This window comes from Aquarana catesbeiana, linkage group LG01, assembly GCF_042186555.1.
Source record: "Aquarana catesbeiana isolate 2022-GZ linkage group LG01, ASM4218655v1, whole genome shotgun sequence".
NCBI classification, from domain to species: Eukaryota; Metazoa; Chordata; class Amphibia; order Anura; family Ranidae; genus Aquarana; species Aquarana catesbeiana.
The window spans coordinates 513,658,033-513,800,836 of NC_133324.1; the positions used below are offsets into that span (position 1 = coordinate 513,658,033).

Consider the following 142,804-nt stretch of genomic DNA (forward strand, 5'->3'; position numbering starts at 1 on the left):
CCCAGAAGGCATTGCAAACAGGAAATGATGCGATGGGCCACGGCCAGGGAGGAGGAAGTGAAAAATGAATACAGCAGATATACAGTAGGTGCTGAGAAAATTTTTTTTAAAAATATCCAATTCGTTTACAGTGCACAGTTTAGTGAGGGATGCTGAAGAGTTGAAAAAGTGGGTGGAACTCCACTTTAACATTTCTAGGGGTGGTTTTGTTATTTTTATAATAAGGGATGCTCTTTAACTTTCACAGGACAATCAAAAAGTAACCAGCATTTTTTTCTAAATAAAGACATACATTTTAATCAGTTTGGAAAGGTGAACAGGTCTTTTAGTTTTGCACACTGCATTATGTTGTGAAACGGGGCTATATGAGTTACTGAATAATATAAAAACTTTAAAGTGGTATTAAACCCAAAAGCAAACATTTATTATATTGCAGCTTACCAATTTTTAGATGTGATGGCTGCATTTATTTTCTTTTTTAGGCTTTCTTTCCTTTAGTTTCACTTGGTGTGGCTGGAAGCCAGTAAGTCTGTTGTTTTTCAACAGAACAAGCTCTCCTCCAAATGTATCAAAGTGTTGAAAACCATTTATCCCTGACAGGGCCACTTACAATGATCAGCTTTTATTTTTTATGTAAAACCTTTATCCAGAAAAAGGTTACTGTAACAGCTTGTGTAAAAGCAGTGTGAGAGGAAGTTCAGCTTTTATTTGTTCGTTTATCTAAATCTGCTAGTCCATCTAACACTTCCCTCTCCCCAGACTGACGATGCTGCTGTCCAGAGTAGAGGCATTCTAATCAGGAGGTGTGCTACTGACCAAATAACCAGGTGAAAACCAGAGGAAAAAAAAACTAAAAAAAGAAAACAAATACAGCCACCAAATCTAATGATTGGTAAGCTGCAATGTATTACATTTTTGGTCTGGGGTTATAACCACAATAAATACATTTAAAAATGTACATTCTATTTTCTACATGCCATAACACATAACAACTAACCAGATTGTGTTTACTATATTCTTCATCTTTTTTATTGTGCAGTTAGCTTGGACAAATTGAATAAATTCTCTGTTTTCAAAGTAGTTATAGAATGGGGAAGGATCAGTTAGATACTTCTATGATGAGAGGTGTGGTATACTCAGAGTGCCTAACACCCATTGAGAACACAGGTGCTCGTTTTTTGTTGTTTGTTGCCCTTTCAGGACTATAAGCTCCAGGACCTGGGGTAGTAAACCGTGTCTTTGGAACTTGATGACGTCCAAGCATGGAATAAGCTGGACCTTTCTTCATGAAGGTATTGTTATCTATTTGATGATAGTGAGCTGGACCTGGTGTAAATGCCAAATCTTCAGAATGCCCTCCGTGACGTGTCCGGCCAGACACAGTAAAAGCTGGGGCAGAAGCTTTCCCTGAAACTCTTGGACCCAGAACTGGAGGCAGAGAGTATGTGTTAGGTGCTGGAACCTGATCAACTGTTCTGTAACGGGTTCTGGAGCCCATGGAGTATGAGGGGGGTTTGCGATGGGTTGGAATGATACATTTCTCAGGTCTGTAAACTCCAGGACCAGGTACAGCTTCCTTATTATCTGTGAAAAATAAAGCAGTGATTAGAGTGAATGAGTCATACAGACATGTCATAGTCATATTTCTTAGCAGTGTAATGTATTATATTTCAGGCATTTAAAACAGTAACATTCCAATCTATCCATTTGCATAGTTGCCAACAGTCCCGATTTTCCTGGGACAATCCCAATTTTGGGACCCTTGTCCCGATCGGAGGCTGTCCCGAAACGGGATTTTGCCCAGGGAAATGTTTGCATTTTAATTTTTTGGGCAGCTGGCTTCAGCAAAATGGCCGCCGGCGCCGTCACTACATCATTCCCCCTTGTGTTCAGTGGCGGGAGGAAGGGGGCACGATCTGTGCAGCCAATGAATCGGCTTCTCTCTTCACACTGAAAGCAGGGTTTGCTGCACGGATCGGCCCCTCCCCTCTCCACTGAACACACGGCACCAGCGTCCGCTCATGCCATCTTACTTCTAATGGGGGACGTTATGGGAGGGGAGGGTCTGCACTGATGGAGGGGGGGTCTGCACTGATGGAGGGGGGTCTACACTGATGGAGGGGGGTCTACACTGATGGAGGGGGGTCTGCACTGATGGAGGGGGGTCTACACTGATAGATGGGGGGACCGCACTGAGGGGGGTCTATACTGAGGGAGAGGGGTCTGTACTGAGGGGGTCTATACTGATGAGGGGGGTCTACACTGAGGGGGTCTAAACTGATGGAGGAGGTCTGTACTTAGTGGGGGGTCTGTACTGAGGGAGGAGGATCTATACTGCTGGAGGGGCGGTCTGTACTTAGTGGGGGGGTCTTTACTGAGGGAGGGGGGTCTGTACTGAAGGGGGACCATAGTTGGTGGAGGGGGGGTGACACCAATTTTTTTCCGCACCGGGTGATACCAGCTGTAGTGACACCACTGGCTCTTGTCTCTGCAGCAATTTAACTTTAATGTACAGGAGGGGGGGTAACTATATACAGGAGAATGGGGGGTTACGTATATACAGGAGGGGGGGTTACGTATATACAGGAGGAGGGGGGTTAACTATATACAGGAGGGGGAGAGTTAACTATATATAAGAGGGGGGTTAACTATATACAGAAGGGGGGAGTGTTAACTATGTACAGGAGAGGGGGGTTAACTATATACAGGAGGGGGGGTTAACTATATACAGGAGGGGGTTAACTATTTAAAGGAGGGGGGGTTAACTATGTACAGGAGGGGTAACTATGCACAGGGGGGTAACTATGTACAGGGGTGTAACTAGGGGGAGAGGGGAAACTATGTACAGGGGGAGGGGGTAACTATGTACAGGGGGGTAACTATGGCTCTGCCTGGGACACTGATTTAAGGACTGAGGCTGGGAACACTGGTGTAAAGGCTGACTGTGCTGGGGGCACCTGATGCAAGGAGGGACTCTGCTGGGGGCACCTGATGCAAGGAGGGACTCTGCCGGGGGCACCTGATACGAGGACAGACTCTGCTGAGGACACCTGATACAAGGACAGACTCTGCTGGGGACACCTGATGCAAGGACGGACTCTGCTGGGGACACCTGATGCAAGGACGGACTCTGCTGGGGGCACCTGATGCAAGGACAGACTCTGCTGGGGACACCTGATGCAAGGAAGGACTCTGCTGGTGGCAAGCGACGTGGCTAGTGACACGCTCAGGGATCCCACTGATTCGGCATTATGGTGAGTTGAATGATTTAATTTTATATTACAATGTAATAATAGAAATAATGCGCTTCAATCATCCTGACATCGTAACAATCATGGTGACGGGATGATTGAAGCGCTAACACCAGGTGTTTGGAGTATCTTTATCTTGCTGATTGTTAAACTTTCTAAAATACACATATTTCTATTGTTGTGCAGGATCTGGGGCTGCTGTCCCTTCATTCTTCCCTCCCCCTTTCCCTCTCCATCCCTCATTCATCTCAGACTCTAACCACACACCCTTTGAGCCACGCCCATTTAAGCCACGCCCACTATTTCACGCTCTGCAGTATTTTTTCATTGATATGCCATGCCTACAAATGCATGCCCCCCCCCTAATTATTATATGGCTCCTCCTACAGCCAAAAAAAGTGTCCCACACATTTTTTTTGCAATGTTGGCAACTATGCATTTGTAAAGTATTGACTGACTGCAACATGTCCAAAACCATACATAGAATAGATACTAGTGCTATCTAAAGGACAACCCAGCCGGAGGGCTGTTTATTGTTAACAAAATAGGTAACCCTGCACCAAGTGAAATATGTGGGCTGCTTTTATGTCTCCTGAAAATGCCAGTGGCCTGGCTGTCTCCTACCTTGGTGCTTTCTAAAGCAGCCTGTACAGTTCAGTTGTTTTGATTCTATCAGCAGGTTAAATGAAAGAAAATTGGCCCGATTCCCCTATTCACACATTCTTGGTGGATGGAGGAATCCTCCACACTGACCTATTGTATTCTGACAGCAGGGAAGCTTCCCTCCATCAAAATCCACTGATCAGCATTGCAGGCTTTAGCCCGAGGTGTTGATTGAGCAGGGAAAACCTGACAGGGTTATTGTAAGGATTTCAGTCGGTAGATCAACTTCTGTACAACCACACATATATGGATCAAAGTTCAGTCCATTTATGGCCAGCTATAATCACTGACCTGAAACAAGCATGCAGCCAGAAAATTTAGAGTAAACCCAAAACTTCTGATTTGCCTATTAGTTTCTGAAAGCTGTAACAGTAATGCCCTGTACACACGGTCGGACATTGATTGGACATTCCGACAACAAAATCCATGGATTTTTTCCGACGGATTTTGGGCCAAACTTGTCTTGCATACACACAGTCACACAAAGTTGTCGGAAAATCCGATCGTTCTGATCGCGGTGACGTACAACACGTACGTCAGGGCTATAAACGGGGCAGTAGCCAATAGCTTTCATCTCTTAATTTATTCTGAGCATGCGTGGCACTTTGTGCGTCAGATTTGTGTACACACGATCAGAATTTAAACGATCGGATTTTGTTGTCGGAAAATTTTATATCCTGCTATCAAACTTTGTGTGTCGGAAAATCCAACCGTGTGTACAGGGCATAAAGCTTAGCTCCCAACTATCCCTGATTTCGAGTGACTGTCCCTGATTTGGAACAAAGTCCCTCTGTCCCTCTTTCCTCCTCATTTGTTCCTCATTTTGGTTTGATCTATATAGTTGTATATAAAATATACTCATTGCCATCCAAAAAGTGTTTCCCAGTGCTAAACCTTTCATATAATTTCTAAATTGCTGTATTTGCAAATTCCAAAAGCCAGTATAAAAAAGTGATAGTGGTAAAAAAAAAAAGCACTTGTGGGTTTAACTAATCATTTTTTTTTTTTTTTGTATAATTCTTAAAGAGGCGTAGTAGGGGTCCTATGCCTACATACTTTTGCTACTAGGTGTTCCTCGTTCCTATCTCAAAAAGTTTGGAGGTATGCTAAAGTGACTCTAAAAGTGTTAGAACCTTTGGATTAGTATAACAGCCTGGCAGCTGACATATTTTCACTTTTACTTTAAATGAAAAAAGATGCACCTAGGCTGTAACCAGCCTGAGCTTTAATCTGTGTACCTATTCTGGGTATTTTGGGTTTCCCCTTAACTCAGAATATTGTTTGTCTCCACCTGTTGCTGGGAAGTGTTCTCCAGCAGATAGAGCAAGAAGAAACAGAATAATGAGTTATGAATATTTATTTTACCCTGGCCAATTGCTACAAGGTTCATTGCCATTTATGTAGGCCAAGAAAGGTGATAAATATTTGGGGAACCCTTCTAGAAGAGTCCTCTAGTCTCCCGGGCATGCCCTGCGGAGGGTATGCTGTTAGATGGGTCCTGGTCCTTGCCTACTGTTTCCTGCACCTTAGTCCTTAAGAATGGGAATAAGCATATGCTAGGGCTTGAGAGACAAGAAGGTGGCTCAAGTCCATCGCTGGTCCCAGCTTAAAGAAGAACTCTCACATTTTTTTTTCTGTTGCACAGGGGACATGCTTTCGTACATGCTTTGTATGCTTAGCTATGAGGTCGGAAAGGCTGAAGGATAGAACACTGAAAAAATATGACTTGTGTGAGGGATTTATGGTAAATATTTTTGAGCCGAGAGAACAGTATTTTGCTATTTTTGGGGAATCCTGTAGTCTACAACCCTCTTTCCCTTCAACCCTAAAGTGGAACTTTAGGCTATCTAATGAAAATTGGTGGGCAGTCAGAATATTTAATGCAGAAGAGACATGCTTTGTTACCTGCTTTAGTGCACGCGCAGCTCACTGTATAAATTGCCGAATCCAACTGAACTCCCACGCATGCGCAGGAGTGACATCATTCCTGCCCGGCCAATGACAGCGGCTGGTGATCGAGGCCCAGATGCTGGTCACCCAAAGATGTCAGCTGCCGGGCAGGGAGATCGGGGACGTTGCATCGCTGGAGCTGAGGTGAGTTTAGTTCCGATTTAAACAGATAAAATCTTCAAGCGAGAATTGGCAGAGTGATGTTACTCAATTGATTGCTGCTAGGTTGGGGGGTTCTTTGGGTCAAGAGTAAGTTGGCTGCGGGGTCCAACAATCCAGCAACTCCCTGACCTCACAAATGCGCTTCTGGAAGAATGGTTAAACATTCCCATAGACACACTCCTAAACCTCGTGGACAGCCTTCCCAGAAGAGTTGAAGCTATTATAGCGTCAAAGGGTGGGACAACTCAATATTGAAACCTGCAGGCTAAGACTGGGATGCCATTAAAGTTCATGTGTGTGTAAAGGCAGGTGTCACAATACTTTTGGTAATATAGTGTAAATAATCATATAATGTTTTTAAATTAATGCTTCTGTTTAAAATTTTTAGCTATATATGCATAGTTGCAAACAGTCCAGATATGCTCAGGAAATTAGGCTATGTCTCTGGCAGGGGCAGACTGGGCCAGGGGGTCCGATCCCCCTTAAAAAGTCCGGTGTGGCGTGAGCATGGTCGGGTGGTTGGAAAAAAGGTGTCTTCCCATGCCGTCCACATAGTTGGCTGGGTGGGCTGAGAGTTGGGACTGGGTGATGGAGGGAGGGATGTAAGAAAAAATTTCAGCCTGCTACTGGCTGAGGAGGTAGCAGGAGGCAGGCTGCACCGCGTCCCAGCCAATGGGTGCACTGTCTATTAGTGCCCGTGTTGTGGCATGGAACTGCTGGGAGAAGAAGCTGCAAGAGATTGAGGTGAGGAGGAACACAATGTGTTATGGCCAAACAGTTCTAGAATCTCACTCTCTCTGAAAAAAACAGTGTTATGGCTGAACCTGTATTTAGTAGGCCAGTGCTGTGTTTTGGCCTAGGCCAACAAGGCCCAGGCCTAGGGCGGCACTTTGTGGGGGGCGGCAAAAAGCCGCCCCCCCCCCCAAAACGGCACCCGCTCTCCTCCCGCACAGCAGGGCACATCAAGAGAGTACAGCTTGGGAGTGCAGCGGCTGCAGATGGGGCCAGGAAGCAGTTAAATCAGGAGCTGTCAAGCCGCCCCTGTAAAGCTGTGATTCTCTCTCTCTGATGTGGCCAATCATGGGGAGGGAAACAGCGGGGAGGAAGCTGGGCGGCGGCACGGCAAAATCAATTAGAGCCGCTCTCTCTCTTTCTTCTCTCTTCTCCGTTCAGCTGACAGAAAGGGGAGGGGGGGCGAGCGGGGGAGTTCTCTGGTAAATTGAGCAGCGCTGTGACAGGGAGAGGAGAGACGCGGGTTGTCTGTGTATCTCCCCCGCTCGCCCCCCTCCTCTTTCTGTCAGCCGAAGAGAGAAGAGAGAGAGAGCGGCTCTAATTGGTTTCCCTGTGCCACTGCCCAGCTTCCTGACTGCTGTTTCTCACCCCATAATTGGCCACAGCAGAGGGCCAATCAGAAGACTCTGGGGGGCATCATGGGAAGAGTAATCCCTGAAGAATGGCAGCCCTGTGTGTCCACAGACATCGTTCTACAGCCCCCAGCATGAATGCACTCTGCTGGGGGGGGGGTTACAGGAGGAGAAAAAGAGAGTACTGTGCTGGGGGAAGCCAGATAGGGAGCCACGCTGTACCCGCACCACCAGAGCCACGCTGTACCCGCACCACCAGAGCCACGCTGTACCCGCACCACCAGAAAGCCACGCTGTACCTGCACCACCAGAGACACACTGTACCTGCACCACCAGAAAGCCACGCTGTACCCGCACCACCAGAGCCACGCTGTACCTGCACCACCAGAGCCACGCTGTACCCGTACCACCAGAGCCACGCTGTACCCGCACCACCAGAGCCACGCTGTACCCGCACCACCAGAGCCACGCTGTACCCGCACCACCAGAGCCACGCTGTACCCGCACCACCAGAAAGCCACGCTGTACCTGCACCACCAGAGACACGCTGTACCTGCACCACCAGAGACACGCTGTACCTGCACCACCAGAAAGCCACGCTGTACCCGCACCACCAGAGCCACGCTGTACCTGCACCACCAGAGCCACGCTGTACCCGCACCACCAGAGCCACGCTGTACCCGCACCACCAGAGCCACGCTGTACCCGCACCACCAGAGCCACGCTGTACCCGCACCACCAGAGCCACGCTGTACCCGCACCACCAGAAAGCCACGCTGTACCTGCACCACCAGAGACACGCTGTACCTGCACCACCAGAAAGCCACGCTGTACCCGCACCACCAGAGCCACGCTGTACCTGCACCACCAGAAAGCCACGCTGTACCTGCACCACCAGAAAGCCACGCTGTACCCGCACCACCAGAGCCACGCTGTACCCGCACCACCAGAAAGCCACGCTGTACCCGCACCACCAGAGAGCCACGCTGTACCCGCACCACCAGAGAGGGAGCCACGCACCACCAGAGAGAGAGCCACGTTGTTCCCGCACCACCAGAGAGACGTTGTTCCTACGACCCCAGAGCCATGCTGTACCCGCACCACCAGAGAGCCATGCTGTACCCGCACCACCAGAGAGCCACACTGTACCCGCACCACCAGAGAGCCACGCTGTACCCGCACCAACAGAGGGGGAGAAAGATGAAGCCACTGCCAGGGTAGAGATGCTACACTACTGACTAGAGTTGGCCTGGGCAACCCAGAGTGAGTGAACGTCCAGCCGGAGGAATCACTGTTGCAGTTTCACCGGATCTGGTAAGAGAGCCTGTTGGCCATTATACATTACTGTTCCCAGGAACTGAGCCATTAGGAAGTACCTAATCTGATATCCTCTAGGCCAACCCTAGTGACACCACTGTCCCAGAGCCCAAAACAAGTTACGGCACTGAGTTTCGGTAACTGGCCAGACAGGGATGCGCCAGCGTGGACACCCAGGACATCTGCCGCCCGGAGTCCCACAAGCGTCGATGGGCTTTCAGTAGCAGCCCACACCTCTCTCCCCACTGTCAGCCACACACACTCAGTACACAGCCAGGAGGAGGAGGAGCCACAGAGGAGGGACACGACTTCAGTGCAAGAACCTCCCAAAGCACCCAGCACATATCCCCTTACCCCCAAATGAAAAGATGCTGTATCGCTCACTGTCCTCCTCCCGCGGCGTCCCTTTGTCCTCTTCCCGTGGCGTCCCTCTGTCCTCCCATGAAGATGACAGGGCGGATCTTAAAAAGGAAGGGGTGTGGCCTTGACAGGAAGGGGTGGGTCATAGTTAAATTAGGGGGGTGCGCAAGCTTAGTCAGGCCTAGGGCAGCACAAAACCTAAATACACCACTGTAGTAGGCACATGGGGGAGTTGCTTCGCATGAAACCCAGATCTTCCTCTCTCACTCTCTCTCCCTCTCTCTCCCTCCCTCTCTTTCTCTCTTTCTCCCTCTTTCTCTCTCCCTCCATCCCTCCTTCTCTCTCCTTCCAACCCTCTTTCTCTCTCCCTCCATCCCTCTTTCTCTTTCTTTCTTTTCCCTATATATTACCACATTCTCCACTATATATGTCATCTTAGACTCTTTTTAACCACACCCCCTTTAACCACCTACAGACCGGAAGATTTTACCCCTTAATGACCAGGCCATTTTTTGCGATACGGCACTACGTCGCTTTAACTGACAATTGCGCGGTCATGCCACGCTGTACCCAAAACAAAATTGACGTCCTTTTTTTTTTTTCCCCACAAATAGAGCTTTCTTTTGGTGGTATTTGATCACCTCTGTAGTTTTTACTTTTTGCGCTATAAACAAAAAAAGAGCAACAATTTTGAAAAAAAAAACAATATTTTTTACTTTTTGCTATAATAAATATCCCCCAAAAAATAAAAATAAAAAAAAAAAACATTTCTTCATCAGTTTAGGCCAATATGTATTTTTCGACATATTTTTGGTTCGCAATAAGCGTATATTGATTGGTTTGCGCAAAAGTTATAGCGTCTACAAAATAAGGGATAGATTTATGGCATTTTTATTATTTATTTATTTTTTACTAGTAATGGTGGTGATCTGTGATTTTTAGCAGGACTGCGACATTGCGGCGGACAGATCGGACACTTTTGACACTTTTTTGGGACCATAAAAATAGCCACTGATTACTGTATAAATGTCACTGGCAGGGAAGGGGTTAACACTAGGGGGAGATCAAGGGGTTAAGTGTGTTCCCTGGGAGTTTTTCTAACCGTAAGGGGGCTGGGCTGACTGGAGGAGGAGAGAGATCGCTGTTTCTAAGCACTAGAAACAGATCTCTCTCTAACTCCCCTGTCAGAACAGGGATCTGTCTGTTTACATTGACAGATCCCCGTTCTGACTTTCATTCCCGCGATCGGTTCCCCACCACACAGCGGGCGCGTGCGCGTATCTGCTATGGCTCCTTAAAGGACATGCACCTATGGCGATTTGCGGGAACGACCTGCCGCAGTATAACAACGACGACTGGTCGGCAAGTGGTTAAGCCCAATATTTAGCGTAATTGAAAGGGTGCGACTTTTTTTCACTCCTACTAGGCCACGACTACAAATAAATGCCCCACCCCTAATTAAAATAATACACCTCCTACAGAAAAAAAGCATCCCTAGGACGTTTTTGAGAATGTTGGAAACTATGCATATGTACATGGGACAGACACATTTACTCCTTATATATTCCAGCTCTACTTCTTGCTACGCAGTGCTATACAGTGGTTGTACTTTTCTCACACAGGTGTCTGTCAAAATACATGCATTCAGATGCATTTGGAGCTCATTTCTAAACACCATCCAAAAGTATGTAATTCTTTTCTGTGGGTGAATTCACACCTAGATGTGTGCCTCAAGCAAGTAATTTAGAATTATTTGTTGTTTTCCTACTAAATTTGGGCTCCACCTAGTGGGGAAAAAGTGTGCAACCCTATATTAATTAATGGACTTATTTATTAGTGTTTGAACCTGTAAAGTTTCCATCATCCCTCACTCTAACAAGAAGTAGTCACACACATCCTGGGAAGCTTGGGCACCTTTTCAGGAGTTCATGTGAAGAAGAAACCGCTGCAATGCCCATCCATCACCTTAGCACATGCCTACAGTTGGGAGCTACACCTGTGCCACGCTTAAGTGGCAACATCACTGGTATAAACTGGATCTACTTGTACCCAGTATCTGCTGCAAATTTCAGTAACAGAAGAAACTATTTTTTATAATTAATGTATTCTTACTGTTTTTTTTTTTTTTTTTTTTTTTTTTCTTTATTCCCACTTTTACCTCACCCTGTTCATTTCAATAATGCCAGCGATTGTTCACACGGTCTGGTTTATTGAAGGAAAGAATTTTGTGAGTCCTGGGAACTAATTTATCCTGGTTTTCTGCAGCTAAATGCATGTAAATGCAAGTACATCTACATACAGGAGAAATGGATTTGCAAAGTATATTTATACTTCCCATATCAATTTGTTTGTGTTATGAATCTGTGAATTGGTCAGCTCCTTCAAATGATACACTCCCTGTGTAACTATTATGCTGTTAAAGTGGTTGTAAAGCCAAAATGTTTTTTCCCTAAAACCTTTTACGTACAGCTAACCTATCACCTATCAACGCCCATCTGTGCTGCCTATAAGTGCCACATATCAATGCTTATCAATGCCCCCTATCAGTGCTTATCAATGCCCCCTATCAGTGCCCATGAGTGCCACTTATCAATGCCGTCCCATCGGCAGGACTCTGAGCTGAGAGCATTTCTCTCATACAGCTCAGAGCCTACACTGACAGTTCCCACTCCCTCCTCTCTCGCACGGACAGGACAGGAGAGAGACGATCTGCTCCTTCTCCTCCCGCCCCTCTCCACCTGTGTGCTCTGCAGAAAGTGTTAAGCTAAGCAGCTGAATGATCAGACTCAGCTGCTTAGATTCATGCCCTGTACACACGGTCCTCGGTTTTCTTCGGTAAACACGGTTTTCCGAAGAAAAAGTCTGATTGGAGCTTTTCATCGTATATTCCGACCGCGTGCATGCCCCATAGGACTTTTTTACGTCGAAAATTCAGACGGACTTAGATAGAGAACATGTTCTATATTTTTCCAATGGAACAAATACCTACGTGTTGTCCCGTCGTATGTGTTGTACGTCAGCGCGTTCTTGAGGGTTGGAATTTGGTGTGACCATGTGTATACAAGACAGCTTGAGCGGAATTCCGTCGGAAAAACCTTCAGAGTTTATTCCAACGGCAAAACCGGTCATGTGTACAGAGCATCAGAGTTCCCGTGGTGAACACAGGAGGAGAGGGGCAGGAGGAGAAGGAGCAGATTGTCTCTCTCCTCTACGGTCCATGCGAGCGAGGGGGGGGGGACTGTCAGTGCAGGCTCTGAGCCATATGAGAGATACGCTCTAAGCACTGCAGCAAGCAACCCCTCTGAGGCCCCTCTACAGTAGCGGAATGCTAGGGTGGCTCATCCCCCCCTTCATAGCTATCACCCGCTTGGTGACCCAGATCCGGGCAGCTCAGGGATGTCTCACTCTTGGGAGCAGCAGGCTGCTTGGCATGCCGTGATGTCAAGGTGTGCTCCTGAGCAGCTCAGTGTGTAGCTGGGAGAGAGGGGCCCGGGATCAGCAGAGGGAAGCTGGATAGGAGGGGTGACAGGGCAGTAACATATAGAGGAATTGATTCCTGCTTCCTGCAGCTGCTGAATGCCTGCGGGTGGGAAAGGAGGAGAAGTGGGCCTTCAGCGGCTGTAGGAGGCGGAGATCGATTCCGCTATATGCCGCCCCTCCTATTCAGCTGTACAGTGCGACCTTGTGACCCCTGTTGCTATGCCCCTGCTGTGGTTCAATGCACCAGCCCTTATGTCACTATGACACTGAAACCACAGTGAGGAAGACCAGGCACCTGACAGATCCAGAAATGTCAGATGTTGAAGGGATTACATAAATCTACATCAAAGGGTGATACAGGTCAGCACCTGCCAGACAGGTAAACGCTCTTCTTTTATATAACCCCTTTAATTTTTATTTTTTTTCAATGACATGGTCTCTTAACCTTCTCCTTAACACTGTATTGCAAAAAAAAACAAAATGGTGGAGGTGGATGGCTTTTTTTGGAGTGATGTTTAAAAATGACATTTCAGAAATAGCCCTCAAGTGGCCAGTGCAACCATTAATGGCTGTGAACCAAGCTGTCATTGGATGGCTTGTTTCACATACACAATGTACAGTGATGATCCAAGCGGCTCTGTAAGATGTGATTACTGCAATGACCAATCACAGCAATCATAAATGTACACAATGCACTATTTACATTCAAAGCCCACCCATTCACCTTAAACCAGAGCAATGGGAGTTAAGAGATGTACAGTGGAACCTTGGATTGCTAGTAATGCTGTTAAAGAGCATTTCGCAATACGAGCAATTATTTTTTTTTAATTCTGACTCGGTTTGCAAGTGTTGTCCAGCAAAACGGGCAGGATGCAAGCCTCTGCGGTGTGCAGTACCGCATTTGGCCAGAGGTGGCAGAGGGGCAGGTGACACTCGGAATGGTTCAGATCCGTTCACAAATACTCGGAAACACTCGGAAATACTCCATTCTCGAGTGTTTCTGAGCCTTTCCGAGGGTTTCCAAGTGCAGCCGAGAGGTCTCCGAGTATTTCCGAGTCTCTCCGACCCCCCCCCCCCCCCCGCACCTCTGGCCACATGCGGTATTGTATGCAATAGAAGTTAATGCGGAACAAATTATTGTCGTTTCCATTGACTTCTATGGGGAAACTCACTTTGATATGCGAGTGCTTTGGATTACAAGCATTCTCATGGTACGGATTATGCTCATAATTCAAGGTTCCACTGTACAGTGTATATTACCCCCTCACCTCCCTTATCCTGCACATCTGAGCATTAACTCCTCAATCCCTATCCTCCCACTGTATATAACCTGTACATTACCCTCTTGCCCCCCTTCTGCCTCTAAGTATACCTATGATCCTGCGTATCAAGTGCATCATTACAAAACTCAGTGTTTTACCCCCTCAACACCAGCATGTTTCTACATTTCCACAAAACTGGCAATAAATCCGATGACATTGGTTAAGTCTTTTTCTAAAAATGAGCCATTTTGAGGGTGCTTGTACTGTCATAGCATTTGTATTTGCTATGTTTTATAACAGAAAATAAGGAAAACATTGTTTCAATTTGTATATACACACACACACACACACACACACACACACACACACACACACACACACACACACACTGGTACTCAAGTGGTTAAGATAAACCAAGCAAAAAAATAACTGAAAACAAGTGTTCACTGCAGCTTGTTCTTTCTCTTTAAGATATTGTAGTTGCAGCAGTACTGCGGTATTGTGTCTCCATCTAGTGGACACAATACATAAAAGTCCACAAAGCTGTTTAACAGATTAGTAAAATATAGGCCTTATCTGCAGAATAAGAGCAGCAGTGTTTAAAATGTTTAGTTACATAGTAGGCGAGGTTGAAAAAAGACACACGTCCATCAAGTCCAACCTATGTGTGTGATTATATGTCAGTATTACATTGTATATCCCTGTATGTTGCGGTCGTTCAGGTGCTTATCTAATGCCGCGTACACACGGGCGGGCTTTTCAACGGACTAGGTCTGGCGGACTTTCCGACGGACTTTCCGACGGACTTTCCGACAGACTTTCCGAATGGACGGACTTTCCTACACACGATCAACCAAAGTCCGACGGAATTGTACGTGATGAGACATACGACCGGACTAAAACAAGGAAGTTCATAGCCAGTAGCCAATAGCTGCCCTAGCGTCGGTTTTTGCCCGTCGGACTAGCATACAGACGAGCGGACTTTTCGACCAGACTTGAGTCCGTCGGAAAGATTTTAAACATGTTTCATTTCTAGGTCCGTCGAACTTTTGGGGAAAAAAAGTCCGCTGGAGCCCACACACGATCGAATTGTCCGACGGACTCCGGTCCGCCGAACCAAGTATGCCGTAAAGCCTGGTGGTGTGTACGCGGCATAATAGTTTCTTGAAACTATCGATGCTCCCCGCTTAAACCACTGCCTGTGGAAGGGAATTCCACATCCTTGATGCTCTTACAGTAAAAAGGTTAAACCTTTTTTCTTCTAATTTTAATGAGTGGCCAACTCCCTTCCGCAAAAAAGTTTTATCCCTGTTGTGGGGTCACCAGTATGGTATTTGTAAATTGAAATCATATCTCCTCTCAAGCGTCTCTTCTCCAGAGAGAATAAGTTCAGTGCTCACAACCTTTCCTCATAACTAATATCCTCCAGACCCTTTATTAGCTTTGTTGTCCTTCTTTGTACTCTCTCCATTTCCAGTACATCTTTCCTTAGCAGCAGGTTAGCATTGCTTGTCCACTTATTAACTTAATTGTGTGTGATATAAAATAATCAGACTTTGTCCACAATAGTCTTTTGTTTGGATCAACTCTCCCATCATGAAAAAACATAAAAAAGCAAACAAAACCAAATACAAATTTGTGAGGTGGTTTAAAAAAAATTAGAAACATCTTCAAAACTTTGATTTTAGCATACCTCCCAACATTTTGAGATGGGAATGAAGGACACCTACTAGCAAACGTATGGAGGAATAGGACACGCCTCCTGCCACACCCCCTTAAAGGAGAATTAACCAAATAAAAAAGGTTAATTAAATCCACAAGGGCTTTTTTTTTTTACCACTACTATTCCTTTATATTGGCTTTAAAATTTACAAATGCAGCAATTTAATTTAAATTGGATGAAAGGTTTAGCACTGGGAAACACTTTTTGAAAGATAAAAAGTGGATTTTATATACAACTATATAGATCAGACCAAAATGAGGGACAAATGAGGGGGAAAGAGGGACAGAGGGACATTGCTCCAAATCAGGGACAGTCCCTTGAAATCAGGGACAGTTGGGAGCTATGCTATTAGGCTTAATTTATTTGGGCTGTAACAATCAAAAAGCGTCCAGTGATTCTCAGCGTTAACTACTATTTGACTAGCATTAATGGCGCTTCATTGCAACCTAGGGAGAATTGACAGACAGTACCAGACATGTAAGTGTTGCAATAAAAGAGGAATTGTTGATTTCTGTGCTGGACTGTCAATTTTAGGCTTCTGGTCTTAATTGTTTTGTTTAGTGTGTTGGTAGATTTTACTCTGCACCTTTTTCTGTAAGAATCCCTAAAGCTGGGAAGGGTACAATCATAACCTTGTGGGTGTAACTTATATGCATGTATGAGCTCATGTACATTGAATATATAGCTCTCCATTCTGGAAAATGGCAGCTCTTTTACCTCCATCTCCCGGCTTGGCCAGGAGAGGGAGCCTTTCACCGTTGGATGTAAAACAAACGACGGAGGCTGCAACCATCTTGAGAGGAAGAGGGTGGGATCGTTAAGATCAGGACAAAGAGACAAAAACAATAAGTGCAATTTGCCTGAAAGTGAATTTATTCAGTAAGTCCTTCCTAAGAAAGTACTTTGGTTTCAGATTTAAAGGTGCTGCTCTTCATTTGTGCCATGTTGCACTTCATAGAGTTAACAGCAAGAGTGACCAGGATAATGACATCTTCAGAGTTGTCATCCCCACCTTCTCTTTCTTAACACCATTTGTCAGTCTCTGCACCTTCATATCCTATCCATGAATATAAGGAAAAGTAGTAGAGACAAGATTCAGCTTCACATTAGGCAGGCCATACACGGGTTGCAGTAAAGAAATTTGCTCGATTCCCCCATCAACACAGACAGTGTGGATGTGGGAAACCCTCATGTCGGGCCATTGTCTTCTACCGACAGGGGAGTGGGGAAAACTGTCCCCGCCGGGAGAAGACAGTGATTATTGCTAGCGGCTATAGCAGTCGCTAGCGATAATCACAGGTGAAACCCAACATTTTGGTTGTACCTAAGTTGATAGATCGATCAACTTGGTACATTCAGCCTGCCTATACAAGGTTTGAATCTCGGTCGGTTCCTGATGAACTGGCTGAGATTCGAACCATGTATGGCCTGCCTTAGCCTAACCCTCTACAGGTTTGTCTTGATGTAAAGTATGTAAAGACAACACTGAATAAATACAGAGTCCAGAAAATGTGAAAAAAGTGGTCTTATTAATCCATACATATGCAGCACATCCTGGAAATATATCTTGGTATAAGGTTATGGTATATGTGTTTTGCAAGTCCACAAGGTACTTTTAGACTAGTTTACCAAATTTCCATGCCCTCTCACATAGCTGTAAATTGAAAAGAGCTGGTCCACCATTCCAAAGTCAGGATGAAATCCATATTGTTCCTCCTGTATAACAGGATTCAAAAAAGAGGGGCTCTCCTCTACAGTATTCTGGCAAATGTTTTTACCCGCAGGCTGTTAAGCTGGAATGCACCTTGTGTTTCCCTTTCTTCAAGAGTGGGATCACCAACCCAGGTTGACATTCTAGAGACACAAAAACAACATCCCACGTAATAACGATTAGCATTGTTAGCAAATGCTAACAAACTCTACCTGCATCGGAGGTACAAGGAGACAGTGTACTAAGAGATGTGTGGGATCCTGGCATTGCACCCATGATCTGATCGCGGGTGCAATGCCTTACAGGCCGCAGAGTAAAAAAAATAACAAATTCACATTTTTTACCTACAAAAGGATGTGCATTTATTATTTTTTGTAAAAGGTGAACTTATCCTTATGGGTTCACACTGGTACAACACAACAGTCGTATGACTGTGGTTCCGACTTTGCACTACGACTTGCAGTCTGACTTCCATCCAACTTCCATGAATGGGATCTGACTTTGATCCCGACAATACCAGGCCCTTTGTGTCTGGTATGAATCTTTAGGTGAAGCCCTCCTCCAGGGTTGAGGACAAGGTGCTTTGGGGTGGGGGGGGCGCAGGACCCCCCTGCCCCAAAGCACCCAACCCCCCATGTTGAGGGCATGTCGCCTGGTATGGTTAAGGGGGGGCACTAGCTCGTCCCCACCCCCTTTCCTGACCTTCCAGGCTGCGTGCTCGGATAAGGGTCTGGTATGGATTTTGGGGGGGACCCCACGCCATTTTTTTGGTGTGGGGATTCCCCTTCAATTCAATACCAGACTTAAGGGTCTGGAATGGTCTTGGAGGGGGACTCTATGCCTTTTTTTTGGCGTGGGGTTCCCCTTCAGGATCATCAGAGCACAAGTCGAATGCCTCTGATCAGTTAAGACGATGATCCGACTTTGATCCGACTTTAATGAGATTCAATAGGCTGATAGGCTGTAGGATCAAAGTCGGACCAAAGTAGTGCAGGAACCTTTTTCAAAGTAGTGCAGGAACCTTTTTCGATGTGTGTCGGACCAGTTAAGATGGCTCTCATAGGGAACCTATTATTTAGACACGTCTTGCGACTCGTGCTCCCAATGTCAAATCGTTTGTCGTACCTGTGTGAACCCAGTCTCAAAGAGAGAGTACGCTGGTTACTGCTTTTACTTTGGAGAGGAAATTGTTACTGCACAGTTATCCCGGGCCTCAAAGCAGACCAACATTAAGGCCCCTTTCACACTGGGGCGGGGACGGCCTTTATCGTCGTATTTGCGGAGGTATTCGCCCGCTAGCGGGGCACTTTTAAGCCCCGCTAGCAGCCGAAAAATGGTTAAAACCACTGACAAAACGCTTCGCCGGCGGTATAGCCGCGCTGCCTATTGATTTCAATGGGCAGGAGCAGTGGAGGAGCGGTATACACACCGCTCCTTCACCGCTCCAAAGATGCTACTAGCAGGACTTTTTTTACCGTCCTGTCAGTGCAGCCCTCTGGCTTTCACACTGAAGAGACAAGAGCAGCTCTTTCAGGGCGCTTTGCAGGCACTATTTTTAGCACTGTAGCGCCTGCAAAGCGCCCCAGTGTGAAGGGGGTCTAAAGTTTGATACTTATATTACAGTTAGCTTAGCTAGATAAGGGAGAATTAGCTGATATTTTATATGCAGATGCTCTATGCCAAAACATTGATTCCATCTATAAATATCGAACTTGTTGCTTTCTTTGCATTAACCATTTATCATATTTTCAGCAGGAAGCCATATTAATACAGTTCTATTTTATGTATAATCGTCTGCTTCAATGTATCACTGGATTTCAAGGGAGTTATAAGTTTCAAGTTGTACTCACATATTTTTCACAGCCAACACTTACAGTGACTGACAAACTGACTTTACGTATTCTGCCCACAGGTACAACTAGCCATGTAAAAGTGGCATACAGCATGAGCAAGTGGTAACCATAGACATAGTTCTCTGTTGTCACAGCAGGGGAAATAATAGGACCAACAGACTAAAATAGATAAATGATCTCACTCTCTTTTAGCTTATGACAAAAAAAAAAGTTTAATTCACAAACCGAAAGATCATTTAGATGTGGAGTTATCCCGTTCAACACAATGAGCATGTAATCACTACTTTATCCTGAGTCCTTACTTTTTTTCAGGTGTTATTTTATTACCACCTTAAATAGCTTCTCAGTAGGCAGCTCATCTACACTCACGGGTTTATTAAGGAGTGCCAAGCTGTGTGATTGAATGATAAATACAAATTTGAAAGCAAATCAAACCTACTTACAAAATATTAAACAAAAAAAAAATATTACAAGTGAATTGTATGCAATAGTGCAACCCAATGCATGCAGTAATAACTTTAGTGTAGTGAAAACATTTTTCCTTCCTAATGAAAAAGAACGCATGGTAACCAAATACTTTATACTTTTTTAAATTTAGCCACTGGTGGAACAAGTGCCATAGATGCTATGTAGCCTGGGGCAAGGAGAGTAGGTAGCAGATCCCTGCATAGCTCTCACCCGCCATCCTTTCCCTGGACTCAGCCAACATTTGTTGCTCACTAATAGTGTCTAACAATTTTGGACAGAGTAGCATATGTTATTGCTGAGTGTTCATTCCACTGACCAGCAATGTACGAGAAGGCATTCTTCCTCCCACTGACCACGAACATGAGACATACTCTTCCTTTTGCTGACCACTAGTAAGGATCATTCTCCCTCCAACTGATCACCACTGTAAGGAAGCGTTTTTTCACGCTTACCACCTTTGTAAGGGGACATTCTTCCCCCCAATGGTCACTAAAGTAGGGGGCCAAAAGCACATTTTGGCCCCCTACTTGGCTGTTTTTGTATTCCAAGAAAGAACCTTGAGTTTAGGGCAGAAATACAAAGAACATATGCCAGTTTGTATTTTATGTATTATCAATTTTTTTTGTTGTTGTTATGGTATATGATGATAAATAGTACTCACATTATGTAGGTAAGGACTGTGTTACATGTCTCTAATAATAAGGGTGTTTTAGCATTTTTTTCTGCTGGATGGAATTTTCTATGGGCTCTTTAAATTCTAGAACTCAGAATATTTTTTTATGTTTAAAAAAATCTTTTATGTTACAGACTGTGTGTTTAGTGTTGCTTGGACCTACCAGCTGATTTTCCTCGAGCCTGAATGGAGTAAGCAGGTCCAGCACTTCTGCCAAAGCGTGTCAGGCATGGCTCCACATAATAGCGAGGTCCCGGGCTGGAATCATTAACATGAGCTATTGGAAAGCAAGGAAGCAACATACAGAAATACATTGGAAACATATAAGTAAGAAATAAATAAAAAGGAGTACTAATTATAGATATTTTTACAGTGTCTCAACAGAGTAAGCGGAGCTTACAATCTAATGTTCCTAAGGTCAAACATTCGTGCATATTATTACCTGTTAAAAAAAACTACCCCAATATTATGTTAGAAGGGAAGCACTTTGTAAAAATCCATGCAAACACAGCAACATCTATAAACTCTATGTAAAGTAAAGCTATGGTTGACTCCAGGCCAAGAATGGAGAACTGCAAGTCAACAATTTTAACCACTACACCATTAAATTAATGTTGTAATCTTCAAGAACATACATGGAAAAATAAAGTAGTAACTACATGTAAACATTGATATGAATTAGTGACATGATATTTTTTTACCTACAATAGTTCAACAGAGATTTAATAAAGATCATACGCACCAGAATGGCTTGGCCGTCCATGGAAAGAATAAGCTGGGTTGGAATGTTTTGTATAATCATGACCTACAAACCCTACAGTTGGAGGCAGGTTGTAACGACCTGGACCAGGACCTGTTGTAGAAGATGTTGCAAGAGTTACATAATGAAGGAGGTACTTGGGAATATAGGATGGAGGAAACATAATATTTAATATGATTGGAAGGAGAAATTAGATACTTATATATTCCTGGTTCTTTCTGGCAACAAATCGGCGCAAAACATATTCACTACAGTAGTCAATCAGAAACCAAACTAAATCAGTCTACTTTAAACTTTGCTTTAAATGACTGGATAGGTTCCTAAAAATGTTTGAGCAGAGAAACAAAAAAGTTACATAGCACATAGTAGTATCAAGCAATACATGCTCACCTACCTGTTTCTTTAGCTGCAATCATTGGTGTTTTTCTTTCTGTGTGCTCTCCCATTTTTTCCAATGTCAGTTATTCGTCTATGTTATTTATCTTCGTTATTTCCTTTTAAAAGCTCTTGTAAAGAAATAAAATGTACACAGAAAACTTAAAAGACCATACAGAGGTAAAGTTTATGGGTTATAGAGAATGTATAAAAAATAGCAAATGTTTTTTGCTCATTAATCAGATGCAATTGTTGATAAACAGGGGTTTCTTGTCAAGGATGCTCTTCAGTTATCCTGTAGGTCACACCATGGTAATGTGACCTGAGGATGTTCCAATATGTGTAAGCTTATCCGTATGCTATCTCATCACCCCCCTCCCAAACACACCCATCAGCCCCTCTCCTGTGGGTTCCAAGCCACTGGAGCAAGAACACCTTCATTATGATAGTTCATGAATGTTACTTAACCATTTCTCTGCCCTGTACATCTAGATTTAGGAGCATTAGAATATAATGATGGATTAATGCCCCTAGTATAGGTAACCACTGTAAAAAAAGACTGAGCACCTTTACATAGATCCAATATAGATATTGGATATCCAATATTTGTAATGAGACAGTGTTTTGGCTAATAATGGAAACCGTTGACACCATTGCTAGACATATTCTTGGCACTGAACATATTTATAAATTTTCAATAGCATTAATTAAAAAGGCACTGTTGAATAATTTAAGATTTGAAGATTTCTCTGCATTCCCATGAGCACTCATTGGCGGTCCGCAAATATATTCTTAAGATTTGAAGATTTCTGAATAACGATATCCCACAGACACGCACATCAGTTTCTTTGTTTTTTTAATTTTTTAAAGTAAGCCTTCATATGTTCTAATTCTTTCATAATTGTCTCATAATTCATGCAGAACATTGTGAGACCTTTTTGAGAATAAGGAAACTACACTTTTGGATCATTATGCCTGAAATATAGTAAAGTAATTATCATTTCATGCATTCATATCTTGCATTCAGTGCATTAAGGTAAAGAACTTTCTGTATGCAGCATGCAGCTCCCCAGCAACCCCCCCCCCCCGTACTTACCTGAGCCCAACTCGATCCAGCAATGTGCACGAGATCAGAGGCTCTATCCCTCCTCATTGGCTCAGACACAGCAGTAGTCTTATGGACACACAGAGCAGGGCTTGGGAGCAAGCAAGCACGAGTGCCTCCATAGCAAGTGACTTGCTATGGGGGCACTCAGCGGGGAGGGGGGAGAAGCGCTGGCAGGGGACCCCATAAGGGGAGGATCAGGGCTGCTCTATGCAAAAACCATAGCACAGAGCAGGTAAGTATAACATGCTTGATTTTTTTTTTTTTTTTTTAACCACTTGCCTACCAGGCACGAACACCCCCTTTCTGCTCAGGCCATTTTTTAGCTTTCAGCCTGTCGCACTTTGAATGACAATTGCACGGTCATACTACAATGCACCCGAACAAGTTTTTTATCATTTTCTTCACACAAATAGAGCTTTCTTTTGCTGGTATGTAATCACTGCTGGGTTTTTTATTTTTTTACACAAAAAAAAAAGACCAAAAATTTTGAAAGAAAATAGTTTTTTTACTTTTTTTCTGTCAGTAAATTTTGTAACTAAGTAATTTTTCGCCTTCACTGATGTGCACTGATGAGGCGGCACTGATGGGCACTGATAGGCTGAACTGGTGGGCATTGAGGAGGTGGCACTTATGGGCACTGATGAGACGGCACTTATGGGCACTGATGAGGTGGCACTGATGTGGAGGCACTAATCTGCCTCACTTATGGGCACTGATATGTGGCATTGATGAGCACTGTTAGGTGGCACTGATGGGCACTGTTAGGTGGCACTGATGGGCACTGTTAGGTGGCACTGATGGGCACTAATAGGCGGCACTGGTGGGCACTGATAGGCGGCAGTAGCGGGCACTGAGAGGCGTCACTGGTGGGCACGGATAGGCGGCATGTATAGGCGGTACAGATGGGCACTGATGGACATTGATGGGTGGCACTGATGGGCGACAATGATGGGCATTGATGGACAGCAGTGATGGGCAATGATGGGCAGCACTGATAGGCGGCACTAATTGCCAGCACTGACTGGCATGGCTAATGGGCACTGATTTGTGGCACTTGTGGGCAGTGTGGGCACTAATCACTGGCATTGGTGGGCACTGTATGCTGGCATTGGTGGGCATGGTATTTTTACACTTTATTTATATATTGTAATCAGGGCACTGATGATCGGTGCCCTGATTACTTCCCTAGCTGTCCCCCTGTGAGGAGATGCCGCTGATCAGCTCTCCTCGCCTCACACTCTGTCAGTGTGAAGCGGAGAGCCGATTACCGGCATCTCTGTGTTTACATGTGACCGGCTGTGATTGGACACAACCGATCACATGGTTAAAGAGCCGCGTATGCGGATCGGTGTTGCACCGTGTCCTAGCAACACGTTGCGGCCACGATCGCCGCGCCCCCGCGGGTGCACGAGTGCGGCCATTCTGTGCCGCCGTCATATGACAGCGGCCCAGAACAAGAGCTGCACCGCCCCGCTGTCATTTGACAGTGGGCGGGCGGCAACTGGTTTAAAAAGGTTAAAGTGTTACTTAACCCAGTAGCCTGTGGTCACTCAATCTGGTCTCCCACAGAACATTGAATACTTGCAGTATTCAATTGCAATGCTTTTAGTAAATATAAACTGCTAAATACCTTTTCTCATGAGCAGTATATAGCCGTTTTGTGTCTTCTATCAGTGTCCAGCCGAGCACTGGTCAAAGCTTGTAGGAGTTTACATTCTCCTTTGCTTGTCATACGAGGCTGCTGGATCCCTGGTTCATCGGTTTAGGCCAAAATGTATTCTTCTACATATTTGGGGTAAAAAAAATTGCAATAAGCGTATATTGATGGGTTTGCGCAAAAGTTATAGCATCTACAAAATAGAGGATATATTTATGGCATTTTTATTATTAATTATTTTTTACTAGTAATGGCAGTGATCAGCAATTTTTAGCGGGAGTGCGGCAGACAGATTGGACGCTTTTCACGCTTTTTTGGGACCATTAACATTTATACAGCGACCAGTGCTATAAAAATGCACTGATTACTGTGTAATTGTCACTGGCAGGGAAGGGGTTAACACTAGGGGGCAATCAAGGGGTTAAATGTGTTCCCTGGGAGGTGTTTATAACTGTGGGGGGATGGAACTAACTGGAGGAGGAGAGAGAGATCGCTGTTCCTGATCACTCCCCTATCAGAACGGGGATCTGTCTGTTTGCATTAACAGATCCCTGTTCTGACTGTCTGTGGAGCAATCGCGGGTGGCCGGCAGACATTGTGGGCACCGGCCACACGCATCGGGTCCGGCTTCACGCATACACACGGTCACACAAAGTTGTCGGAAAATCCGATCGTTCTAAACGCGGTGACGTAAAACACATACGTCGGGACTATAAACGGGGCAGTGGCCAATAGCTTTCATCTTTTTATTTATTCTGAGCATGCGTGGCACTTTGTCCGTCGGATTTGTGTACACACGATCGGAATTTCCGACAACGAATTTTGTTGTCGGAAAATTTTATATCCTGCTCTCAAACTTTGTGTGTCGGAAAATCCGATGGAAAATGTGTGATGGAGCCTACACACGGTCGGAATTTCCGACAACAAGGTCCTATCACACATTTTCCGTCGGAAAATCCGACCGTGTGTACGGGGCATTAGTGTGACCATTTCTTAAACTTCTGTCAACCATTATGATCCGATATTATACTTTATTGTTAATAAAATATTATATCTAATCTCACTGTATACTTCTATATCATTCTATTACATTCTGTATATTTGAAACTTCAATAAATATAGAACTAAAAATTACTGTAACTGTTCTATCACTTCGGTTTCCAGTGCACTGTGTTAAATGTCTAATTTTATATCTCAGTACCCATTCACACCATAGAGCCCCAAATCCGCATGACAAAGTTTCAATTATATTCTATGAAAATCTGTACATTAGTGCTTTGTATTACATTACAGTGTGTTGTTTTAAAAAAAATTGTGCTTTCTGTGTCTTTTGTGTGGTTCTTGGGAAAACACCTTCTATTAAAGTCAATAGTAAAGCACTAAAATAGCAAAACATTTTTAACTTTGTGCACTTTCATTTAGACATACATGGTTTCACATGTTTTCAGAAGAAATTTTAAAGGAAAAAAAAAAGGAAAAGCACATTTAATATGCATGTGAAATGTGCCTTGTGTTGTGTTCAATTTTAAAGGTTAAAAAAGCTTTATAAAAAAAAATGAGTGAATAAAAAGCAGGTGTTTTCCAATGTGATGGTGTGAAAGGCCCTTAGCGATTTCTGGGAAGTTAGAACAACACACCATGCCAATGCCATACAAGGCATATTTCCAGAAGCATGAAACATAAAACTGAGTAAATGTTACGCTCACCTTTCAGAGCGTAGTATATCTTTCTCGTAAAACTAACTAGTACAGCTCATGCAGAACTTCTACTATGACTCTATATTCATAGTACTTAGCAATACAAAAAGTATAAGTATGCAGCTATTAATAGGATACTAAGCATTTTTTCTAGAAGTGGAATAACTATATCAAATCTACTCAGATTTTTTTTTTTTTTTTATGGGCTCTGACAATGCATATCACATAAACACACGCACCGCAGTTGTGCTTTTTTGATGCAGCCATGCTGTATAACTTACATCTTTTTTTGGTCACGCATTTTAAGGTTTCTTTCTAGGTAGCATGTGATACATAAGCACCAAGGTGGCTTCACACTCCCCCCGCTAAGCTTTTGCTAAAACAAAGCTAACCCATGGTTTTTGCATGGGTTAGCTGCACTTTCCCATAAAGAATTACATTTTCTTACAAAGGAGTGTACTGAGGTTTGTATGTGTCTTTTAGACTCTCGCTTGTAGTGCAGTAATTAAAGTATGGCCAAAGCTCTTTTGGTCATACTTCTCCAGTGGGTCACAGGAGTGCGCTTAGCTCTTAACTTCTGTTACCCAGATTCAGCTGACAGAGCAGCTAACCCAGGGTTTTTCTGTGGGTTAGCTGTCCTTTCCTATAGACTTCTATGAGGTCCTGTGGTTTTGCTCATAGAAGTCTATAGGAAAGGGCAGCTAACCCACACAAAAACTGTGAGTCAGCTGCTCTGTCTGTGCTACAAGCAAGAGTCTAAAAGACATGTACAAACTTCAGTACACTCCTTTGTAAAAAATGAAATTGTTCCATTGCATATGCTTTTCTGTGCACAGCCTACCTTGAAGAAAAGCTTAACTGCTACCAGGCCATTCACTTGCCTGCAATGTACTGCCGACGGGCGGCCCCTACAGGCAAAGCTACAGTCAGGTCCATAAATATTGGGACATCGACACAATTATACTCTTTTTGGCTCTATACACCACTACAATGGATTTGAAATGAAACAAACAAGATGTGCTTTAACTGCAGACTTTCAGCTTTAATTTGAGGGTATTTACATCCAAATCAGGTGAACGGTGTAGGAATTACAACAGTTTGTATATGTGCCTCCCACTTTTTAAGGGACCAATAGTAATGGGACAATTGGCTGCTCAGCTGTTCCATGGCCAGGTGTGTGTTATTCCCTCATTATCCCGTTTACAAGGAGCCGATAAAAGGTCCAGAGTTCATTCCAAGTGTGCTATTTGCATTTGGAATCTGTTGCTGTCAACTCTCAATATGAGATCCAAAGAGCTGTCACTCTCAGTGAAGCAAGCCATCATTAAGCTGAAAAAACAAAACAAACCCATCAGAGAGATAGCAAAAACATTAGGTGTGGCCATATCAACTGTTTGGAACATCCTTAAAAAGAAACAACGCACCGGTGAACTCAGGAACACCAAAAGACCCAGAAGACCACGAAAAACAACTGTGGTGGATGACCGAAGAATTCTTTCCCTGGTGAAGAAAACACCCTTCACTACAGTTGGCCAGATGAAGAACACTCTCCAGGAGGTAAGTGTATGTGTGTCAAAGTCAACAATCAAGAGAAAACTTCACCAGAGTGAATACAGAGGGTTCACCACAAGATGTAAACCATTGGTGAGCAAACAACATCTAAAAAAGCCTTCACAGTTCTGGAACAACATCCTATGGACAGATGAGACCAAGATCAACTTGTACCAGAGTGATGGGAAAAGAAGAGTATTGAGAAGGAAAGGAACTGCTCATGATCCAAAGCATACCACCTCATCAGTGAAGCGTGGTGGTAGTGTCATGGTGTGGACATGTATGGCTGCCAATGGAACTGGTTCTCTTGTATTTATTAATGATGTGACTGCTGACAAAAGCAGCAGGATGAATTCTGAAGTGTTTCGGGCAATATTATCTGTTCATATTCAGCAAAATGCTTCAGTACTCATTGGACGGCGCTTCACAGTGCAGATGGACAGTGACCCGAAGCATACTGCGAAAGCAACCAAAGAGTTTTAAGGGAAAGAAGTGGAATGTTATGCAATGGCCAGGTCAATCACCTGACCTGAATCCGATTGAGCACGCATTTCACTTGCTGAAGACAAAACTGAAGGGAAAATGCCCCAAGAACAAGCAGGAACTGAAGACAGTTGCAGTAGAGGCCTGGCAGAGCATCACCAGGGATGAAACCCAGCGTCTGGTGATGTCTATGCATTCCAGACTTCAGGCTGTAATTGACTGCAAAGGATTTGCAACCAAGTATTAAAAAGTGAAAGTTTGATGGATGATTGTTAATCTGTCCTATTACTTTTAGTCCCTTAAAAAGTGGGAGGCACATATACAAACTGTTGTAATTCCTACACCATTCACCCGATTTGGATGTAAATACCCTCAAATTAAAGCTTAAAGTCTGCAGTTAAAGCACATCTTGTTCATTTAATTTCAAATCTATTGTGGTGGTGTATAGAGCCAAAAAGATTAGAATTGTATTGATGTCTCAATATTTATGGACCCGACTGTACATACTGGTACATCGCTGTCTGTTTCCAGGTTTAGGACGCACTCCCCCCGTCAACACCACGAGTTTGTCAGCAGGTCTCGGGCAATTATTCATCGGCTATGTCCAATCACACTCCGGAGCACATTGTGGAAATCAACACAGGGATCTGTGGGAATGATTGCGCTAAGCAGGAAGAGCAAACAAAGAGATATTTAGTAAAAAAGCAGCACACATTACAGAAAATTAACTCTTGTTAGGGCACACATTTAACCCCTTGATGACTCGAGATGTTAAAGCGTATGTTAACTGTATTACAGTATTACTGTACTGATCACTGTATTAGTGTTACTGGTGATGTCAGTGGCAGTTAGTCAGTTCCCACTCAGTGTCAGATTGCCCACTGCAGTCTTAAATGTCACTGATCACCACCATTAGTAATATAAAAAAAAAAAATCCAGTATACTGTATATACCAGAGTTTGTATTTTCACGCAAACCAATCAATATACGCTTATTAGGATTTTGTAGCAAGTCACGTAGCAAAATAAATTTTAGCCAACATTTATGAAGAAATTTGATTTTTTTTATTTTTAGCAGAAAGTAAAAAAAAAAAAAAATTTTTTTTTTTTTTCAATTTTCGGTCTTTTTTCATTTATATAATAAAAAATAAAAACCCAGTGGTGATCAAATACCACCAAAAGAAAGCTCTATTTGTGTAAAAAATGTATACAAATTTTGTTTGGGTACAGCATTGCATAACTGCGCAATTTTACCAGTTAAAGTAGTGCAGTGCTAGATCACGCTTCAGTAAACCTGGTTGTTGGTCCCCTTCTCACCCTCTATCGGAAAATCCTTCCCTTAGTACTGCTGCCCTTTAGGTAACCGTCTGCTAGATTTGGCTTAGCTTGATGGATGTAATTCCGTTATTGCAGCATGCTGTTCATTCCCAATTCCCAGACCCACCCGTGTTAGGCACTGATCCGATTGAGGAGCTTCTGGCTCAGGAATCCATGACCAAACCCCCAGCTAAGTTTTATATGTCTCTGCTCAGTGTGGAGTCTCCTAAGATGGATAGGTTATGGGAACAATGGCATATGGATATACCAGCTCTTGATAGGAAAATTCTGTACTCCAGAATTAGACCCCTTTCACACTGGGGCGGTTTTCAGGCACTTTAGCGCTAGAAATAGCCTCTGCAAAGTGCCTGAAAACCGCCTCCCATTCCCACAAGCAGTGCGTTTATGATAAGTCCTATAGGCAGCATCTTTGGGGCGAGTTGGGAGCGCTGTATTTAGTGCTCCCAAAATGCCCTGCTCATTGCAATGAATGGGCAGTGCTTCTAAAGCGCCTTATAATCAATTTGAAAGCGCCACAAAATTGTTTACCATTTTTTGGGGAGAAAAGCACCCCGCCAGTGTGAAAGGGGTCTTAGCACTACTGGACATACATTATGATGAGCAAAGACCTAGATACACTAAACTACTGATCTACTTATTGTATTATGCGGACAAATAAATACTTTTCAAGTGTGCTTCCTCCTCCCCTCCCACGTTATCCTCTTGGGAATATACCATAAACGGTGTGTTACTTTTGTATGGATTGACATATATCAATGTACAGTATGTAACCCCCGTAAATATGACAAAATCTGACAACCATGGTTGGAGTGTTAAATGCTGGTTCTCTTGTGGGCAAGTTGCTACTTGTATTTACTGCCAGATATATGCAAGACTATGATCCGCATGTTTTTACTTTTTTTTTTATGTACCTTTATGCCTTATTTGATGGGATATCTTCCTTTTTTGCTATGTATCATTGCCTGGATACCTGTTGTCTATGTACCACTTATGTGTTCAATAAAGAGCAATCCTGCTTGTTAAAGTAGCGCAGTGCTAAAAAGCAATATATAGCCTGGTCATCTGGTCATGAAGGGGGTAACCTTCCGGAGCTGAGGTGGTTATTTAACATAAGTTAATAACCAGTAACGGTTGTACAATGTAGGACAGAGAGTGCTACAGGAATCAGGAATATGTTATATACAGCCATACATACAGAGTGCAATGCTCAGGAGTATGTCCATAGATTGGCCACAATTCTATTTATAAATGGAATATAGGTCAATGTTCTACTTTCCTGTGACCTTATTCCTTCCCCTTCTTTTTTTTCTTTCTAGATATTTACATGGAGAACACACATCCAAAGGCTTCAATCAATGCATCTTTTTATGCCCAGGATATCCCCACTTTTAGGATTATACCCCTTAAGCTTTAGGGATCCAATAGACACAATTTTTTCTTTTTTACAATATTGCTTACTGATATGTAATTTCCCTGTCTACAACTCACAGTTATTTGCATACTATGTCTAGACAAGTGAAGCAAAAAAAAAAAAGCAATGTATGACTGGAACAACATTATTGAATGTCAATGACTCGATCCAATTGTACTGTACATAGACTCTAAATTTATGATCTCTGTTCTTGTTTCACTGCTTTCAAAAATACTGCAAGCGAAATATAAGTCAATGAAAATGAGCGCCTATGTAGTTTATATACAAATTAAGACATTGTCTTATCATAGGTTCTTTTTGAATATTTTTATTTAGGTAGATCATTTCTGTATTTTTTTTTTTGAATTAAAGTATTTGAATGAAAAGAACATGAACTGGTGAATTATAGACATAACATTTATAGTGGAATTGACTTTTTAATGATATTCAGAGTATTACAGACAGACTTGGCTATGCAGAGAAAAAAAAATCAAAACATGTGCTTACAGGATACTTTAGTACAAAAAATCAAATCATCACTATGGTAACCCAGTTAACTAGCAAGAGTGGTAAATCCTGCAATGATTCCCCAGCATAATGATTACTGGTATAAATGTGGATTTGAATTTGAATTATGAATTATGTAGCCTTAAAATCAAATTGACCAGATACCTCACTTAAAAAAAAATAAATATACAACACATTTGTGCCTTGGTTTTGTGCCTGTAATAAATAAGATTTATGAGCATTTTTATTATGTGAGCAAAAGGCAAATAAATCACCAGGACTGTCATTATAATAATTCAGGTGCTATCAAACAGATGCGACTCTGAAAATGTTGCCACCAGGTATTTGAAGTTTTCAATGAAAAATAAGTATTACATATATAGTTTTATATATTTATCTATCATTTTTAAGAAACTACATTTTTTTATATGAATAGAACTATAAAGCATTAACTAAAATATGTATGCCTAGAAACAAACACAATGATTTTATTCATAAATCTGCAGTTGTTTTATGCCGCATTCAGACGGACTTTCGACTGAGTTACAATGGATTTTCGAACGACTGGACTTGCCCGCACATGAACGGACTAAAGTCCGGTTGAAAGTCTGTTGGCTTGAACGTAATGGCGTACGAAGGGACTAGAATAAGGATTCATAGCCAGTAGCCAATAGCCGCCCTTGCGCCCTTTTTTGTCCGTCGGACTAGCATACAGACGAACGGATTTTTCTACCGGACTCGAGTCCGTCGGAAAGATTTGAAACATGTTCCAAATCTAAAGTCCGTCTGATTTTCAGAAATAGTCCGCTGAAGGTCCGATGAAGCCCACACACGGTCAGATTGTCCGATGGATTCCTTCCGTCGGGCCAGTCCGGTCGAAAAGTCCGCCCGTGTGTATGCGGCTTTAGTGTTCAGGAATATGGGTTTTTGAAGAGGGTTGGTAAGCAGCACTTATTATCATACACAAACATTATGGGGACACTAACAGATAGGGACATCTCCATATAGCTGGGTGCTAGGCTTGATCCCATTTTATATAATGCTATACGGTAGTGTATCATCCATGGGTGCAATGGGGGGGTCTCAAACATTGTACAACATGGGGAGACACAGGTTCTCTGTCTGGAGAAGGAGCCAAGCGGGTCGCATATAACCCTTGCTATTTGGATCATTGTTCCAGCTCTATCACTTGTTATGTGGAGAAGATCTGGTGTTGTAAGAGAGGCAGGGGTAAAGGATTGAATGAAACATCCCTTCATCATATTGAGAGATGCAATATGAGCATGTATGCACGTAACCAGGGGATGCTTCAGTAGCGCCAGCTGGTTATATAGTAAAGATGCAGGTTTCAGCTCCCACTTGGCAGCAGACGGGCTAAATTGCACTGCAATGTCGGGCAGTGCAGTGCAGTGCATTGTGCTGACAGACATTGCAGTAAAAAAAGTGTAAGTTTTATACAGTTCAAATAAAGCTTGTACAAAACAAAACAAAGAAATAAAGTGAGCCATGTGATGCGCTGAATCAAGCACCACACTGCCCCCAGCGCAGTCGGCAAGGCAAATCAGCCGCAGCGGTGAATTGCTCTGGCTGCCAGTGTTAATTTTGGCAACAAATTTCGATTTCGTTTTAGTCTTAGGACTAAATTGGCATTTTAGTTTTAGTTCCATTTTAGTCTTCTGCAATTGTTTTAGTTTTAGTCGTATTTAGTCGACTAAATCTCCAGTACATTTTAGTCGACTGAAACTCATTTTAGTTGTCTAAAATCTAATCTTAGCCAATGGCTGAGAGTGCTGACCTGTGTGTTCTGATGGTGGGAGATGGCTCAGCTGGGGAGATCGCTATACTAACATCGAATTGTTAGTACAGCAGTTCCTCCTGAGCTCTTCAGTTTTTTTTTTTTTTTTTTGTTCAGCCAACTGTCCAAAAAAAAGGCTACTAGTGTGTACCAGGCTTTATTGTTGGCTTTGCTTTTCAACATAGCCATGTGATCCCTATGCAAGTGCTTGTTGAATTTCTGATTTTCCAAAGCCAATTTCAAGTAGGACATGCTGCACTTTTCTGCAGCACAGCGGATTACACCGTGGCACCGCATGTAATCACACTGAAGCGGAATGCACTGCGCCACTGTTCAAAAACTTAAATTAAGTGACACACTAAATAAAGTTTAAAAAAAGTAAACAGTGCAATGTGCTGAAATTCGTATCATACTTCTCCCTGCCAGATCCCACACTGACAGTTCTCCACGTGGTAAAACACTGCATTTTACAGTGTGGGCCAATGTGACCATGCCTTTAAAATAGATTTAAACCCTAACTGGCTGATGTTTCGTTAGCTAAAGTGCATTGACATGGCTGCTGTCAGTCTTAATTAGGGATGAGTACAGACATATTCAGAACCTAGTCTGAACCCACCTGAGCAAGCCCACCAGAAAGCAGTCTTCTGTACTCAGGGCTGGAATTCCCACAAGGCCACCGAGGCCAGGCCTCGGGGCGGCAGTGGTGCAGGGGCGGCGCCGCTCCGGCGGCGACTTCACGGATTGCCCGGGATTGTCCCTTAATTATGATCTTTGTCCCGTGTCCCAGACACCTTCATTTCGGGATAATACAGTGTCCCGGAATAAAAAGAAAAGCGGTCCGCCTCCGCCACTCTGATATAGTTACACTCATCTGCAGCAGAACTGGTTGCTAGGCTAGGGCCGCCCCGCGTCTAGCAACCAGTGATGTCGGCTGACATGTGGGCAGTGCACCCTATGGCTGAGCAGCGCACCTCCGACTCTGAGACGAGTCCACCCACCTCCTCTCTCCTTCTCCGTCTCTGGCCAGCAGCAGAGAGAGAGAGAGAGAGACCAGCCAGGCACACCAGAGCGACGAGTCACCAGGATCCAGCCTGTGCCCACTGCCCAGTCAGTGCCAGTGAGTCCCGTGCAGCCGCCGCCGCCGACTACTCCCGAGTCCCGCAGCCGCTACAGGGGAGCATATTGCCAGCAGCCCGACTTCTCCAGTCCAGTTCTCCTCCTGAGCCTCCTCCTGCCCACGAGGGCCATGAGTTTTGAGCCGCCACTGCGCCAGACAAACTTCCAGGACCAGGTTAGTGTTTGTTCACGTGGCAGCAAATATCATTCATGACAGTGATACAGCAACTTTCTGGCAAATTCTTGTTTAGTCACTATTCAATTATTAACCACTTAAGCCCCGGGTCTTTTTGCTGGCCAAAGACCAGAGCACATTTTGCGATTCAGCACTGCGTCGCTTTAACTGACAATTGCACGGTCGTGCGATGTGGCTCCCAGATAAAATTGACGTCCTTTTTTTCCCACAAATAGAAATTTCTTTTGGTGGTATTTGATCACCTCTGTGGTTTTTATTTTTTGCGCTATAAACAAAAATAGAGCGACAATTTTGAAAAAAAAAAACATTATTTTTTACTTTTGCTTAAACATTTTTTTTTCCCTCAGTTTAGGCCGATACGTATTCTTCTACATATTTTTGGTAAAAAAAAAAAAAAAAATCGCAATAAATGTTTATTGATTGGTTTGCGCAAAGGTTATAGCGTCTACAAAAGCTTACTAACACTAGCAATCAGTGATATACAATCACATTGAAGGACCCGGCCTTGGGGCGGCAAAGAGAGTAAATCCGGGCCTGTCTGTACTGTGCCAATCATGTGCAGCTGGGACATTCCCCACAAGTGAGGAATGCCTCTGTTGCTTATGATTGGCACAATATAGATGACAGCATCCTGGTGGGCTTGCTCAGGTGGGTTCAGACTAAAATCCAAATACAACTGAGCTCAGGGCTGCCGGCAAGGTGGTAGCACCAGCCTTCCTATAGCGGATCTGCCCCATTAATTCAGCAGGGTGGCCTTGAGACAGAGAGGGGACACCTAACTTCTGGGCATCAGAGTAGTAATCCCGCACTCTGTAGCATTTAAAAAACTTCCCCAGGCCCCATTTGTTCAGCAGGGGAGTAGGGGCAAAAAGGAGACTAATTAATGATTTTCTGCCATGCCGTGTTTCCAGACAATGAAAATTAACCCCTTGGCGCTGGCCGCACACAAATATGCATCTTCTCAGTGCCTGGTCCTTGGCACTGAGGGGCCGCATACTTGTGTGAATTGCTGTCCATACAGCTGTGCTGAGAGCACGCATGGTGCGTGCTCCTGACACAGTTTCCGGGCACCTAACTGCAAGCAGCGATCAAAAGTTTTCGGATCATGTGACAGCCAATCATGGCGGTTACATGCTCTTAAGCCCTGCCCCGCCTCCCGGCATCATAAACCTCTTAAAGAACCAGGAGGCGCCAGTGTGAAGCGATTAAAGTCCTGGCCTCTTATAGAAGAGGCCAGGACTTTATTCCCTTCAGGTAAATTAATTGCTGCACACAATTTCACCACCACACATAGTGCATGCCGACTCCTTCTCCACTGGCGGCGTATTGACTACGGGGAGGGGTGGTTGGACTCAAGTCCTGGCCATGTCAGGTGATTTCTAATGGTAGCTCTGCCTGAACTCATCCCTATTCTCAAACAGGAGTGCTTGTGACAGGGTGATAACACAGGAGCACACTCAAGCCTTACTGTCAGAAACCATGAATCAAACAAGGACAGAAGTATAGTTAAATCACACTTGTTTAATAATAAAAAAAGGTAAACAGAGTGAACGTAGTCAAAACATAGCCAGAGTTCAGGAACCGGAATGGATAGTCAGACAAGCCAAAACGTCAGGGAGCCAGAGATAGCTGTAGTAGAACAGTAAGCAGGATCTGGAGCCAGAAGGAATGTCAGCCAAGAAAGTCTTTAACAGGAACACAGGAGAGCGTCTCTAGAGATGTGACCAAGGTGAAGGCAGAGAGGATCTGGACTGGATGGCTTAAGTAACCAGGACTGATGAGCAGGATATCATCAACAGGTGAGTCACTGTGCAGAGATAGGAGCTGGCAATTAGCCGACAGCTGAGCGGCCAGCTCAGCGAAGGAAGGGCTGAGCCCAGCCCTGACAGTACCCCCTCCTCAACGACCCCTCGGAGGACCAGGGGAAAATGTCTATGAAAATCATGGAAGAGGACAGGGGCATGTATGTCCGAGGGTGAGACCCAAGAATGTTCCTCCGGACTGTACCCTTTCCAATGCACCAGGTACTGTATGTGCCCACGGAACCTACGGGAGTCAACAATGGACTGTACTTCATACTCCTCATGGTTCTCAATCTGTACAGGGTGAGGACGTGGCACCGAGGTGGTAAAGCGGTTGCAGACTAAAGTTTTTAATAAGTAGACATGAAATACATTTAAGATATGCATATTAGAAGGAAGGTCTAACGCGTAAGCCACTGGGTTAATCCTGCAGAGAATACCGAAAGGCCCAATAAACCGAGGTGCGAACTTCAGAGAGGGACCACTAAGTCAGAGGTTGCGAGAGGACAGCCAGACCCTGTCCCCAGCCTGGTAGGAAGGCGCAGGCAGGCGTCTGCGATTAGCATGGAGTCTGTACCTATCATTAGCATGTGGAAAAGCCTCCTGGACTTGTGCCCAAGTGGAACAAATACCACGGAGATGCTCTTCTAATGCAGGAATACTCTGTGGAACAAATGAGTCCGGCAACATGGAAGGTTGGAAACCATAGTTCACTATAAACGGGGACAAGCGGGAAGCAGAATTCAAGGAACTATTGTGAGCAAACTCCGCCCACGGTAAGAGGTCTGACCAGTTGTTATGATGGTCAAAAATATAGCAACGAAGGAACTGCTCCAAGGACTGATTGGCTCATTCTGTGGCCCCATTATACTGGGGGTGATACGCAGAGGAGAAAGCAAGCTGAATTCCCAACTGTGCACAAAAGGCTCGCCAGAACCGGGACACAAACTGACTACCCCTGCCTGAGACGATCACCTTGGGTTGCCCATGAAAACGAAAGATCTCCCGAGCAAAAATGGAAGCCAGTTCCTTAGAAGTGGGCAACTTCTTAAGTGGAATACATGAGACATTTTCGAGAACCGGTCAACCACCATAAGGATAACCGTGTTGCCCTGGGAGTTGGGTAACTCCACAAAGTAATCCATAAACATGTGGGTCCAGGGCCTCTCTCCATTGGGTATGGGTTGTAGGAGGCCCACTGGAAGGTGTCGTGGAGTATTACTCTGAGACACACGGTTACATCAGCATGTAGACTAGGCCACCAGAATTGTTGGGAAATGGCCCAAAAGAGTTGATTCTTCCCAGGGTGGCCAGCAGCCTTGGGAAAATGGTAAGTCTGGAAGCACTGCAGTACAGAGACTCTCCAGGACAAAGCAGCGATCACAAGGTTTTTCAGGAGGAGCATGGACCTGAGCGGCAAGAATTTTGTCACCTAAAGGAGAAGTGAGACTGGTGCGAACTGTAGCCAGAATACAATCAGGAGGAATCACAGGAACCAGAAACAACTCCGTCTTGGAAGTGGAGGAAAATTGTCGTGACAAAGCGTCAGCCCTTACATTCTTAGTACCGGTTAAGAATGAAACAATGTAATTGAAACTAGACAAGAAAAGAGCCCATCGCGCCCTTCTGGAAGAGAGGCGTTTTAGCCTCAGACAAGAATATGAGATTCTTATGGTCAGTAAGAATGAGAACAGGCACAGTGGTACCTTTGAGGAGATGTCTCTATTCTTTCAGGGCTAAAATGATCGCCAACAGATTTCTGTCCCCAATCTCGTAATTGCACTCCGCGGGTGACAATTTCTTGGAAAAGTAGCTGAAAGGATGCATAACGCTCTCAGAGGTAGGACGTTGAGACAGAAGGGCGCAAACTCCAGTCTCAGAAGCATCAACCTCAAGGATAAAAGGTAACGTAGGATCAGGATGTGCCAACACAGGAGCAGAAACAAAGGCAGCCTTGAAACTCTCAAAGGCCTTAATGGACTCCAGAGACCAACTCTGTGGGTTACCGTCCTTTCTGGTCATATCAGTCAGGGGCTTGACAAGAGACAAGAAGTTACGAAAAAACTTCAGATAATAGTTGGCAAAGCCAAGAAACCGCTGCAGAGGAAGTAAACCCACGGGTCGGGGCCCCTGTAGGACTGCTGAAAATTTCTCTGGGTCCATCGAAAAACCAGCAGTGGAAATGACATAACCCAGGAATTTAACCTGTTCACGACTCCCATAGAGGGTTTGCCCAGGTCAAGGCTCTCTTAGAAAGCAAAGATATCACGAAACCTACTTTGCTTCTGTCCGTGGGAAACGCCTGGGGCAGCATCTCAAAGCATATCTCAACCTGGTTGACTAACCCTCTGCATTGAAATGGTTCGGCCCCAAATTGCTGGGGAAGCAGAGCGAGACCAGACATAACTCCTTTAGAGGTAATACTCGAGGCGGGTGCCTGCACAGAGACTGAGGCAACAGCAGGGTTGGCCTGCAACACAGTTTCTACTGGAGCGGCCACAGTGGGAGATTCCAGGTGAGCCATGCAACTCAGGAGCGTCTGTAACGCCATGGTAAACTGATCCATGCAGTGATCCTGGTCATCCATTCTGAAAAAAAATTTTATCAACAAGTGGATTAACTGCATCTTCCTGGTTACTCTATGCTATATAGAATATAGCTATATAGAATAAACATAGAACAAACACAGAAAAAACAAAAGACAATGGGGGAGATTTACTATAATGGCGGCACTCAGAATCTGGTGCAGCTGTGTATAGTAACCAATCAGCTTCTAACTTGAGCCTTTTCAATCAAGCTTTGCCAACAAATCCTGGAAGTTGATTGGTTTCTATGCAGAGCTGCACCTGAGTTTGCACTCTCCAGTTTTAGTAAATCCCCCCCAATGTGTTTCAATTTGTTTTATCTCATTTCCATAAACTCACATTTTTAATATGCATTTGTATATATATGCACAATGGTACTTGGTTTTTCAGCTTTTTACTTTTTCATTTGTGTATTTATTCATTCATTTTCTCTTTAACTTTTTTCACTTTCTTCATCTTTTGTTTAATGATTAATTTGTTCCAAATTTAAGTATGAATAATTAGTGGGACTGCTATTGTTATTCATTTTTTTATTTTTTATTTATTAATGCGACTGCTTCGTTTTTTTTTATTTAATAATTTTAATTTTATTCCGTACGTTTTTTGGCTCTACATAACTTCTGCATACTTTCAGCTATAAAACCATTCAACTTTTAAAATGTTCAGCTAATGATGAGACTTCTTCAACTTTTTTTCTACTATTTATACTTTTTAAAATATTAAGCTTTTTAACACTTTTTTTAACATTGAAGTGAATGAGAGCATGCTTCAAATCCTTAAAATCTTCTTATGCTCCCAAAAGTTTCAGCTTCTTCATACTTTCACCTACAGATGCCAAACAAACTTTAAAATGTTCACAAAATATTCAGCTATCTGGCTGCCTCTTTTTAGTTTGATATCTTTTACAGTTTTTGTGAAAAAGCTGTTTAAGTTTAGTGATCATTTTGTGCAAGGCGGCCAGCGCCATTTTAAATTAGGGCAACCAGGTTTTGTTGCCATGGTTACCAAACCTTCTTATACACAGTGATGGATGGTGGGGGAGGCGGCTGGAGCATCTCAGCTCTGATTACAGAGTCCGGGGGACAGCACAGACATACCATGTACTGATTTTATAATAGAGGAATATGATGGGGCAGTTTTTATGAGGGAAATATGATAGGGCAGTTTTGATGGTGGCAATATGATGGGGCAGTTTTGATGGGGCAATTCTGATGGGGGCAGTTTTGATGGTGGCAATATGATGGGGCAGTTTTGATGCAGGAAATTTTGATGGGGCAGTTTTGATGGGGTCAGTTTTGATGGGGGCAGTATGATGGGGGAAATTTTGATGGGGCAGTTTTGATGGGGTCAGTTTTGATGGTGGCAATATGATGGGGCCAATATGATGGGGCAGTTTTGATGGGGACAATATGATGGGGCAGTTTTGATGGTGGCAATATGATGGGGCGCTTTTGATGGGGGCAGTTTTGATGGTGGCAATATGATGGGGCAGTTTTGATGGAGGCAGTTTGATGGGGGCCGTTTTGATGGTGGCAATATGATGGGCAGTTTTGATGGTGGCAATTTGATGGGGCAATCTTGATGGGGGTCGTTTTGATGGTGGCAATATGATGGGGCAATTTAATGGTGTAGTTTTGATGGGAGCAGTTTGATGGGGGCAATATGATGGGGCAGTTTTGATGGGAGTAGTTTGATGGGGCCGTTTTGATGGTGGCAATATGATGGGGCAGTTTTGATGGTGGCAATATGATGGGGCAAATTTGATGGGAGCTGTTTTGATGGGGCAATATGATGGGGCAGTTTTGATGGGGGCAGTTTTGATGGGGGCAATATGATGAGGCAGTTTTGATGGTGTCAATATGATGGGGCAGTTTTGATGGGGCAGTTTTGACAGTGGCAATATGATGGGGCAATCTTGATGGAGGCCGTTTTGATGGTGGCAATATGATGGGGCAATTTTGATGGGGGCAGTTTGATAGGGGCAGTTTTGATTGGGCAGTTTTGATGGGGGCCGTTTTGATGGCTAAAAATAGCGCCTGCAAACCGACCCGAAACAGCCTCTGTGTCCCGGGCTTTCACACTGGAGCGGTGCGCTAGCAGGACTGGAAAAAAAGTCCTGCTAGCAGCATCTTCGGAGCGGTGAAGGAGCGGTGTATACACCGCTCCTTCACCGCTCCTGTCCATTGAAATCAATGGGGCAGCGCGGCTATACCACCGGCAAAGCGCCTCTGCAGAGGCACTTTTCAGTGGATTTTCACCCTTTCTCGGCCAGTAGCGGGGGGGTAAAACCGCAGCTAAAACTCAGGTAAAACGCCGCTAATAATAGCGCCGCTTTACCGCCGATGCCCCTCCCGCCCCAGTGTGAAAGGGGCCTTAGCAATTCAGCTATTCAGCATTCCCACGCATTTTCTCCAGGAAATGCATTTTCTAGTTACATATGTTTGTTCATCATGCATTTTTGTGTTGCACGATACATTAAGTATGTCTATCAGGTTATTTTGGGATTGTGGGTTTAAGTTCATTGATTAAGATATTGCATGCACCTGTATGTGTCCAGGAATTTGGACTGACGTATCCATGTGGGTGGCCTATCAGAAGGATTTCCTGTTTGATCGACCTTTTTCTCATCCCCATATATATGGATGGTCATTCCATCTTCCAACAGCTATGACTAAGCAGCCCATAGTGGTGTGAACCATGTCAGCTTTTCATTGATCCTGTGCCTATGATATCTTTGTACCAGAAGAATTTTTAAACCGTCTTCAATAAAGGTGTCAACGGAGTGCGGCCGTCCAGTCTTTTCTTCTATTCATTCCTACATGCAGAGCCAGCATCTGTTTCCATCAGCAGGTGGGATGTATTATGAAATGTCTGCCTAGAGCGGTGTTCTTTTGTTGTTTTTATTTGGACTTCACTCACATGAGTGTAGTGCTCACTCCTGGAGGGGCTGCTGGAAATAATACAGGTCTCCATTGCCTGTTAAGAGGTTGCCAGCCCATGTACCAGTCCCAGAGCACACAGACAAAATTCAGGCTCAGTCTAGGGGTGTCTTTTTGAAGACTAATTGTAGTGCTCGAACGCAGGCGGGTAGAGGGGAAGGATTTGAGGGTATGACGGTGCAGGTACTCCAAAAACACATGTAGGTATTACAGGACAAATTGTCAAAGTTCTTTTCTAGCAGTATTTAGGTCTTCAGTAGCAGCTTTCAGTAATGCTGGAAGTAGAGGGGACATCCAGCTAGTCTATGTCTTTATGCGAGCAGTCACAATCCTTGCAGCAACCTTTGGTGTCTAATATTCAAGGTACTTGCATACATGAAGTTCTAGGCAAGGTCTGACTCACAATACCCAAAGGCAGCTGCCCAACCAGCTTCCCTGTTTTAACTTCCAGCAAAAAGATTCCCTCTCCAGCCCCAGCTTCCACAAGTAGTGTCTTCAATCAAATTTCAAGTCCAGCTTCCTCCAGGCCCTCGTCGTTAGAACATACTGAGACCTAACAGCAACAGCTCTTCTGTAGCACACAGGCTGCCTCCCAGGTGGGGAGACCCCAAGAAAGAGAGACCTCTGATCCGACCCTCCTCCCAAACACCTATCTTCTCCCCAGCCACAACTTCGTTCTGGGCCTCCCTTTTTTTAGGTCAGATAAATATTCATAATCCAGCAACTGACCCTACCATTTCTGGAACATTCTTCCAGAGGCAGGGAGAAGAAATCAGCTTATGCAGAGTGGACACGGACACAGCCTGCTCTACTCTACGGGCCCTTCGATCCGCCTGTGGATTACCCACACTGAGGGTGTAGCACAGTGCACCTGTGTCTTTCCTGTGGGTTAGCTGCACTTTGCCATATATTCTATTATATCCTGCAGGTGTGCTGCATTTTCTGAAAGCACACCAAACCCACAGGTAATAACAGAAGTCTATGGCTTAGTGCAGGTAACCCACAGGTGCATTGTGCTGCACCTGCAGATAAGTTTGAAAGCAGCCCAGTAACCACGGCAGAACAGATATGCTCATACATATATACATTGTGAGTTAAAGTAATAAACTTATCTTTAATAACAGTCTTCCATTCAAGTGTCGCCAGCCGTTGCTGTCCCTGGCAGAGCACATTTTGAATCACTCTGCCTGTGACAGGAGTTGGCACTATACAGGAAGCTTTGGCTTATGCAGATCTGCTCCCTCCGCAGCTGTGCTTCTTCTACTGCCGGCTTCATTTACAACACTGATGCTCTGGGGTGGTGGGTTGGCAAGCCACAATCTGGGTTTGTCAACCCGCCCTCCCAGAGCAGAAGGTCATGGGCCACATCAGAGGTCTCTGTGGGCCACTGGTTGGATAAGAAACCCCTGTTAATAGGTGATGTTGGCCTGCCATGATGTTCAGACTGCACAGCAATTGAGGTGGACTTGTTCCAAAAATTTGTTGAGGGAGCTCTAACTAGGTTGGCTCTGCATTCCAGTAGTAGAGGTTATATACAGAAAGACAATCTTACTATGGAGGAACGGAATGCACTAAAAACTTTGAGCATGGATACCTCAATAGTAATAAAGAGTAATAGTAAGAGTAATAGTAAGAGTAATAAATAGTAATAAAGAAATAGTAATAAAGAACTCACATAAATGGGGCATGGTTGGAGTTCAAGGTGCTATTGCATACAAGGAGGAAGCTCTCCATCAATTGTCCAACACATATTGTAAATTAAAGGAGAATCCCACTTGTGGCTATAAAAAGTTGTTGAGCGATCTCCTAAGGGGTTCGAATAGGAGTTCTATCTGAGAAGGAGGGAGAGATTATGGTCCCTGACATCCCTATAACTCCAATATTTCACCACCTTCCAAAGACACCTAAGGGTTTAACACCTTTAACTGGGTGTCCCATAGTAGCTGGGATCGGCTCTTTTAATGAACAGCTCAGTTTATGGATAGATTGCCAGCTACAGCCTATTGTGAAAAAACTCCCCAGCTATTTAATGGACACTAAACAATTTCTGAGGATAGTGGATAGTGTTACATGGGAACCTGATGACAGGTGGATTTTGTGTGATGTTTCATACCACATATTCCAGGTCTTAGAGCTGTCAGTTTCTTTTTGGATCTTTACAGTAATTTTTCTGTGACACACAAAGAGTTTATTTTGGAATGCTTGGACTACTTACTGTCCCACAATTTCTTCTCCTTTGATGACACCTTCTATCTCTAGAGATGCAGAGCCGCTATGGGAGCTTGATTTTCACCCTCTCTTGCTAATCTTTGGAGATAGAAATCCCTTCCGGTCCAATATTAAACTGTACCGTTAGTATATAGATGATCTGCTGTTTATATGCTCAGGGCACATTAATAATATAGATGAGTACTCTCTGATACCTATCGCCTAGGAAGAGTAGGTAGAGGGGTGGTTTGGGAGGTGGGGGGAGGGGGTTGTTAGGGAGTTGGGTGAGGCTGGGCTTGGCTGAGGCTTGGGTGAGGCTGTTGCCTCCTCCTGGAAGGAGGAGGCAACGGGCAGAAGTGACAGCAGTGACTGCAGACATGATACAGGAGATGGTTAGAGTGCGGACATGATACAGGAGATGGTTAGAGACTGCGGACATGATACAAGAGATGGTCAGAGACTGCGGACATGATCAGAGACTGCGGAAATGGTACAGGAGATGGTTAGAGACTGCGGACATGATACAAGAGATGGTCAGAGACTGCAGACATGGTACAGGAGATGGTCAGAGACTGCGGACATGGTCAGAGACTGCAGACATGATCAGAGACTGCGGACATGGTGCAGGAGACGGTCAGAGACTGCGGACATGATCAGAGACTGCGGACATCTTGCAGGAGATGGTCAAAGACTGTGGACATGATCAGAGACTGCGGACATGATCAGAAGCTGCAGACATGATCAGAAGCTGCAGACATGATCAGAAGCTGCGGACATGATCAGAGACTGCGGACATGATCAGAGGTTGAGGACATGATCATAAACTGTGGACATGTGTATCTGGATTTTGCAAAAGCATTTGACACAATTCCCCATAAACGTTTACTGTACAAAATAAGGTCCGTTGGCATGGACCATAGGTTGAGTACATGGATTGAAAACTGGCTACAAGGGCGAGTTCAGAGGGTTGTGATAAATGGGGAGTACTCGGAATGGTCAGAGGTGGGTAGTGGGGTCCCCCAGGGTTCTGTGCTGGGACCAATCCTGTTTAATTGGTTCATAAACAACAAATCTTCAACTTCTTGCAAAAACCTTGCAAAAAAGATCTGAACAAATTAATGGGATGGACAACTACATGGCAAATGAAGTTCAATGTAGAAAAATGTAAATTAATGCATTTGGGTGGCAAAAATATGAATGCAATCTATACACTGGGGGGAGAACCTCTGGGGGAATCTAGGATGGAAAAGGACCTGGGGGTCCTAGTAGATGATAGGCTCAGCAATGGCATGCAATGCCAAGCTACTGCTAACAAAGCAAAGAGAATATTGGCATGCATTAAAAAGGGTATTAATTCCAGAGATAAAACGATAATTCTCCCGCTCTACAAGACTTTGAGTATGCTGTCCAGTTCTGGGCACCAGTCCTCAGGAAGGATGTACTGGAAATGGAGCAAGTACAAAGAAGGGCAACAAAGCTAATAAAGGGTCTGGAGGATATTAGTTATGAGCAAAGGTTGCGAGCACTGAACTTATTCTCTCTGGAGAAGAGACGCTTGAGAGGGGATATGATTTCAATATACAAATATCGTACTGGTGACCCCACAATAGGGATAAAACTTTTTTGCGGAAGAGAGTTTAACAAGACACGTGGCCACGCATTAAAATTAAAAGAAAAGAGGTTTAACCTTAAACTACGTAGAGGGTTCTTTACTGTAAGAGCGGCAAGGATATGGAATTCACTTCCACAGGCGGTGGTCTCAGTGGGGAGCATGGATAGTTTCAAGAAACTATTAGATAAGCACCTGAACGACCACAACATACAGGGATATACAAGGTAATACTGACATATAATCACACACATAGGTTGGACTTGATGGACTTGTGTCTTTTTTGACCTCCACCTACTATGTAACTATATGATCAGAGGCTGCGGACAAGATACGGGAGACGGTCAGAGACTGCAGACATGACTTCCCATGGCAATTATAGGTAAGAGAAAAATATCCAACCATTCATTCACTATAATCACAGTGGGGTACAGCTTAAGTTCTAAAACATGACAACTTCTGTATCTTCTGTAACATGCTCATTGTCCTTCTTCTAATGCCCTGTACACACGATAGGATTTTCCGATGGAAAATGTGTGTTAGGACCTTGTTGTCGGAAATTCCGACCATGTGTAGGCTCCATCACACATTTTCCATAGGAATTTCCAACACACAAAGTTTGAGAGCTTGCTATAAAATTTTCAGAAAAAAATGCCATGGATTTTGTTGGCGGAAAATCCTATCGTGTGTACAGGGCATAATACATTTACAGGTTACCAGCCGAGACCGCCTCCCCCTGCCAGAGCGCAGCCGAGGTGATTCGAGAGCGCCCCCTCTACCCCGCGCTGCACTGGGAGAAGGAGGCGGGGATTGCAGAGGAGACTGCTTCCAAGCTGTAACTTCCTGTATCGGCTTCAGGTATCAGAGCATTTTCATGAGCATTTTCATGAGTACCGATACTCGTAAAAATGCTTAGTATTGGCACCGATACCGATACCCTAATTTTATTGCTAATGAATTAAATTTGCGATTCACTGGACAGATGAGCAGCTGATCAATCCCTTTCTTGAACGTCTCCCTCTCACACAGAGAGGGCAGGGTAGTCTCCAGTCTATATACAAAACCCCTGTCCGAAAACACACTTCTTCATGCCGATTCTGGACATCCTCGTCATGTAATTCCTGGCATACCAAGGGGGCAGTTCACACAGCTTAGGAGAATATGCAGTGAGGATGTGAACTTTGGTAGTGAAAAGATGGAGATGACTGACAGGTTCCTTTCACGGGGGGTACGATAGAGACGTTATCCGTAGGGCTGTAGATGTCGTGGATACCATCCAAAGAAGTGTATTACTACAAGATAAAAAGAAAAAACGGCCGATCATTGGGGTTCCAGTGTTCTCTACTGGGTCTACTCCCTACAGCCTCAAATTTAGAAAGATTAGGAGGATAATAGAACAGCATATTCCCATAATGAATGATGATGAGACCTGTGCCAAGAATCTGTCCAAAGGGTTTAAAGCTGTATCTCACCGGGCACCTACTTTGAGAAACGCTTTATCACCAAGCTATTTCAGCTCGTGCAACTAAAAGAAAACATGATTAGACTTTGTAGGCAACTATAGGTGTGGGGCAACCAATTGCCCATGTTGTCCTCACATTATTAGAGGGGATAGTTTTCGATCCAATATTGGTGGTGGGGTTTATGGTGTCAAGACGTTTTTCAATTGCAATACCAAGTTTATCATTTATTTAATAACGTGTTAGGAGTATGTTGGACGCACCACTAGACGGTTAAATGGGTTGTAAAACCTTGTGGTTTTTCACCTTAATGCATCCAATGCATTAAGGTGAAAAGCCTTTTGTCATGCAGCAGCCCCCCAGACTCCTGTTTTACTTATCTGAACCCGTTCTTTCTCACCCCCGGGACAAGCTCTAGCCGGTGTCTCATGTTCTGATTGGATAGATTGATAGCAGCACAGCCATTGGCTCCCGCTGCTGTCAATCAAATCCAATGACGTGAGCGCAGGGGGATGGGGCCGAGTCCTCCTGTCTGGGTCAATAGAAGCAGCAGCAGGACATGGGAGCGCATGGGTATCCCGAAGGAGAGCGCATCTCCGATGGGGCACTCAAGAAAAGAAGGAGCCACGAGCGCCGCTGAGGGACCCCAGAAGAGGAGGATCGGGGCCACTCTGTGCAAAACCAACTGCACAGAGGATGTAAGTATTAAATGTTTGTTATTTAAAAAACAAAACAAAAAAAAAACCAAGGGTTTAGTAACCCTTTAAGAGACAGGTTGCGTGATCATATTTATGATTCTGAGAAAAAACACACAACCAATGTTGCAAAACATTTCAATGAGGCTCATAATGGGGATTCATCTTTAATACAGATCCAGGCTAAAGAAGATTTTGACACCCAGGAGGGGGTTACCGTTTCTGTGTTCCGTGCAAACGTGAAGTCTTTTGGATGTTCACTTTGCAGACCAGAATTCCGAACGGCTTGAATTTTGAGTGGGACTTGGACACACTTTTATAGTTGAAGGCTAAATCAGATTGGATCCCGGGTGGTAAGATTTTGGCTTAATAATTTGATCTTCTTGTCCCCCCCCCCCCCGTTTTTGATGGCTTGATTTATTTGTCAGTAACCAGTCTAATATTCAAGATAGTTTAGGGATCATTTAAGGGTATTTTGTTCTTAGTCACTCCATAAATCAGATTGTCACTCTATCCATGAATATGTGTATATTTATGTGCATGGACCCCCATGTTTTTATTCATTTTTTTCTTCTTTTGTTCATCTTTATCTTTTTATTTTTTATTGATATACATTTTTTGATTTGTTATTTTATAAACGTTTTGAATTAACTACTATACCACCAGTTCAACCTTTGTGTGAGGACTATTTGATCATACATTTATTTGGTAATTTGGAATATGTCCTGTCACACGGGTGGAGCTCGGTTCTTGATGTCTTGCAGTTGATTGATTATACCTGTTTTGTATTTAATTATACCATATATAATTATACTATACACAATGTGTGCACTGCCACTCTATGTGGTATTGAGAAAGCACGCACTTTCGTGTGAAACGCATCTACCTACCTTTTCCCTCCCCTGCCTGACCAGTTGTGGTTGCTTTTTATGGATTTTGTTTTACAATAAAGCCGTTTTCTGCAAGTATTGAGTGTGCAGTCATCCAATCATTCATATACCTGACGGTTGGGCACCCCTGCCATACCCTATCCAAGTTCTCCAATAAAACAACAAACACAAAACCCCTAGACTGGTCATTGGAGTAATGAGTGAAAGTGTGTGTGCACCTGGCTGTGGGAAATACCTTGTGCCTGGCTGTGGGGCAAAAAGTGGGGAAGACATGAACAAACATACCAGTGGCTCCTGTGGGGGTAGTGCTACACCAATTTGACATCTGTGTGGGTGGGTGTCCCCGAACAGAGACAGTGTGAGTTTGGGGACACATATTTGCACACACCTGCTCCCACATGGACGTTGAATTGGGAACAGCAGCTGTGTCTGCAGGCGCTGCGTCCCAACTTAGTGCCGGTTCACACAGGGTCAACACGACTTGCAGGCCGACTCTGTGAGGCGACCTGCACACGACTTCAGCGGCGACTTGCAAAACGACTTCTGTATAGAAGTCAATGCAAGTCGCCTGAAGTCGCCCCCAAAAGTAGTACAGGAACCTTTTTCTAAGTTGGAGCGACTTGAGTCCATAGTACAGAACAGGATGCGACTTGTCAGGCGGCTATGTCCCCTGACAAGTCGCCCCTGTGTGAACCGGGTCTTACATGAATGGGACTGCTTGCATGCATGCACATGTACGAAACACCTGTGCATCCCGTGCAGGCAAAGATGGGTGTATGCTCATGCCCTGGAGAATGAGGCCTGAGGATAGTGTTGTCACCCCATAAGAGGAAGCATGGGGGACCTTCAAAGCTGAATCTCTTTTAGGCCCAGTTCCCACTGAACATGGCTTTGAAATCGTTCATCTGAACTCATATGATTTTTCAGTCCGACTTCAGGGGCAACTTAATAGACATCTGTGCGGGTTCATGCACAGATGTCTATTGAAATCACCCCCGAATTCACGAAAAGTAGTGCAGGAACTAGTTTTGGAAATCAGTGTGGCACCGCAAAGTCGGCGTCGCACCAATTGGGACACTCCTATTGCCAGCAATAGGCTCCAATTTGAGATGCGATTTGACTTGTCAAATTGCGACGATGTGAACCTGGGCTCAGGCCCAGTTCTAGGGTTGCCTCATCATCCTTTTAATCCAGGACACATATTAATTACACAGGTTCTGAGGCTGATGTCATGCAGATAAGGCACCAAGTGAGTTTAATTACCACCTTAATCAGCCACAGAACCTGTGTAATTATTGCGTGTCCTGGATTAAAGGGATGATGTGGCAACCGTACCCGGTTCACACTGGTGCGACATGTGCTCCGAATTTGAGAGCACGTCGCATGAGATGTACAAATCAATGTTTCCCTTTGAGCGCTGTCTTAACTGGTCCGACTTTGGAAAAGGTTCCTGCACTACTTTGGTCCGACTTCTGTCCGATTTTATCCCATAGAATTGAATGGAAGTCGCATCCAAGTCAGACCCTAATCTTAGTCCTGGTCCCACACCAGCACAACGTATCATGGGACTTTACAGTTCAAAGTCGCATCCCATTCGCGGCAATGGAACCATTCCAATTGCTGCGACTCTGAAAAGGTCCCTGCACTATTTCTGTGCGACTTGCATTGACATCTGTTAAATGAAGTCACACAGATATCAGCAAGCTGCTCATGAAATCACACTACTTTGAAGTCGTGTTGAAGTAGCGCAACTTCTAAAACTGCACTGGTGTGATCTAGAGCTTAATCATACCTCCCAACTTTTTGAGATGGAATGAGGGACACCTATCAACAAAAAATGATTGGTTAAACCCACAAGTGCTTTTTTTTACCACTACTATTCCTTTATATTGGCTTTTGGAATTTACAAATGCAGCAAGTTAGAAATCAGATGAAAGGTTTAGCACTGGGAAACACTTTTTGATAGATAAAAAGTGCATTTTATATACATCTATATAGATCAGACCAAAATGAGGGACAAATGAGGAGGAAAGAGGGACAGTGCTCCAAATCAGGGACAGTCCCTCGAAATCAGGGACCATTGGGAGCTATGGCTTAATTGGTGCGATTTGGATCTGACATTACACAGACATTCCCTGAAGCTGCTTCTAAGTCGCCTGGCAAAGTCGCATGACTTTCATGTTGGAGCTGTGTGACCCTGGCCTTAGGCTCGTTCACACTGCTGCGACCTGAAAGTCACACCAAAGATTAAAAATAACTTTTGCAATCATATTAAAAGCCTTATTAGAGCCTTATTAAAAGCCATATTAGAGCCTTTAGTAACTGTGGTTAGATTTATTTGAGTAAACTGTGAACTTGCTCTAGCTTCTATGTTTCTAGGTCATTGCAACCCCCAAAGCAGGGCTGTCATTGCATATAATGGTGATAATAACCATTCTACTGTCCCTGGAGAGAGCTAGAACTGCCACCGTGCCTCTCAGTGTTTATATAACCACTAGAAACATGGACACATATGGAGTGGAGGCACACAGCTGCTAGCAGCAGTAAAAACCATAAACATATGACTTCCAGCTCCTATAATGACAGCTCACGCTTGTGCCACACTCAATATGGAGCCGCTTTCTAGTCCCTTATCCGCGGCGCGTCACATGCCCCAGCCAATCAGCGTCCGCGTTAGAGCTAAAGGACCTCAAAGCCTACCAATGACAGGCTCCAGTGAGGAAACGCTGACTCCTCATTGGTCCCACAGAAGGCGATGGGTGGAGGGAGCACTGGAGGGCGGAAGCGGGTGAGGATGATGCGGAGGGGGCCGCCGTTTCCATGGTAGTGTGGCCCGGTGAGCTGTGAGGGCCTACCTGCGGAACCTTTCCCGGTGTCGGGATGACGGGCCTGAGCTCACCATGACCGGGGAAAAGAAAAAGAAGAAGAGGTTAAATCGCAGCATTCTTCTGGCTAAGAAAATCATCATTAAAGATGGAGGGACGGTAAGTGAGTCTTGGCAAGGCGGCACACAGCTGGTGGTTTGGGAAGTGTGGTGATGACAGGGTTCATTCCAAGACTCTGACAGGAACATATGGCGGACACTGGTCTTTTACATATGATGTCATGGTGGTGCTATAGACCTGCTATGGTGTATGGCTTCGTACACTAGAGGCTGCAGGGAGCTGTCAGTGATGGGATGAGACCTGAGAGTATGGCCCAGTGCTGGGGATGGAGGGATGGATGGAGACACTCTACAGGTGACAGGGGCCATGGTGGTACAGTGCTACTGAGGCCTTCCAGGCCTGGAAAGTTCCATACACAGGGGCTTCATGTATCAGTGTTTGAAGTGCATGAGTCAGTCTGTGTTGTCAAATCGCAGCCAATCAGATTCCTGCCTTTTATATTCCTATGAAAAGGAAGGATTTGATTGCTGTGTGGGAGCATAGACAAGGACAACTTCTCAGTCAGGTGCTTTAAAGTAGTAGTAAACCCTCAGCGTTTAACAGTCAAAGCGAAGCTCCACCCAAAAGTGGAAGTTCCGCTTTATGCTTTCCTATGCCACGTTTGGCATGTCCTTTTTTTTTTGCGGGGGGCAGGTACACATACCCAGCTCCCGCTTCCGCTCGGGCTGCCTAGGCGACTCAAACGGAAGTTCTCCCCTCCCCCTCCCTCCCTGCAATCTTCTGGGACATGTCTAGAGTTGCCACCTCATCCCTTTAAACCCGAACATAAGGATGAGCTCAGGCGTGTTTGCAAACAGCACGTGCAGAGCCCGCCAGGAAGTCGGCACTGGGGAGCGCTAATCACAAGCAGTGAGACATTGTCCTGATGCGCGGCTGCAAAGATCAGGAAATGTCTCACTGCCTATGATTAGCGCGCTGCACGTGCTGTTTGCGAACACTCCTGAGCTCATCCTTACCCGAACACATATGAATTACACAGGTTCTGAGGCTGATTTATTGCAGATAAGGCACCAAGTGAGTTTAATTACCACCTTAATTAGCCTCAGAACCTGTGTAATTCTCATGTGTTCAGGTTTAAAGGGATGAGGTGGCGACTCTAGACATATCACAGGTCCCAGAAGATTGCCCGGCCATTGAGGAGGTGCTGTGTGCATCCGGCTGTGGAGCCACAAGCTGTCACAGCCAGGTGCCCACACTTGTAATGCCAGCGTGAGGAGAAGGAGAGAACCAAGGGTTTGGACAGCCGCATCGCTGGATCGTGGGACAGGTGAGTGTGTGTTTATTAAAAGTTAGCAGCTACGCTTTTTGTAGCTGATGTCTTTTAATAAACACAAAATGACTAGAACTCTGCTTTAAACACGTTGAGTGCAATAAAATAAACACTCCCCAGCCCCTACTTAAACACTTACCCTCAGTTCACGCTTGCCCGCAGCCTGTGGGTGCAGGAATCGCACCTGTTTACCACAGACAAATCCCGTTGCTCTTATGAGGCACACATTCTGAATGGCACCCCCACGCATCTTAGTCCACAGCGTGTTTGCAGGTGCGGGAACCGAAGGGATCTCAGTCCAACACTGTGCCCCTCTGCAGCCACTCTTCTCCCTTCTCTCTTTTCTCACAGGACACCTGCAAGCAGCTAGAGCTATTGGCTCCTGCTGCTAGTCAAATCCTGTGAGGAGAGAGCAGGGCCGAGCCCGTGTGTGTATGTATGTATGTGTGTATATATAATATATTGACACACAAAGCCCAGCTCAGGACTGAGCCTACACTAGTGCCCCCATAGCAACCAACTTGCGATGGAGGCACGCGGAGAGGAGGAGGAGCTAAGATTGCTGATGGGGGGACCCCACAAGAGGAGGAACCAAGATTACTGATGGGAGACCCCACAGGAGTAGGTTCATGGCCACTATGTGCAAAACCATTGCACAGAGCAGGTAAGTATAACATCTTCAGCTACTTGATGCCTGCACTATAGCCAAAAAAACGGCTACAGCACGGGCCTAAATTGCCGGGAGTGCGGGCAGCGCATTCTGTTCTCACCGAGTCCCGACCCTTTACCACGTGATCAGCTGTCAGCCAGTGACAGCTGATCACATGATGTAAACAGAAGCCGGTAATCGGCTTTTTTTTTTTTCCCCCTCACACTGACAGCGTGAGGAGAAAAAAAATAAGGCAATTACCGACTTGTGTAAACGGGACATCGGTCCCACACACTGACAGCCACTGCTGATAAGCAGTGCCTATCAATGCTGGCAATCAGTCTCACCTATCAGTGCAGCCTCATTAGCGCACATCAATGAAGGAGAAAAAGTACCTGTTTGCAAAATTTTATATCAAAGTATGAAAACGTTTTTTATTTTTCAAAATTTTCAGTCTTTTTTTGTTTGTTTAGCAAAAAATAAAAAAACCCAGCATTGATTAAATACCACCAAAAGAAAGCTCTATTTGTGTGATATAAAGTTCATTTGCGGACAGTGTAGCATAACCGCGCAATTGTCATTCACAGTGCGACAGCGCTGAAAGCTGAAAATTGGCCTGGGCAGGAAGGGCTTGTAAGTACCCAGTAAGCAAGTGGTTAAAGTCAAAACCAAAAGGCACTTATGGCCCAAATGCTGCTTGAAATGTTCCAGCCATAAAGAAAACCTGTGCTGACAGAAAATGGAAGTGCTGCAGTTGCTTGGCTTTGAGTACTTTATTAGCTACAAGCATGGGGCAAAGTCAGAATAAAGTTTGACCTGAGGATCCTCAAACATGTTCTGCATCATTGTCCGGAGAGGTGACACATTTTTCTCAGCATAGGTTCCCTTAAAAAACAAAAATGAAAAAAACTTTCAAATAAAATGCAGTCAGACGTATTCAAAGTTAGGCTTCACTTTAGGGCTTCGATGCCAAGTCATGCACATACTATTTCTGCTCTGCCAAATATTTGTTGTGCAGTTTTCTTTATGCCACACATGCTGACCAACTATCTTCACTGTCGGTTCTCCATTAAATCTAATGTGGTGTTCAGGCTCCACTAGGTCGTGTGTAAGGATGAGCTCAGGCGTGTTCGCAAACAGCATGTGCAGAGCCCGCCAGGAAGTCGGCACTGCGCTAATCACAAGCAGGTAGACATTGTCCTGATGCACAGCTGCAGAGATCAAGAAACGTCTCACTGCCTATGATTAGCGCAGCGCCGACTTCCTGGCGGGCTCTGCACATGCTGTTTGTGAACACGCCTGAGCTCATCCATAGTCATGTGAAGGATGAGCCAATTGACCTCCTTCATGACCCAGGCATTTTTTTGCTATTCAGCACTTTGCTGCTTTAACTGGCAATTGCTAAGTCATGCAACACTGTACACAAATGAAACTTAAGGCTCCATGCACACTAGCGTTTTTTTATAAGCTCAAAAAATGCTAGAAAAAAACACTGGATGAAAAATGCTGATGATAGTGTTTTTGTGTCGGCTTCTAGGAGCGTTGGTGTTTTTTTAGAGTTTTTACAGTACATTGCTAGAAAAAAACTGTTAAGAGAGTTTTTTGTAGCGTTTAGCATTTTTTTTTTTTTTTTCTGCCAGGAAAACGCTCCCAAAAACTCTACAAAAACATTTTTTTTTTCTACTCCTAGACGCTGAAGCTCAAAAAATGCTAATAGCCTAAAGTAGTGTGCATGGACACAGGATAACACTATTTAGCTTCAAGGAGCAGAAAAAATGCTAGTGTGCATGGAGCCTATGTCATTTCTTTCACACAAACAGAGCTTTCTTTTGGTGGTATTTGATCACTGAGTTTTTTTATTATATAAACAAAGACTGAAAATTTTGAGATAAAAACCCTGATGTTTTTGTTTATCCTATGGGATATATATTGACATTTTTGCAGCTTTAGACTCTATACTGTAATGGCGGTGATCAGCGACTTATAGTGGGACTGTGATAGGGTGGCAGCACTCTGGCGCTAACAAACACTATCTAGGAGGGTCACTAACTGACACTGTGAAGTGATCAGTGATAATACTGTACACTGATTATGTACCAATGACTAAGGATGGGCTCAGGCATGTTCGCATACGCCACGTGCAGAGCCCGCCAGGCAGTGAGACATTTCCCGTTCTCTGCAGCCGCACATCAGGAAAATGTCTCACTGCTTGTGATTAGCGCAGCACCGTGCCAACTTCCTGGTGGGCTTTGCATGTGGAGTATGCGAACATGCCCGAGCTCCAGGCCTACCAATGACACTGGCTGGGAAGGGGTTGACGTCCGGGGCAATCAAAGAGTTAAAGGGGTTGTAAACCCTTGTGTTTTTTTCACCTTCATACATCCTATGCATTAAGGTGAAAAAACACCTGGCAGTCACCGCCCCCCCCCGTTTTACTTAACTGAGCCCCTTCATCTCCTCGGCGGGATGCGCTGCCCCTCTCTCCACGGGGTCCCGGCTCTTGATTGGATAGCAAAAGGGAAAAGCCGCTCTAATAAGCCTCTGTAATCTCTTGAAGAGCTCCCGCTCTACCACACAGTGCTGGATGCTGGCTGTGCTCAGATCTACGGATGGAGAAAAATCCTGGACTGCCGCACTCCATACAAAAACATCTTTATTGAAAAAATGCGATAAAATCCAAAATAGCAAACAAAACAAAAAGTGGACACAGCGGGTGTAAAATAGCTAACGCGTTTCACATTCAAAGATGCTTACTCATAGCTAAGTTTGATCAAACAACAAAAGTGCATATAAAAGAAAAGGAAGGGAGGGACAGGGTGTAACACCCAATCCCCATCAGCAGACATTTAAATGGACACACATGCTGCATGAATAAAGTTAAATTCGTAACCATGAAACACATCTGAATATTGGAGACAATTCAACAAACAAAAAATCTGTACAGTTATCCCAAAAATTGGTGTAGATATAGATATAGACATATAAATGAAAACATCAATATAATATCATACAGTGGATTCATGGTGAGAATAAACCAAAAATGACAATAAGAAAAGAAAGACACTGAATGGAGTGTCTGCTATGTAAATAACGATGAACCAGACGTCCAAACCGAGACAAGAGGTGCATCAAAATGCATATATAAATAAAAATTAAACAGTATCAGGACCATTCCTATCTGTAATTTCAATTGTCAAAAAAATTATTCATGACTGACTAAACAAAAATAACAAAAACTTTTTCTGTTTCAAAAGAGAACAAAAAAAAAAATACATATAAAAGCTAATGTCCATAACTGATGTACAGAAAGCCGGTCCCATAACTATTAAATGAATGAGTGTTAAATTATAAATTAAGAATTAAAAAAAAACCCATAGGAGAAATGTCTCTATCCTTTCAATGGGGAGAGAATGCGGGGGGAACAGAGTGCTAACTCCTAGCATTGCAGGCTAATTAAGCTACATGGGAAGAGATACAAATGTTCCAAAAATGAAACAAAACAGAAGAACCTCATAGTATACTGGACACAATAAAGTAATCAGTACGAGTGTAGAGTAGTAGGTAAAACAAAGCTAATGATGATTCAAACCAATCAGGAACATTAATTGGACTGAATAATAAGATCTTAATTTCAGTAACCTGCACAGTTTGCCAACGTCACAACAGAAATATAACCAGATTATTAGTATATAAGATATACCCCTGTGAACACCATAAAGCAATACTAGTGTAACCGATGCCGCTGAGAGCAATATGAATTGGACTAGACACAGCAAGATATACAGAGATAAAAGAGGGGGCTGTGACACTAGAGTCTCACTACTAGTGCTGCAAAAGGCATAAACTGCACTAACGTGCTTCATGATGGTATAGAAAAATATGTACAAATATGATTAAATAGCTCAAGCGATATGAGTTGGACTCAACACAGCAAGGTGAACAATAATATAGAAAAAACTATGACAATAGAGTCTGACTTCTGATGCTGCATAAACGTATAGACTACACTAATGTGGCTCATATAAATGTGGAATAGTAATTAACTTGCTTGAGTGATGTATCTATATATTAGAAAAATTGCCTAAACGGTGTAGCTGTAACCTAGCCTATTGTAGACAATATATATCTTGATTGGATAGATTGATAGCAGCGCAGCCATTGGCTCCCACTGCTGTCAATCAAATCCAATGACGGGGTGCTGTTGGGCGGGGCCAAGTCCGGCATTCGTGTCTATGGATGCAAATGCTGGACTCGGGAGGGTGCCCAAAAGATACCCCCCCCCCCCCCCCAGCAGAGAGCGCTTCTCCAAGGGGGTTATCTGATGCAGGGAGGAGCTGTGAGAGCCGCTGAGGGACCCCAGAAGAGGATGTTCAGGGCCACTCTGTGCAAAACGAGCTGCACAGTGGAGGTAAGTATATGTTTGTTATTTTAAAAAAAATAAAAAACAATCCTTTACAATCACTTTAACTGTGTGACTAACAAGTGTAATATGTGCTACTTTTACTAAGAGATCTGACTGTTTTTTCACTGTGTTTGTAAACAGCCGATCAGTAGGACTCAGCCATAAATCATTGGCCGGGACTTGTTGACAAAATCAACAAGGGTGCGCACCACACCCCAAACCTGAATGCAAGCTGGCAACGTTTACTTACATTGCTGAGCCTGCAGCTGCCGCTCAGTCACATCTAATGTGACTGAGCTGCAAGTAGTTAACGATTTTGAACTAGAAAAATTTTGAAGAGGGGAAATGGAAGTGTATGTAAACCCTAAGCCTCGGTTCACACTGGGACGACTTGTCAGGCGACCTAGGTCGCCTGACAAGTAGCGTCCCGTTCAGTACAATAGAACCGTTCTAAGGGGAGCGACGCAAGTCGCTCCGACTTAGAAAAAGGTTCCTGTACGACTTCGGGGGCGACTTGGGGCGACTTGCATAGACTTCTATACAGAAGTCGTTTTACAAGTCGCCCGGGCAGTCGTGAAGTCGTGCCGCCTCTGGTGTGAACCGAGGCTAGGGCCCCTTTCACACTGGGGCGGTAGGGGGCGTCGGCGGTAAAACAGCGCTATTTTTAGCGCTGTTTTACCGCAGTATTCGGCCGCTAGCGGTGCAGTTTTAACCCCCCGCTGGCGGCCGAAAAAGGGTTAAAACCCCTCGTATAGCGCGGCTATAGCCGCGCTGTCCTATTGATTTCAATGGGCAGGAGAGGTGAATACACCGCACAAACAGCGGAGGCTGTTTAGGGGCGGTTTGCAGGCGTTATTTTTAGCGCAATAACGCCTGCAAACCGCCCCAGTGTGAAAGGGGCATAACAATAAACTTGCCCCCTTTTTGGTCCGTTTAATACACCATTGAAAGTCTTTGTTATATTTAGTAAGTGCAAAAATACCTGTTGATGCTGCCAGAAATCTGCGCTCTATGCCTGTACAGCACTACTTATCAGTTAGAATGATCTAATCTATCTTTGAGGACTGTAGAACACATTCCCCCCCCCCCCCCCATGTTGTTGATATGAGGAGAGGGGAAGGTGTTCTGTAGTCCTAGTCTAGGGTGACAACAGTGATCTTCCAATGATATGGTACAGTGGAGGAGAGTTGTCATATCAGGACAGAAAATGTGTTACTGGCAGGATCACTACATGAAAATAAAGGGAAAAAGACTAGTAGACATAGACTAATAAGCTGCAATATATTGTATTATATTTTTCTTATTGTTTAGATATTTTAAGGTTTAAAACAAATTGTAGCGCTAAAAACACACGAAAAAATTATGAATAATAAATAAAAAGTTCAAAGTGCATATAAACGTAATGTCCCAGGAAAAGCAAGTGTGTGATCCAAAGGAACAAAAATCCACAGTGCAAATAAATGATCTGTATGTCAATCTTGTCTGCTTCACAACCTTCAGCTTGTATATCATCGATTAAAGCGAATAGATGGAATACGCTTACCAGAGAGGTTGGATTCTACTGTCGTAAGCATAGAATCAATGAAACTTATTGCCACCCAGGGCGAAGTGGTGAGATGTTGGAGGCAAGGGTAGAGCCTCTACCAGGCCGGGACGTCCCCTCTCTCCCACCGAAGCAGAGCCGGAAATGGATTCCAAAGGTGGTTTCTCAGTTTCCCAGGATATGTGGAGAAAAAAAAGACAAACAAAGATAAAATAAAGAGCAGTGTATAGGGTCTATAAAAAACCACCCTACGCGTTTCGGTCCAATGACCGTGTTGATGGTCATTGGACCGAAACGCGTAGGGCGGTTTTTTATATCTTTGTGATCACATTTTTATGTATTGTGGTTTTTTGAATAAAAACACCCAGAAGTTACACTATGTGGGAGCATTCCTTTTTTTCTCCACATATCCTGGGAAACTGAGAAACCACCTTTGGAATCCATTTCCGGCTCTGCTTCGGTGGGTAGAGAGGGGACGTCCCGGCCTGGTAGAGGCTCTACCCTTGCCTCCAACATCTCACCACTTCGCCCTGGGTGGCAATAAGTTTCATTGATTCTATGCTTACGGCAGTGGAATCCAACCTCTCTGGTAAGCGTATTCCATCTATTCGCTTTAATTGATGATATACAAGCTGAAGGTTGTGAAGCAGACAAGATTGATATACAGATCATTTATTTGCACTGTGGATTTTTGTTCCTTTGGACGTAATGCTTTTCCTGGGACATTACGTTTATATGCACTTTGAACTTTTTATTTATTATTCATCATTTTTTCGTGTATTTTTAGCGCTACAATTTGTTTTAAAGTTTGTTTTCCTTTTGTCACATGGCTTTGTAGCAGCTGCTGTTATCTCTTTTGGGTAGCGCATTAATCATTCCCCCTTTTTCACTAGATACTTTAAGGGACTGCACTGGAACCCAGTAAGTGCATCTCCACTAAACTTGAAGTTAAACGTTGAGGCATAGTGATCAAGCAGTGAGTGTGACGTTAGTCACTGGTCACCAAACAGCAAAGCATCACTTCTGTGGCATGTGTACACTCCTGTCTGGCTGCTTTTGCAGCTTAAAGTGTTACTAAACCCATAACAGTAAAATCAGTCTGTATATGCAGTAAAGCATACCTGTTATATTCACTGTGGAACCTAAGGGGTTAATCCTCCGCATTGTGTAAAAAGGCTGTTTGATCCTGTATGCACAGATCCTCCCTTTCTTGTATTGTCTCCAAAACATTCCCGGATAACACAGAATCACTGGAGTCAGGCTGCCCATGCTCAGTTTCTGCACTGACCTGTACTAGAAAGCGGCAAAACCCATTAAAAAATGCACTAGAACACATTTAAACACATTCAAAATGCATCCGAATGCAGTAAAAATGCACATGCAGAATCGCATCCAGATGGATGGTTTCTGTGTAAACCGGCTCTCAGCCTAGATTCATACTGGTGTGCGGAACCGCATGTGATTCATACGGGATTCGCACCACATTCCTGTTCAAATCACATGCGATTTTTATTTTTTTTCGCAGTGCAATTTGAGCCCATTCATTTTGTATGCCTCAGATTGCACTGCATCCACAGCAAAATGGGGCAGGACCTTCTTTTTTTTTTTTTTTTTTTTTTGGCGCCGCACCGGAATCGCATTGCATGGGTGTTCACACAAGTGCAATCAAATTCAGGCAAACGCACGGCATTTTGCGAGCTGTTTCGGGGTGTCATTAGTTTGACATTGACACCCGCAGCAGATTGCATGAACGCTGTGCGATTTCAATGCAGTGTGGGAAAGGCACAGGATTTGCTGTGTTTTACGTCATTGCATATATGTGAACCGAGGCTCAAGGGAACCTTTTAACTCCACAAACATGTGATCCCATTATCTGCTGTTTTAAAAGCATGCCAATTGTATCCAAAATATGGTGAGTCATTGAGATGTAAATGTTGACTTTTGTTAAAAGTCAACAGCCAAGCCTTTATCTCTCCAATCACCTTTTCTGTCTGATCACATATAATGTACTGTTAAGCTGGCCATAGAGGGATGGAAATTCTTCTGGTTCTGCAGGGACTGGCTGTATTTCCATGCATCTATAGCTGTTCCCATTTGAGAGCAGTCGATCTATGGCTAGCATTAGGTGTTGGTGCCCATTGGTGAAGTAACTAGGTCTCAACGGAAAGACCTAGGCCATATTCACATTTGAGTGTTTTGTAGCTTGAAGCTCCAAAGCGCTCAACATCCAAAATCCCAGTAATTGTGTTGGTGACTGTGGTATTCCAACGGTGGCTGTTCACATATAAGCGCTCAGACGCCTGTAGCTCAATGCCTGGCCCTCCAAGAGCTACAGTGCCTTGCAAAAGTATTCACCCCCCTTGGCTTTTTACCTATTTTGTTACATTACAGCCTTTAGTTCAATGTTTGTTTTTAATCTGAATTATATGTGATTGATCAGAACACAATAGCCTAAGTTGGTGAAGTAAAATTAGAATAATATATACATAAAGCTATTTTTCAGAAATAAAAAAACTGATAATTGGCATGTGCGTATGTATTCACACCTTTGTTATAAAGCCCATAAAAAGCTCTGGTGCAACCAATTACCTTCAGAAGTCACATAATTAGTGAAATGATATCCACCTGTGTGCAATCTAAGTGTCACATGATCTGTCATTACATATACACACCTTTTTGAAAGGCCCCAGAGGAGCCAACACCTAAGCAAGAGGCACCACTAACCAAACACTGCCATGAAGACCAAGGAACTCTCCAAACAAGTAAGGGACAATGTTGTTGAGAAGTACAAGTCAGGGTTAGGTTATAAAAAAAAATATCCAAATCTTTGATGATCCCTAGGAGCACCATCAAATCTATCATAACCAAATGGAAAGAACATGGCACAGCAGCAAACCTGCCAAGAGACGGCTGCACACCAAAACTAATGGACCGGGCAAGGAGGGCATTAATCCGAGAGGCAGCACAGAGACCTAAGGTAACACTGGAGGAGCTGCAGAGTTCCACAGCAGAGACTGGAGTATCTGTACATAGGACCACAATAAGCCGTACGCTCCATAGAGTTGGACTTTATGGCAGAGTGGCCAGAAGAAAGCCATTACTTTCAGCAAAAAACAAAATGGCTCGTTTTGAGTTTGCGAAAAGGCATGTGGGAGACTCCCAAAATGTATGGAGGAAGGTGCTCTGGTCTGATGAGACTAAAATTAAACTTTTTGGCCATCAAAGAAAACGCTATGTCTGGCACAAACCCAACACATCACATCACACAAAGAACACCATCCCCACTGTGAAACATGGTGGTGGCAGCATCATGCTGTGGGGATGTTAACACCAGTCAGGACTGGGAAACTGGTCAGAGTTGGGGGAAAGATGGAATGGTGCTAAATACAGGGATATTCTTGAGCAAAACCTGTACCACTCTGTGTGTGATTTGAGGCTAGGACGGAGGTTCACCTTCCAGCAGGACAATGACCCCAAACACACTGCTAAAGTGGTTTAAGGGGAAACATGTAAATGTGTTGGAATGGCCTAGTCAAAGTCCAGACCTCAATCCAATAGAAAATCTGTGGTCAGACTTAAAGTTTGCTGTTCTCAAGCGCAAACCATCCAACTTGAAGGAGCTGGAGCAGTTTTGCAAGGAGGAATGGGCAAAAATCCCAGTGGTAAGATGTAGCAAGCTCATAGAGACTTATCCAAAGCGACTTGTAGCTGTGATAGCCGCAAAAGATGGCTCTACAAAGTATTGACTTTAGGGGGGTGAATAGTTATGCACATTGACTTTTTCTGTTATTTTGTCCTATTTGTTGTTTGCTTCACAATAATAATAAAAAAAACATCTTCAAAGTTGTGGGCATGTTCTGTAAATTAAATTATGCAAATCCTCAAACAATCCATGTTTATTCCAGGTTGTGAGGCAACAAAACATGAAAAATGCCAAGGGGGGTGAATACTTTTGCAAGGCACTGTACATGGGCTACTTTTGAGGCAGATTTTGGCATTTTTGGCTCCATGAGCAAAGAAATGCCTATAAATTCTGGAATCGAAAAAAAAAACATTTTTGCCCTATTTCAGAATTTTTTTGTTTTTTCCTATGAGAACTGGTTTTGTCTGCCCAAGGCCTCATGCACACTGGCCATTTTTGATGCTGCTCTTAGGGGTGTCTGGTGGTTTTTATTTTTTTCTGAATCTAAACACCCCTCCATGTTAGCCTATGTGTCCATGCACACATAGGCATTTAGAGGAGTAGGGAAGCAGGCTGTTTAGCGATAGATGAAAAAAATAAGTGCCAGTGCATCCAGGAGCAATAGCGTTTTGGCAGAAAAACCACTTGACGCCTGTAGACGTTTGTATTGCTTTTGAGTTAAAGCATCCATTTTAATGGCCAGAATACATTATTATAGCCAATTAAATGAATTAAAGCCCAAGCGCTTGACTTTTTTTTTCTGCCAGGAGGAAAGGCATCTAGGAGAGGTGGCAAAAACGTCCAGCGTGCATGAGGCCTAAATCAAAATCCGTCAAATTTGAATACACATGTAAAACACTTGTGTATAAAAAGCCTAAATATCACTTGGCTCAGGTGTGATTACATCAGGTTGGCTGCTCTTTGAATGTGTTCCACAATACACCCAGAGCCTGGTCTGCAAATAGACGTCTTCATAAATGCCCAGAGATTTGTTTTATTTCTAAGGATTGTATACAAAATAAATGTCTGCCCTTAGAAAGGCAATTGCAGTGCCAAAAGTGAGACGACTTTTCACTATCCCTATGATTGCAGCATCGAAAGTGAGACTTCATTTCCATGTTTATCTCCTTTTATATAGACATCCATCCACTGTGAATTCTGCCACCACTCGCCAGATGTGTTGACCTCATAAATTCAGTAATTCAAATGTGGCCGAATAATGAGACCTCACAGAGGTCAGTTGGTGCCTAAAATCCTCAATGGCCATTGGCCAGTATACTCCAAAACATTCCTGTGTATGGATAAGTCTTTCCCGGTGAGGTAATCATACAAAGAGAGAGGACACTTCCATAGTGCAGCAAAGGTCATTTATTAAATTCAACATTCAAGCTAAAATAATAAAAGCTGGCAACAAAACATACATGAAAACCTGTCACCCATGCGTGATACGACAGTGTGACGTCAGTACGCAAAGCTCACCCTACGCGTTTTGTCCTCCAGTGGTTGTATTTGGGACTTGCAGTATATATGCATTTTTTTTTTTTTTAATAATAAAGTGCTGTTTCCTTTTTCATAGTCTAACTACAAAATATTAAGGCATGCTTTTTATGGTAATTTAGGGAAAATAGCTAAATGCAAAATTTGTGTTTTTATTAGCGATGCTTCTCCTATTGAATGCAGCTGTTGAGTGTGCCAGTTTACTGTGGATCTTGTTCTTTTGCATCTCCATAGGGCTTTATGACAACTCAGCTGGGCAGTTTAGAAACCAGTGCAGTCTGGCAGCCAGCTTGATTTTAAACTCTACATTATTGGGTAACAAAACATAAGCATTGTGGTTAATGCTTTTAAGAATCTGTGCTGTCTGAAACCCTGCCAACTTGAAAGCTCCATACAGAGCAAATATTAACTCAGGAGCAGGTTACTGCTGTTCATAGCCTCTTCCACCAGCTCTAGTCTGACACTCTACTATGCTTTGTGTTCCTCACCATGTTTCAGCCTTTTTATAAAATTACTATAAGCCTAGAAAAAAACAGGGAGGGGGGGGGGGGTCTGGACCAGGCCAAAATGTATTTTTATTTATATATTTTAACATCAGCATTCTGACCGCTGAATATTGGAATGACTAGAAAACGTCTTCTAAAATATAAGGATCCTTTCATCAGTTTAGTCATCTTTTGAAAACTGATGAATACTGATTCAGGTTACACCAGTTTGTACATCTGTCATCAGTTCAGTTTACATTAGTTTGCACTTCAGCTCTGTTCAGTCTACATCCGTCTTTGCATCCTTTTTTTTTTTTTTTTATTTGTTGAAGAAACAAATCGGGTTCAGGTGACTAAAGTATAAACAAGAAATATGTCTCTTAAAAACTGACGGCATCCACTTGCATCTGTTCAGATCTGTGTAAATGGGAAAAGATGCAGCCTCGTTCAGTTTAAATACGCGCATTCATAACCTCCACTTTGTGAGTATATCTGCTAGTGAATAAATTGAAGTTGTTTTACAATATCACACTATGGGGTTCATTAACTAAAGGCAAATCCACTTTGCACTACAAGTGCACTTGGAAGTGCAGTCGCTGTATATCTGAGGGGGACATGCAAGGAAAAAAAAAAAAAAAAAAACAACAGCATTTTGTACGTGATTAAATGATCAAATCAGCAGAGCTTCCCCTCAGATCTACAGCAACTGTACTGCCAAGTGCACTTGTAGTGCAAAGTGGATTTGCCTTTCGTAAATCAACCCCTATATGAAAGATCGATCTATCTATCTACTCATATGTGGGAAAAGCGCAGTTGATCTCCTTGTAATAAGGGGTGTAGCTATTTGGTAAGGAGTGCAATTTTGTGGTGGTTGTGGTGAAGGATTGATTTTGGATTGCAATTCACATGGTGTGCTGACACTACAATTTTATTTGGACTTGTAAAAAGTTCACAGTGGATTTTGGGACTCTCTTATTTGTCCGTATACCTATGTTTTTATATGTTGCAACACTGTTTGTTTTTCTTTGCACTATTTTTACATTTTAAAGTGATAGTACCATATAAGTGTGTGCGTGTTCTAATATTTTTGGTGGATTGATCACACCATTTTTTTTTTTTTTTTTTTTTTTGCTATTCAGCACTGTGCTACTTTAACTGCTTCAGCCCAGGAAGATTTGGCTGCTCAATGACCAGGCCATTTTTTGCGATTCGACACTATGTCACTTTAACTGACAATTGCCTCGTCGTGCGACGCTGTACCCAAACAAAATTGACGTCCTTTTTTTTTCCCACCAATAGAACTTTCTTTTGGTGGTATTTGATCGCCTGCGGTTTTTATTTTTTGCAATATAAACAAAAGAAAAGCAACAGTTTTTGAAAAAAAAACACAATGGGGTTTATTTACTAAAGGCAAATCCACTTTGCACTGCAAGTGCACTTGCAGTGCAGTCACTGTAGATATGAGAGGGATATGCAAGGAAAATAAAAAATCTGCATTTTTGCTTGTACATGATTGGATGATATCAGCAGAGCTTCCCCTCATTTCAGCCCTTCCCCTCAGATTTAAAGCGACTGCACTTCCAAGTTTAATTTTTTCAATTAAACAATTTTTTAGCAATTTTTTTTTTTTTTTTTTCAGTTTAGGCCAATATGTATTCTTTTACAAATATCGCAATAAGCGTATATTTATTGATTGGTTTGCGCAAAAGTTATAGCGTCTACAAAATAGGGGATAGATTTATGGCATTTTTATTATTATTTTTTTTTTTTTACTAGTAATGGCAGTGAGCTGCGATTTTTTTTTTTTTTTTTTTTTTTTTTTTTTTTTGACTGCGGACACATTGGACACATTTTTGAAACCATTGACAATTATACAGCGATCAGTGCTATAAAAATGCACTGATTACTTTGTAAATGTCACTGGCAGGGAAGGGGTTAACACTAGGGGGCGATCAAGAGGTTAACTGTGTTCCCTGGGAGTGTTTCTAACTGTGGGGGGATGGGACAGTCTAGGAGGAGAGAGAGATCGGTGTTCATACATAGTATGAACACACAGCCTGTCTCCTCTCCCCTGAAAGAACCCACAGATCCCGGTTCTAGCTATGTCACGAGTGATTGCGGGAGCCCAGCGGGCGCGTCGCATTGGGGTCGGGCATACGCTGCGGGCGCACGTGCTCCTAGTGGCCAAAGGGTGAAGCGGCGTAAGGAAGGTAACGTCGTTTTGCCCAGCCGTGCCATTCTGCCACAGTAAAACTGCAGCGGCTGGTCGGCAAGTGGTTAACTGGCAATTGCGTGGTCATGCAACACTGTACCCAAATTAAATTTTATATCATTTATTTTTCATACAAATAGAGTTTTCTTTTGGAGGTATTTGATCACCTCTGGGTTTTTTATTTTTATATGAACAAAAAAAGACAGAAAATGAAAAAAAAAGACAATAAACAATATTTTTTACTTTTTGCTATAAAGCAAATCCAATAAAACATTTTAAAGATCTAATGTCTTCATAAATTTAGGCCAATATGTATTTTGCTACAATAAGCGTATATTGGTTTGTGTGAAAGTTATAGCATCTACAAACTATGGTGTGTGTGTGTATGTATAATATATATATATGTGTGTGTGTATATATGTATGTGTGTGTGTGTGTGTGTGTGTGTGTGTGTGTGTGTGTGTGTGTATATATATATATATATATATATATATATATAATTATATAAATTTGTGATTTGGATCCGACATTACATAAAGATTACCCAGGCAGTGCATGACTTCTTCCTGTATGCTGTTATCTCTGCATACCTGCACAAGACAGTCACATCAAAGTAATACAAGTCACCAGAAAATTGCCTGGCAAAGTGGCACCGCAAGTCATGTGACTTTTAGGTCACAGAAGTGTGAACCAAGCCTAAGTGGCCTACATGGCAAATGAGATTTAATGTAGTAAAATAATGCATTTGGGTGGCAAAAATATGAATGCAATCTATACACTGGGGGGGAGAACCTCTGGGGGAATCTAGGATGGAAAAGGACCTGGGGGTCCTAGTAGATGATAGGCTCAGCAATGACATGCAATGCCAAGCTGCTGCTAACAAAGTAAACAGAATATTGGCATGCATTAAAAAGGGGATTAATTCCAGAGATAAAACGATAATTCTCCCACTCTACAAGACTCTGGTCCGGCAGCACCTGGAGTATGCAGTCCAGTTCTGGGCACCAGTCCTCAGGAAGGATGTACTGGAAATGGAGCGAGTACAAAGAAGGGCAACAAAGCTAATAAAGGGTCTGGAGGATATTAGTTATGAGGAAAGGTTGCGAGCACTGAACTTATTCTTTCTGGAGAAGAGACGCTTGAGAGGGGATATGATTTCAATTTACAAATACAATACCTGGTGACCCCACAATAGGGATAAAACTTTTTCGCAGAAGGGAGTTTAACAAGACACGTGGCCACTCATTAAAATTAGAAGAAAAGAGATTTAACCTTAAACTAAATACAGGGTTCTTTACTGTAAGAGCGGCAAGGATGTGAAATTCCCTTTCACAGGTGGTGGTCTCAGCGGGGAGCATCAATAGTTAAAAAAAACTATTAGATAAGCACTTGAACGACCACAACGTACAGGGATATACAATGTAATACTGACATATAATCACACACATAGGTTGGACTTGATGGACTTTTTTTTTTTTTTCAATCTCACCAACTATGTAACTCCTGCTATGTACAATCACAGCAGAGCCGGCGCATAGGGGCGCGCGTGCACGGCCTCAAACAGGAAGAAAGCCACGTCGTGCAAGTACGTTATGGTGCCTGTACGAGCCGCCCGTCCACAGTATATGTACTGCAGCAGGTCGGCACAAGGTTAAAGAGACAGTGCTATACATAAGTGTTTTGTATATTTATAGAATATTTTTTCTTAGATATTTTATGTGGTAACCAGTCCATTTTTTATGGGTGAGAGCACAATAATAACTTAAAGTGGATGTAAACCCAATGTCATCCTTTCTAAACTACTGCCATAGGGGTTATCTATAAGGATATACATGCCTCCTGCATGTGTCTTTACCTGTCAAATGTCTCCCCTCTGTCTGTTATTAGACCAGAAAAACTGCAGATTCTGTGGGTGGGTCTGTTGTCTGGAGCTCGGTGGGTGGAGTCGTGATGTCAGTAGTCTCCCCGCCCACCTCTACACTCCTTGTCAATATGCATTTTCTCCTGTGTATTTCTAACACTGAACTTCTGCTATGATCTCTAACATCCAGTGAAAAGACAGGAAAGTAACCACATGACCTCAGCATGTCAAATCATGCTGAGGTGTGGAACATCCAATCCTTGCAGAGCTGCTGAAGAAAGGAGTGGGGGAAGGAATTAAAAAATAATGCCCGTGTCTTAGGCTAGTGCACAAGATGTAAATCACCTGTCACTCACAGCAAGGGGGAGGATTTGACAAAGTTTTTCTCACTGAACAATAAAAGAGGATTGCTCAGTGATGGATTAACTCTGTGTGGCAAGACTGGGCTCAAATGATAGGAAATCTTATACTCTACAGTATGATATATATAATATATAAAAATGTCGGGTTTACATCCACTTTAAAAAACTCTCTGCAAGTGTTTGACATTAGTGCAGAGCTCATTTTGGATTTTAGTAATAGGACTGAATTGCAGTCCGTTTTTTATCCGCAAAAACAGGCAAACAGAATGCCCATGCAAAAGGGCACTAAAAAATATATGTTCTATCTTTTAGACAATTATTTAGAAGTCAGCCATTATCAATTCCCCATATTTAGACCTCTGGAAGCGTATTATTTGTTGGTGTGGGGTCATTGTAAAACAATACTCTTTAAAAATACCAAAGGGAATTACTACCAAGCGCCACTACTAATCACCAATCCCCCACCATTGCAGAGTTTTCATACCATCACATTTATGTATGACAAAAGTCTGTGGCCCATTATCTGTCCAAAGACATGACTGGACTACTGCTTGTACAGGTAAAATCCAACCGCTATCAGGGCCAGCCCTCAAAAAAGTGCTACAGATGCGTGTACGTAGTGCACAGTTTATAAGTATCCACTATAGGGGTGTAGAGCAGGCGTTGGCCTATCAGCCGGGGCAAAAGAGTGATCTAGCCCCATTTTCTAACCTGCATCTTTTCCTGTTCCTCCCAACAGCTGGTGACTGGCAAAATGAGGGGTACCCACCATCTGTTAATTGTCCCCCATTCTGACCTTGTATCATGTTACTGTCACATATATTATATATATATATATATATATATATATAGTTTTGCACTTTATGGGGGAGGAGATGTAGATCTATACCAACGAAGTTCCAAGACATTAAAATAAAACAGCAGTTCAATAGCATTGAGTGTGATTTCATATTACGTATGCTACCCTACCTCCTCTTCATTGATTGGCTCACTAAAACTGCTTTTTATATAAAACACTTGGAGAAAGCTAGATATTATTTTTCTTGATGACCTGCAGTACTTTTAGGGCTTGTTCATGTGACCATACTACAGTGTACACACGTGCGAGGGTCATGTGTACATACGGGGATGCACAACTGTTCCGTGCAGGCTGTCCCAATCATGGCAGTTTTGAATGCAGCAGCTGTACACACAGCCACTGCTCTCTATTTGACATCCATACAGGTGCGCGGTCCCTGAACGCAGACAGTATGCATATTTTTAAAGGGTAACTATAAGGCCTCATTTGCTTGGGGAACCGCCTGTGGAGGGCCATGTTTACTCACACGAGGTATGTCACGCAGGTGCACATGTCACATTGGGAGCAGCTGCTGTGTCCCAATTGACAGCATTGGGACTGCCTGCACATGGATGAGCTTTTTTTTATCTTGTGAATGTTGCGTTTTCATATATCTTTGTTTGGCCCTTTTGCAGACATTGTTCACAGAATACCATTTTACAGACCGTTTCTGCTAAGTTTCATATTTTCAATGCAAAGCCACAGAGTGATCTCATCAGTGGTATGTGAAAGCTGTGTCGCTCCTAAGCCACTGATTGTGGAATGCTTGCTTTACAGATACAGAAGGATTTACCAAGATTTCTTCTGCCGACAGCACTGTGTTTTGAAACATGTGCAAGTGGATTCCATAGTGCTTCCATATCCCTGGTGCCCAACCTGCGTCCCTTCTTACCCAGATGCTTAAATTGATTGTAAATGCAAAGTTTTTTTTTTTAAATAAAAAACAGGTTTATACTTGCCTGCTCTGCACAATCTAGTTGCACAAAGGGGCCCAGATCGTCCTCTCCTGGGGGCCCCCACCTCATCTTCTCGGTGTTCCACCATAGGAAGACGCTTCCTATTGTGGTACACCTGCAGGCTTGATCCTGATCCACGCTGCCTGTGTCCATAGACTCAGACAGCACAGCTTAGCCATGCCCCGCCCCCACGCCTTCATCGCAGGATTTGACTCACAGCATCGGGAGCCAATGGCTTCTACTGTTTCAGCAAAACCTGTGAGATCGGGAAGTGAGAGGAAAGAGCTGCTGCAGATGGGCACAGTGCTGGATTGAGTGAGGGTTCAGTTAAGTATGGGTGGGAAGGGGTGATTCTTTTAACTAAACAATTTTACCTTAATGCAAGGAATGCATTAACCACTTGACCTCCGGAAGGTTTCACCCCCCCTTATGATCAGGGCATTTTTTCCTGTTCAGCACTGTGCTACTTTACCTGGCAATTGCACATTCTACACAAATGCAACAGGCTACACAAATTAAATTGATATACTTTTTTCACACAAATAGAGCTTTCTTTTGGTGGTATTTGATCCCCACTTTATTATTATTATTATATAAGCAAAAAAAGACCAAAAATGTTGAAAAAATTTTTTTTCTACTTTTCTATATATCCAATAAAAAAAAAAAAATCATATTTCTTCATAAATTTAGGCAAAGATGTATTCTGCTACATGTCTTTGGTGAAAAAAAATCCCAATAAGTAAATATTAATTGGTTTGTGAGAAAGTTATAGTGTCTACATACTATGGTATGTGTATATATACTGAAATTTACGTAGTTATAGATGCTACACTGTAATAGTATAGGTGATCAGCGACTTATAGTGGGACTGTGATAGTGTGGCAGGCAATCTGGCGCTAGCAGACACTGACGTCGCTAGTGAAACCTATACAGTGATCACTGATAATACGGTACACTGACACTGTACTGATGACACTGACTGGGAAGGGGTTAAGATCTAGGGGCAGTCAAGGGGTTAACTGTTTGCCTTAAAAAGTGTGCTTCTTTTACTTAATCTGACTGTTTTTTCTCTCTCCTTTTCAGAGAGAAGAAACAGCCAAATCGCTGTTCTCTCTACACAGAGACCTGTGTGTTTTACACACAGAACTCTGTGTGTGATTGGACACAGCTAATCAGCAGGTTTCAGCCAAAATCATTGGCTGAAATTTGCTGCCAAACTCGTGCTGTGCCCAATCACAGCAAGGGTTGGCAGGGGGCGCCCGCATGCGTGCCCCACATCCAGAAGCAAGCCGGCAATGTACATTTACATTGCTGAGTCTGCACCTGCCACCCACTCACAGTATATTTATTCCAATGAGGAGTGAGAGTCCCCAGAGAGCCGAGGCTGTCGTGCACATTGCTGGGGCTAAGGTAAATATTGGCTTGAGGGCTGCTGCACAGAGAAGGTTTTTTACCTTCAGCCATAGAACGCACAAAGGTAAAAAAAACCTTGATCCTTTAGATTAGAACCACTTTAATTTCTTCGACTAAAATCTTTTAGTCTATAGTCTATAAACATAAATCTTTTTGGCTGTATATCACAACATATTTTACATAGGTTGGACTTGTGTCTTTTTTCAATCTCGCCTACTATGTAACAATGGCTAGATCTGTGTCTGTAGTGCGTGCTCAAACCTTAATACCATAAATAATAACATGTTCTTAATTTTTATTTCAGAAAAATATATCATGAGTTTGGAAATTTTAGAGAAATAATTCATTACAATTTAACCAAACCCATTGGAGTTTAGTCGACTAAAATGTACTGGAGATCTTTGTCAACTAAAACAATTCAGAAGACTAAAATACGACTAAAACGAAAATGGCATTTTAGTTAGACTGACTCAAACTAAATCGAAATTTGACGTCAAAATGATCACTGCATTTGAGCCTCAGTAGGGCTACACAATGTTGCCTCCTAGTTTCCTGGGGGCTCTTAATGATCGCATCGCTAAATCTCAAGCCAAAGATTGTGGTTGTATTTATATCTTCTATCTTGCGTTTACATGACACAATGTCATTTTGTGTAACTGTTGTGAACCTTAATCTTAACCGCTTCCCGACCGCCTCACGCAGATGTACTGCGTCAGAAGGGCACGTACAGGCAGAATCACGTACCTGTACATTGCCCTTTAAGAGGCAGCTTGCGGGCGCGCACACGCCTGCCGGCAGCTCCGTGAGCGGGATTGCAGGTCTCGCGGTGAGAAAGAACGGGGAGATGCTAATGTAAACAAGCATCTCCCCGTTCTGCCTGACACACTCATTGATCACAGCTCCCTGTAATCGGGAATGGTGATCAGTGAGGTGTCACACACAGCCCCTCCCCCCCCACAGTTAGAATCACTCCCTAGGACACACTTAACCCCTACAGCGCCACCTAGTGGTTAACCCCTTCACTGCCAGTCACATTTTTACAGTAATCAATGCAATTTTTTAGCATTGATCGCTGTGTTAATGCCAATAGTCCCAAAAATGTGTCAAAATTGTCCGATGTGTCCGCCATAATGTCGCAGTCATGATAAAATCGCTAATCGCCACCATTACTAGTAAAAAAAAAAATTATTAATAAAAATGCCATAAAACTATCCCCTATTTTGTAGACGCTATAACTTTTGCGCAAACAAATCAATAAACGCTTATTGCAATTTATTTATTTATTTTTTTGTTTTACCAAAAATATGTAGAAGAATACGTATCGGCCTAAACTGAGGGAAAAAAATGTTTTTTTTATATATTTTTTGGGGGATATTAATTATAGCAAAAAAGTAAGAAATAATGCGTTTTTTTTTTTTTTCTCAAAATTGTCACTATTTTTTTAGTTTATAGCGCAAAAAAATAAAAACCGCAGAGGTGATCAAATACCACCAAAAGAAAGCTCTATTTGTGGGGAAAAAAAGGACGCCAATTTTGTTTGGGAGCCACGTCGCACGACCACGCAATTGTCAGTTAAAGCGACGCAGTGCCAAATCGCAAAAAGTGCTCTGGTCTTTGGCCAGCAAAATGGTCCGGGGCTTAAGTGGTTAAAGAATAAATGAATCACAAAAAAAATTGAATATTTTATCTGTGCAAGCAAGCTATAGCTATGGCCAGGTTTATGAATTGTAATTTTCTTTAAATTAGTTTTGTTAACATTTAGTAGTGAAGGGGTGGGTTTTAGCATTTTGTGTATGATGCAATGAGCTTGCAGCTTGTGTAAGAGGCCTGTGTCTCACTCACAGTCAATCACAGTCAATGAGAGAGAGGGGCAAGGCCAAGCAACGCAGAGCAGTGGCTCGAGAGTGAGCCTGCCTGGGTGCCCCTATAGCAAGCTGCTTACTCTGGGGGCAGGAGGGATGGGCCAGGAGTGCCAGCGGGGTATCTGAAGAGAGGAGGATCGGAGCTGCTCTGTACAAAACTATTGCACAGAGCAGGTAAGTATGACATGTTTATTATTTTAATGTAAAAAATTTGACCCTTTAATATCACTTTAATACAATATTGAAGAAAAAAAATTGTGCAAAGTTGCAATTCTGTATATGTTAGCACTTCAACATTATATAGGAGGCTAGAATAATGACATTTTTATGAACAGATTCGCTAGCTATATATGTCTTCTTTTATTTTAATACAACATGCCTGACGCCAACTTGGAATTATCAGGCTCCCAGATCACTATTGGAGCCCTTTTACACTGGGGCGTCGGTGGTAAAGCGCCGCTATTTTTAGCGGCGCTTTACCCTCGTTTTTGTTTTTTACCCTCCTGCCAGCGCACCACTCCAGTGTGAAAGCCCTTGGGCTTTCACATTAGAGAGGCGCTTTACAGGAGCTATTTTTAGCGCTATAGCGCCTGTAAACCGCCTCAGTGTGAAAGGGGTCTTGCATACAGTTGATGGGGAAAAAAAAACATTTTTTTTCACTCATGGTTAGTGTTTAGCTGAAGCCATTTATTATCGATCAACTGTGTTTACTTTTTTTTTTTTTAAATCATAATGACAACACAAACTACCCAAATGACCCTGATCAAAAGTACATACCCTGGTGATTTTGGCCTGATAACATGCACACAGGTTGACACAAAGGGGTTTGAATGGCTATTAAAGGTAACCATCCTCAGCTGTAATATGTTTGCTTGTAATTATGTGTAATTGTAATTATGTGTGTGTGTGTGATTATAATGTGTGTGTGTGTGTATAAAAGGTCAATGAGTTTCTGGACTCCTGACAGACCCTTGCCTCTTTCATCCAGTGCTGCACTGACATTTCTGAGTCTGAGTCATGAGGAAAGTAAAATAATTGTCAAAGGATCTGCGGGAAAATGTAGTTAAACTGTATAAAACAGGAAAGGGATATAAAAAGATATCCTAGGAATTGAGCATGCCAAACTCTAATCAAGAAGTGGAAAATGAGGGGTTCTGGTGAAACCAAACCACGGTCAGGTAGATCAACTAAAATGTCAGCCATAACTGCCAGGAAAATTGTTTAGGATGGAAAGAAAATCCCACAAATAACTTCAGGTGAAATACAGAACTCTCTGAAAACATGTGGTGTGGCTATTTCAAGATGCACAATAAGGAGGCACTTGAAGAAAGATGGGCTGCATGATTGAGTCATCAGAAGAAAGCCATTACTACGCACATGCCATAAAGTATCCTGGTTACAATACGCCAAACAGCACAGAGACAAACCTCAAACCTTCTGGCACAAAGTCATTTGGAGTGATGAGACCAAAATTGAGCTTTTTGACCAAAACCATAAATGCTACATGAGGAGAGGAGAGGAGTCAACAAGGCCTGTGATGAAAGGTACACCATTCCTACTGTGAAACACGGAGGTGGATCGCTGATGTTTTGGGCTATAAAGGCACAGGAAATTTGATCAAAATTGATGGCAAGATAAATGCAGTATGTTATCTAAAAATACTGGAGGAACATTTGCAGTCATCAGTCAGGTAGCTGCGCATGGGACGTACTTGGACATTCCAACATGACAATGATCCAAAACACAAGGCCAAGTCGACCTGTCATTGACTACAGCAGAATAAAGTGAAGGTTCTGGAGTGGCCATCTCAGTCTCCTGACCTCAATATCATTGAGCCACTCTTGGGAGATCTCAAACGTGCAGTTCATGCATCACAGCCCAAGAATTTACAGGAACTGGAGGCATTTTGCCAAGAGGAATGGGCAGCTTTACCATCTGAGAAGATAAAGAGCCTCATCCACAAATACCCCAAAAGACTTCAAGCTGTCATTGATGTTAAAGGGGGCAATACACGGTATTAAGAACTGGGGGATGTAAACTTTTGATCAGGGTCATTTGGGTAGTTTCTGTTGTCATTGTGGTTTTAAAAAGAGTAAACACAGTTGATTGATAATAAATTACTTCAGCCAAACACTAACTATGAGTGAAAGAAAAGTTTTTGTGTCACCATTCATGTTCTCTGAAAAATGGCCAAGAAATCAAAAATTCTGCCAGGGTATGTAAACTTATGAGCACAACTGTATGTCAAATAATATTTGCTTTACGCAGCAAGAACTTGTTAGAGCCATTTGATCTTCATATAGGTAATGCACATTCACTTCTCTTTTTTCTCTTCTCTTACCCAGCGGCAGGGGGTTGGTGAACCAAGTGTCTACCATGCGGTGGTGGTTATATTCCTAGAGTTCTTTGCCTGGGGTCTGCTGACAACTCCCATGTTAACGGTAAGTGAGATTACCACCCAGATCTGCTGTAAATGCTACTTACTTTTTCAGGAGAAGTTAAACATCTGGTGGTTTTTCTTACAGGTACTGCACCAGACCTTCCCACAACACACATTTTTAATGAATGGTTTAATCCATGGAGTTAAGGTAACAATATGGCAATGAACGCCTATCCGCATAAAACAGCTACACATTACAGCTTTAGTTTCTTGTGTGTATCTATGCCACCCTAATTCTGCCTCAATTCTTCAGGGACTTCTCTCCTTCCTTAGTGCCCCCCTCATTGGAGCATTGTCAGATGTGTGGGGCAGAAAGTCATTCCTTCTCCTCACTGTTTTCTTCACCTGTGCGCCTATACCTCTGCTCAAGATCAGCCCGTGGTATGTAATGACAGCAGTCGTAGGTAGTTAGCAACAATATATACTATGTTGTATCATTTATCAAACGTACAGCAACATAACATTTCTTTTAGACACAGTGATAAATGAGGCTACAATTCCTTCTTTTCATTTCTCTATGTAACATTATGTAAAAAGTGATTTTTATTCCTTGTGAAATTGTATTTCTCTATACAACCCATATAGGAAAAATACGATTTTTGCCTATCAGTTTCATGTCTTTATGTTTTTGTTTTTTTTCTCCATGTCTGTCTTGATATCATCACTATTAATTATGAATGTGGGATTATAGATTACCTTGTTATCTTTTTTATATCCTGTTTGTACAACTCTCTGATGCTTGTGGGATTTCCTACAGGTGGTATTTTGCAGTGATTTCTATGTCTGGTGTCTTCGCTGTCACATTCTCTGTGATCTTTGCTTACGTGGCTGATATCACCCAGGAACATGAGCGGAGCACAGCATATGGCCTGGTGAGCTCTACATGTTTACCTGCAAAATGATTTTTTTTATGTTTTGTCACTCTTGCAATACATATACTCCTGCTAGCTCATGTATTCAGGCTCTTGACTTCAGTGGTGTTGGGCAGTACAGCTTGGTCAAGGATAGTGAAGAAACAACAACACTTTGTTTTTCTCACAAAGTTTTTCTCAGTTTGTCAAGATTTATCTCACTGAACAAACTGAGAAAAACTTTGTCAAATCCTCCCCCTTGCTGTGAGTGACAGGTGATTTACATATCTTGTGCACTAGCCTAAGACACAGGCATTATTTTTTAATTCCCTCCCCCACTCCTTTCTTCAGCAGCTCTGCAAGGATTGGTTGTTCCACACCTCAGCATGATTTGACATGCTGAAGTCATGTGGTTACTTTCCTGTCTTTTCACTGGATGTTAGAGATCATAGCAGAAGTTCAGCGTTAGAAATACACAGGGGAGTGTAGAGGTGGGCGGGGAGTCTACTGACATCACGACTCCACCCACCGAGCTCCAGACACAGAATATGCAGTTTTTCGGGTCTAATAACAGACCGAGGGGAGACATTTGACAGTTAAAGATACATGGAGGAGGCATGTATATCCTTATAGATAACCCCTATGGCAGTAGTTTAGAAAGGATAACATTGGGTTTACATCCACTTTAATGCATTCTATGCATTAAGATAAAAAAGCCTTCTGTGTGTAGCAGCCTTGCCAGCGGTCCCTCTCTGTCCAGCAATGTCCATGAGTCCCTCGGCCGTCCCTGACTCTCCCTCCTGATTGGCTGAGACACAACAGCGGTGCCATTGGCTCCTGCGGCTGTCAATCAAAGTCAGTTTAGCTAATCAGGAGGGGGGGGCAGAATGGCAGCTCCGTGTAAGAATGGATACACAGAGCTGCGGCTCGGCTTCTTGCTGTGGGGGGACGCTCCAGGAGGGAGGGGCCAGGAGAGCTGAAGAGGGACCCGAGAAGAGGAGGATCCAGGCTGCCCTGTGCAAAACCACTGCACATAGGAGGCAAGTATAACATGTTTGTTATTTAAAAAAAAAAAAAAAAAAACTAGACTTTACAATCACTTTAAAGGTACCAAGATTTATTTTTTGTAACTAATGTGTCTGATTTAAGTGTTTTAATTTAAGGAGACTGCTCAGAATGAAATTTGATAATTGTTTTTTTCTTGCAAAAATGTATTTTAGAGGGCTCTGGGCCAAAAACTAATAACGTAATGGAGCCACGCTTTGATAGATTTGAATGACTTTGCTAGTATTCTGGTACCCCATGCTAATAATTGTTTAGTCTCTTGCAAACCAGCCACTAGACATTTATGGCTGGTTGCTGCCCTGTTGTTCTGGGATGATGTACTGGTACATCTTGCATGAACCGAACTCCTGTGCGCCCCTGCGCCAATGCAATTCAGTCCAGAGCCAACAATATAAACACAACCCTCCCACCCCCTGATGTAATTCCTGTATGTGTCAGTCCCATCCTGTCCCCTGATCTGACCTGTATAGTAACACCTCACCTACCATAACCTGCACATCTGTACGTTAACCCCATTAATCTCCTCCCCTACACTGTATGTGACCCGTATTAACCTCTTCTCCTGATCCCTCTCTGTCCTGTACATTTTAATGTATCTAGTGCACCATCATCATGCACCATGTTTTAACCCCCTCAATGGCAGTATTTAGCGTTTCTACTTTGCGAAAGTTGGTAATTTCAAGGTTTTTTACTGTCCTGACATTTTTCATTTGCTATGTTTTAAAACAGAGAGCAGGAGAAACGTGTGTGGTTTTTTTTTTTTTTTTTTTTTTTTTTGTTCTTCAAATGTTTTGTGGCCGGTTTACACCATGAATCACACCAAACCGCATAAAAAGTAGTGCATGCACTAATTCACAAAATGCACAGCAACCAGATTGCATGGTAATACTTGTACCATGCAATCTGGTTTCCTGTATTTGCGACCTGTGTTTGGGGTGTCATTAAGCTAACACTGACGTTCGCTGTAGACAGCAAGTGCAGTGCGCTTTTTGCTCAGTGCGAAAAAGGCTTCAGGTTTCCTGTGAACTGCCCCATAGTCCTTCTTTTTTTTATTTATTTTTTTTTTTTAATTTTATATGATAAAAGTAGTCGTTCCTAACAGGTTCCGTCTGGCCTATTATACAATAACAGCTGAACGAGACCACTCTTGTTCTGGGTGGACATCATATGATGTCTCCCCATTTTTGCTATGCATGCGCGCCCCCAGGGGTGTGCAGTGTGGCCATTGATAGTGAGATTTACACTGATAATTAGGGCAGTGATTATTAGTGCAACCCTATCAATGCAAATCAGTGCCCATCAATGCAGCCTCATCGACGCACATCAGTGAAAAAGAAAAATTACTTATTTGCAAAATTTTATAACAATGAAGAAAAAGGTGTTTTTGTTTTTTCAAAATTTTCAGTTTTTGTTTTTGTTTTTTTCGTCTTTTCGTTTGTTTAGCAAAAAATAAAAACCCAGTGGTGATTAAATACCACCAAAAAAAAGGTCTATCTGTCTAAAAAAAAATTTTATATGGGTACAGTGTTGCTTGACCGTGTAATTTTCATTCAAAGTGTGACAGTGCTGAAAGCTGAAAATTGGCCTGGGCAGGAAGGGAGTGAAAGTGCCTGGTATTGAGATGTATTGAGACACCACCAAAAAAAAAAAAAAAAATCAACATCATTTTTCAACGAAATGATATACAATTCTAGAAGAACTCTGATTTTGATGAACTGTTGATATTAGATCATTGTGCGGTCCTGTATTTTCATGCAGTCTTTTGCTGTGCACTTTTTTTCCTATTTACTGTATGGGGTTGATTTAACTACAACTGGAGAGTGCAAAATCTGGTGCAGCTCTGCATGGTAGCCAATCAGACAATTTAAGCTTTGATCAAAAAAATGTGGAAGCTGATTGGTTTCTTTCAAAAACTGCACCACAATTCATAGAAAAGATGCCTTATGCTAGTAATTGGTTCTAAAAGGAAAAACAAAGAGAGAGAAAACTAGCTTGTTAGATTCTGCCTTTAACTTGGATATAGCGAGTAAATTTATCATTCTGCTAATGTGTGTAGTAACAAGAATAAATTGTCAAAAAAACATACCTCTAATTTTATGAATTGCTTCCTTCCCTCTTACATTGTACATGATATAACTGGTGATCTACAGCAATATTGAACATGTTGGTAAACCTGCCTTTCCACTTGTATTCTGTACTTTATCATACTGTGCTTTTTTTTTTCTACCTGGCAGCATTAAGGTAGTCTCTACTTTGTGTTACAATAACAGTAAATAAACTTGTGTGTGCCTAATTTTCTTACTGTCTACAGTTCTTCTCAAAGCTAGGAAATGGGCACTGGGCAGATCACATACCAATGAATATTTAATGCAAAAACATTGCTACTATTGACTCTTGGTTTCTCCAAGGAGCCAAACATTGCAATTCTAACTACACTGCACCTGCCTTTAAGCCCTCAGGCCAGATATCTTGTTCCTAAAAGCTGTGGTGCCTGCACACTGAAAGAACATCCAAACTCTGTTCGGATATTGTCCTTGATGAGAATTAAATCCTGGACCCCATTGCTTAACTTTTTTAAGGCTGCTTAAAAGATAAAATGGAGATTTATTTTTTATTAATCTTTGTCCGAGCTTTGCTCATCTCCTGGGCATAGAGGAGGGAAAAGTACAACTAAGATAATTGACAGAATGCTAAGCATCACTTAAACCTAAACGGAACTGATGGCAAAAAAAAGCAACTGGCTAAAAAAACTCTGTTCGATTTAAAGCAGCATTAAAAACAAAAAATTTAAAGTAAAACTAACGGCAAAACCTTCTTCCTTTTTTTTTTTTTTTTTTTTTTTTTTTTTTTTTCTTCTTCATTTTTCATAGCCTAAAGCTCTAAGCTGTCAAAGGTTATAACCCCTAGGTTTTTCTTTTTGTTTTGGCATCTTTTTCCCATTGGGAAGCTTTCCCTCCACTTCCTGTCACATAGCCGAAACAGAGGAAATCCCTCCAAAGTGAGGTAATCCCTTGTTGTTACCAGAACAAGTGTCCCTATTGAAAGATTTCCTATCTTTTCCTGTTCTGGGGACAACCCAAAATGTAGGATTTTCTTTTGCTTTCATTTTCAGTGAAAACAGTACACAAGACAAATGGGGTGAATCTCCCTAACGACGGCATAAACAGCAACAAAAACCTCACAGGTGTTCTTATCCCTCCCCACTCTAAAACAATATTTTTGCCTTTGGTTATATTGTAATATATTGTAGTTTACAAATTCTTCAAGGATAAGTTCACTTTGGTAAAAAATAATAATAAATGTACATCTTTTTGCAGGTAAAATAATGTGCATTTATTTATTTTACTATGAGCCTGCAAAGTGTTGTACCTGTGATGGGGGCGGGGGCCATTGCTACAGTTACATGCTATACCCTGAATATGGGTCTAACATGTTACAAAAGCATAACTAAAGGAAGTGATACTCCCCTTTTAACAATCCCTCCGGCGCTGACATGTTCTCCTATTTGCCAGTTTTCAGGCCTCTTCTTTGGCCAGTGGGGGATGACATCACTCCTGTGCATGGGCAGGAGATAATCATCCTGGCACACAAGATCGGGCTCTCTGTAAGCTGAGCCGCGCATGCACAGCGTGGCTTACATTGCGGGGATCGCTGTGATCAGGCAGGTTGGTGTAATTTCTTGCAGAAGAGACATTGCATGTCTCTTCTGCTAAAAAAAGCCTGCATGCTCACAGTGAGGTACAGCAGAACTTTAGTTCTGACTTAAATATGATAGTGATGGATGCATTCAACTTTTTTTTTTTTTTTTTTTACTTTTCCTTTATTTTCCAGCCACTAACATGTTTCCTGTCTCCATTCTTTATAGAGGATTAACGGAAATGCCATTGGACAGCAGCATTGCCAATTTGGGGAGAGGATAGTGTTAGACTAAGAGATTTAGATGGACTTTAACATTTTAAAGCTGAACTCAGCTAATATTTTTTTTAAGCAGTTTATATAAATGAATACCAGCTGAACATTGTAAGCAACTCTGTTCATGTTAAATGGTTTGTCTCAACCCTCTAACCGATACTTTGTCTGGACAGCTTAGTCTGTTAAAAGAAGTTGAAAAATAATAGTCTTATTGGCTGCCTCGACAGGTGAAAATTAAAGAAACCCCCCCCCCCCCCAAAAAAAAAAAAAAAATAATAATAATAATACAGATAATACATCTAATAATTGGAAAGCTGCGTTAAAATACAATTTTGTTTTTTGGTTTAATGACACTTATCTCCCACTAGAAATCCCTAGTGGGTGCTTTTCCCTGCTTCAGAAAATGACAAGCATGTTTCATTTTAATGAATTGAAATATGCACTGTGGGTTTGAGTTTATGCAGATTGGTTTTATATAACCTGTTCTGTGCTTGGATTGTTCTGAAGGAGCAGTCATTGAAATCTGCTGCACTTCATACTTCACTGAGACCTGGAGCACTTATTGTACAGTAATTATAAAGTATGCCTTGCAGCAGGTAATCCCATTGGAACGTGTAAAACTAGAATGGATGCCCTGGGTATGCTGTGCTATAGGACACAATCTGCTATGTTATGTTTTTGTTTATTTAATAGTTATGTGTACTTTTTAAAATAAAGTGCTCTTATCTTTCTTTCCTTCCATTCTGTGTGCCAAACTAGCTTTCCAGATGCATACTTACCTCAGCCTAGCAGCTGAGGCCTTCGGTATTTGTTTACATCCTGTTACTAAAGTCTGCATATTAGCTTCTCTTCGACTTCTTCTGTAGCCAGTCTCCTTAGTGTATCCTTCCTAGTATAATTATTTTTACTTGACTTGTTTTAACAACTGAAAATATGCATTGTTGGGCTGGAAAGTCCAGTATGGCTAATGAAGATTTCTTTTTGCAAGCAATTATTGACAAAGGTAGTGTTTTGTCCTCAAGCGAGTGGTAATCTATAATGTAACAGCCTAGATTTGGCTAGAACTAATCCTCCACTGCAAACCTACCGTCACTTTGCCCCAAATGTTTACACTCAATTTAATTAATACTGTTTGTCTACGAAAAGCCTCTGAAATCAGATGGAGGATTGTATGTTTTTTATGTGGTAAGGCTAAAGGTTGTTGATATGTGTATACATACTTTATTCTGTGATGCCAAGACATATTGATGTTGTTGTTCCTACATTTTAGAACAAATTCCAATTAAAAAAAAAAAAAAAAGGAACATCGAGCTTGCTGTCTGTGTGGCATATAATGTTATTATTTCCCTAAATGTGTGCTTCTTTAACCTCTTTATTCTATGTCTATATAATTTCCATCAATGTTTCCCATTGTTTTCAGGTGTCTGCTACTTTTGCTGCCAGCCTGGTAACTAGTCCAGCAATTGGTGCCTACTTGGCTCGAGCATACAGCGACACTCTAGTGGTAGTATTGGCCTCTGGAGTGGCACTTCTGGATATAGGATTCATCCTAATTGCTGTTCCTGAGTCGCTTCCAGAAGAAATGCGCCCAGTTTCCTGGGGAGCACCCATATCTTGGGAGCAAGCAGACCCCTTTGCGGTAAGAAATATGTCGCTTTGTAGGGGCATTTCTATGATTCTGCAAAAGGAACTGAAGAGTGTTTAAGAGTGAGAAGTTGTACCGCTTCAAGGGATTTTGTATCATATAGATACACAAAAGCTATAATTTTCTGATTACAAAAATATTAATCTTGACTAATTGCTTAACAAAATAGTAAAAATAAGTGCATTGAAATTTGCTGCTGAAATTTCTTGGGAAAAAAATGTCTGAAGAAATTGCCTGCTTTTGAGCCTGTTGTTGCCAGTGCCTCATTCTACATAAAATTAATAATGTAAAGAAGTCTGCTATTTTTGTTTTTTAAATGGTCTTCACAGAGCTTGAACAGGTCTTGTTTTGCAGTTGTCTTTACAGTGAAAAGTGTAAAGGCTTCTTTTTTTTTATCTGAAAAACATTACTTTTTGTAGCTGCTGGCTGATTTTCTTTGATTGCTTGGCAATGCCACCCTAAAATAAACATGACATGCGATTAAATACAGCCAACATAATTCTGAAAATACAAGTAGGTTACCTGGTATGATGACCCTCTGAATCTATTACATTCTGAATTACTCAGCTGGAACAAGACAGGAAAGTTGTTGGAAAGTCAGAAGTCCTTATCTGCATTTGATCTAGGTTAGTGACTCAGAGTACTGGCATTAGGCAATGTTGGGTAAAAAAGGACCGCCAACAGGACTCACCTAAATTAAATCTTTCACTGTAATCCTACTTGTACTTAGTTGAATTTGTTTTATTTCTTAAAAAAATTTCACTCACCCAGACTATGACATCAAGGGGGAGATTTTCTAAAACTGGTGCGCACAGAATCTGGTGCAGCTGTGCATTGTAACCAATAGGCTTCTAACTTCAACTTGTTCAATTAGGCTTTAACAATAAAACCTGGAAGCTGATTGGTTACAATGCAAAGCTGCAGCAGATTATGTGTTACACAGTTTTAGCAAATCTCCCCCTTGATGTCTGAGTGCTAATTCACACCAGATGGAGTTCCGTGCGCTTTTTTCTGCACTAAGGGCCAGTTCACACCACATGCAGTCTAGTGCGTTTTTTTTTTTCTGCATCAAAAATGCATGGAAAGTAGATTATATGGTTTTCAATGGCATAGTGTACACCAGTTCTTGCAGTTCCAGTACGTTCCAGTTCCTAAAAAAAATTACAACATGTTGCATTTTTCCTGCACTGGACTGTACTGGAACGCTGTAAAATGGATCAAAAATGCACTGGAATGCACATGTCCTTTATTTAAGGTTAAGAAAAAACGGGAAAAAAATGCACTGGACTGCGTTTCCATGGTGTGAACTGGCCCTTAGTGCTAGTTCACACCAGATGCAGTTCCATGCGCTTTTTTTCTGCACTAAAAGTGCATGCAGTGTGTTCCATGTATCCCAATGGCTCTAGTTCACACCAGTGCAGTCAGTTTCCGGTGCAGAAAAAAAGTAGCGTTGCTGCATTTTTTTCTGCACAGAACTGTACTGGAACCTAGCAAATTGTATCAAAAATGCAATGGAAGTGCGTGTGGTGAGAACTGTAAGCAAAAACTGATACGGAACGTATGAGTGCATTTTTGTGGTGTGAACTGGCCCTAAAAATGCATGCAGTGTTTTCCATGTATTCCAATGGCTCTAGTTAACACCAGTGCAGTCGGTTACAGTCAGCTTCCGGTGCAGAAACTGACTGCATTGGTGTGAATGAGAGCCATTGGAATATATGGAAAACACTGTGCATGCATTAGTGCAGAAAAAAAGCACACGGAACTGCATTTGGTGTGAAACTGGCCTTTAGTCTGAGTGAGTGTAATATTTTTAAGACTTAAAATGAATGAGTTACCCCCAAAAAGGTAGAGTTTTGCCTTCTAAATAACACATATTTCAAAGGTATTGTGTATGATGCTGGCATTTTTCAAATCCCAATATCAGGGCAATTGTCCAAAATAACTATCTTATCTGAACTTAAAGAGTTTAATTTACTCAGAGTATAATAAAATATCATAATTTGTTTTTCCAGTTTTTAGTCCTGCTTTCATCCCAATTGATTGTAAACCTTCACCTTGTAAAGAAACCCATTCAGACTAAAATCAAAATGAAAGGCAAAACATTTGTGTATAGATATAAAAAAACTGATAAATGCCTTTTTTTTCCCCTGTGATAAGTGATAATATTTCTCTGTTCTCAGCTGCATAAGAGCTGGGGGAGGAGAAAAAGCAGCACTGAACTTACCAGTGAAATGCTGTGCGTGGGGGGTGGTTTCAGGACAAGTCTGGTCATTGGAGGAGAGCAGGCTGGGTTCCCAGCATAGCTAGAGAACTGACCACGCTGTTCTCTTCTGCCTAGTGTGGTCAGTTTTTTTTAGGAAAGAAGAGGGACTGGCAGGAACACCAGGGATTTCACATAAAGTAAGCAATACGAAGAGAACAAGATACAGGTGCATCTAAAAAAAAAAAAAACATTGGAATATCATCAAAAAGTTTATTTCAGTAATTCAATTCAAAAAGTGAAACTCTTATATAGATTCATTATGCACAGAGTGATACATTTCAAGCATTTCTTTCTTTAATTTTGATTATGGCTTACAGCTAGTGAAAACCCAAAATTCAGTATCTCAAAAAATTCGAATAATGTGAAAAAGTTCAATATTGTAGGCTCATGGTTTTACATGGTGTCTAATCAGCTAATTAACTCAAAACACTTGTAAAGGTTTCCTGAGCCCTTAAATAGTCTGGTTCAGTAGTTTACACATGAGTGTGTAGAAGACTGCTGACTTGACAGTTGTCCAGAAGACAGTCATTGACACCCTCCACAAGAAGGTTAAGTCACAAAAGGTCATTGCTAAAGAAGCTGGCTGTTCACAGAGTGCTGTATCCAAGCATATTAATGGGAAGTTGAGTGAAAGGAAAAAGTGTAGTAGAAAAAGGTGCACAAGCAACAGGGCTAACCGCAGCCTTGACAAGATTGTGATGCAAGGCCATTCAATAAATTGGGGGAGATTTACAAGGAGTGGACTAAGGCTGGTGTCAGTGCTTCAAGAGCCACTACACACAGACGTATCCAGGACATGAGCTACAACTGTTGCATTCCTTGTGTCAAGCCACTCCTGAACCAGAGATGTCAGAAGTGTCTTACCTGGACTAAAGAGAAAAAAAGGCCAGACTGTTGCTCAGTGGTCCAAAGTCCTCTTTTCGGATGAAAGTAAGTTTTACATTTCATTTGGAAATCAAGGTCCCAGAGTCTGGAGGAAGAATGGAGAGGCACAGAATCCAAGTTGCATGAGGTCCATTGTGAAGTTTCCACAGTCAGGGATGATTTGGGGAGCCATGTAATTTGCTAGTGTTGGTCCACTGTGTTTTATCAAGTCCAAAGTCAGCGCAGGAAATTCAAGAGCACTTCATGGTTCCCTTTGCTGACCAGCTTTATGGCTATGCTGATTTCATTTTCCAGCAGGACTTGGCACCTGCCCACACTGTCAAAAGTACCAGTACCTGGTTTAACGACCATGGTATCGCTGTGCTTGATTAGCCAGCAAACTCGCCTGACTTAAACCCCATAGAGAATCTGTGGAGTATTGTCAAGAGGAAGATGAGACGCCAGACCCAACAATGGAGATGAACTGAAGGCTGCTATCAAAGCAACCTGGGCTTCCATAACACCTCAGCAGTGCCACAGGCTGATCGCCTCCATGCCACGCCACATTGATTCATGGAAAAGGAGCCCCAGCCAAGTATTAAGTGCATACTATACTGTACATGGACATACTTTTCAGTAAGCCAACATTTCTGTATTAAAATTCCTTTTTTCTTAATCCTTATGTAATAATCAAATTTTTCTGAGATACTGAATTATGGGTTTTCACTAGCTATAAGCTATAATAATCAAAATTTTAAGAAAGAAATGCTTGAAATGTATCACTCTTTTGTGTGATGAATCTATATATAATACAAGTTTATTTTATTTATTTTAGGTACTTTTATAGCGCTGTCGATTTACACAGATCTCTCTCTTCTTTCAGTGTATACATCTCCCCACACAGTAAGCACCTCCCAAGGACACACTTAACCCTTTGATCGCCCCTGGTGTTAACCCCTTCCCTGCCAGTGTCATTTATACTGTGACTTTTTTTTTAGCACTGGTCACTGTAATAGTGTCACTGGTCCCCAAAAGGTGTCACTTAGTGTCCAATTTGTCTGCGGCAATCTCGCAGTCCTGCTAAAAATCGCTTATCGCTGCCATTACTAGTAAAAACAATAAAAAAAATTAGAAAGAAGTCCCTAAATATATCCCATAGTTTTGTAGATGCTATAACTTTTTTGCACAAACCAATCGGTATATGCTTATTGCGATTTGTTTTTTTTTTTTATTTAATTGATAAAGAAATTTAGATTTTTTTTATTATTATTTTTTTTTTATTTATTTATTGGGAATGTTTTATAGCAGAAAGTAAAAAATACAGTTTTTTCTTATTCCAAATTGTCGGTCTTTTTTTGCGTTTATAGCGCAAAAAATAAAACCACAGAGGTGATCAAATACCACAAAAAGAAAGCTCTATTTGTGGGAAAAAAAAGACATCTATTTTATTTGGGTACAACGTTGCATGACCGCACAATTGACAGTTAAAATAACGCAATGCCGTTTCGCAAAAAAATGGCCAGGTCAGGAAGTGGGTAAAACCTTCTGGAGCTGAAGTGGTTAAATGTTATCTATGTCCCTGATGATTTTTTTTTTTTTTTATTTTCTTTTTTCTAGCCTTGAAATTTGTTTTTTGTCCTTTTATACAGGAAATTTCTCATCCTAGTCTTTTGTCTCATGGCATTCCTTGGAACAGAAAATGAGTGGAAATCTCCCATACAGAGACACAGACAGGAAAAAAAAATCCTGTTGAGATTCTACCTTTTTCATCACAAAAAGTTTTTGGCTGAAATTGAGCTTTAAATGGCAAAAGTAGAATCACATTTTTACCGAAATAGCTCTTAATGGTTAGCAGTAGCTATAATTGTAGTCTAAATATTACCCTTGTAAAAAAACCCTTAAAGGCACCTTAGGACTAGAGTCGGAAAATGTGCTAGGCTAAATAAAGGTTCTCGGAATTGGTCATAAATGCATCAGGGGGCAAATAGGGACTATACACATCTCGGGCGGTGTTTTCCTTGTTTTATAATACAATCAACTTCATGACGAGAAGTAAATAATGGACATGACATATTTGATGGATTTAGGGAATATACAAATATGCAGTTAGATATCGGGCAATACTTTCCAAAAGGATGTACTTGTTAGCGTTACACTTCCACCTATTCTATTTAGATTTGTGAAAGATTTTCTGGCGCCTTGTTAAGAGTTTCACGTGTGTTGCATGTCACGAGTTTTGCTGATGTCAGTGAAAACTGAATTTGAGGTTTAAGCTGAAAATGTATATGCGCTAGGTTCTTTTACATTATGTACATGGGTGTTCCTTAAACAAATTTCTATTTCAAGTATGCCAATACCTACATACACATTTGTAAATGGTATATAAGTACGCGTAAGGTTCACTTTGTAAGCATGCTTTTAAACATAGAAAAAAAATGCATTTTTACCATGAGAAAACTATGGGCTGAGAGGGTGAATCTGATATATTTTCCTAAGGGACATATTTTTAATTATAACTTATGTATTTCCTTTTTCACAGTCTTTGAGAAAGGTTGGCCAGGATTCCACAGTACTCCTCATCTGTATAACTGTCTTTCTGTCTTATCTTCCTGAAGCTGGGCAGTACTCAAGTTTTTTTCTCTACTTGAGACAGGCAAGTATGAAGATTCTAGATTGATAAAAAAAAAATTATATTCTACATGTACAGTACTTTGAAAAAGTATTCATACCCCTTGAAATTTTTGACATTTAGTCATAGGTTGGACTTGATGGACTTGTTTTTTTTTCAACCTCACCTACTATGTAACTATGTTACAACCAAAAATGTGAAGTGTAAGGAAAATTAGTAAATGGTTTTCAATTAAAAAAAAAAAATATGTGAAAAGTGTGGCTTGCATTTGTATTCAGCCCCCTTTACTTTGATACCACTAACTAAAATCTAGTGGAACCAATTGCCTTCAGAAGTCACCTAATTAGTAAATAGTTCACCTGTGTGTAATTTAATCTCAGTATAAATACAGCTGTTCTGTGAAGCCCTCAGAGGTTTGTTAGAGAACCTTAGTGAACAAACCGCATCATGAAGGCCAAGGAACACACCAGACAGGTCAGGGATAAAGTTAAAAAGTTTAAAGCAGGGTCCAGTTATAAAAAAAATATCCCATATAAATATAATGTGTGTGTGTATGTGTATGTATATATGTATATGTGTGTATATATATATATATATATATATATATATATATATATATATATATATATATATATAAAATCTCTATATAATATTATAATATAATAATTATTAATTTTTTTCCTAATCTTGGGTAAAAAAAAAAATTGTCAAACAAAACCAAAGAAAATTCCCAGCTTAACTTGCCAACCAGCCTGCAACCAACTGAATTCTCCTGTCTAACAGTTTGCGTTAAAAACAGGGGTTTAGTTCGCACACATTTGCAAATATATGAGTAACAAACAAAATGGCCCCTGCCCCCAGCTATAACTGGCCTTCACAGCAAGGAGCACATGGAAGGGCACTTCACAGCACCCTGTATTGCCTGCAGTCCTAACTCTAAATTTTTGAGAGTCTCCACAGTGGAAGCACATGTATCCATGCTATCTATCCATTAGAATATATGTGCTTCCACTGTGGAGACTCATAAATTTACAGGAGGTAGGACTGCAGGTAATACAGGTTACTGTGAAGTGGCCTTATAGGTGGGGACAGTGGTCATTTTTTTGTACTGTTGAAATTTTTTTTTTGTGTAGTCCTGTATCAGTTTTACAACAAATGGAAGTCAGGCGAGTTGCTGAAATGTTTATTTCATTAAATGCTCGATATACAGTGTATATATATAAATTTTGGTATATTAGGATTGTTGTATCTGAAAAGCTAGTTCATGAGAAATTAGATACATCAACCAGACAAGACTATTACAGACTATTGTCTGAATTAGTCCAGAGACCAGCAGATCACATCAGTCATTATAAAAAGCTTGTAAAGTTCTTTATTAATAATCGGTAAGAATCTTTAACTTGATACCGAATCACAACATGCCTTTTGTAAATATATTTCAAATATCCCTGGATCTTTTTCTTAACAGGTGATTGGCTTTTCATCAGAAACTGTGGCTACATTTATTGGTGTTGTTGGAATATTGTCTATTTTAGCTCAGGTAAGTTTTTAATTGTTGCACTTGGATAAAACTACCAGCAGTGCCTCTACCCTGTATGAATAAGTTTGAGAAAGAACTGTATATAGTAAGAGCCCATATGTTACCTTTGACTTTAGTTGTGTCCCATCACCGTCTGGACATAAGCGTTACAAACAAAAACTAGAGCTCTTGCATTAATGTTCATGACTGATTTTTTTTTTTTTATATAGAATTATTGTTTTGTTTTTGCAGTGAAAAACTGTATCTTATATTCTTCATTCTGTCTCCAGACTGTGGTGTTGGGTGTTCTCATGAGATCTATCGGTAATAAGAACACTATTCTCCTTGGGCTTGGCTTTCAGATCCTGCAGTTAGCTTGGTATGGCTTTGGCTCTCAGCAGTGGTGAGTGATAACAGATTCTATTTGTGGAAACCAACTAAAGTATGCATTTCTCTTATAAGTTGAGATACATAGAGTAAATCAATATTTTGTTTACAAATACAAAGTATTTTATTTTTAATAATTTATAGTTTTTTTTAATCTATTTTTTTTACCAGTCTATATAGGGACAAAGGAATTCAGTTATAGTTAGGTTATACTACTATCTACAGCAGTGGTTCTCAACCTGGGGGTCGAATGACGATTTGCCAGGGGTCACCAAATCCTGGGCTGTTTCTGAAGCCCGCACCGCTCTCCCAGCCTTTTCGTGGGGGCTGTCCCTGGAGCCTGTGGCCACCCAGCTGGGCTGTTCCTGGAGCCCGCGGCTGCCCACTCAGCCTCTTTGCAGCCGCCCATTCAGTTCACAGCATGGCTGGGGGGGGGGGCAGAGACTAGAGGTCAGCTGACTGGTGAGGAATGTGAAGTGGGAGGGGTTGAAGGAGATCCTATCTCCTGATTTCGGCATACAGTACCTGCCAGCGAGAATGTGTTTCCAACACAATCCCATTGCGCTGGTTCTCGGCGACAGGGTACTGTACATCTCGCGCTGGCTGCAATAGGAAAAACATTTTTCCTATTGCAGCCAGCGCGAGAAAATTCCCCTCCAGGAGCATACCAGGCCCTTAGGTCTGGTATGGATTTTAAGGGGAATCCCCTACGCCGAAAAAACGAATGAACGAGCCCCCCCGAACCGTACCAGGCCACATGCCCACAACATGGGGGGGTGGGCGCTTTGGGGCAGGGGGCGCCCTGCAGCCCCCCCCCCACCCCAAAGCACCTTGTCCCCATGTTGATGAGGACAAGGGCCTCTTCCCGACAACCCTGGCCGTTGGTTGTCGGGGTCTGCGGGCGAAGGGCTTATCAGAATCCGGGAGCCCCCTTTAATAAGGGGGCCCGCAGATCCCGGACCCCACCCTTGTACCCCTACCCATTCACCTGAGGGAAAAGTGTCAATAAAAAAACACTAGACAGGTTTTTAAAGTATTTTATTAGACAGCTCCAGGGGTCTTCTTCCGCCTTCGGGGGTCTCTTCCGACTTCTCCAATCTCTTCTCCCGGTGTCCGGTACTTCTCCCGCTCTCCGGCCTCTTCTCCAGGTCTCTGGTTCTTCTGCCGGGCTCCTCCGCTATCTTCTGCTCTTTTGCCACTCTTTTGCTAGCGGTGGCCAGGTCTTCTCCGTCGTCTTTTTCCCTTTTCTCTTCTTCAGATGTTGACAGTACGCTCTCTCCCGCTGTATTGCTGTGTGAGCGGTGCGCAACAAATTATATAGACAACGCCGGAGAGCGGGAGAAGAACTGGATACCGGGAGAAGAGGCCGGAGAGACCCCCCGAAGTCGGAAGAAGACCCCCGGAGCTGCCTAATAAATTACTTTAAAAACCTGTCTAGTGTGTTTTTTTTATTGACACTTTTTTTCCTAGGTGAATGGGTAGGGGTACGATGTGGGGGGCCGAGATCTGGGGGCCCCCATATTAACCTCCCTGGCGGTTTTCCCGAGTGTGGCTCAGGGTTAAAATTCAGGACCATTAGCGGTAACCCCGAGCCACACTCGGGATTACATCGCAGGATCCTGGTGTGGCTTTACTTACCTTGTCCCCGGGATCCTGCGATGTCCCCCGCTGTGTCTGCGGGCTCCGTCCTCCTCCGAAGCCTCTCCTTGCCAGGCTCCGTTCCCTGCGAGCGTTGCGACGCACGGGGGCGGAGCCTGGCGGCAAATTTAAAAAAACGTAAAAATCATAACACATACAGTACTGTAATCTTGCAGATTACAGTACTGTATGAAATTATTTCACATCCCTTTTGTCCCCGGTGCTTTGGCACATGCCCTGCATGCAGTTTTATATTATATATACTGTTCTTTCTGCCTGGAAACTGGAGATTGTCCATAGCAACCAAAAAGTGTCCCTTTACGTCAAAAGTGGCTTTAGACCAGCTAGAAAACAGCGACAGTAAATTAGAACACTTGCAGAATTTCGTGGAGAAATTTATTTTATTACTATTTATTTTTATTTATTATATTATAATTTATGTTTTTGTGTTTCAAACTTTTTATCATACCCGGGATATCTACTAGACTCTTGTTTGGACAAATTTAAGTGTGTTATTGTTAAGAATTACAGACCTTACAATATAAAACGCCAAATTTCTATGCAAAATAATTGTACCGCTTTCAGCACCTAAAATCCGAAATAATCATACTGCCAGGGAGGTTAAAGGGGGCTCCTGGATTCCGATAAACCCTCCTGCAGATCCCGACAACCCACGGCCAGGGTTGTCGGGAAGAGGCCCTTGTCCTCATCAACCTGGGGACAAGGTGCTTTGGGGTGGGGGGGCCGCAGGGCGCCCCCTGCCCCAAAGCACCCACCCCCTTATGTTGAGGGCATGCGGCCTGGTACGGTTCAGGGGGGGAGGGGGCGATCGCTCGTCCCCACCCCCTTTCCTGACCGGCCGGGCTGCGCGCTCAGATAAGGGTCTGGTATGGATTTTCGGGGGACCCCCACACCGTTTTTTCGGCGTAGGGGGTTTCCCTAAAATCCATACCAGACCTAAGGGCCTGGTATGCTCCTGGAGGGGAACCCATGCCATTTTTCTTATTTAAAATTTGGCGTGGAGCTCCCCCTCATGATTCATACCAAACACCTGTCAGCAATGCTTGTTGCTCATCGAAAGGTAAAAAAACATTTTTCCTTTCCCGATGAGCGAGCCAGCTCGGCGCTGGCTCCCGCGACGGGGCTTGAAGCTGTCAAATCTCGCCGATAACAGCAGCGAGATTGACACAATATCATGGTTACCTACTGTAGGTGTCACTGATGCGAGACACCACAGAGCTGGACTCACAGTGAAACTGGAAACATAGTGATTAGAATTGCCATTAAAAGTCCCCACTACAGTTCTTAGAGCAGCAGATGACCTTGATCAAGAGCACCTAATTTGGCGGATCAAAACTCCCCCCAGCACTGCCACTCATCCCAACTACCCGCCAGCACTGTCACTCATCCCATTTCCCCCCACATCCTCCACCAAAGAGTAAGAGATGGAAAAAAAAATAGAGAATATATGGAAGGGAGAGGAAAAGAGGGGGAGGAACAAAGAAAAAGGAGAGAAAGAATAAGATAAAGAACAAGAAGGATGGCTCAAGAAATAGTTGGGGGGAAAACAAGAAATTAGGATAGAGAGAGAGATAAAAGGGAAAGAAAGGAGAAGAGAGAGTGGTACATCATAAAATGTACCATAAGGGGTTTTCATACTGTATGAGTGGAAGGGACTCAGGGAGCGCTAAATGTCCGTGGGTTAGGGGCGCAAATGACTTGTTTTGCCTTGGGTGCTGAAAACCCATGCTACGAAAATTTTACTGTTACGGGTCCCTACAACTTGGGAAATGTTATCAAGGGTTCACGGCACTAGAAAGGTTGAGAACCGCTGATCTACAGGATGTTTGGTCATTGGCAAACAGAAAAATTATAAACTACTAGCCCATGCATTACCCCTTCTCTATCACCAGTATGCCTCAGTTTTTTTTCTAGTGTTGTAGAGGGTTGGACATACTGGACATACTGAAAAAAATCTCTCTTTTTTTTTTTTTTTTTTCCCCAACCTGCTTTGCTTCATGATATTATTTAATCTGAGACTTTAATCAAGATATAGCAGCTATCTGGATCGGTGTTTTCTCTGCACTAGCTTTGAAGGCTATATTTGCACCCTGCTGTACTGGGTGTGCAAGAGCTAGCCTGGAATACAATCTTTGGGACCTGGGCTCTGTGTTATTGCGCTTTTCAGGACTGACTATACTGTGTTAGCTGAAAAGAGCTTTCTAGGTCCAGAGCTCTGCTACAGTTGCAGGTGTAACCCTGTTTGTCTGAAGACTCACTTGGTGAGTAAGACTGGTTTGGTTGAAACATCAGGAGCTACCTCACTGTTTGCACTGCTGGGCACCTTTTTTAAACTTAACCTTTGATAAAACAGTATCCACTCTGTGTTTTGTTGAACCAAGCATTATCTGTCATGAAATTTTTTCTTCTCCATTAGTGGTCTGTAAGACCTTTTTATTGTTGGGAGCCTATGCTGGGGGTCAGACATCCAGATGGTCTGTTTTGAACAAGAAGTCCCTGGTGTGTCCCATCGGTCTTTTTGGGTAAACAGGGTGGATTCTTCTTACTTGTCATGGTGTTTCCATACCTGAGGTCTCAGTCTGGCTCCCCAGAACACAGTCTCCTTCTCTTTGGAGAAACTCAGTGAGTTGATTTCTTGAGTTGGAATCTCACTCTTGGATATCACCTAGGTGTTGCAGGACCTTCCCCTTCAGCAAGGTTTTGGTATCCTCCCTGGGACAGAATAAGTGGCCTGTTCCCTATTCTCCATGCCACTGATAATACTTCTCTCGACTACACGGCCTTCATTGGAGTCGAGACATTCACATCTAGCTTTCCCCAACCAAAGGCAGAGGTTTGCACATCTGAGGTGCTCCTGGACTCCTGAGTGGCAGGCAGAAGTCATGGCTAGAGGGCTTAGTGACCCCCCCCCCCCCCAGATTGCAAGCAGGCAGAACACACTTCTGCAGCAAGTACAGTTGGAGATGGTGTACATTCTAAAGCTGTTCTGGAACATGATCAATTGAAGATGAGACATCTTTTGTGGCTGATCCACATCCCCTTTAGGAAGTTTCTTCCTTAATTGGTGAATTATGTTAGCAGTATGGTTGTTTCCTTCCCCTTGCTTCAGGACTAACCATGGATGTTTTGTTGGACCAGGCGAGTCAAGAGATTCTTAGAACCTTTTATGTGTTTTGAGGTTAGGCTTATTCTGCAAAGTTTATGTGTCAGAATCCAAAGACACCTCAGGAGGTTAATGTGGATGGTTTTGACCATCCTCTTGTTCTTCTGGTGTTCCTTCACACCAGCGTGGGGTTATGATATACTTTTCCTTCCTGTCAACCTGTGTAGGGGTACCTCTCATGCACTGTATTCCCTTCCATTTTTTTTTTTTTTTTTTTTTTCAGGCTAACTTAACTATCCTTATGGGATATTGTGTGGTGAGGTTTCCTCACGTTTTTTTGATTCATGATATTTTTATATATTATTTTAGATAAATTGCCTGTCCATTAAGTTTTATTGTTATCATTGTAGGGCTTGGCCCTTCACGTGTAGATGGGCTGGTATTCTTGTTTAGGACTGTATTTGTCCAAGGTTCCCCGTGGGTACATGTTCTCCCAGAGACTTATCCCAGTTTTTTTTTTTTCTTTTGACATTTTCGTTGGTCTATTTTTCTGTATCATTTTGGTTAAAAAAAAAAAAAGTTGGTTGTGTTTGAGTAAATCTATATAAGACATGTTAAGCCTTTTTGCGTGCCCATGAAACGGTGACAAACTTTGGTAACCAATTTGCCCTTAAGGCTTAACAGGTGTTCAGGTTAGAGTTAATCGTGAATGATGATCCTAGATTTTATTGCTCTCACTTCGGCTTGCACAGCAAACGTTGTTTCTCATTCGTTCATTGACAGACACAGCCTTCATAACGATAAGGTTATATCGCCTCTATTAGGAGTAGGACTAGGCAGAACAAAAAAAGCAAATGAGCACCTGGCTACGCCCATGGGTCATCCTTAGTCAGTATATAACCACCTCCCTGCTCTAGGCATTCGTTTTTTTTTTTCTGCCTAGTCGGGAGTAAGGACCTGGCTCCCTGTTGGGACCTGTGGTTCTTTGGATTTTTGTTTTATTTCTTTTATTTTTTAATTTTTTTCCTGTGATGATCTGCAATCAACTGCTGGGTGACAGGCTGGAAAATATAGATCCTGGTAGTCTCCCCAGCCTGGCCATCGAGCGCGCACAGACCTTAGCTCTGCACTGGGTCGGCCGCGACAGACCCATTCTGGACTAGGGCGGCCGGTGAGGTATAGTCTCGCAGGGACACATATGTCCGGGCTACTGCTGTCTGAGTCAGTGTCGTCATGGCTGACAGCCACTCCGTCTAGGCAGGAGATGGATCTGTCTGTGGAGTGCGTCCAGCAATCCCTGCAGGAGGGGTAAGTACGGGCTCCACCGGTCCAGGCACGGCGGAGCAGCTGGGCACTCCCTGGGGGGGTCGGTTTGGGGAACCACGCTCTCCTCCATTCCCCCCCCCCCCTTTCCCAGGTGAGGTCCAGGCTTCTGGCCTAAGGGACTTTTTGGGACACATGCCCCTTTTTTTTCCACCCTCGGTTTTTGTATTAGGGGCTATCGGGTGTCCGGGGGCTAGTTTAGGCCATTGCGGTCTACCGTCCCTCACTCGCGGTGGCTGCAGGGTCGGTGGGTCTATCCAGGGCTGGCCCGGTCCCCCTGAGGGTTGTGGGCCGGCGGCGGACGACCAAAAATTTTAGCCCGCGGCTTTTGCGGCCTACCACGGGTGTCCGAAAATTTAGCCTGCTGCTTTTGCAGCCTACCGTGAGCCGCGGTTGTACAAAAATGTAGCCCGCGGCCTACTGCAGGTGTCCGAAAATTTAGCCCGTGGCCAGAAATTGAGGCCACGGGTTTTGTGCTTGCGGCGGGTGGAAAGAAATTTAGGCTTCGGCGGCCTGCTAGGCCTTGTGGCGGCCCCCTTTCCTGAGGACTGGCCATGGTGTGTGCTCCCTGTGAGGGGCCACGTTTTGTGTCCTCTGTGGGGGACCACGGTGTGTGCTCCCTGTGAGGGGCCACGGCTTGTGTCTCCTGTGGGGGGCCACGATTGTGTCCCCTGTGGGGGGCCACGGTTGTGTCTCCTGTGGGGGGCCCATGGTTTGTGCTCCTTGTGAGGGGTCATGTGTGGTGTTCCCTGTGAGGGGCCATAGTTTTTGTCCCCTGTGAGAGGCCATGGTTTGGGTCCTCTGTGAGGGGCCCCGGTCTATGCCCTCTGTGAGGGGTTCCGGTCGGTGCCCCCTGGGAGGGGCCACAGGTTTTGCCCCTGTGAGGTTTGTGTCCCTGTGAGGGGCCATGGTTTGTGCCCTGTGTGGGGCCACGGTTGGTGCCTTGTGTGGGGCCACGGTTGGTGCCTTGTGTGGGGCCACGGTTGGTGCCTTGTGTGGGGCCACGGTTGGTGTCCTCTGTGGGGGGCCACGGTTTGTGTCCTCTGTGAGGGGCCACGGTTTGTGTCCTCTGTGAGGGGCCACGGTTTGTGTCCTCTGTGAGGGGCCACGGTTTGTGTCCTCTGTGAGGGGCCACGGTTTGTGTCCTCTGTGAGGGGCCACGGTTTGTGTCCTCTGTGAGGGGCCACGGTTTGTGTCCTCTGTGAGGGGCCACGGTTTGTGTCCTCTGTGAGGGCCACGGTTTGTGATCCCTGTGATGGGCCCCCGGGTCTGTGCCCCTTGTGAGGAGCCCTTGGGTCTGTGCCCCCTGTGGGGGCCCCGGATCTGTCCTCCCTGTGAGGGGACACGGGTCTGCCCTCCCTGTGAGGGACCTCGATTCTGTGGGGGGGCATCGGTCTGTGCTCCCTGTGCTGGGCCTCGGTCGAGGGGCGCTGGTTTTTGCACTTATTGCATCTGTGCGGGAACCTTTTTCAAGAGGGTGCAGCCGTGGCTGCGGCGGAGGGCCGGTATCCCTTTTGGATAAACGGTTTTGCGCGGCGAACGCGTTTCCCTTCTCCCTCCTATTCTGACAAATTTGGCCATGAGGACTGGGGTTGTCCAAAGTGTCTTTTGGTATTTCCAAGAACACTTGCGGTAAGGTACTTCTTTGGGGAGTCCCTCCTTCAGTAGTGGACTGTTCCACCAGTAGTGAACCCCCGCTGTCTCTAGGCTGCTCAAGGTAACCATGGTGCCAATAGAGGAATCTCTAGCTTCTAAAAGGTCCAGCTGACATGCCTGGAAGGGGAGCAGAGCCCCCCCTGTATTTGCTGCATTGGAGGACCTGTTGGTCCAGGTGCTGCAGTTGTCCACTGAGTCGCAGTTACCCTGGTTGCTGAGCTCTCAGTGGGGCTGAGACATGCATTTTAGGGGGCGACCCTGAATGGCAGCATGTTGCGCCTTGATCTTGTCCGGCTACAAGATAAATTTTCCGGCTGTGTTCCTCAAGAGTTTTTTGCATGGTACATGCCTTATGGGGGTGCAGTAATTCAGGATGGAGTCCGTCCGCACAGCGGTAGCACTCCTTCGTCAGGGATACTTTCTGATTTCTGTCGACGCCGCAAATGCAATTTATGCATTCTGCTATGTGCCCGTCTCCAGCACTTCCTCAGAATTTAGCCTGCGGCTTTTGTGGCCTACCGCGGGCCGCGGGCGTTCGGCTGCCTGAACGATATTCTTCTCCGACTCCTCGGCTACTCAGAGGAGCACCGTAGTTCTTATACAAGCCTTGACTGATTTCAGTTGGGGGCTATACTATCGGATGTCTGCTTGGCTCTGCCAGATTGTTGAATTATCTGAGCCTCACCCGGGCTTCAGCTCTGGCCAGCGTGTTTCTTCTCCCAGACAATACTCCTAAAGTCCTCCTAAAGGAGATCCTGGCATAATGAGACAAGTACCTAGGATCTCTTGACAATCGGATTTGGCTGAGTTAGGAATCCAGAGTTTTTCCTAGTCTGGTGGCTTCACTCTCTGGTGGGGTAAATCCCTTCTCCCCTTGTATTGAACAGGGTGGCCACCAATGTCAGTCTGTCCGGGTGGGAGAGGTCCTAGGACTGAGCGCTGCTCAGGGTTGTTGGACGTTGGTGAAATCCGGACTACCGAGTAATATCTTGGAACTTCATGCAAACAGACGGGTTTTGGATCATGGAAGGATTGACTTTGGGGGCTCCCGGTACGGTTCCAGTCGGGCAAGACAGTGGCGGTGGCTTATGTCCTTCGCCAGGGCGGGCCAAGATAGGCTGTTGGTGGCCCTCGCTGTTGCCAGTATTCTCCGGTGGGCAGAGTGTCTCGTTCCGGCCCTTTCTGGCATAAGCTTTCCAGGTGTAAAATGCTGTAAAACGGATACCTCAGTTGGTTTGGGTGGACCACGGGGTGGACCCTTCTCTGGGCCGTGTTTCATCGTATTGGTCTCCGCTGGGGCACGCCTGAGGTAGTTCTGTTTTGCGTCCGGGCTCAACAGGACGGTACCGGGGTTTCTGGCAAGGTCACAGGAGCTTCTGGCGGCTCTATTGACCCACGTTGGCTCTATGCCTTTCCTTCTCCAGTCTCTGCTGTGTCTTTTTTGGCGGGATTACGGCTACGGTGATTTAGGTCATTCTATTGGATCTGGTTGGTTACTGGTTACTAGGTACGCCGACTGGGTGTGCCCAGTCGCCGACGATTTCCTTGGCCGCTGCCTCTCAGGAAGGGCCTACTGTCTCATGGATCGTTCTTCCATCCAGAGTCGCTAGTTTTTAACGGCCTGGCTATGATGAGCCAGGTGCTGCGGTTTCCAACACTGTTGATGGGGGCCCTGGGTGGTCTTCTTCAGCGTCTCCTGGTCTCGCATTTCCTGGTGCGTACCTTTTTTATTCAAGGGGTTAGGCATCTGTTGCTGCCAGTATGGTTCTTCTACCGCCATGGGATCTGAGCTTGGTCATGTTCGGTTCTCCTGGAGCCTCTATATCTCTTTCAAGAGATTCGGGAGATTCCAATACTTACTCTGGCTCGGGAAATGGTCTCTTGGGGGTTGTCACCTTCTCTCACAGAGTGTCAAAAAGGGGGGCGTTATCTTGTCCACCTTAACCAGGTTAAGGTGGTGCTTTGCTCTTTTTTGCAGTGTTCCGTCCTTGGATTTCCATTTGAATAAGGACATTGTGTTGCTTTTCTTGTTTCCCTGGTCAGCACTTTCCAAGGAATTTGCCTTATCTGCCCTGAAGGGGTATTGGCGGATGGGCCAAGAAAGGGGCGTTCTGTTTTTTTCTGCGACCCTTTTCCGGAGGGAGGGCTATTTGGTCAAGGATCAGGTGCCTCCTGTCCTGTGATGGCGCTTTCTTCTCGGGCGCTTAGTGCTTCTGGGGCCTTTGGTCATCATGCGTCCGTTGTGCAAGTTTGCAAGGTGACCACTGGTCGTCGCTGTACTTGTTCACAAGTCTCCAAAGTGAACGGGTTGGCATCTGCGGATGCCTCTTTTGGCTGCAAGTTTTTTTGCAGGCCGCTGGTTAGAGGGTCTATTTTCCCTCTTGAAGGGGTATCATTCAGGTTGGGTTCCAGCGTGTCCTGGGTGAAGTTCCTGTTACCTGGTTGGCTCTTGTATGAGCCTGGGGATTTTTTGTTCTCCCACCCCTCATGTTTGGCACTGCTTTGGGACGTCCCTATCGTTATGAAGGCTGTGTCTGTCAATGAACGAATGAGAAAATTAGGATTTTTTACTTACCGTAAAATCCATTTCTCTGAGTTCATTGACAGACACAGCACCCACCCCTCTATGGAGTTCTTTTGAGACTTCTGTTACTGCTTGCTACTAAACTGAATGCCTAGAGCAGGGAGGGGGTTATATAATGGCTAAGGACAGCCCATGGGCGTAGCCAGGTACTCGTTTGCTTTTTTGTTCTGTCTAGTCCTACTCCTAAGAGAGGCGATATAACTCTATCGTTATGAAGGCTGTGTCTGTCAATGAACTCAGAGAAATGGATTTTACGGTAAGTAAAAAATCCTATTTTTCATACATAGGTGCACTGGCACATGTATTTACAGTCATACTGTATGTGGCTGTGTGTAGGGAGAGGGTGCTTTTGGAATTTTTTTTTTTTTTTTTTAATATATAACAAGTTAACGGACAAACCCCCTTTATGACCGTATATATTGAGTGACAGATTCTCTTTAAAGCGGGGTTCCACCCAAATTTTGAACAATATCTGTATGTATTCTCTTCCTTGCCTAGATGCTGACATGCCATTTAAAAAAATTTAAATCGCCGTATTTTATTTTTCTATTCTTCTTTGCACTTCCTGGTTCTCCTCCCGTGGGAGTAGGTGTGTTTCTAGTCTCTCCCAGACTCCTGGGAGCTAGTCTCAGGCTTCCCAGGAAGCCACTGAGCATGTGCGGGAACGAGCGGTGAATGCTGGGAGCACAATATTCACCACATCCAGGAAATAAATGCTTGTGAGCTTCAAATGCCCACAATGAAGATGGAAACCGCCTGCAGTGAATAATATATAAGTTATTATTTCCGACGAAATCTGAGACAGGCGGACATATTACACACAATATGTGAGTATGTAATGCTGAGAAGAAAAGTTTGTGAATGAACTCAAAAAAAAAAAAAAACGATAGATAGGTGGACCCCCGCTTTAATGAGATATATCAGGGATCTATAAGACCCCTAATGTCTCCCCTGCACGCTATTGAAGCTAATCAAACACCTATTGTGCTTAATTAGCTTCTCCCTCAACGGCAGCCTGAGAATGACCACTCTAAACCTGGAAGTGATGAAATGCGCAAGTTGACTTCAGTGGCAGCACATTGGCTTAGCGATTAGCACCTCTGCCTTGCAGCACTAAGGTTCTCAGTTTTGAATCTCAACCAGTACACAATCTGCATTGATCTTGAATGTTTTTCCTATGCTTGTGTGGGTTTTTTCCAGGTACTGCGGTTTCCCCTACCCAACACACCAAAGACATGCTGGTAGGTTAATTGGCTCAATGAGTGCATCGAAGATGGCTGCCTCACTTCACTTTCAGTCCCCAGGGAGAAAAATGCTATAGATAAATACAAATTAAATTAAGACTACAAAATAGGGCAATTCCTAAAACAAAAATGGTTTTACTGGATAGACATTACCTTTACACCTGAATACTACACTTTCGTGGCAAAGTCATAAGCTTTCTCTCTAAGGGAGCTAGAGCAAGACTGCATTCAAAGCTTATTATACGTCAGAGTGCATTGTCCTCTCAAGAACCCCATCTTGGGGATGACATCCATACCCACGTGCGTTTCCAAGTGCACCTACAGACTTCCCCATCCTCTCCAACCTCCTTCCCCCCTTCCTTCCCCCTCTTAATCCTTCCACGCTATCCTTCTTTTCTCTTTCTCCTAATTTCAACATTTCACCCCTCATTTCTCTTCTTTTTTTTTTTTTTTTTTTTTTTTACTTTGCTGACAGATAGTGAAACTATAAATATGGGGAAATACTACAAAAATGTATAAAGCCAGTGGGCCTAAGCCTCTTTTTTTTATGTTTTTGTTTATTTTTTTCATGTGGAGATCAATCGGATAGCTGTTAACATATGTCATAATGCACACAGACCTGTGTTCATTTGAATAATTTATTTTGTACAACACTGAAAACATACAGTATAACATTGGTGTGTGTACAACAGATGTGCAATTGTTGTGGATTATTTATGTTCATCTCTTTCATACTGCTAAATCTATTTTTTGTAACAAGGCAAGATAAAGAATCTGGATAGTAACACTAATGTGGCCATTAAATATTATTCAGATTCCTCATTGAACCAAACCCCAACCCTTCCCATAGAACTGTTCCTACAGTGATAATTGAGCAACTAAAATATACTTATAGGAAGCCTGGAAGGGTTAAGCAATGTTTAGTTAAAATGGAAAGCATTTTGGAAATATTAGGATTGTTAATCCATGTGCCAGTATATATGGGTTGTGTGCAGGGGCTGGAATGCCAATCATGACTCAAACTTTAACTTGTTTGTTGCTTGCGTACTTCTTACTTTTATTAAAACACAGCTTTTATTGTTTCAGGATGATGTGGGCTGCAGGAGCAGTAGCTGCAATGTCCAGCATTACTTTTCCTGCTATTAGTGCTATAGTGTCACGTAATGCAGATCCTGACCAACAAGGTGAGTTACTAAATTGTAACCATGTGAAAATGGTGAGGTGACCCTTTATGAATACATACTGTTTACGTACACCACCAAGTTATGATTGGTCAGTGTTATAGTTTTTTTTTTAATATATAAATTAACCAAAAAGGATGTCTACTTAACCCCAGAAGTACTTTTACTAAAAATTCTATAATATTCCAAATTTCTAAATGATTACAATTAACTAATGCTCTTTTCATTCAGTAGCCAAATGCCAGTCCCTCAGAAAGATGTAGATGATCTAGAAATTGAAAATTGCATGACGTGGTAGGACTTGAAGAGAACCTGCCACCACATTTTATTTTATTTTTTTAATTTTATATCTGCTATTGTCTGTTTTGCAATCTCCATAATATCCACATACACTTGCCCTCTCTGCTGACGGTATCTGTGCGGTGTAATTGGCTTGTTTATTTCACTGTACACTGACAATTCCTAAAGTGTCGAAGCCTTCTACTTTTGGACTGCCTGCACTTCCACTTCAGCAACAAAATGAGACTCCTGCTTATGAAAGTGCTGCTTTTTTGGGATATTCAGATAACTGGTTGAAGTGGGGAAACTGCTGACACGCCTGCAGGCAGCCTGGAAGTACAAGACTTCAACTGTCCAGGAAGTGTAATTTTATTGTAAAATAAGCAAGCTGTTAAAACTGCACAATCTGTAGGGGCTAGTTTAAGCGCATATTGTGGAGATTGTGAAACTGTCCTTTGTAGATATTGGACAATATGGTGGTGTCTCTTTACTTTTAAGTAGGATTTTAATTCAAGCTCACATACAGGCTAGGCCTAAAGGGGCTCCACATGGGCTTGCTGGGTATGATTGCATGCACTTCAGTGCCTTTTAGGTTTTGTAATTAATATGCAAGGTCAAGGTTATTTAGGTGTAGCAGAATCTCTGACCTCTTCCAGTTTAATAGGAACTAGGGTTGGGCGAATGGTTCGGTCCGAGCATGAGTTTAGGCCGAACTTTCGTTCGACCATTTGTTTGGCCCCCCAAACCGACCACATTGCATTGCGGCACTGAACAGTGCATTGCAAGCCCTGATTGGCTGAAGCAATGAAAGCTTCAGCTAATCAGGGAACAGAGCACTGGCAGAGTCATGATTGGACACTGTCATCATGACTTTATCCAATCATGGCTCATTCCTGCCCCACAGTATAAAACTATTCTTTCAATGGCAGCCATTTTCAGTGTGATTTCGGCGTGGGGAGATGGAACAGGGCTCGGTTCAGTGCTATTAATTAGTGTGCTATACTGTGCTGTTTTGCTTCAATTGTCAGTGTAGAATATTAGTTTAGTGTCAGTCTAGGGATAGTGTGAGTGTAGTGAGGAGGACCATCATTCAGCTTTGCAGCTTTGCATGTGCAGCTAGAGTAGGGACAGCTCAGATTCTTTCACTGTAGTGTAGTGGGACCGTGTCATTCATACATACATTGGTGTAGAGTAGGGACAGCTCATACAGTTTCAGTGTAGTGTAGTGAGACCGTGTCAGTAATCTTTACATTAGTGTAGCTAGAGTACGGACAGTTCAGAACACCGTCTATTTGATTGCATTACTGCCAGTTTAACGCCATTTTACTTTTGTGTACGTTACTGCCAGTTTAACGCCATATAGTTCTGTGTGTCACTGTACGTTTGACACATTATAGTATATCCGTGGAGTGTGTCTGTGTAGTGTGAGTACTCAAATTAAAGTGCACCAAACACCTCTTTTACATTGATTAAAGTGCATCTGCGTACAGATTTCAACTTCTTCTTTCCATTTGCTTATAAGCAACACCCCCTCCCTCCCAATAATGTCTGGGAGGACAACAAGGAGAGGCAGACGTTCCCTTGGCACTGTAAGGGGGCCAGCAACAAATGTGTCCACAGGCAAAGGTGGATGTGGTGATCAGTCCTCAGGCAGGGCATCGTTTCCTCTGTTTAGTGAGTTTGCCCGTACTATCCAGCCACAGCATGCAGAGGAGGTGGTGGACTGGCTTACTAAACCTTCCTCATCCTCTGTCACACAAGCAGAGACAAGTGTGCAGTCCCCTGCAGTTGCCAGAGTGGAAAAACCTGCCTCCTTGTCCACATCTATTCCTGCCATAGCCCCAACATCAGCCATTGAGGAGTCATCTGAGTTATTTGACCACAGCGTCAGCCACTTGCCCCTTAATGATGAGGACCCAAAAATACGTGGCATAAAGGAGAAGGATGATTACTGGTTGGCAACCCTCCTTGACCACCGTTATAAGGGGAAGGTCTCAGAACTTATTCTGTCCCCACAGACAGTGCAGAAGATATAATCTATTGAGAACACCTTAAAGAGGATTTTATTGAACGTTTTTCCTGACTCCAGTAGGTTACAGTGTCGTGGAAAAAGTAGTTTTAAATCTTCTGTTGGTCAAGAGAGGAGAGTTGGAGAAGGCATCCGCCTAAGTGAGGCATTTTGGAATGTTTTTAGTCCTCGCCTCCCAGGGCTGTCAGCTTCCACATCCCATCGGCAGAGTCTGCATCACATGGTGGACGATTACCTCAGGGCCAAAACAGAGATGGAGAGCTTTCCAGCTGACGATCTACTGACTTACTGGGTCATGAGAATAGACCACTGGCCAGAACTTGTCCAGTATGCTATTGAGTTGTTGGGCTGCCCTGCATCCAGCGTAATTTCAGAATGGGCATTCAGTGCTGCAGGAGGTTTCGTTACTGATCATAGAACGCGTCCGTCTACAGACTCGGTGGACCGTTTGACTTTTATTAAAATGTCCTGGATTACCAGCTATGAAGCCCATGATGCCGATGTCACTGATTAAATCTTTTTGGGATGTGGACTCTCTGCAGGACTTCGTGGCTGCCTAGTTTTGAGGGTGTTCAATCATTTCATCTGGAAGAATGTTTTTGGTATAGGTTTCATAGGCACAATTAACACCCAAAGACCAATTTTTCAGCACCTGTTTGACAGGTGCATATCATTGCAATTTTTTACAGCAAGGCCAATTCTTGCTTTCATCAAGATTACCTCTATAGGGTTAAGGTGGGAAGGCACCACCGACACCCAAAGACCAAATTTTACGCACCCGTTACTTCTATCCAAAGTCAAAGTAACACCAGAATGTATGCAAAAAATCTCTAATCTTGTTCCCAGTGCACTACATTGTGGCCTCATCCTACACACTGGCTCCCTAGCTATTGCTGAGAAAAATAAGGGCAGCTTGCAGGGAAAATGTCTTTTTTGGGCTTTATAAATGCAATTATTGCTGCAGCAGATTCTGGTACAGATCTGACACTTTACAGGTATGCTTTCACTTTAAAAATCATAAAATCACTGCTCATTTAAAAAATGACGTTTTTCAGAAACTTTTGTTTTTATTGATACATGTCTCCCAGGGCAGGACATGGACCCCTATAACCAATGTATGCCCAATTACTTGCATATAAGCCTTTAAAATGGGCACTTTTGATTTTTGACGTTCGGGTCCCATTGACTTTAATGGGTTCGTTATTCGGGTCCCGAACTTTTGCAGTGTTCGAAAGTTCTGATGCGAACCGAACAGGGGGTCCGTTCGGCCCATTTCTAATAGGAACCTTCAAGGCCAAAGATAGCTGACATCCTTCAATATGTGGTGGGTTGTGAGGCATAGTCGGTGCAAAGGTGTAAAAAGTCATTGGGCGCCAGACACTTCTTGGATGTAAAAGAGGTTTTATTTCTTTGACAGTCCTTTTTATATTTTGCAAGGGAAAGAGGGTTAGGGCCAGGACACCCTTAAGTAGTTGCAATTTAAAATGGCAGACTCCGAGACTTCAACAGGAGGACAGCTCTACAGGGAAAGACCCCAGCAAGGTGCCACTTCTGCACATGCAGGATTGCTGTCTCATGGCAACAGTACTTAAACAGTTCCTAACTCAAAGTAACAGTTCTCTCAGCTGTACTACAACTTCTCCTTGTAGTTCTTCAGCCCCTTGAGTTCCTGGTCTCTCACTGGACCCTCTGATTCACTGACTCTGAATCCCATGAGCTCCAGTGCGGTGGCATCTCCCTCAAGAGAGCTATATATATATATATACATATAATATATATATATATATATATATATATATATATTATGCTCTCCCAGCAGGTCATGGGATTCAACAAAATCCCTGCTCATTGGCTGAGATACCCCATAACCTGACCTTGAGTTGTCCTTCTCAATCTAATACCTCCAAGTGCCCGGCCAGCTGGTGGTAGAAGAGGAAAGTACAACCAGGCCAAACTTAGGGAGAAGTCAATGGATCCCTAGTAAGTAACTACAGTAGCTACTCCTAACAAGGAATTTGGTGAGGAGCTCCCTGACTAAACCCCAGGGCGCTACAACAGGATGAACTCCTCCATCTATAACTTTGAAGTCCCTTTGATGGGGGGGGGGGGGGGTGGTGATCAGACAACATGTCTGTTACTATTAAAACCCTAACGTGAAACTCAGTGGGCAAGCAATATCGTTTTTTTCTCCTAAATAATTTGGAAGTCTGATCAACCCAGCCACATCCATTAGATAGGTTGCCAAGAAGAAAATTATATCGGCTTTCAATATTCCTGATCAGTTTCAAAGAGGTTTGAGCAATTTACATTAATCACTTACCCCCTTCCTAACAAGGCCAATTTTCAGCTTTCAGTGTTCTCACATTTTGAATGACAATTACTCAGTCATGCAACACTGTACCCATATGAAATTTTTGTCCTTTTTTTCCATACAAATAGAGCTTTCTTTTGGTGGTATTTAATCATCACCGGGTCTTTTCTTTTTTGTGCTATAAATGAAAAAAGGCCAAAAATTTTGTTTAAAAATGCATTTTTCTTCGTTTCTATTATAGAATTTTGCAAATTGGTAATTTTTCTTCATACATTTTGGCCAAAATTTATACTGCTACATATCTTTGGTAAAAATAACCCAAATCAATGTATATTATTTGGTCTGTGTGAAAGTTATAGAGCCTACAAGCTATGGTGCCAATCACTAAAAATTGGTCACATCAGATGTACTAACTGCCTATCTCATTTCTTGAGACACTAACAAGCAAGGAAAGTGCAAATACCCCCGAAATGACCCATTTTTGGAAAGTAGACATTCCAAGGTATTCAGGTATTTAGGCATGGAGAGTTTTTTGAAGTTGTCATTTTTCCCACAATTCTTTGCAAAATATTTTTTTTTTCACAGAATTGTTATGTTAACAGGTTGGCATTCTTGCAACTACACCCCAAAATACATTCTGCTACTCCTCCGTATGGCAATACCACATGTGTGAGACTTTTTCACAGCCAGGCCACATGGAGAGGCCTAACATATGCAGGGAGCACCCTCAGGCTTTCTAGGAGCATAAATTACGCATTTATTTCTTGACTACCTATTACAATTTTGAAGGCCTTGGAGCACCAGGACAATGGAAACGCCCACAAAATGACCCCATTTTGGAAAGCAAACCAAACATATAATCTAGGAGGCATAATGAATCTTTTGAACATGTCATTTTTTTACCACACGTTTTTGGAAAAATGTGGAAAGAAAATTATTATTTTTTTTTTTTTTTTTTTACACAAAGTGGTCATTTTATAAGATATTTCTGACACATAGCATGTACATAGCAAAAATTACACCACAAAGTACATTCTGCTACTCCTGAGTATGGTGATACCACACTTTTACACAGCCTGGCCACATACAGAGGCCCAACATGCAGAGAGCACTGTCTGGATGAGCACTGATGTAGCATGGATGGGCATGTATGAGGCTTGGATGGGCATGTATGAGGCATTAATGGGCACAGATCAGCACTGTGGGCACTTCAGATCCAGCCCACAGTGCTGGTGCATGGTCTCCCTCCTTTCCTCACACGCTGTACCGATCAGCGTAAGGAAACAAGAGGGCTCAACTGGAAATGCGCCGGTTTGTTGACAAGTGATCACTCTGTTATTGGACGGAGCGATCACGTGGTAAAGGGCCGCTGTCATCGGCCCTTTACGCCGATACATGATGCGCCTGTTTGGATAACTCGGCGATTACGGACGCTTTCAGGTGCGCGCCCCAGGAGACGCGATGGTTCGGGAGGACGTCCCTGGACACCCTCCCAGAACTAGCCACCCGGGCTGTAGCTGTCCTTCGAATATAGCCTGGTCAGCAAGTGGTTAAACAGATGCACACATGTTTGTCTGGTAACATATAACAAATGTATAATTACTTCTAATTTTACTAGTTCAACTACTTAGTTTTTAGTTTGACACAATAATTTATAGACTCTGTAGTAGTGATATAGAAGCACTGTGACATGTATAATTCATACACTAGCTGTAATTAAAGTTTAAACCATAAAAGGTGATGGTTGTCATTTTAAAGTTTAATTTTTTACCAATCACAGGTGTAGTTCAGGGAATGGTAACTGGAATCCGTGGCTTATGCAATGGACTGGGACCTGCTCTGTATGGCTTTGTCTTTTACTTGTTCCATGTGGAGCTTAATGAGATGACTGATGTGGAGCCTTCTGACAAGGTCCTTAAACCCAACATGGCCAACCCCTCTGATGAGGTAAGCATGTGCAGCAGTGCAATGTTATTTCAGACACCCATAATGATATGGTTTCTCTATGGAGATCTTTAATGAGAAAATATGCCTTTGATGGTTATGGTTTGTGTTCTACTAAAAGTGCACCAAGGCCCTCTCTGTGTCTACACTCTAACCGTTTTTTCCTTTATTTCCCATCCACAGAGAAGTATCATCCCAGGCCCACCATTCTTGTTTGGGGCCTGCTCTGTTTTGCTGTCTTTGCTGGTGGCTCTGTTTATCCCGGAACATACCAACCTTACACTGCGCTCTGGTGCTTATAAGAAGCATAACAATGGTGCTCAGAGCCATGCGCTTTTGCCCCCGGCTCACCTCCCAGAGGGCAAGGAACCACTTCTCGATGATAGTTGTGTATGACCAAAACACTGTACATGGGCATCCGAGCTATTGATCTAGCAACATCATGGACTGCTTTGTCACACACTGTGGGGAAACCTTGACTCCAGAAGCAGCAGGAGCCAAATGACAGTGAAAAGGACTGTGACTGTGTCATTTATATTACCCCAGTACAGGGGTTAGATAGAGCAAAAGCTCTTTACAAACAGGTTACACTTAAGTGTGCCAATAAACATGGCAGCAGAAATCCCAATAATTGCCTGTTAAGCAGGTGAACTACATGGCTAATTTTAATTTGTATAATTCTGGCAGCTGTCTGTAGACAGTCTGTAGGAGTGGGATGTATGTATATTGGAGAATAAAAGCGAGCATAACTATGGAAGAGGCTAAGAAATTGGGATGTCATTTGCCAAAACAAGACTAGGATCTGCCACATAATCTGCCTCATGACCTAGCCCTAGAAGCCGCACCTGTGGCATTGTGATAAAAAAAGTTTTTATTTTTTATTTAATTTGTTTTTTAATTATTGCTATAGTTGACTGAAAAGAGGGCTACACCATGGCCCTGCTGTATGATCTTTTTTAAAATCATGTTAATTCTACTTTCCCATCTCTTCTGTATACCACAGTGCAGCCCTGAGAGAGTTGGATGAAGTACCCTTGTTGTGGTCTGACAGACTAGCCTCTGACTGTACAGAATAAAAGTTAATTTTTTCCTAGAATGCACTCTTTTCACTTTATTTAACAACATTTGATATTTCATTTTGGAAAACAATGGTGATGCTCATTTGTCATATGTCAGTGGGAAAAAGGATTTACAATACAAGCAGTAGAACTCTTAAGAAAATATTGCTCAACTTGTCATTTATTGAAAGTAAGTAAACACCTACCACCTAATAAGCAGTGTTTATTAACCACTTAAGGACCAGGCCACCAAGTTAAAATCATGTTTTTTTTTGCTAGAAAATTACTTAGAACCCCAAACATTATATATATTTTTTCATTAATTAAATTAATAAGAAAATAGTAAAGTTAGCCCAATTTTTTTTATATTGTGAAAGATAATGTTACGCCGAGTAAATTTGATACCCAACATGTCATGCTTCAAAATTGCGCCCACTCGTGGAATGGCGACGAACTTTAACACTTAAAAATCTCCATTCGCGATCGCGGCAATACCTCACATGTGTGGCTTGAACACCGTTAACATATGCGGGCGTGAATTACGTATGCGTTCGCTTCTGCACGCGGGGACAGGACGCTTCACATTTTTTTTTTTTTTTCTTCTTTAAAAAAAAAAAATTTGGGATCACTTTTATTCCTATTACAAGGAATGTAAACATCCCTTGTAAAAGGAAAAAAGCATGACAGGACCTCTGTGAGATCTCATATTTACACTTAAATGCAATTAAAAAAAAGTCTTTTTTTTTTTTTTTTCCCAATAAATAAAATTGTCCCTTTTCAAGGCTGTTGGGCGGAAGTGATTGTTTGACGTCCGCTTCCATCATCCAACGGCACTGAGTTGAGTGGGGGCCATCATTCCCTCACTGGACTTCCTGCCTCTCAGGGGACAGCATCAAATCATCTCCACTGCTACTGATGGCTCTGTTAAGCGGCAGAGACGACCGGGACACAGTGGGGGGGCATCTCTCCCGCCGCCGATAAAAGTGATCTCGTGGCGAATCCGCCGCGGAGACTGCTTTTATCTTAAAGCGGACTGCCCGCCATTTAAGAAAATACGGGGGTTATGGCAGCTATAACATCAAAATACCGAAGTAGAATGACGGTGGGCGGTCCTGAAGTGGTTAAAGTCCAATAGAACCTTTGTTTTATTAGCCTGTTAAAAATCTAGTGCCTAGCTGTTCATTCAATAAGCCTTGAATGAATGAGATGTACAGTTAGTTCCATATATATTTGGACACAGGCACCAAAACATATTCAAGCTATAGTTATATAATGGATATGGGCTGAGAGTGCACACTCTCGGGTTTAATTTGAGGGTATGTACATCCAAATCGGAGGAAGTTTTTGGGAATTGCAGCTCTTAAGAATAGCCAACACCCCTTTTTTAAGGGGCCAGAGGTAATTGGACAATTGAATCAAAAGCTCTTTCATGGCCAGGTGTGGGATACTCCTTTGTTATTTCTTCATCAATTAAGCAGGTAAAGGGTCTGGAGTTGATTCCAAGTGTGGTATTTGCATTTGCAATCTATTGCTGTGAACCTACATCATGCGTTCAAAGGAGCTGTCCATGGAAGCGAAACAGGCCATTGCAAGGCTTCAAAAATAAAACAAATTCATCAGAGAGATAGCAGCAACATTAGGAGTGGCCAAATCAACAGTTTGGTACATTCTGAGGAAAGAAGAACGCACTGGTGGGCTCAGCAACATAAAAAAGGCCTGGATGTTCACGGAAGACAACAGTGGTGGGTGATCGCAGAATCCTCTCTGTGATAAAGAAAAACCCATTCACAACATCCAGACAAGTGAAGGGCACTCTCCAGGAGGTGGGCATATCATTGTCAAAGTCTACAATCAAGAGAAGACTTCACAAGAGCAAATAGACGCCATCTGTAAAACGTGGTGGAGTCAGTGTGATGGCATGGGCATGCATGGCTTCCAGTGGCACTGGGTCATTGGTGTTTATTGATGAAGTGACGGAAGACAGAATGATGATGATGTGACGGAAGACAGAAGCAGCCGGATGAATTCTGCAGTGTTTTTTATAGAGATACTGTCAGCCAAGATTCAGCCAAATTGCAGAAACGTTGATTGTACAGCGCTTCACAGTACAGATGGACCATGAACCCAGGAGGTTTTGAAGGAAAAGAAGTGGAATATTCTGCAATGGCCGAGTTAATCACCTGATCTCAACGCAATTGAGCATGTATTTCACTTCCTGAAGGCAAAACTAAAGGCAGAAAGACCCACAAACAAAGAACTGAAGATTGCTGCAATTAGAGCCTGTCAAATCATCAGAAAGGAGGAACCCCAGCCTTTGGTAATGTCCATGGGTTCTAGACTTCAGGCAGTCGTCGCCAGTAAAGTGTTAACAAAATATTAAAAATTTAACTGTGTATAAAAAAAATATTTGCAGTTACTAAAATTTGTACTTGATATTCATGTTCAACCCCTTGAATTAAAGCTGAAGTCTGCACTTCAAATTAATTTGGATTGTTTTGTTTTAATTCTATTCTGGTGACATACAGAGCCAAAAGTATGAAAATTGTGCCTGTGTCCAAATATATATTCTCTCACTCTCGCTCTCTCTCGATCGAGAGATATATATATATATATATATATATATATATATATATATTGGGGACGGGTATTCAGACCCCCTTACATTTTTCACTCTTTGTTATATTGTAGCCATTTGCTAAAATCATTTAAGTTCATTTTTTTTCCACATTAATGTACACACAGCACCCCATATTGACTGAAAAACACAGAATTGTTGACATTTTTGCAGATTTATTAAAAAACAAAAACTGAAATATCACATGGTCCTAAGTATTCAGACCTTTTGCTCAGTATTTAGTAGAAGCACCCTTTTGATCTAATACAGCCATGAGTCTTTTTAGGAAAGATGCAACAAGTTTTTCACACCTGGATTTGGGGATCCTCTGCCATTCCTCCTTGCAGTTCCTCTCCAGTTCTGTCTGGTTGGATGGTAAACCTTGGTGGACAGCCATTTTTAGGTCTCTCCAGAGATGCTCAATTGGGTTTAAGTCAGGGCTCTGGCTGGGCCATTCAAGAACAGTCACGGAGTTGTTGTGAAGTCACTCCTTCGTTATTTTAGCTGTGTGCTTAGGGTCATTGTCTTGTTGGAAGGTAAACCTTCGGCCCAGTCTGAGGTCCTGAGAAGGTTTTCGTCCAGGACATCCCTGTACTTGGACGCATTCATCTTTCCCTCGATTGCAACCAGTCGTCCAGTCCCTGCAGCTGAAAAAAACACCCCCACAGCATGATGCTGCCACCACCATGCTTCACTGTTGGGACTGTATTGGACAAGTGATGAGCAGTGCCTGGTTTTCTCCACACATACCTCTCAGAATTAAAGCCAAAAAGTTATATATTGATCTCATCAGACCAGAGAATCTTATTTCTCACCATCTTGGAGTCCTTCAGGTGTTTTTTTTTAGAAAGCTCCATGTGGGCTTTCATGTGTTTTGCACTGAGGAGAGGCTTCCGTCGGGCCACTCTGCCATAAAGCCCCGACTGGTAGAGGGCTACAGTGATGGTTGACTTTCTACAACTTTCTCCCATCTCCCGACTGCATCTCTATGCATCTCAGCCACAGTGATCTTTGGGTTCTTCTTTACCTCTCCCACCAAGGCTCTTCTCCACCGATAGCTCAGTTTGGCCCGACGGCCAGCTCTAGGAAGGGTTATGGTCGTCCCAAACGTCTTCCATTTAAGGATTATGGAGGCCACTGTGCTCTTAGGAACCTTAAGTGCAGCAGAAATTTTTTTTGTAACCTTGGCCAGATCTGTGCCTTGTCACAATTCTGTCTCTGAGCTCTTCAGGCAGTTCCTTTGACCTCATGATTCTCATTTGCTCTGACATGCACTGTGAGCTGTAAGGTCTTCTATAGACAGGTGCGTGGCTTTCCTAATCAAATCCAATCAGTATAATCAAACACAGCTGGACTCAAATGAAGGTGTAGAACCATCTCAAGGATGATGAGAAGAAATGGACAGCACCTGAGTTAAATATATGAGTGTCACAGCAAAGGGTCTGAATACTTAGGACCATGTGATATTTCAGTTTTTCTTTTTTTATCTGCAAAAATGTCATGTGTAATGCTGTGTGTACATTAATGAGGAAAAAATTGAACTGTAATGATTTTAGCAAATGGCTGCAATATAACAAAGAGTGAAAAATTTAAGGGGGTCCCCACTGTGTGTGTGTGTGTGTGTGTGTGTGTGTGTGTGTGTATATATATATATATATATATATATATATATATATATATATATATATATATATATATACACTGTATTTATTGGCGTATAACACTCAATTTTTCACCATGAAAATCGGGTGCAAATGGCGTGTGCGTGTTATATGCCAATACTTCAATTTTAGCTGCCTCGGAGGGGACAGGGAGGGGGGCGGGACGAGCGCCATCAGATTACATACAGTGAGAATCTCCTGTTTACTTGTCGGCCTCTGTAATAGGAAGTCTCGTCTCCTGGGCCGCCATTGGACCACTGTTCTGTCTATCATAGGAGATTCTCGCTGTATGTAATCTGTAGACGCTCGTCCCGCCCCCTCCTTGTCCCATCTAGGCTGCAGATGGGCATCGATCAGGCTGCACTGATGGCAATGGTGAGGCTGCTGCATTGATGGCAATGGTAAGGGTGCTGCATTGATGGCAATGGTGAGGCTGCAGATGGGCATTGATCAGGCTGCATTGATGGCAATGGTGAAGCTGCAGATGGGCGCTGACCCTTATTTTGCTTCAAAGTTCCTTATTTAAAATTTAATTTTTTTCCTGAAACTTCCCTCTTAAAATGAATGTGCGTGTTATACGCCGATAAATACGGTATATATATATATAATATATATATATGTGTGTATGTATATGTATCTGTGTATATATGTGTGGCTTAGGTGAAAGTGGATGTAAACCCAATTCATGAAATTTGAGCTGGCCACATATATCTGTAGTGTTTTCTTATCTCTCTCCAAAGCACTGAGTCCCATGTGTTTCTTCCACCCCATAGCTCTGTTATCAGCTGATAACTTCTGACAAGTTCTCTGGCACAGGAGATAAAAGCAGCCTGAAGTTTGTGTTGTGGGAGGTTGCTATAGATTAGCAGAGTGCTGCTCGATTCAGAGCAGAGCTCTGCACATTACTTCCTTCCTTTGCCAATGTGGAGTGGGGGTTTGCCTTTTCTCCAATTAGCTGTCTTGGCTGTATGCCAATAATCCACTCCCAGTGCTGAACAGGAAGAGAAAATCTGTAAAAGGATGTGCACTTTCTATAGAATATATAAAGATGAAGACAGCAGATATACATGTAAAACTTATGTAGGAGGATTTGTTTCATATCGCTGTATCATCTGAGGCTGTTCACTTCACTGGGTATATGTGAGGGTTTACATTCACTTTAATGCACTGAGAGTGTCAGATTTTTTTGCAGTTCATGAACTTTGAAGTACACCTGAAGTTCCTGTATGACAGTCTACATAAGAACAACATCAAGTTACTGTGATGTACAAGCTTTGCCTGACTGAACCAAATCTGCCATTTGTGTCTCACACGTCACCCTCCCAGGCACTACAGGTCACAGTGGGAGGGTTTCAGCAACAGAAGCAGTGCTGTCAATCCAGAAAGCAGTTGGAAGGTATTGGTGTGGCCAATTGCTGATTGACAAACCTGTGAATCAGTAGTCACAATGGTGATAGCCATGCCCCTTGCAGCATCTTCTTATGCTGCTGCAGTGCAAACAGTCTAGGCCTACATGAGAGTGGGAACTTTGTTCTGAATTCAGAAGCAGTTCAGCATTGTTGCAACAGTATCACAGGAAACTGCCTTAGTTGGACTTTACTGGCAGACTGAATGGGTATTTCTGTGACTTTGCAGAGGGACTAAGAGAAAATTGTAAATACTTCATCACATTTTTTAGACTGGGAGCCCATAGTGTTAATTTAAGGCAGTGGACTCCAAACTGTTTGGAGACCCCTGCTTTAAGGCATCTTTTTCTGGAACAATCTAGAGACATTGATATGAAATGTGGTCATGTTTTTACTAAATCAGATGAGAACACAGGGTCATTAAACCATGGGTTGTATACAGCTACCTTCAGGTGATTGGACACTGGTAAAACAGCTGCTGGAACATCCACCTATACCCCTCTTATTTTCCTCAAGCCTCATTTTTATACTAGTGTCCTCTGAGAGAAGATTACCTCTTTCTTATGGAGGTTTGGAGCTTTCTACAGCTTTGGGGTTGACTCTTTGGCTGAGCCTTGGAGGACTGTACCAGACCCACCAGACTAAAGAAGCGGGGACGGCCTGTAATGTTGCTACTGGAAGTGGATCCTGCTTTGGGTATTCACCTTGGTATGTGGTTCATTACATTGATTTAGCCACAGGGTGCTACACAGGTCCAGGGTTGTGGCCTGTCCCTGAAGATGCTTTTGTGGGTCTGCCCACCGTGAAGAGCGAAGCCCGTATGGGGTCTGGTTCCCTTCTTCCTGGCAGTATGGTCAACTTCTGCCATGGTAAATGCAGGATGCATTGGTTCATCAGCAGCCTACAGTACCTGGCACAGGTGACCTTCCCCCTCCCTCTCCAAAGCAGCAGTTGTCCACAGTGTCAGCACTTCTCTGCCCAGGATATAGTGTAGCACAGGCTGTGACACCCCATCCAGTGATCATAGCCTGGGTTTAGGATCATAGCCTAGGTTTTTTTTATTTGCTGCAATTTTTTTTTCTAGAGCGAAAATTTCATTTAGGCATCAATGCGTGGCTTCACTCTATGGTGCTCCACTGCACCTGCGAGGCTGCAAGCCCCCGTGCTGTGCTATGCCTGGCAGCCTCACTTCTAGTCATTTTATCGGGTCTGTGCACATCACTTCTTTCTCTTTTTGGCCCACAGGGCTACATTGACTTTCAGCACCTGCTTTTGCATGGCACAGCAATCCCTACCCTTTGCCTGGGTTCATCAACAGCCTAAATCTCCACAGGACCTTAGCACTCTCTGCTTGGACAGTTGCCCCCAGTTTGGCTCCCTGCCTTTCTCTGGGCACAGAGATGGCTCTTCATCAGTACAGCTCTCCTATTATTTATCTAGGGATGAAATTTCTGCCACAATGTCTGATTTCATATGAAGAGTTCTGGGACTTATAGAAGCAATTGATCTCAAGGGTCATCAGCCAGCCCATGTGGTTTCTCCTTTTGAGTCCTTCCTTGACTTTGCCTATGAACCAGACATACTCCCTGAGGAGACGGTAGCTGAGAAAAACACCCCCCCTCCACTTCGGAGGAATGTGATCAGGATGAAGCACCCCAGGCTGAAATTGTATCCAAGCTTAAGGATACCATTTTAAAAAGCTAACCGTTCAAACTAAATTTTTTCTCCGTACCTCTTGAACACGTAACATCCATATTGGTAAAGGTGTACATATGTTTATTACAATATTAATTTAAAAACAATTTAACATAAACACATAGGCTTAAAATATAAATCACCCCTAACACTGAGGTAGTCCTCAAGCTAAATTCCATAACCATCATAGTGGATATGCGGATGAATATAGCCTCAAATCGCAATTATACTATGTTTTGCAGCTATATAACCGCTTCTTCAAGAGGCTAATGGGGGCATGAAGTACATTTGAAGAAAACCGTAGCATAAAGTAAAACTGTATAAAAACGGTCCACATTTAAAGAGTTTTAAATATACAAAAACAATGCGGTAGTATAGCCACAGGGGGGAACTTAAGGGGCTTACCCAAGTTCCAGAGGTAATCAGTGAGAAATGCCAAAAGCCAACTCTCCTCTGTGGCAGACATAGGAGGTGCCAGGAATGATCCCCAAAGTGAATACTGTAGGTGTCCAAAAAAGAGGGCCAGATAAAAATGAATGCTTAATCCCTCTCAATATAAGATAATAAATAAATACTGAAAAGGTGCCATAATAAACATACCATATCTTGAATAGGACCTCAGACGAACTTGTGTGTTTAGTCAGAAAGAGCCATAATTTAGCAAAACTGGGTGCTAATGGGGTAGAAGTTTCCACAGATTAGCTGATAAGACACAGTATAGGGTAACCAAATTACTGCAGTCCAGCAGCTGACTTATGTAAAAGTGGTGAAAAGACTATTACTACAAGAAAAAATGGAGGGAAAGTACAAAGAAAAGAGGAGGATTCATACTAATATCTCGTAAACATTGAGGAGTATGGTAAATCCAGCCACTAATTGTCCCTGTACACAGGGAGGGACAAACTGCTCTCCCTTTTATGTGTAGCTCCAATCTGGCATGCAGACGCCTGCCAAGGCTGGTGTGTGGCATCGCCGGACCCAGTTCCCCAGCTACACAGAACAAAAGAAACGCAATGCACCACAGATTCTTCAAAATGCTAGGCTGATCTACTTGGCCGTACACGCAATTAGATACATTATAGTATCAATATGCAAATACAAAAGTAACCAACCACCTTGTCTCGTGCTGGCGGGTAGTTGATTACTTTTGCATATTGATACTATTATGTACAGTGTCTGATTACCTGATACCATAAAATATGGGCTTATGAGATTTGAGAATTATTGAATTTTGCTTTTATGTAGATTTTACACAGTGCCTAAACTTTTTTTTGGAATTGGGGTGGTAGATTCTCTGGTGATCTCCGTAGGATCAGAGCAGCGCAATCTACACCAATCAGCCATAACTTTATGACCACTGACAGGTAAAGTGAATAACATTGATTATCTCATTACAATGGCACCTGAAAGTAGGTGGAATATAATAGGGAGCAAGTGAATAATTTGGCTCCTGAAGTTAATGTGTTGAAAGCAGAAAAATTGGGCAAGTGTAAGGACGTGTAATGGCTAGACTTAAAATTTCTGGTTCTGATAAAAAAGAACACACTGTGCATCACAGTTTTGTTTCATCTGAGTCTGTGTAGTCACAGACCGATCAGGGTGCCCATGCTGACCCGTGTCCACAGCCAAAATTGCCTACAATAGGCACATGAGCATCAGAACTGAAACACGGAGCAATGAAAGAAGGTGGCCTGGTCTGATGAATTCAAGAATGGTTTGAGGAGCACAAGAATGAGTTTGAGGTGTTGACTTGGCCTCCAACATCGCCAGATCTCAATCCAAATGTGCATCCTGTGGGGTGTGCTTGATAAACAAATCCAATCCATGGGGGCCCCACCTTGCAACTTTTCCTCTAAAGCTTCGTCATGGGAATGCCCTCCATCTTGATCTTGCAGAGTACCTACTCTGCAAGATCGAGGTGGAGGGCATTCCCATGATTCCCATCACACCAAACAGGCCCCGGACGATTTTGTTTTGTTTTCCTTTGGCACTGTGTGTTTTTGTTTCCTGTCCACATGCGTGTCATGCTATGTTCTTGTGGTTCTGGGTGTTCCCCATCTGGGTGACTGTGCAAATAGACCCCTGATTTCAGGCGGTACATAATTGTTATCTCATAATAAAATCAATTTTTTTGTATCAGTGGTCCACACTCTTTGTCACTATTAGAGCCTTCTGTTTTCCCACTCTTGGGAATATTTATTCTTGGACACAGTACTCAGACTTTGTCAGGCTTCTGGCAGATTTTTGTGTGGCTGTATAAAGCCGGGTGCCCGCCTAATCCACAACCAAATCTACAATGCAAAAGAAGAAATAATGGCGGCACTTCCAGTGTGTAAAATCCATATCTTTATTAAGAATCCATTAAAAGCAAAGACATGACATGCACATGGAAAGTAGCTGGATCGGCTTGGCTGTTGAAGCCCAGGTTCTGAGGTACGGGGCCCTATCAGATTCAGTCATGCCTATTCTCTTGACTGTTAGGAAGTTGACATCTTGTAAACTCTATCGCCCTTGGAAAGCATATTTTGCTTAGTGCAAGAAAAGGAAAATTCATCCCAGGAAGTTCTTCATGGGGTGATTCCTGTCCTCAAGTCTGGTTTGGCCTTGAGTACCATCAAGGATCAAATCTCAGCTTAAACAGTTCTTTTTCGGAGACCGCTTGCTTCTCACTCTTTAGTGAAGGCCGTCATACAGGGTGTCGCTCACATTGTTCCTCTTGTAGGTTCCCCAGAGACTCCCATGTGATCTCGACCTGATTCTGACGGCTCTTCAGGAACCGCCCTTTGAAACTATTTGAGGTCCTCCTCTGTCTATCCCTACTCAAAAGGTTGCCTTTCTCCTAACCATAACTTCTGAGGAGAGTTAATGGGTTAGAGGCCTCAACCTATAAAGAACTATTTATTGTGCCACACAAGGGCAAGGTTGTTTTGCAGCCCAGGGCCTTTTGTCTTCCCAAGGTTTTTTCTAACTTTCACTTTAACATCAACATTGCTCTACTTATTCTCTGTCCTGCTCATAAACATCCCAAGGAGATTTCTCTCGATTGGATGTGGTACACACTGTTCGAGTTTATCTTTCAGTCACACACCAGTCACTCTGTCATTCCTGAGAGTAACCATAAGAGACAGCCTTTTTTCTTGTTTCACTATCACTTAGTTGGATTTTACTGCTCCTTATTTAATTTATGACCTCTTCCAGATTTAAATACCTTATACTTACTAAACGTAAAGACTAGGAAGTCATGAGTCATCCCAGCCTCAAATTATACCATCAAGCTGCCTTACTGAAAAATATTATAAATGGAAAATATAACACTGACCATAAACTCAGGGTAACCATTGCGACCCACATAGCACCCATTCTCTCTTCCTTGGATCCCTCGATCCCCCCATACACATTCCTCTTGTCTCCCATTTTGCCTACCCCTACTACTAAAGAGATGGGGCTTGCTTCTTAAGTCCACTGATATCTCCACCTACTTAGGCTCTATGACTCCTGTAATGGACAATTTGGCCCTCCCTCAAGCCCCAGGCAAAGTGCACTTGAAATTGCACTTGGAAGTGCAGTCGCTGTAAATCTGAGGGGTAGATCTGAAATGAGGGGAAGCTCTGCTGATTTTATTATCCAATCATGTGCAAGCTAAAATGCTGTTTTTTTATTTTCCTTTCATATCCCCCTCGGATCTACAGCAACTGCACTTCCATGTGCAATTTCAAGTGCACTTTGCACTTGTAGTGCAAAGTGGATTTGCCTTTAGTAAATAACCCCCTATGTCTGCACCTCTCTGTGCCTAAACATGTACTATCTACTATCTCTACTATATTGGATCCTCTAATGACTGCTTTCTGTCTACACACAGATTGAAATTTGTCCGGATCTATGCATCACCTTTGCTGGAGCTGCTTGAGGCTCCAACCCCTCTGGAACCAAGTATCTGACATATACCATCAAGTCACAGGGTCTTCCATACCCAAATCACCTCACATGGCCTTCATTCCATTATCCCAGGCTTTTCCCCAAAAAACCTGATCCACTTCTTTCCCGCCGCAGCATGCATGCAGAGGTTGGAACTTCCCAACTGTCTACAAATGGGTGCACTAAAAAAAAAAAACAAGGAAAGGGATGCCTCCTGAGTATGTATCATAAAAACAATTTATTAAACAGCAAAATCCACTCACATGGAGGAAAGGAGAGTTGCGTTCTGGTCTGTTAGCTGGGCTAAAGAGATGCAGTGGGGCTGCAGGTCACAGCAGATCCTGCAGGGCTGGCTCCACATCGAATCCAGAGAGGAAAGGGTGGGATGGCTCAGCACAGTGCAGTCTCCTTAGGCGATCCAGTCTATATCATATTCTGGTCAGGTGGAGCCGCAGCGCAGCCAGCCAGCTGAACTGGCGTCTACCCCCCCCCCCCCCCTTGGAACCCTTATCCCTGTGAGATGGACATCATCTGACTTCACCTGACCAGGATATGATATAGACTGGATCGCTGAAGGAGACCGCGCTGTGCTGAGCCATCCCACCCTTCCCATCTCTTCAGCCCAGCTAACAGACCAGAACGCAACTCTCCTTTCCTCCATGTGAGTGGATATTGCTGTTTAATAAATTGTTTTTATGATCATACTCAGAGGCCCCCCTTTCCTTGTTTTTATTCTAGCTTACTGGAACCTGCTTCTGGCTTTCTTGGTGGCTGCCCTGACTGACCCCTGTTATATTTATCCCAGTATGCATGTATGAGTACATCCATACATCCTACTATTTCTGCTTTTGGACTATTGGGTTCTACACTGAGGTATCTGTGCATTGCGCCTTTTTACTTGTTTTATGACAAATGGGTGCAGTGAACTTCAAACGACAGCTCATGTTTACAAATGGCACCTACACTTCAATACAATGTGGGCACCATGGATCTTTTTACAAAGACTCTGATCATTTTTGCAACCTGCATGCCACAATGCCCTCCTTTGTGCAGCAGGATCTGCCTGCCTTTTCATCTTTACTGACCTGGGTGACTCTTTACTCTTTAGACTGTAGACATCACATGGATTGTCACATGATGCATCCCCCCCCCTTCCTCTTATTCTCTTTTTTATTGCTCTCTATACTCCCCCACTGACCCCATTCTTTCCCTGCTGGAATTTCTGTACACCAGCAGGGAACCTATCCATCCTGCTTAGGACCTCTTGGCAGCATATTGCATGCTGCACCCTAAGGCCTTGTTCACATGGGTTGATTACATGCTGCCCTGTGCAGGGCCATATTTTGCCAGCATAGGGTGGCACAGGTGTTGTGTATATCTCTGTCCCAGTAGTCCCATTGTTGTCTATTGGTGCAAAGTGGATGCACAGATACAGCCGTTGTGTCCCAATATGACATTCATGTGAGTGCACCCGCACGCACCTGTATTCACAGGATGTCATATTTAAACACAGTGGCTGTGTTGGTGCAGCCACTGTGCCCCAATAGACAATTGGACTGCAGGCATGGGGATGCATGCAACACCTGTGCATCCCTGTACCAGGAAAAAAAACACAGCCCTTGGCGGATCAGTCATGTAATCATCCCATGTGAACGAGGCCTAAATTTGTGTGTAACGTACTATAAGGCTTGGGTCACACTGCTATGACCTGAAAGTCTTGCCACTTAAGATGTGACTTTGCCAGACGACTTGCTGGCATCTTGAGTACTACTTAATACAACTTTGAAGCAACTTTTAGGGATTGCCTAGGTAATCTTCCTGTAATGTCAGATCCAAACCACATCAATATAGATGAGGATCCAACTTGGAGGCAACTTCTTTTAAAAGTCTATGGGCACAAGTCGGATAGAAGTAGCCTTGAAGTAGTACAGGAACCTTTTCTAAAGTCAGAGTGACTTTAGTAGTGCTAATTAAAGCGGAGTTCCAATAAAAAAAAAATAAAAGGCAGCAGCTACAAATACTATAGCTGCTGCCTTTTAATAATTGGACACTTACCTGTCCCAGGGTCCGGCAATGCGGGGGAAGGAAGCCCTGCTCTTCTCCCCCCCCTCTCTGCAGTGACGGCATTGTCACTGTGGGCACCCGGCTGTGGCTTCACAGCCGGGCACACACTGCGCATGCGCAAGCTGTGCTGCGTGCTGTGACTGGCCGGGTAATCATCTGGGACCTGTGACGTGTCCCTGATGATTGCCGAAAGGGAGGGGGGGGAGAGGTCATCTCCCTTCTGGCACAGCGGAGCCCTGGGAGGAAGTGGGAGCTGGAACCCTCTAAAAAGAGGGTTTCCGCCCCCCCCCAAAAAAAAATTACATGCCAAATGTGGCATGTCAGGGGGTCACCTTCCCTTAAAGCGGAAGTTCAATTTTTGGGTGGAACTTCGCTTTAAGACAGCCATTATTAACTAACATAGGATTTAACATGTTACGCCCAGGTCATTCAATGTGGAATAATATAGGCTCCTATCTGATAATGCTACTTATGAAATATTGCAAACGGATCCCCTATCAGAATACAAAGTGGAACGGAATTGATGAATCAAGCCTTTGCCCAGGGTCTAATACAAAAATCAGAGAAACAATTCTTCCTAACAAATTATTTTAAGATGCCGTATTTCTACCACACTCCGAAGGTCCATAAGGACCCAGTATGTCCACCTGCTAGACCGATAGTGGCCAGTATGGATGGCATCACTAGCCGAGTTTCTCAATATGTGGATGCTTTCCTCCAACCTCTTGTTACCTTCCTTCCTGCATACATGAAGGATTCTGCACATGTCTTGGACACCTTACAGCAATACAAATGGGAGCCAGGGTACCTATGGTTATCCTTGGACGTGAGATCACTCTACACGTCAATTCCCCATGAGGGTAGTCTAAGGGCAGTCGAATACTTCCTATCCGAAGCAGATTACATGAACCCCAATCAATCCGAACTCTTCTGCCAATGCACTCAGTTTGCCTTGGAGAGGAATTATTTCTCTTTCCAGGGAAAATTTTACAGACCGATAGCTGGCACGGCTATGGGTGCACATTTTGCACCATGTTATGCTAACTTGTTCATGGGGTATTGGGAAAAATCCTGTATCTGGCACCAAAACCCTTTTGCCAAACATCTGGTATACTATGGGAGGTATATCGATGATATACTGATTATTGTTAACAAATTTGTCTCATATTGTAATAATAATATATTTGGTATCCATTTTACCTATGTAGTAGATGCTCATTCCCTGGTATTCTTGGACCTTGAACTGGGTAGTGATGGAGATGGCAACATCACATCTAAAACCCACTTCAAAGAAACAGCTGGCAACTCCTATTTGCATCAGAGGAGTTGCCATCATCCTAAATGGAAAGATAATATACCATACAGTCAGTTCTGTAGGCTTCGCAGGAATTGTAGTAGCATCAAAGATTATGATGATCAGGCAACTATATTGTCAAAAAAGTTTTTGGAGAAAGGATATGCAAAACATATTCAAAAGGCAAGGGACGAATACAGAGAGGGCATCCAGAACAAGACTGTGACCACATCTGCAAAAGAACAACATGATATTCTTTTTATTACAACATTCAATGATCAGCACTGGGCTATAAAAAGAGCTGTCCAAAAAAAATTTGGGGGGAGGACAATACACTTGGAAAAATCCTCCCCAATAAACCTCGGGTAGTATTCCGACGTGCGAAAAATGTGAAATGTTTAATTGCCCCCAGTCGCCTTAAAGACAAACAAAGCTTGAAAATGCAAAAGATCCCTCAATTCTTTAACATTACTGGATGTTATAGATGTAAAGGCACCAATTGCAAAGCGTGTAAATGTATCTTTCATGGACAGAAGTCATTTAGTTGTAAAGATGGCCGTACCTTCAACATTAAACAATTTATATGTTGCAATACCCAGTTTGTTATCTATAGGCTGAGGTGCCCATGCGGGTACCTCTATGTAGGTAGAACGGTGCGTGCGATGAGACCCCGCTTTGGTGAACACCGTAGGTTCATAGAAAAAAAGGTTGAGAAACATAGTGTGCCACGTCACTTTAAGCATAAACCCGATGGCAGCACTACAGGGTTGGAACTTTTTGGTATAGAATCCATACCTATGTCTATCCCGGAAGGTGAACGGTTTGCTCATTTATGCAAACGTGAATCCTATTGGATTTTCACTCTAAACAGCATGACACCAGAAGGGTTAAATGAACAACTTGAAATAGGTACTCTTATATGAATATACCCCATGTTTTAAGATATTCCATTTGGCATTCTAATACTATTATTATTAATACTAATTTTTTTTTTTTTATAAGTCTTATCTTCATACTTATTCACACCTATACTTTATCTATTCAATATTTTGGTTTTATATTTTTGTTTTGTATGAATCAGATCATAACAATAATAGATAGGGGTCCAATCCAACATGGGACCCTACTATATACTTTTTAACTTTACAATATTTTATTTCTTCACCAACTAAAAACCATATAATACAATACAATTAACTTTTACACTGGATATGCCATGACATGTTGCATCTTTATCATGGTGTATTTTGTATTATATATCATTTATTTATGTATTCTGATATGCATGATTATGCCCTCGCAGCTGTTGTTGATGACATATACTATAAAATATACATTATATATTAGTTAACCTTATAGTACTCTTCACATAAGTACATTTTTAATTACATATGACAAGAATTCCTTTGATTTAAACTAACATTAAAGATAGTGCTATATATATAGTTGATTTGTAATGTACACCAGTTTAGGTTGCTGTTACTATAACCCCCTCCGTCTTGTAGATACCTCTTGCTGTGTACTCCGAGCTCCTGGTCTGTTATGATGCCATTGGTTCACAGATAAGAGGGGCGGGGGGTCTGAGCATATATTATCACTTGAGGAAATTAGGGCGTTACCTGAAGGAGGCCACGCCTCCGAAACATGTTGTCCTAGTAACTGCATGAAGCTTACGAGAGGAGTCAGCTGCATCACTGTGCATCCCCTCCCCGGCCACGAGTGACGTTACGCAGCGCCGGTTGATCAGTGTGAGTGATTCCGGAGGTGTGTGTTACAAAGAAGCAGGCAGTCTGTGCATACTGAAACATCTTAACACACTGCCAGTTGCTGTGAGCTAACTGATCTCTACAGACCAGGAGAGGAGGCTATTATGGAGCTGTCAATGCCGGTTAACGTTGGATGTTTGTGAGTGCAACCCTCGTCTTTATACACATATCTTCATCAAATAAACAATAACACACTAGGGCTGGCGTGCGCTCTCTCTTGTTTTTATATATTTTCAGAACCATGTCTGCCACCCAATGGACTTTTGGGAGAGCTGCAACACCTTAAGTGAGGAATATACATACAGACTGTTCCCTGTTGGAATAGGTATAGTGGGGACAGCGCTAAACTTGGTTTGTTTTGTGTTTGTTTACGCCCAGGTCACAGCAGTGTGAACCAAGCCTAAAAGGTGGAGTTAGCCTTTATGTATTAAAAAATTTACAACAGAATCAATAGGAAAATATAAAAATCAATAGCAGAAATATAAAAAATTTTCTGGATTATAACAAACAAAACCCAGACTATGGGCTCAACAGACCTGAAATACAAAACTGACATCGAAAAAATTCTTTATTTGCAAATACACAATTTCTAAAAGACCATGGTACAAAACATAAGTCCCTTGGGGAACAGGATCTCATATTCTGACATATAAACATACTCAAAATACTTACTGTAAATCAATCAGCTGTTAGTATTTCACAAGTCATATGTGTTTTAGACAGTAGCTCAATTCACAAACCAAAATCGCATGCAATATTTGGATCATGTGACCCATTTTATCCATATATGTCATGCAATGATGAAAATGTCAACGAATTCCTTTTATGTGGTGATTACCAAAAAACATGCAGTAAATACGGCATTAAATGATATACAAATCACTGCCCCCCCCAAAAAAATGAAAAGAAGAAATCATTTGTAGAATGTCTTGTGGCCTAGACACTCGCTGTCTAATGAATGTATAAATTAGGAGTTGCTTGTTAATAAGCTGGCACCTGCTGGTGTTCTGCCGAGAAGTGCCCCCCATCGAATAGTGCCGGCACATGCGCAGGACGGAGCCGCACTTCAGCTGATTTGCCGATCAGCTGGCGTGACGTGAGTAAGGAGCAAGCGCACATCATAGGAGGCATCTCTCGATGGGAGATACCATTTTACGGCCACAATTCAAACCTATACAAACAGCGGGGGGAGACCGCAGTTCTCACATTGTGCCTCGCTGTTGCGGGGCGGCTTTACAGTGTCATGATGGTCCGGTTTTGGCTGTGTTGCAGGGCGGGTGTGCCTGTGTGAAAGGGTGGGTTGCAGCACAGACAAAACCAGCTCTTCAACACAGCCACTAGCCGCCCTCCAGCAGCAGCGATGCACAATCTGAGAGCTACAGTCTCCCCCGCTGTTTGTATAGGTTTAAATTGTGCCTGTGAAATGGTATCTCCCATCGAGAGATGCCTCCTACGATGTGCGCATGCGCCCTGGTTACGTCAGCCCAGCTGATTGGCAAATCAGCTCTTGTGCTGTTCCGAACTGCGCATGCGCAGTACATCCAGGACACTATTCGATGGGGGGCAATTCTCGACAGAACACCGGCATCCCAACAACCAGTGACTCATTCCTGCACTGCTTATTCAGTCATTGATATCACCTGGGTGTCACTTCTTTGTTTACTTTAGTGGCGGGGAGCCCAAGATGCAGCTCTAATCCTGTAATCTCTTTCACGCTGAGTGACATCTCTATGTCCGTGCCACTGAAGTACACAAAGGGTGAAGTGGCATCATTGGCCAAATATGAATATGTTCACATACATAGAGACACATACATAGAATCCAATGTAGTTAGAAAGCAATTACTGTGGGGGATGCCTCTAAATTTAAGGTGAATATTTCATTAAAACAAATGCTTCTTTGTTGACCGATTACTTCATGTGGTAGGCAACAACTCTGCTTTCACTCTGGGTCTTACCCCCACAAACTGTGTTTGGTGGATGAACAAAAGGCTTCAACGTATAGCAAACCTGTGTAATGACCAAGGCATCTTGTCAAGACAAATACTACAGGAAAAGCGTCAATTACCCAATAAAGAGGTCTATCGCTATACACAAATATTACATTTTCTAAATTCTTTAAAACGCCACTCTAACTTAACAACGACGCCTATGGAATACATATACAACACTCAATAAGACCTCTTGCCACATCTCAAAGATCTATAATCTGTTAAATACCACCTCCACAAAACTACCCTATATGGGTAAATGGGAACAGAATATGAACCAGACACTGTATCTCAATGACTGGTACAAGTTGGCTTCTTGTACGTCAAAGTCTTTTATCAACAATTACTTGAAGTGAATTATAAAGTTTTATTGCATTTATATATGATCCCATCCTAATTGGTCTTCTGCATTTCTGGGGCTTCCCCACATTGCTTTAGGAGATGTGACTGGGAGGGTACAGCCTACCATGTCTGGTGGACATGCCTGAAGGTTTTTAGATTCTGGATTCATATATATAACTTTATCTCTGACCCAGATTAATCTGAAAAAAAAAAATCCCTCCTCATGCACTACTGAATCAACCCATAGGAGAGATGCTGGGTTGCACCAGAAGGCTAATCTTGTTTATTTTCAAAGCCGAGAGAATAACTATAGCTAGATCATGGCAGTCTCAGTCCATTCTATTTGAACTGGTTAAAGTATAACTAAAGGGGTCCCATAGAGAAGATTTCTCTTCACTTTCTGTGCTATACCCAAAACAGGAAGTGAGAGGAAATCCCTCCACAGTGAGGGAATCCTGGAGTGTCACAACGGTCTCCAAATCTAGTGTCCCCATTGAAGGATTTCCCCTCTCTTAATTTTCATATGTCAATCAGTCAGGTAACCAGGACAAATGGGGTGAACCTCCCTAACAGGCACACAGGCAGCAATAGAAACTGACAGGTGTTCTAATCCCTCTCCACTTTCTCAAAAAAAAAGTTTTGTCGTTAGTTACACTTTAAGGCCAAAATAGCTTGGATAATAGTAAATGAAAAACCTTCTTTTTTGAATGATAACATCAAGCTGTTTGAAAAAAACTTGGAACCCTTGAATCACTTATAATTCTGGAGGTAACTGACAAACCTTATGGTTTGAACTCATGGGACCAACGAATTTGATTGTTCACTTGGTTGCTATTTTTTTCTGCCTTTCTTTCTTAACTTTCTCTTTACTGATACCTTTCAAAATTTCACAGATGTGTTGAACGCTTGATTATTGATCTGGTGAGTGTGCATCCGTATGCATACTGCTGAATATGGGGAACTTACCGTGAGATGAGAACTTTGGTTACTAGCAGATCCCATGTATGCAGCAGTTATGGTTCTGTTGGAAGATTTTGAGTTGTAGAATGAAGAATGAAACACCGTGAACTGATGTTTACTGCAATGGTTATACTGTATTTTTTTCAATTGTAAACCAATATAAATCCATGAAAAGAAAAACCTGCTTCTTTAGTTCATCTTTTAATGAGCAATTAATTTTTATCTTGATATTTTTGGGTGGAGTTTGAATATAAAAGGAGATATGATAAAAAAAAACAGCTTTGGAGTTACTGGGTAACTTTTTGTCATTTTCCACAGTAACCCTCCAGGATAAGAACACAGGAGAGGATAAGGAAGTAGCCATACTTAGACAAACAACTACGGCAGAAGAATTCATGCCCTAAGTCTGACCTAGGCTGGAAATGGAACCAATACTAAACTTAATTTTTCAGAGTAAACAAAATACCTACTAACACAAAAAAAACAAAAACAAAAGACCTAGCATTAATGCCTAGGTTAAGAACCAGAAGGTTTGGAGTACAAAAATGTGTGTATTGTGGAGATATACACTATATTACCAAAACTGGGATGCACATTAACTTTAATGGCATCCCAGTCTTAGTCTGTAGGGTTCAATATTGAGTTGGCCCACTCTTTGCAGCTATAACAGCTTTAACTCTTCTGGGAAGGCTGTCTACAAGGTTTAGGAGTGTGTCTATGGGAATGTCTGAGCATTCTTCCAGAATCGCATTTATGAGGTCAGGCACTGATGTGTATGAGAAGGCCTGCTCGCAGTCTCTGCTCTTATTCATCCCAAAGGTGTTCTATCGGGTTGAGGTCAGGCCTCTGTGCAGGCCAGTCAAGTTCCCCCACCCCAAACTCGCTCATTGATGTCTTTATGGACCTTGCTTGTGCCTCATCGAAATGTTAAAATAGAACTTCACCACTGTGTGTTCACCTTTCAAGCCCTGTGAGTATTGTCTTATCCTTTATATATATATATATATATATATATATATATATATATATATATATATATATATATAAAATTTGGATATGCAGTACTGTGCGAAAGTTTTATGCAGTTGTAAGGATATGCTATTTAGTACAAATGCCTTAAAAAAAATAAAAAATGTAATTGCTTATTTTTATCAATTTACAAAATGCAAAGTGAACGAACAGAAGAAAAATCCAAATCAAATCAATATTTGTTGTGACTACCCTTTGGCTTCAAACCAGCATCAATTCTTACATTTGCATAAAGTTAGGGATTTTGTAGGATTAGATTCAGGTGTATGATTTACCAATTATACCAAGCAGATGCCAATGATCATCATGTTCATATGTAGGTTGAAACACAGTCATTAACTGAAACAGAAACAACTGTGTAGAAGGCTCAAAACTGGTTGAGGAATCGCCAAACTCTGCTACTAAGGTGAGGTTGTGGAAGACCGTTTCATGTCACAGGTCATACACCATCGCAAGACTGAGCACAGCAACAAGACACAAGGTAGTTATACTGCATCAGCAAGGTTTCTCCCAGGCAAAGATTTTAAAGCAGACTTGGGGTTTCAAGATGTGCTGTTCAAGCTCTTTTGAAGAAGCACAAAGAAACGGGCAACATCGAGGACTGTAGACGCAGTGGTTGGCCAAGGAAACAATGCAGCAGATGAAAGACACATCATGCTTACTTCCCTTCTACATCGGATGATGTCCAGCAGTTCCATCAGCAAAGAACTGGCGGAAACCAGTGGAACCAAGGTGCACTCATCTACAGTCCAGAGAAGTCTGGCCAGAAGTGGTTTTCATGGAAGAATTGTGACCAAAAAGTCATACAGTACCTTCCACGTGGAAAAGAGGCTAAGCAATTCAACTACGCACGAAAACAAGAACTGGGGTGCAGAAAAAGGAAATCTTTAAATCTTTACATTTTCATGATGGCTGTTTATGTTTGATTACAGCTTTTTCTACCTGTTTGGACTTGTAATGCCTTTAACCTGTAAATTTTCCCACAAAAAATTATTGGAAACAAAATATCCGGCTGTAGCGGAAGACAGTTTGTTCGCTGAAGGGCTAGAGAGCGGTACACTAATGAGTGTCTGCAAGCAACAGTGAACCATGGTGGATGTTCCTTGTAAATTTGGAGATGCACTTCTGTAAATGAAGTTGGACAATTGGTCAGGATCAATGGTGTCCTAAATGCGGAGAAATACAGGCAGATACTTATGCATCATGCCATACCACAGGGGTGGGTCCAGGGGGGCAAATTAATGATGGGTAAATTAGTGATGGGTCGGCGGGTGAGCGGGCAGGTATTTCAGTGGGTGCGCGGGCAGGTCAGTCAGCGGGTGAGTGAGTGGGCAAGTCAGCGGGGTGAATGAGCGGGCAGGCGGGCCAGTCAGCAGGTGAGTGAACGGGCGGGTGCGTGAGTGGGCGAGCCAGTTGGCAGGTGAGTGGGAGGGCTGGCCAGTCAGCGAGCTGGCGGGCAGGAGAGCAGAGAGATGACCTCATCTCTCACCACCCGACCTGCATCACTGCAGTTTTGTCCTCACTGTGCAGCCATGCGCAGCAGAGAGATTACATCATCTCTCTGCTGCCTGTCTTCACTCTGGCAAGTGACAATTTGCACCATAGCAGGCAAACGACAATTTGCACCTTAGCAGGCAAGTAACAATCCACAATATGTGGCAGGTGACATGGTAAGTGACAATCAACAACGTGTGGCAGGTGATGTGGCAGGTGACAATCCGCAATGTGTGGCAAGTGGCAATCCACAACATGTGGCAGGTGACATGGCAAGTGACAATCGGCAGCTTATGGCAGGTGACGTGGCAAGTGACAATAAGCCAAGTGTGGCAGGTGACTTGGCAAGTGACAATCAGCAACGTGTAGCAGGTGACGTGGCAAGTGACATTGGACCGGAACCGACTCCAGCTTGGAAGTGGAGCAAAATTGTCATGACAAGGCGTCAGCCCTTACATTCTTAGTACCGGGTAAGAATGAGACAATGTAATTGAAACTTGACAAGAAAAGAGCCCATCGCGCCCTTCTGGGAGAGAGGCGTCTAGCTTCAGACAAGAATGTGAGATTATTATGATCAGTAAGAATGAGAACTGGCACAGTGGTACCTTCGAGGAGATGTCTTCATTCTTTCAGGTCTAAAATGATTGCCAACAGCTCTTTGTCACCAATCTCGTAATTGCGCTCGGCAGGTGACAATTTCTTGGAAAAGTAGCCACAAGGATGCATAGCACTCTCAGAGGTAGGACGTTGAGACAGAAGGGTGCCAACACCAGTCTCAGAAGCATCAAGGATAAAAGGTAACGTAGGATCAGGATGTGCCAACACAGGAGCAGAAACAAAGGCAGCCTTGAGACTTTCAAAGGCCTTAATGGACTCCGGAGACCAACTCTGTGGGTATATCTCGGGCTGCTATCTCATCCTTGATGGAATCTGAGAGACCATGAGAAAAAGCAGCCACAAGGGCCTCATTGTTCCAAGCAACCTCTGCTGCCAGAGTACGGAACTCAATTTCTTAGTCGGCAACAGTTCTCGTACTCTGTTTTATGGACATGAGGCACTTGGCAGCAGAAGCGGAGTGTGCGGGAACGTCAAATACCCTTTTAAAGGAGGCCACAAACTCAGGGTAACTCAAGACAACAGGTTTTTGTGTCTCCCATAGAGGGTTAGCCCAGGCCAAGGCTATCTCAGAAAGTAGAGATATCACGAACCCTACTTTGCTTCTGTCCGTGGGAAACGCCTGGGGCAGCATCTCAAAGTATATCTCAACTTGGTTGAGAAACCCTCTGCATTGAACTGGATCACCCCCAAATCGCTGGGGAAGCGGGATGGAACCAGACATACCTCTTATAGAGGTAATACTCAAGGAGGGTGCCTGCACAGAGACTGGCACAGCATTAGGGACGGCCTGCAACTCGGGTTGTACCGGAGCAGCCACAGTGGGGGATTCCAGGTGAGCCGTGCGACTCAGGAGCGTTTGTAACGCCATGGCAAACTGATCCATGTGGTGATCTTGCTCATCCAATCTGAAAAAAATATTACCAACAAGTGGATTGACTCTATCTTCTGAATTCATAGCCTTCGCCTACTGTCAGAAACCATGAACAAGACCGAGACAGAAGTACAGTACAGTAAAATCACACTTGTTTATTAATTAAAAATAAAAAGGTAAATAGAGTAAGCGTAGTCAAAGCATAGCCAGAGTCCAGTAACCGGATCGGGTAGTCAGCCAAGCCAGAGTTCAGTAACCAGATCAGGTAATCAGCCAGGCCAGTAGTCAGGGATCCAAGTAGAGGAACAGCAAGCAGGATAAGGAACCAGAAGGGATGTCAGCAAAGCCAGTCTTTAAACAGGGACGCAGGAGATGGTTTCTTGTGATGTGACCAAGGCGAAGGCAGGAATGAAGTGAGCTGGAGATCTTTAAGTAGGCGGACTGACGAGCAGATCCACAACAGCTGGTTAACTGTGGAGAGAGATGAGAGCTGGCAATTAGCCGACAGCTGAGCGGCCAGCTCAGAGAAGGAAGGGCTGAGCCAGCCCTGACATTTGCAAAAGTATTTCACACAGTTCCCCTTAAAGGTTTACTGTACAAAGTAAGGTCCATTGGCATGGACCATAGGGTGGCTACAAGTGCAAGCTCTGAGGGTTTGTGATAAATGGGGAGCACTTGGAATTGTCAGGGGTGGAAAGTGGGGTCTCCCAGGGTTCTGTGCTGAGACCAATCCTATTTAATTCATAAACAACCTGGAGGATGGGATAAACAGTTCATTCTCTGTATTTGCGGACGATACTAAGCTAAGCAGGGCAACAACTTCTCTGCAGTATGTGGAAACCTTGCAAGAAGATCTGAACAAAATAATGGGGTGGGGAACTACATGGCAAATGAGGTTTAATGTGGCAAAATGTAAAATAATGCATTTGGGTGGCAAAAATATGAATTCAATCTACTCACTAGGGGGAGAATATCTGGGGGAATCTAGGATGGAAAAGGACCTGGCGGTCCTAGTAGATGATAGGCTCAGCAATGGCATGCAATGCCAGGCTGCTGCTAACAAAGCAAACAGAATATTGGCATGCATTAAAAAGGAGATTAACTCTAGATAAAGCGATAATTCTCCCACTCTACAAGACTCTGGTCCGGCCTCCCCTGGAGTATGCTGTCCAGTTCTGGGCACCAGTTCTCAGGAAGGATGTACTGGAAATGGAGCGAGTACAGAGGAGGGCAACAAAGCTAATAAAGGGACTGGAGAATATTAGTTATGAAGAAAGGTTGCGAGCACTGAACTTATTCTCTATTGAGAAGACACGCTTGAGACCCCAAAGGCCTTACCTTTTTTGCAGCGAAAGCAAACAGCGCATACCGTCATAGTCCACATGTACAACCCTTTTGTAAGGGATGAAGAAATTAGGATCTTTTTGTCACTTTACTGTGACTGTTTTTGCGGGCTCAAAACAGACTAATGTGTTTGGGACCTTCAATGGTCGTAGGAAGTTTTGGGTTCAGCAGAAACAGGATCCGGATGGTATTGGAGGAGTGAGGCATCCACCTCAAACTTTTTCCATTGGGTCCAATCGAGGTTGCCTGTGGTACCGGGGTCAGACTACTTTTTGCCGCCACTGTTTCTCTTTCGGGCACACAAAAAATGAGTGTGAGACTGGGCAAGTATGTCGTAATTGTTTTAAAGCTGGCCATCAGACAGCAGAATGTGGCGAAGGTAGAAAATGTCACTTTTGTGGTAGTGGATGTCATCTGGCGAGAAACTGCCCAAAGGTACCCCAGGAGAGTCCATCAGGCCCACAGGATCAGGAACCTAGTGGAGGAGCTAAGAGTATGGAGAGTGTGGGGGGTTAAAGCCTCCTACGCTGATGCTGTAAAGGGTGGTAGAGCCACTGAAGTTCCCCCTGGATTAGTAGAACCGGTCACTGCCAAGGATCTTCCTGGCCAACCTCTTGATGCTGCTGTGGGGGACATACATTCTGATGTGGCTGAGTGTGTGCCCGAGGCCCTGATAGCGGAGGGTGAGCAGGAAAGAGAGGTGGTGGAAGCTGATGGGGTTGATGTTGCAGGACCAAGTACTGAGGAGCCAGTGCAGTAGGAGATGGATCTAAGTCAAGCTTCCTTAAAACAGAAAATGGAATGCCCTTTGTCTCCATCACAGGTTATCGAGGACTATCCTAGTGAGGTGGGCTCATCGAGCGAGGATCTGGCCATCGACTCAGATGACTCGGGACAGTCATATGTAAGCTCTGACAAAGTGGAGAGTTTACAGAATGTGACGGGGTACCGCAAGTCACAGAAGGTCAAGAAAAAGACTGAGGTACAAATGTTGGGGGTTAAGGTGGAGGAAACCCTGAGAACCCAGACTGGAACAAGAGGCAGATGCAGAATGGGTAACAAACGATGTCTGTCTGTACCTCAAGACCTTTTGTTTGGGGCTTTCTTTTTGTCTTTCTTTTAGATGACAAATTTAAAGATCTCCTCGCTCAATGTTCACAGTATAAAGTCTGTATACATAAGGGCGGCTATTTATATTTTTTAATTTTTTTCTCAATCAAGGAATTTTATTAGAGAAAATGTAGTTTATATTGACAATATATACAGAGTAGTAATTGAAAATTAGTGTCAGTTAACATTTTAACAGTTTGTTTGTAAACATACAGGTTTAACAATGTTTTAATTTCGGATGATAGACTGTTCGCGGTTGGAGGAATGAAATAGGTGGGAGGGGATGGGAAAGGAGTGGGGAAGAGGTATAGAGGAGGGGGGCTGTATAGGGTGGGAGGGGAAATGAATATTGAGGACATACCATAAGTCATACATATCGTACAAGAAGTTTTAAGTATGCTGTAATACAGGGGTTTCGTATCTGTTATTCTAAGCAAGAAGTGTTTGATATTCGGTCGAGTAGGTAAATAATAGCCATGGTTGCCAAGTGTTGATAAAGCTATCGCTTTTTTCTTTTTTCATCGCTAGAATTTCTTCCATCTTGTATAAATATTAGACTCTGCCCAACCAATCCCCGACCGAGGGAGTATGAGTGGTTTTCCAGTGGAGAGGGATTAGGGTTTATGCTGCTGTTAGCAGGTGTCTGGTAAGGGATTTTTTGTATTTTGTATTTGTAGTTAAAGAGTTAATATGAATCAGGCATGCGGCAGCATTCAGGTTAATCTTAGCATCTGTGATATGTTTGATCCAATTTATTATATTTTCCCAGAAGTCAAGGATTGGGGGGCAGTTCCACCAAATATGCAAAAAAGACCCTATTTCTGTACCACATCTCCAACAAGATGATGTCATGTGGAACCATCTTTTGTTTTTTTGTGGGGTCATGTACTACTGTGTTAGGATTTTTTATGATATCTCTTGATACTTTGTGCTCAGTGAATATTTGTGCCCCATAATACATGCCTTTTCCCATTGGGACTCGCTGATTTTTATGCCCAGGTCAACTTCCCATTGTACTTTGTTTTTTGTCTGTATCTTCAGTTGATTGGTTCAACCATGAGTATGCAATGGAAGTTGTTGACCTGGGCATAAAAATCAGCGAGTCCCAATGGGAAAAGGCATGTATTATGGGGCACAAATATTCACTGAGCACAAAGTATCAAGAGATATCATAAAAAATCCTAACACAGATCTCTTATAGCAAATGTATTCTAGGGGTGTCAGCTGTAGGCAGTATGAGGTCTTATGTTTGCTGTTAAGCAAAAAATCTTTAAGTTGCATATAAAACCAGAAGTTGGGGAATGTGTCTCCGTATTCTTTAAGTTGCATATAAAACCAGAAGTTGGGGAATGTGTCTCCGTATTCTTTAAGTTGCATATAAAACCAGAAGTTGGGGAATGTGTCTCCGTATTCTGTTTTTAAAGCATTAAGAGATTTCATCTTATTGTCGATGAGACAGTGGATGGCTAGAAGTTTTGAGTTGCATTCTGGTGTTGGGAGAGTTCTTTGGTTTAGACTTGGGAGAAAGTCTGGATTGTTGGTAATGGGAGTCAGGGGGCCAGGGATTGAAGCTAGTTTGTACTGGGGGGCGATTTTGTGCCAGATATTTAATGTGGTAGCTACCAAAGGGTGATCTGTGTTTCTGCGATTTTTGGAATGGGTAGACCATGGATAGTACAGTAATTGTTGTTTGTTATGTAATTGTTCAAGATGTACCCAGTCTTTATCCTGGCTATGACAAGGCCAGTCAATTAGTCTAGTGATATGAGTGGAATAATAGTATTTTTTAAAATCTGGAAGGCCTATTCCTCCTTTACTTTTGGGTAGTGTGAGGAGTCTATTTGTTCTGGGTTTCTTGTCAGCCCAGAGAAACCTTTCTCTGTAACTGCAATAGTTTGGAGAAAAAGGAGTTAGGAATTGGTATTGGTAATGCATTAAAGAGGTACAACAGTCTTGGAAGTACAGTCATTTTTAGGATTGCGGCCCTCCCAAACCACAAAAATAATTTGGGAGTCCATTTTTGGAAATCTTTAGAAATGGACTTTAGCAAAGGAGTGAAGTTTGCTGCAAAGAGGGATTCAATGTTGGACGTCAATTTGATAACTAGTATTTGAGGGTGGAAAGTTCCCATTTAAAATTAAAATTGCCTCTGAGAAGTTGTAATTTTTCAGGTGGTAAGTTGAAGTTGAGAGCTTCAGATTTGGATTGGTTTATTTTGAAGTTGTATATAAACCCAAAGGTTGTAAAAGATTTTTTGAGGTTGGGTATAGAAATATGGGGCTGTGTGACGAAAAATAATAGGTCATCTGCATATGCTGCAATTTTGTATTCTCTTTTGTGGAGGTGTATACTGTGGGATTGCTGATGATAAGTTTATAGTTCTGATAAGAGGTTCTAATGTTAAGATGAAGAGAATTGGGGATAAGGGTCAACCTTGACGTGTGCCGTTCTGTATATTAATTGTTTCTGAGAAAGTGTTATTAACTTTGATTTTTGCTTGCGGATACTGGTAAAGGGCTCTTATCCAGTTCAACATGTTTGCACCTATTCCTATATGTGAACATGTCATCATCACATAGTCCCAGGAGACCCTATCAAAGGCCTTCTCTGTGTCTGTGGACAGCAGAAGGCCTTCGATTTTGGATCTCCGGGGGTAGTGGATGAGATTTAGGGTTTTGGTTATATTTCCCTGGCTTCTCTACCAGGCATGAAGCCAACTTGTTCAGGGACAATTATTTTTGACAGAAGGGGTTTTTTTCTATTGGCAATGATTTTTGCAAGGAGCTTAATGTCTATATTTAGAAGCGAGATTGGCCTAAAATTTGCACAGTCTGAGTGGTCTTTGTCTGGTTTGGGGACAACGGCAATATGTGCCATTAAAGGGAAATAGAGTCGTTATTGTTTTTTGCTAGATGATTGAAAGCCCTTAAAAGGGGGTTTGAAAGAAGTTGCATGTAAATTTTGTAGTATTGTGATGTGAATCCATCTGGGCCTGGGCTCTTTCCTGTCTTTAAGTTTTTGATGGCTGTCTGGAGCTCTAAAATGGTGATGGGATCTTCTAGGCTATTCATATCCTCGAAACTAAAGGAAGGGAGTTTACTATCTTTCAAAAATTTTTGAATCATTTCTTCTTTTTGGAGTGTTATGTGAGGTGGTTTGTGTTGGGGGGGGTTATATAATTTGGAGTAGAATTCATGGAATATTTCTGATATTTTCTTGGAGTTATGTTCAAGTGTTCCGTCCTTGTTGCGTATAGCGTGTATGTGGTTTGCTGTTGTCACGTCTTTAAGGGCTCTAGCAAGCTGTTTTCCACTTTTGTCCCCGTGTTCATAAAAAATGCTTTTGCAGAAAAAGAGTGATTTTTGAGTTTTAAGGTTTAGGATTTGCTTCAGGGCCTTCCTACATTGTGTGAGTTCCTCTTCTACCTTCAAGGCTAAAGATTTTTTATGTAGTGCCTCTAATCTGGTAATTGTGTCAGTAAGAGTTGTTATTTCTTTGTCTCTATCTTTTTTTCTTTTTTGCTCATGTATTGTTTGGTCTGTGAGTAATGCTGGGTTAAGTCTCCAGTTATATGTTGTTCGTCGCGATGTGTGAAAGTTTAGGGTGATGGCAGTGGGAGCGTGATCTGATCCAATTTCAGCTTTAGTTAGATTAACCAGGTCTCTTTGAGAGATGAAAATCAGGTCTATTCTCGAGTATCGTTTATGAGGTGAGGAGAAGAATGTGTTTCGCTTTGTAGGGTGATTAGCTCTCCATGAGTCTACCAAAGCAAGTTATTGTAGTAGGACTTTTGAGGATTTTGTAGGAGACATGGGAGTGACCTGTAGATGTGTCCTGAAGTGGTGAAAGAGGGATATTGAAATCCCCACCTAATATTATGCAGCCTTTAGCAAACCATTTGGAGTTCATTCACTATTTTATTGCAGAATGTGATATGGGCTTTGTTTGGGAAAGACATTTGCTAGGGTGATAGGGGAGCCCTCCCATGTCCCTTTGAGGAAAATATAGCGACCTTCGGGGTCTGTAAGTTGTTGTTTCAGTACAAACGGGGAGTCTTTTTTTAGGAGAATAGTAACACCTTTGGTTTTAGCCAATGGGTTTGTGGCATGGTAGGCTTTTGTGTAGAAGTTGTCAGTAATTTTACATATGTTCTGTCCTTTAAAGTGTATTTCTTGAAGGTAGGCAATTGATGGGCCTGTTTTTTTCAGTTCTTTAAGTAGTTTAGTTTTTTTTTTTCTGGGATGGTAAGGCCATTAACATTGTGCGAAATAAGTGTTGGTGATTTCCCTA

At 43.0% G+C, this 142,804-nt stretch overlaps 2 protein-coding genes across 3 annotated transcripts; one reads left to right on the forward strand and one right to left on the reverse strand.

Moving 5' to 3' along the window:
* Window positions 1–515: 515 nt before the first annotated feature.
* CIMAP1D (CIMAP1 family member D) lies at window positions 516–21,443 on the reverse strand. Its single transcript, XM_073592331.1, has 4 exons — window positions 21,392–21,443; window positions 20,980–21,090; window positions 20,401–20,514; window positions 516–1,584 (listed from the first exon to the last, which is right to left on the reverse strand). Exons 1-4 carry the CDS (start codon window positions 21,441–21,443, stop codon window positions 1,100–1,102), a joined length of 762 nt encoding a protein of 253 aa, XP_073448432.1. The 3' UTR covers window positions 516–1,099.
* A 29,761-nt stretch (window positions 21,444–51,204) lies between these two features.
* LOC141104013 (hippocampus abundant transcript 1 protein-like) lies at window positions 51,205–112,379 on the forward strand. 2 transcript variants are annotated; one of them, XM_073594027.1, is made up of 12 exons: window positions 51,205–51,402; window positions 76,741–76,836; window positions 76,921–76,983; window positions 77,089–77,216; window positions 77,593–77,707; window positions 84,084–84,302; window positions 89,975–90,088; window positions 91,533–91,604; window positions 91,874–91,986; window positions 104,626–104,723; window positions 111,120–111,286; window positions 111,467–112,379. In XM_073594027.1, exons 1-12 carry the CDS (start codon window positions 51,319–51,321, stop codon window positions 111,677–111,679), a joined length of 1,482 nt encoding a protein of 493 aa, XP_073450128.1. In that variant the 5' UTR covers window positions 51,205–51,318; the 3' UTR covers window positions 111,680–112,379. The 2 variants fall into 2 exon arrangements, with proteins under 2 accessions (XP_073450128.1, XP_073450129.1); XM_073594028.1 differs by lacking the exon at window positions 51,205–51,402 and adding an exon at window positions 65,243–65,373.
* Window positions 112,380–142,804: the final 30,425 nt, after the last annotated feature.

What these genes read in the sequence shown, in the direction of transcription:
- CIMAP1D (XM_073592331.1), bottom strand. Translation starts at nt 21,443, where the DNA reads ATGGGAGAGCACACAGAAAGAAAAACACCAATGATTGCAGCTAAAGAA. An exon ending in GATTGCAGCTAAAGAAACAG is followed by an intron (nt 21,091 to 21,391) that starts GTAGGTGAGCAT and finishes CTTCTACAACAG; the next exon opens with GTCCTGGTCCAGGTCGTTAC. An exon ending in TGGACGGCCAAGCCATTCTG is followed by an intron (nt 20,515 to 20,979) that starts GTGCGTATGATC and finishes GCTTTCCAATAG; the next exon opens with CTCATGTTAATGATTCCAGC.
- LOC141104013 (XM_073594027.1), top strand. Translation starts at nt 51,319, where the DNA reads ATGACCGGGGAAAAGAAAAAGAAGAAGAGGTTAAATCGCAGCATTCTT. An exon ending in GGAGCACAGCATATGGCCTG is followed by an intron (nt 77,708 to 84,083) that starts GTGAGCTCTACA and finishes CATTGTTTTCAG; the next exon opens with GTGTCTGCTACTTTTGCTGC. An exon ending in TGCAGATCCTGACCAACAAG is followed by an intron (nt 104,724 to 111,119) that starts GTGAGTTACTAA and finishes TACCAATCACAG; the next exon opens with GTGTAGTTCAGGGAATGGTA.